The sequence below is a fragment of the Dendropsophus ebraccatus genome, chromosome 1 (assembly GCF_027789765.1).
Source record: "Dendropsophus ebraccatus isolate aDenEbr1 chromosome 1, aDenEbr1.pat, whole genome shotgun sequence".
NCBI classification, from domain to species: Eukaryota; Metazoa; Chordata; class Amphibia; order Anura; family Hylidae; genus Dendropsophus; species Dendropsophus ebraccatus.
Window position 1 is genome coordinate 109241765 of NC_091454.1, and position 144179 is coordinate 109385943.

General features: G+C 43.1%; 2 protein-coding genes and 1 long non-coding RNA gene across 4 annotated transcripts; 2 read left to right on the plus strand and 1 right to left on the minus strand.

Moving 5' to 3' along the window:
• The first annotated feature begins 1020 nt into the window (after positions 1-1020).
• LOC138796918 (ADP-ribosylation factor-like protein 8B-A) lies at positions 1021-24268 on the plus strand. Its single transcript, XM_069976662.1, has 7 exons — positions 1021-1301; positions 1502-1582; positions 14181-14254; positions 16275-16368; positions 20008-20075; positions 22187-22257; positions 22824-24268. The coding sequence occupies exons 1-7, from the start codon at positions 1179-1181 to the stop codon at positions 22871-22873; spliced, it is 561 nt and encodes a 186-aa protein (XP_069832763.1). The 5' UTR covers positions 1021-1178; the 3' UTR covers positions 22874-24268.
• A 9198-nt stretch (positions 24269-33466) lies between these two features.
• On the plus strand, positions 33467-78265 carry LOC138776062 (uncharacterized). 2 transcript variants are annotated; one of them, XR_011360714.1, is made up of 3 exons: positions 33467-33607; positions 77078-77282; positions 77948-78265. It is a non-coding gene; the product is annotated as an uncharacterized lncRNA (long non-coding RNA). The 2 variants fall into 2 exon arrangements; XR_011360715.1 differs by lacking the exon at positions 33467-33607 and adding an exon at positions 55283-55361.
• On the minus strand, positions 34778-36487 carry TMEM229A (transmembrane protein 229A). Its single transcript, XM_069956100.1, has one exon. The coding sequence runs from the start codon at positions 36298-36300 to the stop codon at positions 35356-35358; it is 945 nt and encodes a 314-aa protein (XP_069812201.1). The 5' UTR covers positions 36301-36487; the 3' UTR covers positions 34778-35355.
• Positions 78266-144179: the final 65914 nt, after the last annotated feature.

Sequence of the window (144179 nt, forward strand, 5' to 3'; positions counted from 1 at the left end):
ATCACAGATGCTGCCCGGGCAGGGGGAGAATCCGTTACAGGCATTCCATGTCCGTGTTCCATGCGGAATATGGAACATGTGAATGCAGCCTTAGGGTGGGTTCAGACTGAGGAATTCTCGCGGGAAATGTCCGCGGAATTCCGTCAGCCGCCCCCACGGGCTTTTCCGCCGGCTCCATAGACACCATTCTATGGGCCGGCGTATTCCGCTATACGCTGAAAGAAGTGACATGACACTTCTTTCAGCGTATAGCGGAATACGCCGGCCCATAGAATGGTGTCTATGGGGCCGGCGGAAAGGCGCCCAGATGTGCGGGTGGACAGACGACCGAATTTTGCTGACATTTTCCGCGAGAATTCCTCAGTCTGAACCCGCCCTTACTCTCACCAGAATGTGAAGCAAAAGACTTACTGCCTCAGAATGGCGCAGAGGTGGAAGGTAAAAGACATAACTTCCTCCACAGCGTCTCCTGTGCAGTAGGGGGGTATCAGCAGGTTAGATTTGTCTAACCTGCTGATAGTTCCCCTTTAAACTCCTTAAAGAATGAATAAAATGTAATCGATAATCTCTATGTACCCTAAACCAGTGTAAATGAAAATGCTACTTATGCCACTTAAATGCTAGCTTCGGCTGCCCAGGCATGATGGGAATTGTAGTTTTGCAACAGCTGGAGGGTGGAAGGTTCCCCCTCCCTAGGTTATAGTGATGGCACATTCATTTAGTCATGTGACACGAGATGAAGATATATAGGGGCGTCCTCCATATTACATAAGGACCATAAGGCGAGGTACATAGCGCCTCCCTATACTAATCCCTATCTATAGTGTGACCATCACCCCGCACACCACAGTAGTCACACGTATCCCTCCCACCACACAGCAGGGACAAACGACTCCTCTCACATGACTCACTGACGCCGAACGTCATCCCTAATCCCCGCCCCCTCTGTGCTCTGAATGTGCATCATGTGATGTGGCAATCACGTGATAGAATCATGTGCCTCCCCGCGCTGCTAACTTCCCATTGCCCAGCCGGTGCTGTGGGCTGTGACGTCACGCTTGTCATATGATTCGCGGCCGCTCAGCACTGTGCAGTGGCCGTCGGGTTCCGGGAGTTGGAGCGGCCGCGTTCAGCTCACCTCTCTAGTAAACCGAGCGCTCTGCTACCTCGGCGTCACCATGCTGGCCCTCATCAACAAGCTGCTCGACTGGTTTAAGTCCCTGTTCTGGAAGGAGGAGATGGAGCTGACGCTGGTCGGGCTGCAGTACTCCGGGAAGACCACCTTCGTCAACGTTATTGCGGTAAAGGCGCATAAGCCGGTGTTCCTCAGTATATAGGGGCCGGTGGTGGCGGCTGTGTATGCGGAGACGCTCGGTGCCCACGCCCTGCCTCCGTGCCCACGGTAGTGGTGTGTAGTGTGACGTGGTGCGGGGCCCCAGCGTTATTACAGGGTGGGAGCAGGCAGCAATGTGACATAACTGTTCCTTCCTCTTTTCTATAGTCCGGACAGTTCACGGAAGACATGATCCCTACTGTGGGCTTCAATATGAGGAAAGTTACTAAAGGCAACGTGACCATCAAGGTAAGCGGGTGTCTTCTCACCCTGTCCTAGGGATCCTCATAGTATCTAAGGGGTATTGTCACCATTCCTATAGATATGGCTGCTTACTGTATGGAAGGGGCGCTCTCATCACTACCACGACCTCTGACCTGTGCGCTGCCGCTGGCCAGTCCCGGAAGTGCTGGACCCCTCAGCTGTCATTTGTAGCCTTAACCGTGATTGCTCCACAAAGGTGTTTGGTTAGCTCATTGCTCCTCATTAAAAAAAAAAACATTCACTATTTTTATTTTCTCACCCTACCTCGCCTCCACTTTTCCTGGAGTGTCATCTGTTTCCTCCTAGCTCTGCTGCATCTATACCTTAATTGCTGTTGCAGGCTTGTGTGACTTCCAACTGCATTCCGTTTTTTTTTTTTTTTTTCTATCAGCCCAATGATGCATCACACAGACAATCCGTGCTTTGGTGACACTGTCCACCCATGAGTAAAAGCGTTTTTACATATAAAAGAAGCATAGGACATCGTATACAAAGGTCTCCTGTAGCTCCCTGCGATGGCCCGCCAGAGAAATGTCCGTGCAGCCAGTCAGTGACTGCAGCTAGACACCTCTTTGGTCACTGACTGGCTGAGCAAGTATTTCCTGCCAGGGCGCAGGGAGAAATGGGAGACTGGCACCTGACTGTGAGCGGGTAAGCATAGCTTCTCTATGTTTTATGTCATACCCCTGCCTGCCCAGGATTTTTACATTTCCCAAGAATTTTCATTTTTTGTAAAATCAGTGCTATGTTCCAATATCAGTAGCTTTCACGCCCTCTTACTTATAATCACTCCCAAAATAGACCATAAAATTAGCATTGTTGTCTGGTAGCTACTGGACACATTCTCCAGTGTGCTGCGGTCTGTGTTTTATAAGTAGCTTCCCCTGAGATCTTGTGTTATAGGCCAGACACAGTTCATTTTCCTTATGGGCTTTTGAGAAAAGTTACTGGCATAACCCTTTATTTATATAAATGCAGAAGACTATGCTCTGCCTACCAGTGGAACATTTGTCCATACCTTACTGATTTTGTAATGTTTTTTGTTAGCAAATTGTTAATTGTGAGTACAGCTCTTTGACTGATAATTGTAACTCAGGATTAGTGAATATCTACTACTTTGTGTTTAGAGTTACTCATTTTTGTTATGTAGTTTATAGTTGTATTTTATTGTTAAAACAAGCAGGAGACAGCACGTCCAAAAAAGAAGCGTCCGTGTTTTTTATCACATCAGAATCTTTTTATTGAAAATTGCCATATAAAAACGCATCAATATGTAGTCACACAGTATTGACTCGTCAAGAGGAGGAACATAAGTGCGCCAGAATTTTAAAACTAATTTGGACCTGATTTGGGAATTCTTTGCTTTTTTAAAAATGATGCAATAATGAGAAAAAAAAATATATTACTAAATTTATTTCCATCAGAGGAATCGAACCAAGGGAAAAAAAACTGTTGGTCTTTACACAAGTCATTTAACCCTGGACCAGAGCTCCAACAAACTTGGGCTAGGCAATTCAACTATATCTGAGTGCTTCTTTCAGATATAACCTGCCTACAGAGGACTGATCTGCAATCAGAGACACTGGCTGACAGCCAGAAAACACAGAGAGATTTAACTGACAGATTTTTGAAGCCAAAGCCACAGACAAACTATAAACAGACAACAGGTCATAAAGGAAAGACTGAGATTTCTCCTTTCTTCATATCCATTCCTGGCTTTGGCTTCAAAAATCTGTCATAAATCCCTCTGTTAAAAGGGACTCTTAGACTCTTCATTACAGTAGGAGACCTGAGAGAGTCCATAATCCACTTCACAGATAAATTACTAGAAGGTAACATGTACGCTGTCAGCACCTCTGGTAGTGCCATGAGATCTCCGTTCTCAGGCTGCCCACAGGAAGGAAAATGTGCTATACTCTTGTGCGGAGGTCATCGGAGCAGAAGGCAAAGATGTAATACTTGCGGTTTAACCCTTTCTGTACAGCAGCATGTAAGTGATACAGAGCTTAATTGTTAATGCTGCAGCACAGAAAGGGTAATAAAGAAGGACACCACCAGGGATGGGTTTAGGGAGTTGGGCAGGAGGGCATTGGGTGCTCTGCACAATAAGTGTATTGGTTGTATATACAGCACTGGGGATGCAACATGTGCGGGTTGTGTGCAGTGTATTGTGCCTGTCGTCAGGCAATCAGATAGTGAAGTCCCCATGGTGGGACAGTAAAATAAAGTAAAAAATATAAATGAATGAAGAGCAACACACACACAATCCCTATAGCTCCCAATGCAGTAAAAAAATTGTATAAGTAGCTTAATTATGTGTAGATATGTTCTGATTTCCCTGTGAACTGATTGGATTTATTTTAGTTGTATCTGTTTGGGTTTTGATTATTTGAGATATAAAATGGCGCTTTGTACAACCTCTTTTTATGTTTGAAAAAGACTTGTGATAAAGAGTTGAAACGTTGCACTGTACTATGCGAACTGGCACAATACAGAAATAGCACTTTGTTGAGGGGATGCTGTCCTTTGCTTTCCTGAATAATGCTGGGATGAGGGCCGAACCCCTCATCCCACCCCTGGGAGAGACCTCAGACCTTACCTGTTGGTGTATATACACTTTTTTTTTTTATTTATTTTTTTTTTTTTTTCAGTGTTTGGTTTAAAGTAACTGAAGATCTGTATGTGAGATTTCACAGGCAATTAAAGTATTGTATTGCTCCCAAAAGTTATACAAATCACCAATATACACTTATTACGGTAAATGCTTATAAAGTGCTTTTTTCCCTGCACTTACTACTACATCAAGGCTTCACTCCCTGGATAACATGGTGATGTCACGAGCCGACTCCCAGAGCTGTGCGGGCTGTGGCTGCTGGAGAGGATGATGGCAGAGGGATGCTCAGTGTCCCTTCAGTGCCCTGTGTCCCTCAGTGTCCCCCTGCCATCATCCTCTCCAGCAGCCACAGCCCGCACAGCTCTGGGAGTCGGGTCGTGACATCACCATGTTATCCAGGAAGTGAAGCCTTGATGCAATAGTAAGTGCAGGGGAAAAAGCACTTTATGTGCATTTTTCGTAATAAGTGTAAATTGGTAATTTGTATAACTTTTGGGGGGCAATACAATACCTTAATAAAAATTTTTGCTGGACTTTTCTCTAAGGCTTCATATCACTTGTTCTTTGCTGTTTAAAGCGGCCAGTGAACCTGCTGATATCAGCCAGACGCTCTTTACTTTAGGATTGCAGTGCTGTTATTTCTGTGGTGCTTTTTGATAATTGCCCATATGCTAATCCATAAGTTTGGAGCGTTTTGGGCGTTCACTGTCAGCCCGGAGCACCCCTCAGAACGCCCACTCTGCATTTTCATAAATGCATTGTTAGGCTGCTTGTTACTGGCTGCTTTCTGCATGTGCGCAGTAATAAGCGGCCTAACTATGTATATATGTGTGCATATTGGGTGCTCTGGGCGGACGTGGAATGCTCCCGAACCTCGCATTAGCATATGGGCAAATAACAAAGTGGCACTATACCGGAACAGACAGAAATAAGAACACTTGGTGCTCTGGGGAGGGGGGGCCAAAAAACGTCCCCAGTGCTCCTAACAAGCGTTCCTTTTAAAGACATTGAAGCAGAGTGCAAGTTATAAAGTTGTGAGCTAGCTTCCAATGATTAGTCATATGACTGTGAACTGTGATCATGTGATGGTTTTAGATGTCGCTTGCTTCAGATAGCCAATGCAGTTAACTAACTTGCAGTTTGTCAGTAATGTTCTTTTCTTGACTAATGTAGCATAATGGACTGTTTTTATTCCTGTACACTGATGTCTTTACTTGCTTGCATAAACTACATATTGGGCACAGTTATTAGACATCTCAAAGGTTTTAATGGGTCCAGACCTGTACTGATAGTGAGGACCTTGCTGCAGAGCATTCTGCTCATTGCTCTGTCAGGAAAAACTTCAGCTCCCTAGACTTGCATTAGGACTCCTCACATGAAACTGCGCGGTCTTCTCCCAGTTTGTTCTCACGATTGGTGTTAGGCTGCATTCCCACGTTCCGTGATCCTGACGGATCACGGACGTGGAATGCATGTACCGGATTCCCCCCGCGCCCGGACAGCATCTGTAATTAGATGCTGGTAGCGGGGGAGACTGTATTCATAAGCGCCGCACTGTAATGAATCAGCCGCGCGGTGCTGTTACTACAGCGTGGCGCTTATGAATACAGTCTCCCCCGCTCCCAGCATCTAATTACAGATGCTGTCCAGGCGCGGGGGGACTCCGGTACATGCATTCCACGTCCGTGATCCGTCAGGATCACGGAACGTGGGAATGCAGCCTTAGTCTGAACACTCAGGACTCGGACCAATTAAAACTTTTGACATGTCTGTGGAGCTTCAGGACCTAGCCAAGGGGTGGCTCCTATCATATGATCATAGTATATCATCGTATTTAAGGTCATCTCTGTGCATCCATATAGTAGTTAGGCCCCTGTGTGCATCCATGTAGGTTGGCAACTCCCACCCCAGGTGATAACTCGTCAAGCATGAATTCCCCATGTACTAGCCTCAATGTAGGTGGTCCTTCTAGTAGTTTGCTCCCCCACCCCCCAGTAGAAAACATTTCTCCTGTAGGCAATTTCTACCCCCACCCCATATAGGCTTTACCCCCTTTGTGAAAAATAAATAAATAAAAAAAAACCCCACACATATACTCACCTGTCTTCTGGCTCCTAACTTCTTCTGACAGCGGCCTCTTGTGGCCGGAGGCAAAAGCTGCCTGCAGCCACAAGGGAGGTCTGCTGCTTAACCCCTTGTGCGCTGCAGCGTAGAAGTAACACAAAATTCCCTTACATTCTGCTAAACCGGGTTAAAAATCAGACTGATGCTCTATTGCTCGTACACTGACCCCAACCTCTGCAGAAAGTCGACACCTAACCCGACCTCCTCCTGCGAGTAGAATTACCAGTGCAGGAGCAATAAAGCAGAAACATCTCTCTAACCCTTTTTTGTGTTTGAGCGTGTAAGTGAACTTTGTCAGTTAAATCATGCAGTACATAAAGAGTTAAGTAACAGGACAGGACTTTTCTGCTTCATCGCTCCTAACTTGCTGCCCTCCACATGTGATTGCACATGGCACTGGAGTTTGTTTTATTTATTCTTGAAAATTGAATTTGCGATTTTCAAAAAAAATCTAATCGTTTCGCTCCCTACAGGTAAATTGATCAAATGTATTCAATTAATCACCCAGGCCTACATCAAAGGGTTTCAAATTCTCCTTAAGGAGAGTCTTCCATAAGGACTTAGAAAAGGTTTCATGCAATCCAAAAAAGACACTTGCCTATCCTCGAACCCCTGGGCGCAGCTCCTAGGTCCAGCTGACAGCTGCTGGTGTCCTGCAGTTCCTCTAGCTGCAACGTTGCGTACTCAGCTGAGTGATTGCCCACTCAGCCAATCTGAAGCGGGGCAATCTCTCAGCTGGGCCATGGCTTTGCAGCTAAAAGAGCAGGGTACGTGACACACCCAGTTTCCAGCAGAAAATTACATTCGGCAGCTGTCGTCAGGACCCGGGAACAGCACAAGGAAGGTTGAGTTTACATTGTTTATTACAGTATTTTCCTGAATTTGGTGCGACTTCTCCTTTTTAAAGTCCATTCCTGCTCCACTGGTAATTAGGGGGGAAAAGGATTTGCAAACTAGCTCTCACACCTCTTAGGCAAAGAGATGTCCCTCCAAGTCAGTGTTTCCCCTTCGACATGACAGTACCACGGAGAGAGGGACCCCGCCCCCTGGGACTGGAAACCTGAAGTATAAAAGGATTAGGCCCTCCTCTCAACCTCAGTGTGGTTTCCTGTCCCTACGGGAAGCCTGGAGTAGGAAGGCTCGGTGTAGGTCTCCTTAAGGATTAATGGGCCGGGGCTTTCTCACCTGCTGAGGCTTTCCGGTGGGATAGCCGGAGGAAGACTCTAGGAGGCGCCGGTGTAGCGCCATTTAAGCCCCACTCACCATACCTGCCGCATTCAGTAGGCGGTGGGGCCGGACCGGAACCCTCAGTCTGCCAGTGGCAGTCGCGGGGTTTTCTTTTTCGGGGAGGCGGACCGCAGAACCGAGGCAGAATCCGTCCAGTGCGTGCGTTCTACGGTGGATTCCACTTCTGGTCCGGCGTGCGGGACTTCCAGTAACACCGCGTGGTTACGTGGCGGGGGGGGGTTCCCGCGGCGCACAGGATGTGACGTAGGACGCCGGATAAAGCAAGCAGTGCGCAGTGGTGAGGTCGGCCGGCATACTCACAGCTGATTCAGCCATGAGTTCCAGCAGCGAGGCAAGGAAGGATTCATCTGGTGCTCCTGCCTCTTCCCGGGTGCTGACTCTTTTCTACCCTGGTAGGGATGGTAAGATGTTGAAATACTGCAGGCCTTAAGCTTAATAGTTTTTTTTTTTGTTGTTGTTGTTTTTTGTTTTCATTACATGTGTAGGAATCTTCCAGAAAGTCTAAGACTTCCCATAAACATAAAGAATGTAGAGTTTGTAAAGGACGACTTAGTTCAAGCTATGAAAAACCAACTTGTGAGGATTGTATTAATAAATTAGTGGCTGCTCAGGTGCCCTCTTTAGAATCCATCCAATCATCAGTTAAAGATATGATTAAGGGAATGCAAAGTCCTTCTGGGAGCACTCCTACTGTGGCTCCAGTATGTACCCTGGGGCCATCTCATGGGGCTTCTGCTGTTTCTATTTCTGACCATGAGGAAGGGGCAGCTTATGAGGAAGAAGCTGAGGAATCTGACACAGATATTGGGATCAAATCTTTATTCACTTTAGATGATGTATGTACCCTGGTTAAAGAAGAGGACCCTAGGGAGCCTAAGTCCATACAGGACATAATGTTTGGTGGCCAACAAGAAAAGAGGAAGGTCTTTCCTGTACATAAAAATGTGTCAGCCCTTTACAGAAAGTATGGAACAGGCCGGGGGAAAAAAGGATTTGTACTTCGGGCTGTTAAGAGGAAATACCCTTTTGACGAATCAGAAAACCCAGCCTGGGATAGAGCTCCAAAGATTGATGTTTCCATTTCTAAGATATCACGCAAAGATTCATTACCCTTTGATGATATAGGAGTACTCAAGGAACCTATGGACAAGAAGGCAGAGGGTTTCCTTAAAAAACCTGGGAAGTAGCAACAGGTGGTTTTAAACCTAGCATTGCAGGTACTTGCGTAGCAAGATCGATGATGGTCTGGCTCTTCCAGTTGGAGGAAGATCTTCAGTCTGATGATTTCAAAGAAAAGTTTACTACAGCATTGCCTCTCCTTAAAAAATCTGCCTCTTTTCTAGCTGACTCTTCTACCGATGCACTCAGATTTTCTGCTCGCTCGGCGGCCCAATCCAACTCGGCTCGTAGAGCCTTGTGGCTAAAGAATTGGTCGGGTAATGCAGTTGCTAAGGCAAAATTATGCACCATTCCCTGTAGGGGAGAATATATATTTGGATCATTCCTAGATGACTTACTCGCTAAAGCCGCGGATAGGAAGAAGCGATTTCCAATTTCCTACCAATCGAAACAATTCCAGTCCTTTCGTGGACAAGGGAAGGAAAGGTTTCAGAGAAGGAACACAGATAAATCTACTCGAGGTAGGGGCTACAACAAGGCCAAAGGATATATGTTCTCCCAGAAGTCTGATCCTTCCAAGAAGTCCTCTGTGCAATGATGCCAGACCACGAGTGGGAGGCAGGTTGCGTCATTTCACACAAGAATGGGAGAAAATCTGCGGCAGCACTTGGGTGCTTCGGTCTATTCAAGATGGCGTGCGCTTAGATTTTGTATCCCGGCCTCCCACTCGGTTCGTCATAAACAAAGGACGTCAGGAATCCTTAAAACTAGAAGTCAGGTCTCTCCTGGAAAAGAATGTACTTGTTCCAGTACCAGAATCGGAGAAGCGTCAGGGTTTCTACTCCACCTTGTTTCTTGTGAAAAAAATGGACGAAAGCTACAGGGTCATCATAAAACTCAAACCCTTAAATCAGTATCTATGATATCAAAGATTAAAAATGGAAACCATAAAAAGTACAGTAAACTTGCTCTTTCAAGGTTGATTCATGGCTTCAATAGATCTCAAGGACGCCTACCTACACGTCCCGATCCACAGAGATTTTAAAAAAAACCTGAGGTTGGCGATCTGGATCGACGACTCCCTGGTCCATCTACAGTTCCAAGCACTGCCCTTTGGCATCTCCATCGCTCCTCGAGTCTTCACCAAGATAGTGGCGGAAATGGCAGCCCACATAAGGGAAGAAGGCATCTTTATACCATATTTAGACGATTTTCTGTTAGAAGCGGAAACAGAGGAAAAACTTTGGATAATGTTGGAAAGAACCCTGTTCATCCTAAAAAGGCTCGGCTGGATTGTAAATTTCGAAAAATACTCTTTGATTCCAGAAAACAAAAAGCTTTCTAGGAATCGTACTGGAATCATTGACTCAAAGGTCGTTCCTGCCCAGAGAGAAGATAGAGAAACTACAGAGTTTAGCGCAATATCTTCTCAAAAACCCGGTGACATCTATAAGGAAGGGTATGTCTCTGCTGGGATTATTCACAGCTACCATTCCAGCAGTTCCATGGGCTTAGACTCATTGCAAGCTCAGCTCCTCGAGGCCTGGGATGGATCTCCCAGGGGTCTTGACAAAAAGATCTCCCTGTCCAAGGTTACATTAGAGAGTTTTTCCTGGTGGCTATCTAGGTCAAATCTCCTGCAGGGTCTTAGTTGGACTATTGATTCACCAAAAGTGATAACTACAGACACCAGCCCATCGGCTTGGGGTGCACACACCAGCCGATACAATTTCCAAGGCACCTGGGACAATGAATTCATCGTTAGATCTTCTAATTTTAAGGAATTAGCTGCCATTTTATTTTGCACTTACTGTAGCAGAGTCTCACTCTAGGGGCTCTAATGTCAATTTTTTTTTTCAGATAATTCCACAGCAGTTTCAGTTATCAATAGACAGGGTACCACTAGAAGCCCTCTGTTATTGGACATGTCTTATCGCATTTTTTATTTTGCAGAACACAACCTTTTGAGTCTGTCAGCAGTCCATCTGAAGGGGGTTCTGAATATAAGAGCGGATTTTCTCAGCAGACATCAGCTTCTACAGGGGGAATGGCGTCTGAATCCTTCTGTCTTTCAGATGATCACAGACCTTTGGGGGAGGCCGGTCGTAGATCTGTCTGTTTACCCTGGTTGCGAACAGGTGAGACAGTTTCTTTCCTTGTCCCCAGCGGACCGGCCCCTAGGTGTAGACGCTCTAAGTCAGGCTTGGAAGTGGAGTCTAATGTACGCCTTTTCTCCCCTGGCCTTAATCCCGCGGGTGCTAAAAAAAGATCAGACAGGAGCAGGCTCGAGTGATTCTCATAGCCCCCTTTTGGCCTCGCAGAGCCTGGTTCTCAGGTCTCAGATCAATGTCAGTGACAGACCCTTGGGTCTTACTGGACCATCCGGATTTACTCTCTCAGGGTCCGATCTTTCATCAAGAAGTAACCAAGCAGTTTAGAAGATCTAGATCTCTATTTGTGCAATTTTCAGGACCCAATAAGGGGTGTAAGGCTAGTAGTAGTTCTACAGCCAGATGGATAAGGCAGGCTATTTGCTCTTCTTACTCTTCTGCTGGTCTTTCTCCTCCCCTTAGGCTCAGAGCCCATTCCACCCGAGCTGTTGCTGCCTCTTGGGCGGAAAGAAGTGATGCTTCCATCTCTCAGATCTGCAGGGCGGCGGTTTGGTCCTCACCGCACACTTTTTTCCGGCACTATAGGTTGGATCTTTCTGATTCCTCTGGTGTTGCCTTTGGGCGTAAAGTCTTACAGGCTATAGTCCCTCCCTAATCTTTCTCTCATCTCTGGTATTCTCTCCGTGGTGCTGTCATGTCGAAGGGGAAAACAGGAGTTACTCACCGGGTAATGTTTCCTCGAGTACATGACGGCACCATAGTACTACCCACCCTTTTTTGGTTCTTTCACATTGTTTCACTTGGGTGCACAAAAAAAAAAAAAAAAAAAAAGGTATGTGGTGATGGTTCTTTAGAGATTAAACAATCCTGATACTAATCATGGCTCTCTCCGTTCTCTGGAATACTCACTGAGGTTGAGAGGAGGGCCTAATCCTTTTATACCTCAGGTTTCCTGTCCCGGGGGGGGGGGGGGGGGGCAGGGTCCCTCTCTCCTTGGTGCTGTCATGTACTCGAGGAAACATCATTACCCGGTGAGTAACTCCATGTAGGAGTGTTAAAACATTGCCAAAAAACCTCTTCAAAAGGAAAGACTTTCTCATCTGCAGACAGCTGTTTTGGGCTTGTTGCTTCTCTTCAGTTCAGAGCAGGGTGTTGGCAGGCTACTGAGTACTGGCCCACTGATGTGACTAAAATGTCATTCTCAGTTTTTCTCCATTATCTACAATAGCAGAATTTAAACCTGCTTGGAATGAACATATATATTATGTATAATATAGAAGATCTGCTGACAATCTTCTATGTTTCTATGGTTAACCCCTTCATGTGACAGCCAAACTTAATTTTTGCACTTTAGTTCTTAATTTTTTGCACAATTATCTTAACTTTTTATTGGTAACTTGCTTATGTATATGCAACTTTTGTTAAGATGGGACCAAAAATTTGTACTTCCACACTTTGGCTTTTTTTTTTTTTTCTTTTTGCGCTTATGCTGTTTACTGCAAGAGATCAGGAATGTGATAGTTTAAAGAAGAAGTCTGGCCAATTCTTTTTATTAAGGTATTGCCCCTCAAGGCTTCATTTCCTGGATAACATGGTGATGTCATGACCCGACTCCCACAGCTGTGCGGGCTGTGGCTGCTGGAGAGGATGATGGCAGAGGGACACTGAGGGACACAGGGCACTGGAGGGACACTGACACTCTACCATCATCCTCTCCAGCAGCCACAGCCGCACAGCTCTGGGAGTCGGGTCGTGACATCACCATGTTATCCAGGAAGTGAAGCCTTGATGCAGTAGTAAGTGCAGGGAAAGAAGCACATTATAAGCATTTCCTGTAATAAATGTATATTGGTGATTTGTATAACTTTTGGGGGGGGCAATACAATACTTAAATAAAAATTCTCCTTTAATCTGGTGATTCCACACACATTGATGTTTATATTTTATGCAATTGTAAGAAGACGGTTTACTACTAGACCACCATGGATATTTTGCATTTAAAGAAGTCTGGTGGAATTCAAAATTACACTGGGCAGTGAGTGGAGGAAACATAACAAAAGTGTAGTTACCGGACCCCGTGCCCCTTGACAGCAGCATTTAAATAGTTAATCAGCTGATGCCGCAATCGGTCAGTGCAGGCTAATAGCCCCTGGCTGCTAGGAGCCGTGTGGCACAGAGTGGAGTCACAGCATGACTCCTTTTTGAACCCTAACCCCCTCCCCTAGTTATGTGATGGGCTGTAAAAGGGTTAAGGAGTTAAGTATGATTTTCTTTAACTTCTCTATCAGCTCTTTATGGGGAACTGTATCAAAGGCTTTACTGAATTCCAGATAGGCGATATCCACGGCACCACCTTCTTCCAGCACTTTTGTGACATAATCTAAGAAATCAATTAGATAAGTCTGACGTGATCGTCATGCAGTAAAGCCATGCTGGCTTGCATCCCTCAAATTGTCTTTTTTTTTTTTTTTTTTTTTTTTTGTTAGGTGATCTATTACCACCTTTTTTGGAAGTGTTTCCATCATTTTAACTACTAGAGGTGTCAGGCTAACATGGATCAGAATTCCACCTGAAGAATTCACATTCTTGATTCTTGAGGCGGAAACTGCTTGCAGACATTTATAGTCAATGGGAATTTATAATACTGCTCTAAAATTTTATTTTCACCTCTGTTCCACTTGGCAGGCACAATTTCAGCGAGGAAACCTTCCTTATCAGTTTAATCATTTAGCACATACCCTTTTACCTGCTGGATGCTGCAGTTGCTTTTGTTAGCTCCTGTGCCTTGACATAAGGGTTATGGAGGATAAAGGCTATCTCCTGCAAAGGAAAAGCTAGTCCTGTGACAGCCACTTCCTTTGTTTTAGCCATGCAACTAGTAGAAGGCTTTACAGGGGTTGAGTAACGAGTGATTGGTACTGTCCTTGGGATAGATACAAGGAGAGGGCAGTATGATGAATATGCTTGAAGAAAAGTTGCAGTTCCCCAATAGCTTGGCATACCAATGAAATGGTAATTGTCAAAAATAAGTAAAGAGAACCAATCTGCACATGGCTGCCAACAGGCCTCCTTGCCCATCAATTGCTCCGCAGAGTGCGCTGACAGGTCAGTGAGCCGTGACTAGTCACAGCCCAGATGACTAGTTTGCGGCTCTCCCCCTGCCTCACGCGTGGGATTAAAAAGCATTTTACCTGATTAAAACTACAGCGCCCCTGACACCATAGGAGACCTATCTACGAGGTCTGTGCAGCCGATTGGATACAAACCTGGGTCCATTTTGGTGAGGAATGCAGTGTATCTACTCTTACCTACCTGTGCTAATGCTTTTGCTTATTATGGTTTTTGTTTGTCTTTTTTTTTCTTGCAGGTTTGGGACATTGGAGGTCAGCCAAGATTTCGCAGTATGTGGGAGCGCTACTGTAGAGGTGTTAATGCAGTTGTGTAAGTTGACTAGTAATTACCTGTTAGCTTTCTATTAAAGGGATATTCAATTGAAATATTTTTTTATCCCATTAAAAAAGTTAAGCACAAGCTATGATAGTTAAATAATATAATATAGTATAGTATCTAACATTCTGCGGCTTTCATGTTTCTGACCCCTTTTCAGTGGGTCACAATCCTCTTCATGGAGTCCACTTAGTCTCCCTCTTCTTCTTTTCCCTCCTCCCATGCATATTGGAGCCCACGTGGCGCAGAGGCGGGCCTGGCCAAGTAAAAGCAAGTCAAGCCCACCTCTGACATCACCATTGGGAAAGATCCTCTGGCCTTGTCTCCCTGTCCCACATGTGCAGACAGGTTTACATGCAATCCTATAACAGAGCAAGGAGGCGCATGTAAAAGGCCCTCAGTGCTCTGCTTTTCTGCCACCTTTCTGTGTGCAGACAAGGGAGAGGCGGAGGGAGCGTATCTCCATCCAGATTCCCCATAGACTCTGTGGTCGCACCGACTGCGGCATCTGTCGTGTTAGCTGCCCAGAGGCAGCACGGCTCCTTTCCAGGCAGTGGAGGCGGGACGAGGCAATGTGCAGCAGCCTCCTCCTGCCGCCGGGTCGTAGCTAGGGACAGTGGAGGGTGGCAGGGATAGTATGACTTCAAGGGACGTCAAGATGCAATAGGGCACTGCTTTTTATGACATCTCTGGACGTCATTTTGGGGGAAGTGGTTAAGGATGCTATTTCCAAGAACCATCATTTTTTTTGTTTATTTTTTTTTTAGATTGTGTTATCTTTGTTGTACATTGTAGTATGATTTGAACTGTATATTACAGCTGACAGCAGCAAGTAATGCTGCGGGACTGTTACTATGACTTAGGCTACGCTCACACAGAGCAAAAGGGGCGGATTACACGAGGAAATATTTCCGCCTGAAATCAACTGACGCTGAATTCCAAGCAGAATGTAAGCAGATTCCCTGCGTATTCCGCTAGGAAAGTGTTCAGCTCGTAATCAGCTCTTGACAAATTCAGCGCGGAATACTCGAGGAATCCGCGCTGAATCCGCATGCATTCAGCGCTGAAATTTGGCGAGTAAACTAGACTATACCAGAATATATACTAGAATCCTCCTCTCCCCTTTTTTCCCCATTTCCGCGCTGATTCAGCACGTAATTTCCGCTTGTATTACGCTTGTATTCCGCATTGAATACGCGCATATTCCGCGCTGAAACAGAAATTCAGAGTCCTATTGGTTTGTATAGGCTTCCGCTAGCGGAAGAATGAACATGTTCATTCTTCTGGCGGAAAGCGGATTAGTTCAGTGTGTGAACTGCAGAGCAGAATTCCATTCAACACAATGGAAATTAGCTCTGCACCTATTTTAACGGCTGAAATTTCAGCGCTGATTCAGCGCAGAAATTCAGCTGCTTTTGCTCTGTGTGAACGAGCCCTTAAGCCTCATTCACACAGTTTTTCATAGTGAAAAAGTTCATAGTGTCTCACAGTGATCCTCATTTTTTTTGTGGATGTTCAGGACATTTCTTCCTCAAAAATTACGGACACTCCCATAGACTTCTGTGAGTGAATATGCAATTTTTTTATTTTGAGGATCTGTAAAATTATGGACAGTGTGAATAGCCCAGTAGAATTCAATGTGCCCTAAACTTGTAAATGTGTAAATAAGGCTTTAGGCTGAATTTATACACAGCTGTGTCAGTTCAGAAATGTAACGCACTGGGTATTTGGGAGTTCATCCTGCTCCATAACAGTATGTAATACCATGCAGAAGAAAAAGAGGAGCAACAAAAGCTGTGTAAACTCAATTGTAAAAAAAATACTATATTATAAAAGGCTTATGAATAAAATTTAAAAACCTCACTGTACACACTATACAACAAAGAGTGTATCATGCATGGTTATGAAGCCCAATAAGCTTTCAAGGTCCAGGATATAGTATTTACCCTTTAAAGTGCATATCAGTAGATATGCCCTAAAAATGACTAAGTGCTAACATTTCTTCTATCACCAGGTACATGGTGGATGCAGCAGACTTGGATAAAGTGGAAGCATCAAAATATGAATTGCACAACTTGCTTGACAAGCCACAGTTGCATGGCATTCCCGTAAGTTTGCATGTTTACAATAGAGAGAGAGAGAGAGGTTTGTGTCAATTTCCTTCTGGTACATATTATAGCTGTCATACCACCTTTTATAATGTGTATATAGACCAGTGTGTATATAAGTCCTATATAGTATGTATAAAAAATGTCTTCATTAACCCCTTAACCCCTTAACGACAAAGGGTGTATAGGTACGCCCTATTGCCGGTAAGGGCGTTCAGAGCGGGGCCGCACGGCGACCCCTCTCTGAACCGCGGCGGTCCCGGGTGCCGCTTGTAGCCCGGGACCGTAGGTATTAGCGGGCACGGTCCGATCGCCGTGCCCGCTAATACAGTAATCAGATGCAGCTGTCAAACATGACAGCTGCATCCGATTACCGGATCCAGCGTCTCCCTGGTGTCTAGTGGCGGAGATCGCTCCTCCGGGATGTTATCCCGGAGGAGCGATCTCCGTTTCTGAAGCCGGCTGGAGACCGCTCCAAGATGGCGCCGTCCCCGGCTCGGCACTCGTTTACTTCCGGCTGCAGCAGCCGGAAGTAAACGAGTGCCTATCTCATGGATCTCTGCAGCATATCTACGCTGCAGAGATCTGAATGAGAGATCAAAGTATATATACTAGAAGTCCCCCAGGGGGGCTTCTAGTATATGTGTAAAAAAAATATATATAGTGTTGTTGTCAGTAAAAAGCCCCCTCCCTAATAAAAGTCTGAATCGCCCCCCTTTTCCCAGGTTATAAATAAAAGTAAACAAATAAATAAATAAACAAACATGTTTGCTATCGCCGCGTGCGTAATCGCCCGAACTATTAATTAATCACATTCCTGATCTCGTACGGTGAACGGCATAAGCGCAAAAATATTCCTAAGTGCAAAATTGCGCATTTTTGGTCGCTTCAAATAAAAAAAAATGTAATAAAAAGCGATCAAAAAGTCGTATATGCGCAATCAAGGTACCGATAGAAAGTAAACAGCATGGCTCAAAAAATGACACCTGACACTGCCCCATAGACCAAAGGATAAAAGCGCTATAAGCCTGGGAATGGAGCGATTTTAAGGAACGTATATTTAACAATGGTTTGAATTTTTTACAGACCATCAGATACAATATAAGTTATACATGTTACATATCGTTTTAATCGTAACGACTTGTGGAACATGCGTAACAAGTCAGTTTTACCCCAGGGCGTATGGCGTAAAAACACATTTCCCCCAAATAAACAAAATACGTTTTTTTTTTTTCAATTTCACCACACTTCGAGTTTTTTTCTGGTTTCGCAGTGTACTTAATGCAAAAATTCAGCCTGTCATTGCAAAGTACAATTAGTGACGCAAAAAAATAAGGGCTCATGTGGGTTTCTAGGTGGAAAAATGCAAGCGCTATGGCCTTTTAAACACAAGGAGGAAAAACCGAAAACTCAAAAACGAAAATGGGCCCCGTCCTTAAGGGGTTAATTGCTACGTAGCAGAAAGGGTTGTTTTTTTTTTTTGTTTTGTTTTTGTGAGCTTTAGGTATTGTCTTCTGTTCATTTTAGACCTATTATTACTTCTGGTAATGCTGTGTGTTAGCAATCCCTGTTTTAGAAGTAACAGAGTGTTCTGTATTGTGCCATAAATAGACATTCACGTTGGTAATACTGCTTTACAGGAATCCGCTTTTAGATTTAATGGATAGAAAATGTCTGCACACCCTCTGCAATTAAAGCTTTTTGTATGTTAAGATACTAGTAGAAGGTGACTTTTCATTCACATATACAGGATTTGCAGCAGATTTGATGCCTTGCTCTATCATTTATTTACACTGATATCTGCAGCAGATCATGTATGTGTGAATGCAGGGGCGTAGCTAATGTTTCCTGGGCCCTGGGGTCCTGGGCCCCCCCCCCTCCTTTTACGACCAACTGATGCTATTGGTGTGTGTAATAAAAATATATATTATATAATATATATATATTACACACACATACATACACCAAGACAGATATTACCAATAACACCAGCATATTAGAAGAGAAAGTATTATCACCGTACATATTACCGCTATACTGTTACCGACCAAATCCTGTATACTGAGACCAATATTACCAGCAATACCAGTATATAGGAAGGAAACATTACTGCCACAACCACTACCATCACCACCATATTGTTACTAACCAAATCCCGTATACTAAATCACCTCAATCACCTCATCCAGTCATATAGAGGTGGCCCCAGCTCTACACAGGTTCTATACACCGTATACATTACAGTGCAGTTATATCAGGTGACTCACAGAAGACGTCTTCTCTGATCGGAGTTCTTTCCTTTTCATCTTCTCCATTCGTCCTGGACCGTTATGAGAACTTCTCTGAGCCACGAATCCACGGAATCTGCCAGACAGACATATTAGTCTCTTCACACTGGCACCATCCTCATCTCTCTACAAACTGCACGTCTGTATTGGCCCCTTTACACCCTCATTTAGTGGGTAGCCCTGACTCCCTAATAATATATGCCTCCCTCTGTGTATTCCCTCTCCCCCTATGTTGCCCTCCCTTATAGATGGCCCCCTCTCCCCCCACCCTCCCTTATAGATGGCCTCCTCTACCCCCTCCCTTTATAGATGGCCTCCTGTACCCCCTCCCTTTATAGATGGCTCCCTCTCTCCTCACCCTCCCTTATGGATGGTCCCCTCTCCCCCCTCCCCCCACCCTGCAGGCTGATAAAAAAAATAAAAAAAAATAAAAAAAAAACATAACTCACCACGCTCCCACGTTGATCCTCACTCCTCCTGGTCTGTCCCCGGCTGCTGCGCGGCTGCCGGGGGTGTCACGTCTTATCCCCGGCAGCGCGCGGATGCCAGAGCTCCCTGCGTGCCGGAACCGGAAGTCAGGGCCCAAGGCGCGCAGGGAGATCTGGGATGCGCGCGCTGCCGGGGATAAGACGTGACACCCCCGGCAGCCGCGCAGCAGCCGGGGGACGACTGAGCGTGACTCTTGTGACTCTTGTAAAACAATGCTTGTGGTCACAAGAGTGATTTGATCGTGAGGGCCTTGCGGGGCCCCCCTTCGTGGGGGGCCCGGTCGCGGCGGCGACCGCGGTAGCTACGCCACTGTGTGAATGTACACTAAAGAGGTATTCCTGAGAATTTATCTAAAACTAACAATATTAATTCTCCCTTTTTAAAGCAGTTTGTTTATTCCCCCCTGTCTGCTTACCCTTACCAGGTATAACATTATGTATACTTTCCAAATTGCAGTGTGTGGTGTTTGACGCAATATATAAATAACGTTTTTTTGTTTGTTTGTTTGTTTTTTTTGCTCCCTTACACATGTAATGTATACATGTAATTCTCACAGCTGATGGACAAGCCTATGGTAACCTTTCTCCAGCAGGAGTTATTTTTCAGTTTTCCATTTTCGCTGTTCAGTGTCAGTTTATACAGATTCCTTAGAATATTGCCATAAAAATACCACCTTGACTATCTCTAGTCTTGTCTGCCATCCACATTATATATTTTATTGCTTGACTAGACCGCAATTGGGGTGGCCCTGCTTATATGAAGCCCAGGTGTTTGCAGGCAGTGAAGTCAGCTGCTTATTGACATAGTGGCTGAAATGTGTCTCTTACGTTACCACTTTTTTTTTTTTTTTTCCATTCAACAGGTTCTAGTACTTGGAAACAAGAGAGACCTTGCAGGAGCACTGGATGAGAAACAGCTAATTGAAAAACTGTAAGTCATGCTGAGCATATCCATTCATTCTATAATGTTGTAACTGTCCCTTTTATGGCTTGTGTGAACAGAGCAAGGAAAGTAACTGGTCACTCTGTGCTGGACACACGATTTAAGCGCATGTTTACACGACTTAAAATTGCAGCATCAATGGCATCAAAATCCGCATCAATGTTTCATTGTTTTCAAAAGGAGTCAAAATACATAACATCTCTCTTATTGACACAAAAACACACATCAGATGTCCAGAGAACCGATTATATTCATTGAAGGTCTGCTGTGGGAATCCAGCTGATTATTCTGAATGAAAAAGTCTGTCTGTTGTGAACGTCCCCTTAGGGTACCAGCTGAACTCTCTGGTGGCCGGTATGTGTAGTTTTTGTTTAGGAGTTTGGAGAGAGATTAAAGTTCCAGCAGTGGGACCTGCCTCTCCCAAGACTGGAACGCCCTTGATCTTGAGAATAGGGACTAGAGTCTCCTGTTAGAATTGAGCTTAATCTATTCTGTAACCATAGAGCAGCAGAGTACAGCATTCTTGTTTGGGTGGCCACAGTTTGATCCTTGCAATCAGTTATTCCTTATCCTTTGATTAACAAGGAAAATGGAGGATCCAAAGTTCTCCCCTTTGCCTTACTAAAGAGCACCACCACCTTCTTAAGATTCCCTCTTTTCTGTGCATAGGGGATAGCTTTACAAGGTGAGAGAACCCTTTTTAGATTGTGAAAGTTATAACAGGGGCACTTTTAAAACACCATGTGAAATAAAGCAAGTTTGCAATTTCCATTAATTTTATTTTTTATTAATATGCTTTAAAACAAAACTATACCTACCAGAAATCCAGGTCCAGTCTCTTAAGGCAGCTTTTTAGTCTTGTGCTGGTTTGAAAAAGAGACGAAACACATGAAGTCTGACCAGTACAGAGAGTTACAGCTTAATGTGTCCATCTATCAAATGACTGCCTTCTCTGTGAGCGCTTAGATGACCTGGAAAACACTGGTCATTTGATCTGGGGTAAATGGACAGAGGGCAAACAGGCATGAGAGTACCATAGTAGTTCTCTTAATACATTATTTCAAGGGACTGGGATGGTTTGTGTATATGGAAAATCCTGAATGTGTGTTTTCTCTCTCTCTCGGGCTCTCTCCAGTTAGGCCCCGTTCCCACTGAGCAAAACTAGCGGAATTCCGCGCCGCGGAATGCTGTTAGCCTCCCGCTCATAATGGGAGTCTATGGGAGGCGCGCGCTCCTGCCCTGTCCGCGCTGAAGAATGGTTCATTAGTTTTGCTCAGTGGGAACGGGGCCTAAGAAGTGTCAGGCATTTCCAAGCACCTGATTTTCTGAGGGCTGTACCTTGCTTGGAGGTCAACTAGCAGCTGTCAATTAAGCAGGTTGATTGACAGGAAGGGTAGTTAGTAGTGTTGAGCGAACCTGTCAAATTGTTCGGGTTCAGCAGTGTAATCCGAACCCAACACTTTTAGTTTGATTTCCTATGGCTGGAGAAGATGGGTGCCGCCCTAGGGAGTCCTGAAACAACATGGATACAGCCACAAGCTAGTAGCACGCGCACTAGAAGTTAGTGGGTATTCCAGCCTGCAGCAGAGCAGGAGCTTGGGAAAGCCTTTCTGACACTTTCACTGGAGAATAAAAGTATTTGTCTACATTCTAGAAGGAAAGCTAGATATATGAAAAGTATAATGTGTCTCCTTGTTCTAAAAGCTATCTTAGTGTCAGCAGTTTGTGCTCAAAGTGAATCTGTCAGATGTACTTCACGTTCCACAGATGCAGATTTATCAACCTGTCGGAAACAAAGATGTTGATTAGTTGCTGGGCTCTAGTGTTTGTTTTTTTTTGTTTTTTTTTTACTCTCCCAATATGGGCGGGGGTTGTGGTGGTTGTGTTGTGTTGGTTGTGTGTGTATGTAGATATAGAGATATATAGAAAGATCTATAAAAAGGTGTTTTTTTTTTTGTTTGTTTTTTAATTTCTTTTTTATACTGTTTTTCCCCATTCCCTTCTCATGTGATCAGTAAATACCACAGAACTAAATAATTTTTGTTTAGATATTCAAATATAATTCCTCTGTTTACTAATATATATTTTTCTCTTTTTAGAAACCTTTCGGCAATTCAAGATCGAGAAATTTGTTGTTACTCTATTTCTTGTAAAGAGAAAGATAATATAGGTATTTTGTAATTTAAATTTTAGTTTGTAATGTTGAAAGAAACACCTTTTATAGAACGGTTTGATGTTTTTTTGGTTTTCATTCTAATGCAACTTCTGGCTGTAGCTCAACAATACCAGCTTGAAGAAAACCTGGATACAGCCTGTGGCTGTTTTCCATAGTTACCTAGAGCTTCAGCCAACTGCAGCCACCATAACTTAAACCTATAAAAAGAGTTACATTGATCCTGTGTAGCCAATTTCTTAGTATCTATCTATCTTGCATCTAAAGGGGTTGTCCAGAATAAGAGGGTGGGGCCTTTTTCTTGAGTAGAAACAACACATCTCTTGTCTATTGACTTTCTCTGAAACAGAGCAGCAGTGTCAATCACACAATTTCTTTATTGAAGGCAAAAATGTAATCTAACACCTTGGTTACCCTTGTGATAAGTAATTGCCACCTTTAGCAACTTTGAGGTATAAAGGACAGAATGCAGTAGCAGTCACTGATATTTGAGCTTTATGCAAAGCTTGTGTGTTGTACTCCTAGGTAAATTGAGTCTTTTATTGTCGTCTTTTCTCTTTCAGACATCACGTTGCAGTGGCTTATTCAGCATTCCAAGTCTAGACATTACTGAAGGTTCACCACAAACTATCTTTCCCAATATCTTTCCTATTCTGCCTGTTTATATAGTGGCAGAAGAGAATATTAAGACAGCTGCTACTGGAATTCACACATCACTTGGGGCAGTGTATGCAAGGTTTACCTGCTGGATTTGATGCTTTGTTTTTGTTCCTCTTTTCATAAAGAAATGTGGTTTATTGATCATTTTATAGCCTGCATTTCTGACCCTTTTAGCACTTGCGAATCAGATTCCCTATTCTATAGAACTCCCTTTTGGTAATATTTGATGCACATTTAGATGTAACCATATACACTTTGTTCCGGATGGTAAAAGGGCCCTTTTGCAATATGGGTTAACACAGAAGTACAACTTCCTGCCATTGCAAACTTAACTTTTGTGTAGTTACTGCTCGATTACATTCATGTATTGCATATAAGTATATATAAGCTATGCGTGACATTGCTTCAACTTGCCCAATCTTTGTAGATTGGGGGGGGGGGACAACGAAAACGGGGATGAATATGAATGTGTACGTATTTGCCTTGGATACTTTTTAATTAAGTTGCTGTAAATATTACTAGAACTCATCAGGGTTGCCTTAAATATATTATGCATAATGGTGTGTGTCTGCCAAAGGTATTTTCTTAACATGTTCATTGTTGGTAATTCTATAGAAAGTTTACAGCCTACTTGGTATTGGGCTTTCCAATGAAAACTTCACATTTCTTTCATGAAATGTGAAAAAAAAAAAGTATTGCATATGAAATGTTGAATTTAATACTTTTTATACCCTATGCAAAATTTTCAGCTGTGTCCTTCCTTTCTGATTTTCATAGCTGTACACTTAGAAAACAGTTTCTGACATCACCCCCTTCCCTTCACAACCTAAAATGTATGTGTTGGTATATATATTTTCTCTCTTCCCCCTTTTTTTTAATCAATGGAAATGACTCCATACTATTTGCAGATGTTTTCTGCAGATTGTGGTAAATTCTGATGAAAACATGTATGGACTACACAAGGTGACATGCTACCAGTATGAAATAAGCACTTTAGGAGGACCGTGTCCCTTGTCTCCTCCATTGTTCTCCAAGCAGCAGTTTAAATCCACCCTGGAAATACAAGACGTTACAACGTTGCATAAAAGTGCGTTCTTTGGTTTATTATTTGTGGTATTGCTGTTGTAGTACAGTACGTGAATGTAGTTAAAATGATTGTCTGTGCCTATAACTCGCCGCTCTATAACAAGCTGCCCTAAGGCACAAAACTCCGCTCTATTATACCATGGTAATAAATTATGAAGGATCTCTATTAAGTATTGATGTTTGTCCATGCATGTCAACATCTATCAATTGTTACATTTGGATGAACTTTGTTTCAATAAAAAGGTGGAGAGATTTTCTGTGATCCCTAGTGATGATTGTTTCTTTACTGTTCTAGAATACTACAAAAGATTTAAAGGCTGTATAGTGGTACATTAGTTTAATCTAAATTTATATCATAATACAATAGAAATGTTCTTATTCTAGGATGGGCTAAAGAGTACTAATTCCCCCTCACCTTTCAGCATGTTTGGAATTTAGTATCAGTGGCTCAGGTTGTTCTTAGAGCAGCGGTGCCAAGGGGTTAACCCTCAATGAGCTGTAGGAGGATGTTAATTCTTCCTTCATATTCTCCTACAGCTCATTGACGGTTAACTCCTTGGCACCACTGCTCCCTGTGCCACTCATACTAAACACAGGGAATTTTTTACACAGTACTAGGTGGTGACACTATAGTTTTAAAGGGTTTTTCCAGGCAAAACGGACTGATGAGCTGACCACAGTATAGCTCATCAGCCATTGCTTGGTGGGGTGCCAACACCCAGAATTATCAGCTGCAATACACAGGGAATGGAGCTTGTCTCTGCAATGGAGTTTGTCTTTGTAACTACAGCTCATCTCCTATTCACTTGAACGGGACCTGAGTTGCAGTTACACATGACCACCGCTACACAGTGAACAAACTCTATTCGTTGTATTGTGGCACCAAATAGCTTTTTCCTATTTTGTTGTTGTGTTGTACTATTCTGATGTATTTGTTAAAGCATATATTTGTGTTTAGCCGATAAGTAGAGAGGTTGATACCTGAAAAGGATGATGGGGAAAAAAGGCAAGCTTTCAAGGTGTGCTATGACCCATTCATGAGACCTCAGTATGTGTAAGCCAAAACTAGCTAAATAACATAATTTAAAAGCTGGATTTACTCACAGATTTTATAGCAATAGTTTCCAAGGTTTACTGTTCGATAGAACCTCAAACGTTTTGTGATGTGTTTAAAACTAGAGATGAGTGCAACTCGAGCATGCTTGAGTTTGTCGGAACCTGAAAGCATCGACATTTGATTACCAGTGGCTGAGGTTTGATGCAGCCCTAAGGAGTCCTGTAAAAAAGTGAATACAGCCTATGGCTATGTTCACACACAGTATTTCTGTCAGTCTTTTTGGTCAGACTTTTTTTTTTTTAAACCAAAATCAGGAGTGGAACGAACAGGACAGGTGTGCACAATTTCTGTGTTTTTAACCCACTCCTGGTTTTGGTTTAAAAAAGGCTGACCAAAAAACCTGATGGAAATACTATGTGTAAATATATAGCCCGTGGCTGTTTTCCATAACTCCCATTCAACTTCAGCCACGGGTAATCTGATGCCGAGACGAACCCGAGCATGCTCGAGTACTTATTTGCCATAAGCACTGCCCTACCGTAGGTTGGTTGGTCAGATGACCTAATGTCCAAGCTATAATGTGCAGATATGGTCAACGGGTACAGAATTTTCCTCTTCACATGATGCAGACATTGTCCTATGTACAGTGGGCTGTAATAGGCTGAGTTCCTTGAAATACAGCTTCCCGATGGCATACTGAAATAGTCTGTTATCCCTCTAGATACGAGTAGCCTTTGACAATTTGCAACTTTTGCTTTTCCTCAACCCTTCCTTTATTGAAGGGGTTTGGCAGGAACACAGGCAACTAAATCTGTGTTTTTTGTTTTTTTTTTTAAAGTAAGGATGGATGTCTTAGCTAAACTTATCACCAGCACCCGATTCTGAAGGAAAATAGGGTAGGGCTCTGAAACCCCCAATGCTTGAATCTTTCTTTCTTTCTTTTCTACGGTAATAGCCCTCAGGAAGCAGACTTTCAGAGAAGTCGACTGATGATATAGGCTCAAAGAGTTGACCCAACACATGTTTTAAATCCCACCTGGGTACTTAATCTGTGCTATTAAATCAAATTTTCTTGGTTGCCTTGATAAATCTGTATCGGCCAATTGTGTGATAATCTTCATGATACGTGAACTCTGATGGTCATGTTTAACCCTTTCTAAAAAAATCTTACTGGAGAAACTGAACAATGGATTGTAGTGATGGAGATATAGAAGAGACTTTTCCACACAGGGCTTTGAACACCTTCTTTACCCTTAGGTAAGTTCTGTTGGCAGATGCTGCCCTGAACTGGAGACCCCTTCTGACAGACCCTTTCTGACTAACATTGACCTATCCATTTCTAGGCTAACTGTAGACAAGTGTTAATGTTCGGACATAGCCTGCCCTCATGAGTTATTAACTGAGGGATGTGTGGAAGTCTTCAGAACATTCTCCTGAACCTTACCACCAGGAAGAGAATTGTTCTCTCTGTGACCAGTTAGGAGTTATCATGATAACAGATACTTGATCCTTTTGCAAGATTTTTGGGCACCACTGCCAGGTATGCAAAATATTTGCCACCTTGAGTCAATAGCTGTAGAATCAAAGGAAGTTTTCAAAAGCTCTCCCTTGGGCAGGAACATGACTTTTGTGTGTAGCAACACATAGACAAAAAAAAAAAATTATATATATATATATATTTTTTTTTGCAAATCATTACTAGAGAAACCTTGAAATCCAGAAACCATGTGGAGGAGTCATGACCTCAGATTCTTCATCATTGTGTAAGAGGCTAACATGGTCTTGGTCTAAATAAGGAAAAAAGGACAAATTTGGTCAGCTCTCCTAGAACACCATTCACACTACGCAGGAGTATGTTGCTATGGCTGAAATTCCAAACACACAAAAACAGAAAAATGCAACAGCTCAACACAATGGCCAGATACAGACCTACTAGAGACATGAAAATAGTTAAAAGTAGCCCCCCAACTGCTAACAAAATTCCCAAAAAATAATAAGGCTCTTGGTTACTATTTGCAAACAGTGTAAACCACCCCACCAATGATGGGCCTCATGCTTGGTGCAGACCTTACACTGTACTATGGCCTCTCCATGGCATGTAATATGCCTATGCTCTGGGCATGTAAGATCCGTCTTATAATGGCAAAAGTAATTACACCACCTGGGTGGGATGGTTGGAGTGCACGGCCAAGTAAAGGGCAGCGACTACCCCATCTGGAACACAAGTAAAATAGATGTTTTACATGCCATGGAGAGGCCATAGTACAGTGTAGGGGCCGCCCCGAGCATGAAGCCACCTTATCGTTGGTGGGGTGGTTTACACTGTTTGCAAATGGTAAACAAGAGTCTCATTATTTTTGTGGGAATTTTTTTAGCAGTTGGGGGCTGCTTTTTATCCCAGTTTCTCAGGATTGGATCCAGCTTTTTCGCAACACCTGGGGTTGGAGTGGCAGGGAGTGGAGCACCGCTAACAGCCAGCCGACTTGATGAGCAGATTGCTGATCGAACGAAGCGCTTCAATTTTTGGATGAGTGATTCGTTCATCTCTAATCTCAAGCATGCAAGACAGCCCTGAAATTTACAGGAACTGGAGGCCTTTTGCCAAGAAGAATGGGCAGCTTTACCATTTAAGATAATAAAGGGCCTCATCCACAACTTCCACAAAGGACTTCAAGCTGTCATCGATGTTACAGGGGGCAATATGTGGTTTGTGGGGTATGCAAACTTTTGATCAGGGTCATTTGGATGTTTTGATTGTCATTATGATTTAAAAAGAGAAAACATAGTAGTTTGACAATAAATGAGTGGAAAAAGTTTTTGTGTTACCCATATTCTCTGGAAATAAATGAAAAGAAAGCAAAAATTCTGCCTGGGTATATAAACTTTTGAGCACAACTCTATATCCGTTAGCACCAGACAAGCTTCCAACAACACAGGTCAGGCTTTTAACTCAAACATAGAGCCCCCTTAGCCCCTAGACGACCCATGATGTATGGGTAAATCATAAGCTACTGCAGCGCTATGAAGCGAGCTCTGGAGTGGTGCACGCTTCATAGCATGTGGGGGCTGGCTGCAATCTGCAAACATCCTCACCGTTAATGACAGACTGCACCGATCGCGGTGTTTAAGTGTTGGTCACAGGAGCAGCTCCTGTCACTTACTGATCTGGACCCCTCCCCCCCCCCCCCCACAGTGTGACTGCGAGAATCCCGATCGCTGTGTCAGACCACCCAAGGTCTCTTACCTTTCTGCCTATGTATGTTTTTATTTATCAATGATTTAGTAAATTGGTAGTTTGGCGTTTTTGTAGATAGGGGCTGCATATGGTTGTGTTCGGACTCACCTATAGATTAACAATTTTATGTCACTTTTACCATATAATGCATTAAGTAGACACAGGAACCCCCCCCCCCCCACACACACACACACAAAATGTTACAATATTGCAGTCTTTTTTCCAATTTCACCTATTTATACTTTCATTAATAATATATTTGGCTTACATGGCTTGTAGATAGAAAACTGAAAGTGCTAGAGCTCTTAGAAGGGGAGGAGGAAAAAACGCAAAAATAAAAATTGGTGCGGTCCACTGGGTCATTTTGGGCCGGGTCTTCAAGGGTTTAAAAGAAAAGGCAGTAACCTACCTTGCTGAAGTAAAAAGAAACACCAGACAGACAGCTCAGGCCCTGAGCGGTATCTAGTCTGAGCAGCGCCATTGATAGTGTCCACATGCAGCCTGCACAGATTTGGACAGTGCCATGATACTTACTAGACATAGAAGCTGAGCGATCTACAGAGATGTCAGCCAAAAACGAAAACAGTCTCTGCTGTACATAAGAGAGCAGACAAAAAATAAATGAATATATATTTCATTGAAAAGAGAGCAGAAAAAAAGACATAGGGAGACATTTATGGAGCACCAAAAGTTGTAATTTGTGGCACAGAAGGGCCAGGTGCGGATAAATCTATTTGCACATCTGTCTCTTGCGAATGCATTTTCGCATCTAGGGGGTGGAGAGAAGGAAGAACAGTGAGTGCTGCCTTTGCGTCTGCTTAATTTAACATTTTGTCCAGAGGAAAAATGTTAAAGAAACACTGGCTTAGGCTCTATTTGGTGTACACAGGATTTATGTTGAGGCATTGTTCCTCTACATAAAACCTAGAAGCATTGGCCCTGTGGGGACATTTTTAATGTTTCAATGTTTTTTATTGAAATTTTTCATTTTTATAACAAATAATCACACATAAGGCAAACAAAGATGGTACATAACGAATGACTGCGCCAGGGTATTACAGTAGCACAAAAGTTGTAGGCAAAGAGAATAGTGTCCATCATGAGCTTGGGTAACCGCAGGGAGTGAACCTGTAAGGCAGTGCAGATAGTCCAAGTAACATCATATGGTAATAATAAGTACAAACAGGTGAGATGCATCGGCATTCGAGGAATAAAACAACACAAGAAGTGGGGACATTTTTAAGCCTGGCGCAAAAAAATGCTGGACTTTATAAGTGTTCCCCATAGAGATGTTACCAGCTCATGGTAAAAGATAATTTAAGTAATGGAGTACTGCTCTTCTAACATTTAATGTATAGAACCTACTCTCCCTATCATTCCTGGGATTCACACAGAAAGAGGGAAGAATAATTGATTCTCTGAGAATAAAGAGGTCAGATAGTGTTATTTTCCATCACCCCCTATTTTGACCAACATTATCTGTCAGTGGAGTGTTGGGAGAGCCCCATACACTCTATACTAAAGGCTGATCCTGTCGCACACAGCAAGTTGGGCCAACAAAATCTGGAAGCCTCCTTTATGAACTGTTAATCAGATTGTCCTCTGCTAGGGAGAAGTAAATGAAACTAGAGAGGTAGCAATCTGTACCTTAATGATACAACAACTACGTTCCATATCTGTCCCTGTGTAATAGGTTGAGAATAGTTGGAATATCGGGAGAGTCTAAATTTAGTATCTATAGGACCTAACTAGCTGCAAACTCTTTTTCAAATTCGAAAAAAGGTAGAATTTGTATAGGCCTTTCTGCCTTGTCAACCCCCTAAAGGAACCAGTTATTAAGATTTCACCTAATAAAGTAAACATACAGCATAATAATGCTTTCCGCAAGATCTTGCATATGTTAAATTGTTTTACATGCGCTTATCTCCCACGCCGTATGCTAATTACCTGTAAGGTAGGCAAGGCTGGTGAAAAGTCCTCTTTAGAAAATGGTATTATGCCATATGTTTACTTAGGTCAATTCTTCATGGTTGGCTCCTTTTAAGGATGCAGCCAGTTTGAGCCTTTAAGCAGGGGCATAGCTAAAGGTTAATGAGCCCTGGTGCAAAATTTTAGCTCCCCTCCCCCTCCATCCAACCGGATCAGGCTCAGTGAGAGGCCAAATAAACAGGTATACTGACTCTCACCGGTGACGTCTTCTTAGATCACAGCAGTGCTTTATCGCTTTCTTCTCCATCTAGCCCAGGCTGCCATGAAGACTTTTTTAGGCGACATCTCATCTAGAGTTTGCTTCCCAAATGTCTTTAGATCCTTACACTCTATTCTATCTGCTACCATTGTCACACAATGGCGCACGTGTGACCCCTGATCTGAATAGTTTTTCCACCATGACCCCCTAAATGGATTGTCTGAATGATCTATGTCAGAAAATTATAAATGCTATTCTCACCTGCTTTATCTCCGTTGTGTCCCGTGCTGCTGCTCCACTCCTCCCTGCCACCTTTGTTTGCTTCCCTGCAGGTATTATATGGTTGTACACCATGTAGCCAATCACAGACTTCAGCAGTAGATGGTATAAGTTACTTGAAGCCAGTGATTTGGTTTGTAATATCTTCAGGGAACTAAAAAATGGGGCATGAAGGACCTGGGTGGAAGAACTGGACATAAAACAGGTGAGAATAGCCTACTGAAGAAACTCATTGTGCCACTGTACCCTAATGTGCCACCATTGTCTCCTAATGAATTGTTACTGGCCCCCTCAGGTATACTGTGCCACTGTCCCATATAATTAATGTTCTTTATTTTGTCACTCTTTAACCATTGTTCCCCAATTTTTGACTCTCCAGCTGAAAAATTACAATTCCCATCATGAACTGCCAGCAGGGCACAATGGGGGTTGTAGTTCTGTAAACTGAAGAGACAGAAGTTACCCCTTTTGGAAACTATAACCCTCAAAAAATGTATCTAGGGATGTAATGACCATTTATATTTAATAGCTGTTTAATGATAGTTTTTGGCATTAATGTTTTACTACCTTTGCACAATTAGGCCATGTTCACACAATGAAAATAAAGTATTAATCATAGCCGTTGTTGCCAATTTGCAACACGGCCGTTATTAATACTTTACTTACATTGTGCTGCAGCTAGAGAGAATCCTGGCTAGAGTGTATACACATAGGGGGAGATTTATCAAAAATGGTGTAAAGTGAAACTGGCTCAGTTGCCCCTAGCAACCAATCAGATTCCACCTTTCATTTTTTTAATCGGTCTTTGGGGAATGAAAGGTGGAATATGATTGGTTGCTAGGGGCAACTGAGTCAGTTTCGTCAATTTCACTTTACACCATGTTTGATAAATCTCCCCCATAGTATACACTCTGTCCAGGATCGCTAGCAGCCCCACAAAAAACTGACATGTCAGTTCACACAATGGAGCGTTTTTATTGGTATCAGTTTTAGTACCTTTTTAATGATTTTTATTCTGCTTTTTATAGAGGCTAGGTGACAAAAATAGCAATTCTGGCTTACTTTTTTGTTGTTTTTCTGTATTTTTCATAACTTCTCTGTGGAGGCATTTTTTAGTTTACAAAGAATGTATCGATATATAACGTGAAATGTATTTAAAGAATAAAACTAATGGTAGACATATATATATATATATATATATATATATATATATATATAGACATCTCTTTGCCTTTATTCATAGAATATAATGTTTTAAATACTGCAGAATTTCTTTATAATTATCTTGGAAAATTTCAATAACAGATGTCTGTTTTATTAAAAGTGATGTATAGTGTGTTGCTATATAATGGCGGTGGGTTGCTTACTTGTGACACTTGAGAAAGGGGAGTTCAAAACATATTGTGTGTCATCTGACCTCTGGACTCCTCCCTCCCTCCAAACAGGGTCCGTCTTACCATCGGTTCCTTCCAAACGTTGGCATGCTGAAGATACAGCATGTCTGCATTGTTACATTTTTTGATAATTCGGTGCGTGATGATGGAAGAACATGGATTTGCTGGGTGAATAATTTGTATTCTGTACATGATTGGGAGGGGGGTTGTCATCTTCTGGGAGTTGCCAGGAGGGATTTCCTTGTGCTTCACAGGAAGCCAGCTGACCCAGTACAAACCACTTCCTAAAATACAGGAAGTCATGTCATTTTCTGGGGTCTGACTGCTAGTCATAAGATGCAGCTACAGTAATGACCAATGCAGCTGAGCTGGAAAGAAACATGTCACTATACAAATAGTGAAGGTGAGGGTATTATATGGGTAAAAATACAAATAAACCAAACTGCATTATCAGTATAACACATTTATTGGCTGCACTCCTAACATGGATTTCCTTTTTTTGTTTGGTGATCTATTTAATAAATGGGGGTCCCTCCAGATTTGCTCCCTTCTTTCTGCATTGACTCAGTTATTTATGAAAAGCAACAGTTGAGTTTTAGCCAGTTAGTTTGTTTAAATAACGTCCATTATGCATACAGGTTATTGTCCAGTAGTAGATATTTTTTGGTAGTGGCTTTTTTTTTTAAATTCTTTTTGTTCCTTACAACTGAAAAATATTTCTGTTTTCAACCATAAAGCCATATGATGGTTTGTTTTACCTTTGATGTATTAACCTTTTTTTTTTTTTTTTTTTTTTTTTTTTTTGCTGGTCAGTATGGCAATAAAGGTTGATATAGTTTTTGTTGTGTTTTATGGCTAGAAGAATTTTTTTTTTTTAATAAAAAATTGCTTTGACGTGTGAGGACTAAGCATCTAAGTAGTTACACAAAGAGAAGGCTGCTGTCACACCATTATCCTACCTTGTGATATGATTGTTATAGATTGTGATGAATGTTGGCCTAGGGCCTAAAAAAACAATTCAAAAGACATATTGCTTGATAAGAAATTATAAGCACGCTTGTACATACAAACCATACCTGTTGTGGCTGAGGTGCTGATTCCCGCACCACGCTTCTTATGCTTCCGTTTAGGAGATTTTTCTTGTGAAATAAATATGCTAATTAGACCTTTTGGCGCACTGGGGGGGGGGTGCTCCTTGGCCACTTAGTGCACTGTCCCATCTGCCCACCTACTCCTATGTCCCCTCCTATTCATATATGCATAAGTAGGCATGTCTCTCTCCTTGGAGAGAGTAGGAGGGTGGGTGGCTGGGACAGTGCATTAAGGGGTCCAGGAAATCTCCCACTGCACCAAAATGACTAATTAGCATATTTATTTTGGAATAAATATCTCCTAAATTGTGCCACGGAGAAGAAGAGTTTCTCTTTAAAGAAACAGTCTGATGACAGGTAAATACAAATATACAACTGTTGCAGAACTATGTAGCATTGCTTTTATGTGATTGTGGAACAGGTAGAAATTCCACTTGCCAGAGTGTCTTGATAGGGTCCATAATAGAAGACCAGAAGAGGGTGCCGCTTTATAGCCATTTTGTGTCTACAGCGCTTCTGACACAGACAGCTTCCCCAAGTTTCCCCTCTTTTCTAAAGTAGCTAAAATGCATCAGAATAGAAACCAGATAGAGGTTTAGCACTGCTCTGCACAACGCTGTGCGGAAACGCTTACGCAGAAAAGGGGATCAGGAACAAATGTTGGTGAGAGCAGAAAAGGCTGTGCTGGCCCTCACTGCTGCCATGCACATATGTAAAAAAAAAGTAAGGGGGAGATTTATGAAAGGGTGTAAGTATACATCTGGTGTAAACTGCTTTCAGCTCTGGTAGAATATAAGAGGAGCTGTGATTGGTTGCTGTGGGCAGTTTACTTTCATAAATCTCCCCCTATATATTTATCTTAATAAAGTTATATTTCAAAGTAATAAATAAATAAGTCTCCAAAGTACCTTATTAACTAGTAACTCTGGACCTTGTGTGTCATATTCTATTACTGGTTTGAAGTAAGTAGCAAATATCATGTAAATATTTCCTTGTTTAAGTAATACTTACATTACATTTTTGCTATAATATTTGCAAATACATTTTGATTTTAATAGATCAAACTTGCTGACAATAAAATCTGCATGGAAAAGCTTTGTTACGCAAAAGATCCTGAAAAAAATAAAACAGCACTTAACACTATACTGTCTGATAAAATGCCACCTACCATATCGGACACATGGTGATGCCATTTAGGTCAATAGGGTCTATGGCACACTGTTAGTTTCCAGCAGACAGGAGATACAGGAGCTCCATTATTTTTAGTGTTCTATTCTTTGCTTGAGGAGAACAACAGAAAATAATAATTATGGTGTGAACTTGGCTTTACCATCTGTTTCTGAAAAGACAGTCCAAAAGTGACAACCACTTTACAACCTGTAACTATTCCCATTCCTACACCTATGTGTCCATCACATGACCAGAAGAGTTTTTAATTCACCAAATGTGAACTACTGAACGACAGCAAGCAGAGATCTTAAAAGTGTGTAAAAAGGGAAAATTGTTTATCATTATAAAATGTGCAAGTTTTATTTGCTGAAACGGTCAGACCTCTTTACAAACTGCAACCATCCCCTTTCATAACCAAATGCACCAGAATAAAAACATTTAGAATTGGTCCCTATTTAGATTAGAAGGAAAATCTTGCCATAGCCTCTTGTAAAGCAGTCTTGGGCTATGTTCACACGCAGCATTTCCATCAATCTGTTTTCAAGCAAACCCAGTGGGTCGTAAAACGCAGAAGCTGTGCAAATCTTTCCATTGTAATTGTGCCCTGTTAGTTCAACTCCTGAATTTGTTAGAAAAAAAAAAACTGACCAAAAGACTGAGGGAAATACCACGTGTGAACATAGTCTTATAGTATAAGAAAATATGAATCGTTCAGTGACAAAGCTTTTAAGTTGTAAACAGTCTTGGTCAGTCTGCTGTTGGGTGCCACAGTCTCCTATTTAGGATGTTAGGATTAGAAAAGCAGTTGCTGCACTGGATGTTAGTCACAACCGCACTGTGTAACTGGAGACCTTCCCTAAGTCCATAGGCTCAGGATCCGAACTCCTCGGAGATCCAGGCAGCTTGCTATGCTGGAGAGGCTGCAGATGCCACAGCTAGACATAGCGTATCCGCAGCAGCACCTTGGACAGCAGGTCCTGGTAGAAGCTGAGGAAGACCCAGCCTGGTAAGTACATGAGGGTGACCAGGCCCATGAAGTTCAGGGGGTAATGAGAGTAATCCCAGGAGCAGGCGTCCCATGTGCGGAGCCCCAGGCCCCAGGAGAACTCCCAGGTGTAGACGAAGAGGATGTAGACGGGCAGCCTCCTCCAAGCCCCCCAGCCCCGGCCATAGCACAGGTAGAAGAAGAGCTTCTCCACTATCAGGCTGCAGCTGCCGTACATGAAGAACGACCAGAGGGACGTGTGTCCGCTCACCGGGCCCCCCGGCTTCTCCAGCAGGGTGAAGGCTGACGTGAAGAAGACCTCATCCATGAAGCCGTGCATGCCGAAGAATAGGAAGCGCAGGGTGAGCGGCAGCCGGTGGGCAGTAGCAGCCCACCCTCCTGCCTGCTGCCCCTCCCAGCTGTGGTACTGCAGCCGCAGGAAGCTCCGCAGGAACACCTGGGAATAGTAGATGGCCATGGCATACTGCAGCGCCAGCTCTGCCGCACTCAGTGCCCGCTCTTCCTGCGGGCAGCACTGCAGCAGCGTTTTCCGGAGCAGGATCTGCAGGCCCACGAACACCGAGGGGTAGAAGACGAAGTGGAACGCCAGGGCATTGTCAGGGAAGCTCTTCCTCTGCAGGTAGATCTTCTCCAATGCCAGCTGGGCGAGGGCATGCAGCAGGCAGCGGTACGGGGACGAGAAGCCCAGCAGCTTGTAGTCCTGGCTGTGCAGGAAGCGCCGGATGCAGCTGCTCACCACGTCCACGGTCAGGCCGTGCATGCCATAGAAATAGAGCCTCATCCACACCGGCAGCGGCTGGGAGGTGGCCCCCGCAGGAGCCTTGACTCGGGCTCGGACCACCTGCCGCCTCCAGGCTCCCTGGTTCCTGCCCATCGTGCCAGGCGTCAGAGCCGCATAGTGATCCCCTGCCTGCTATCCAAAGCGGGACCCAGCGCCCCTCCTTGTGCTCACCGTACCTCGCCTCTCTGCCTGTCATAGGAAGCCAGCCCCCCACCAGTCACCTCAAGCCCGGGCTCTGGCTTCAGCCCTATGCCCTCTCTCTTCTCCGGGCTGCACTAATTGTATGGGCACTGCCTGATTCCTGCCCTTTCTTCCAGCCCGGATCACATTGCAGCTTACTTTACAGCAGCATTACAGTGCCACAATTTAGGGAAATCCTATCTAGGGCAATAGCTGATGACAGGGCATTGTATACTATCACATCAAGCTTATTGGTCTCCAGCCTGGACATATTATGGGCTGATTTCACATTAGTGTCCTTCACATCGACTCATATTCACCTAAACTAATCGCTAATAAAAATAATTCTTCAATTTTTAACAGTAATAGGGTGCTGAAAGCCACATGTGGTCTATATATATATAATGACATATTTTATAATATTTCAGGGAGGAATTCGGCTCAGACTGCTGTAAAAAACAAAAAAAAAACAAAAAACAATACTCGCCTTCCCTGCTCCCCATCACCTTTGTGCTTGCAGAGCCCAATGTGCAACTTTTCTTTGGGACAGCAGAAGGAATTGCTTAATCAGCGCAAACAGTACAGGAAACATGTGTAGCTGCCAGTTGGCTGCACAGGTGATTTCTAATGCTGATCCCAACCCCAGAAAGTGTTTTTTAAGAAGATCAGGCTCAGTGAGAATGGCAACTACAGGGAAGTCGGGAAGGTGTGTTTAAATGAAGTAGATGAAGAACAAAGGGTCCAAGGCCAGCTTAATAGCTGGGCATTTCCTTCTCTGCCACCTGCTTGAGGAGGCAATCTGTCAGTTTATTCCCCTATGCCTGGGCCTATCAGAGCCTTGCAAAAGTCTCCCCATCTGTCCTGACCAATCAGCAATGGAGCAGGCCATGTGGTCAGTAGTTTTTGTCTGCCAACTAAGTTGTTCCTGTGTATGCTAAGCCAGCTGTATCCAGAGTGTTGTCTTCCTGGAGCCTGTTCGCTAACCAGTGTCTGTCCCTAAGCTGCTGTACTGTCTGTTCCAGTTTCTGAGTTTCTGAGTCTGCTTAGCATGGATTGCTAAGTCACCAGAGGTGCGACTACCACTGGAAGAAAACCAAGCCTGTCCATGCTGAGGGGGTCATTCTCTACAAGACTTCAGTCAAGTCTTGTGTTCCGCAGTGTTTCTAGTCCAATCAGAGGTTGGAGTAGCTGCATTACACCAAAGTGCTCCTCTGCTAGTTGCCGAGTCCTCTAAGCTAATACCAAAGGCCGGCTATGTGCCACTCCTCTAACTCATCACAGCATAGATGGATTTCTGACTGTGAATACTGTTTTTTTTTCTTTCAGTCTGTCAAGTCATAGCAGCCAAGCTAAAGTTGTCTCCTGCAGAGTACCATACCAGTAGAGTGCCCTCTATGTAATTCTTTTCTGTCATTAACCTCTAAGTTCTCTTTCAAGTGATCAAAATCAAGGGTCACATTTCTGCCTGATCCTATTGCTAAAACTCAGTCTACCTGCTAACGCAATACAGGTTCCGAGTATACTTAAAGGAGTAGTGCGGCTAAAAAGGTTCTCCCCTATTCCCTCCCCACATGAAAAGTTATATAGATTCATAATATACTTTGGTAGGCAATTCAAACTACTTGGTCGGGCAGGACCATCTTACAGCCCTGGGCACCATTTTGGGTTGGGGCGTTCCTCTGAGCTCCAGGGCACTTCCTTCCTGCCTTGGCACGCCTCCCTTACCTCCCTAAGCTCTGCTATTGTTTACCCTGTTGCTCTATATACAGCAATGCCACTACTATTAGAACTGCAAGTCCCAGCGCACCCGATGGTAATACACTGGATTGACATGCGTATGGCCATCGGGTGTGCAGGGACTTGCAGTTCTAATAGTAGTGGCATTGCTGTAGATAGAGCAGCAGGGTAACCAATAGCACAGCTTAGGGAGGCGTGCCAAGGCAGGGAGGGAGTGCCCAGGAGCTCAGAGTAATGCCCAAGGAACGCCCCGGATCGTGACATAGTCGGCCCTATGTCCCGATCAAAGATGGCGCCCGAGCTGTAAGATGATCCTGACCAAACCTGGAAGTAAGCCACTTCCGGAGGGCAGCGGGACCAAGGAAAGTGGGGTAAGGAGCTTGAATTGCCTACCAAAGTGTATTATGAATCTATATTACTTTTCATGTGGGGAGGAAATGGGCAAAACCTTTTTCGCCGCACTACTGACCACTGACAGATCTACAGAAAAAAGTCAAATTTGGTCAGCTCTCCTAGAACACCATTCTAATCACAAGAATACAGTATCTGCTTTGCCAACAAAGACGTGTACTAAAACTGTGACTGTAAACTGTTTTGCACCTTCCATGAACTTTCAGTAAAATTTTATGTTCTGCAACTACTCGTGACCTCTTTGTGATTGAGTCTCACCCCATCACACTGTACGAAGGAGTACTAGGAAAAAATTTTCAGGATGTATGTTGATATCTAAGGAGAGCTGGCTACCACTCAGGCCCTGTAACAAGCGCCTAAGCAGTACCACAAGATGTCTAGCTTCTGCATTTAACACCTTGAAGTCCCTTGGGTTACCACACATCCATATAGTAGGTAGGCCCCAGTAGGAAGTACCCCCTGCAGATATCCCTTCTGTAGCTAACCTCCAAGTAGGTAGCACCTGCATGTAGCAATCACCCCTGTAGGTAGTCCACCAAGTAAATGGTACCCCCCACAGAGGAATCCCCCTGTAGGTAGTCCCCCAATTAAATGGTATAACCCACATAGGTAATATCCCGCTGTAAGTACTCCCCTTCACCCCCATCACCAATTAATAACATCATGTTGGTGATCTCCTTCTCCTTCTGTAATATGAAAAATAACACCTGGCTTTTGTGGAGTCCTCTGGCATTTCTTTTACCTCCCTGCTCTGAAAGCGGTGCTCGAGTACTGACAATTGAGTGCTACTGCTCAGGAGGGAGAGAGTTGCCTTTTGTGAGCATCTGGCAGAGAGGTAAGCCAATGGCTCCTCACCTTGTCAGTGCACTGTACTCATTAGGAGCCCTTAGAGGTAAAATGCTAGGTACCAACCCTACCACTGAAAGCATGAATGGGTGAGTAGCTCTATCTCCCAATAATCCCCTAATTGTCTCCCTAAGCAGTCTGGTGGTTGGCACCCTGTGCAACCACACTGGGCCCACATGGCTAGGGCTGACTATGATTGCAGTTTATGTAACTGAACCTTTGGGACCAAACAAATAATGTTGGTTGAAAGGGTCATCCTGGACTAGAATAAGCTGATCATATTATAATTTTAACATTTAACACCTTGAAGTCCCTTGGGTTACCACACATCCATATAGTAGGTAGGCCCCAGTAGGAAGTACCCCCTGCAGATATCCCTTCTGTAGCTAACCTCCAAGTAGGTAGCACCTGCATGTAGCAATCACCCCTGTAGGTAGTCCACCAAGTAAATGGTACCCCCCACAGAGGAATCCCCCTGTAGGTAGTCCCCCAATTAAATGGTATAACCCACATAGGTAATATCCCGCTGTAAGTACTCCCCTTCACCCCCATCACCAATTAATAACATCATGTTGGTGATCTCCTTCTCCTTCTGTAATATGAAAAATAACACCTGGCTTTTGTGGAGTCCTCTGGCATTTCTTTTACCTCCCTGCTCTGAAAGCGGTGCTCGAGTACTGACAATTGAGTGCTACTGCTCAGGAGGGAGAGAGTTGCCTTTTGTGAGCATCTGGCAGAGAGGTAAGCCAATGGCTCCTCACCTTGTCAGTGCACTGTACTCATTAGGAGCCCTTAGAGGTAAAATGCTAGGTACCAACCCTACCACTGAAAGCATGAATGGGTGAGTAGCTCTATCTCCCAATAATCCCCTAATTGTCTCCCTAAGCAGTCTGGTGGTTGGCACCCTGTGCAACCACACTGGGCCCACATGGCTAGGGCTGACTATGATTGCAGTTTATGTAACTGAACCTTTGGGACCAAACAAATAATGTTGGTTGAAAGGGTCATCCTGGACTAGAATAAGCTGATCATATTATAATTTTAGGGTAAAGGTGTTAAAGGGTAACATTTGTGAGGATTTAGTATTCCAAGCTACAATAATGATGTTCTAAAGAATGCTGCAGCATTTCCTACCATATAAATTGTTCATTTGCCGTTGCCTCAGTCTTGCTGAAAATGAAGTTTTATTTCTCCCTGCGCTATATGCAAATCAGCGCTCCCAGGCTGTAATCTTTCCACTCCTTGCTGTAATCATTGCCCTCCATGCTGTAACCCCACCTCTCTGGGCATGATTCCCAGGTTACAGCCGGGTAGCCCTGACTACTTGAGGAAGAGACACCACCCACATGGCAGGTTGAGGGAGAGACACCACCCACATGACTAGTTGAGGGAGAGACACCACCCACATGACTAGTTGAGGGAGAGACACCACCCACATGACTAGTTGAGGGAGAGACACCACCCACATGACTAAATTGTATGGCTGTACAGTCAGGGTACATGTCCAAAAACAAATCTATCCCAGCACAATAAATCAAAATAAAGGGGGAATAGTGCCTAAAATGTAACTTTTAATAAATATGGTTAGGATACACCAATACCAGTGTGCCCAACACCAAAGCTACTAATATTTACAATACTGTTGGATCGTCGCACATCCGGAATGCGTACGGACCAACAACGAGTTAAAAAGGTCTGTATTATTAGGTACTGAGGCTGTGCAGCCCCTCCTCAGTATCCAATTTAACGTCATCAGGGGAGTTATACCAGCAAACATGCCACATACAGTGGATACATATGCTTATAAATACCAATATAAATACCAACACAGTAATACCCAATATACATTAATTACTTTGCACATTTGTGTATATATATATGTGCTTGTTTCAACTGGGTATACTGTAATGATAATAGGGCTAAACAGTGTGTTGTGCAAATCTTGCCGCTATGCGGTTACTCACTGGCCCTTGTTAGTACCAAGTGGAGGATAGGAGATAGGATAGGATAGGAGACACTGCAATAAAAGTAATGATACACAGTTTCACCAACAAATAAACCATTATTGTCTAATGAGAGAAAGGAATTCCCAGGTGGGTTACTCACTGTGTGCTCCCATGACCTGTATTAGGCCTGTGCTGAATCGCTACTTTGGCAGCGCTAACAGAGTAAACCTAGGATATGAGATACAGCTAATGAGATATGTTGCCATCTAAAGCCAATATACCCATAACTGCCCCACATTACTTACTAGTTCCCCAGCAAGGTCTCCGGATTCAATATCAGGTCTGCGTCTGCAGTGGAAGATCACAGTCTGGGCACGCCGACGCTAACTTTAACAAGTCCCGCGTCCTGCCCTTCCATGACTTCAGGAGCGCGCGCTTCCGATCGGGAATGCCCCCCCCAGGTCATGTGACAAAGAGCGTCACACGCCGTGTGGGTTCTCACCCGTCCCACTCCGGCTTAGGGATGCCCCCGTCGGTCATGTGACTGTGATGTCACACGCCATGTAGGGAACGTTCCGTTCCCTGACAGGACCTGACGTTAACTCTACAGGTATGTCAGAAGAGCGGTGAAGCGGTGCTGACCATGGTATAGTGATGTGTCCAGCTCATTAGAGCTAGGCACAACACCTAAAATTAGTGGCTATGTAAATTAAAAATAACTGGTAGAAGTGGCGTCACTAGAAATAGACCTGGATGGCTTCAAGAGACGAAGGGCATGTCCTAATATTTAGATGTACTTAAATAGATACTGAATGGATACATAAAATATATTTATTCTATTATATATCCATACATATTTGGCAATCTAAAGAGGGGGATGTCAAAATGGCTAGAAAAAGGATATGTCAGTGAGGGAAGTACTTATTGGTCTGGTGGGCCCTATCTTGCCCTGTTTTTCCCTACTGTAGGCCCTATTCCTAGGTGGGATGGCCGCCCTAAAAAGGGCAGTCCCACTCAGGAGCCTGTGCTTAAACACCCAGCTGAAGACCCTGACTATCTGATGGATCTTACTCAGTGGTCTACTAAGACCCTCCCTGACTGCCTGTTAATCCATCAGGACGGATGGCACCATATGGATGTAAAAGTGGGCAGTGCCAGAGCGGAGAAGGGAGGGGAGGGGGGGGGGAGAGACTAGTTAGAGCTGTTTTGCATACAGCGCAGGAAGGAATAAAACTACATTTTCCGGGAGATGGGGACAAGAGCAAATAAGGAGTTTATATGGTAGGAAACACTGCAGCATGCTTCAGAACGTCACTATTGTAGCTTGGAACATTAAATCCACAATATTCTCCCCAATAGGTGATCATTCAATTCATGGCCATACAAAGTCTTCCAAATAGAAGATTCTGTTTAGAGAGATTGTCCACTCTGGCTAGTATACCACTGATTTTGTAATGGAAAAACTCATTTACTTTAGTGAACAAATTGTGGTGAATGCTGCATGCAGATAATGTTGTGCCTTGCTACTAATGTATCAACCAAATTTTCTGCAGGTCTTTGGCAGTGATGAGGCTTTGCTTTGCATACCAGCTCTGTCAACAAGCAGTTCTATCACACATTTGTCTTTTAACCCATAGCTTTTTGTGTAATGTTCTTCTATAGCCTTGTCCTGCTTTGTAAGATTCAGTGCTCTATATTTTCAGATCCCCAGTCACATCTTAGTCAAAGATATATATTTAGAGGCGCCCTCCCCATAAAAAGCACAAAGAGGTCATACGGGGGGGGGGGGGGGGGGGGGAACTGACCAAGCTCTATTCTGATACTTAAAGGAGACCTGTCACCCCCCATGCCGGGGTGACAGGCTCCCGACCCCGTTACAGCCCCCTATACTCACCTGATCCCGCCGGGTCTCGCTTTCTGAGCAGGTCGGTGACTGAGATATCAGCTCGCGAAGCCCGGCGCGCGCGCGCTGACGGGAGAGTCAGATGCCCATGGAGAATGAATGGGGAGTCCGATGCTCCATCATTCTCTATGGGCATCGGACTCTCCTGTCAGCGCGCGTGCCGGGCTTCGGGTGCTGAAATCTCAGTCACCCGACCGGCTCAGGAAGCGGGACCCGGTGGGATCAGGTGAGTATAGGGGGCTCTAACGGGGGGTCGGGAGCCTGTCACCCCGACACGGAGGGTTATAGGTCCTCTTTAAGGGTTTAATCCTCACAGCCTCTTCCAGCCTCTTCCAAATAATATTCCAGAGAAAGTAGGACTATATTCCCCCTCTTATTGGCCAGCTTGATAATGTCATCTATCTTGGATCATAGCCACTTAAAGAGGTTTTTCACCTTCCACAGGATAGGGTACAAGTAAAGGATTGCAGGGGTTCCAACCTGAGTAGCCCTCAGTAATCTTTAGATTGACCCCAGCTCCTTTGTTTTGAATAGAGCCCCGGGTATGTGCTGTAGTCGGCTCTGTCCAGAGGCTCCATAGAGAATGAATGGAGCCGCCGGAGAAAGACAAGTATAGCACTCAGCTCTTTCCAGCAACAACATAAAGAATGAATAGAGCTGCGGGTAATGTGCCGTACCCACGGCTCTATTCAAAACAAAGGAGCTGAAGGCCAATCTGGAGTTCGCAATTTTTGAACCTTAATACTTAGGTTACAAAAGCTCATACTAATATATCTTTTCAGTGCTTGATCCAGGAGAAGAAACAATAAAATTCACACAAGGATCTAAAAAAGCTTTATAATTTTTATATTACATGTGTAGACATATTAATATATTGAATTTGGCAGTCTGTCTTGTGTCTTCTTGATATTCTGTTTTATTAATCTTGCATTTTCACATGTAAATATGTTTTTTTATTATTATGTAGAAACAAATATTAAATTACAGTAATATCTTCTATGTACTGTATGAACTGATTTCAGATCTGTTACTTTTTAAGGACAGTGACAACCAAAGTGCTGATTTTTCCCCATTCATTGGCATGTGAGAGCAGTGGCCTAGATTTATAAAATCATGCTAAATCTAGGCACTCAGTCGCTTTCCTTTGGGGAATAAGGAGTGCTAATGCTGACTCTTTGATGAAACTAGGCCAATATCTTTGCACAGAAGATTAACAAACAGGGCACTGACTGTATTCTGGCAATTTATTCTAGACATGAATGCATCCAGGGATGTCTTTAGTTTTATTCCAAGAAAAACCTTTACCATTGCAAAAGAATTGCACTGGTTTCACTGTTTAGGCCCTGTTCACGTCACACTTTTGTTTACATGTACTGTATATGCCTTGGGAAACTCATGCCATGTATGTTATTAAATATCACATCTGTCACCAATAGACTAATATGGGATCTGTTCATCTGTTATGGTATTATAGCTTATAGGTGACAGTTGCCACTGTTAGACATCCGTATAAAGCGTCTGTTAGCAATAGACTAAAATAGCATATGTTTATTAGACATGTCAGGAAACACTATTATAAAAACATTTTGCATATCATTAGTAGATCACTGTAACAGATGCCATACAGTGGCATCTGTCACCTGCCGATAACCTTGTTAAAAATGTATGTATATAGAAGTATAATAATACCAGCCAGACAAATGCCAAAATGACCCTCTCTTGTTCCCTGGCAATGGAAAGCCATGGGGATTTATCAATGTTTTTGTGTAGTAGTTGGTATAAAATAGTTTCCCCTTTTTGGAACAGTTGCTCACATTCTCAAATATTTTCATTTTTTGCACAAAAATGTAGTGTTGCCCAGAAAAAAAATCCCCCTCCCCCAATGTGAACAGAGTCTTACACTACTGATGCATCAAATGAACCATATTTTAACAATTGTATGTTATATAAAGTTTGGAGGTGGAGGTGGGTCTATCCTCCAGACAGGCTATAAATATTAGATTGGTGGGAGCCCCATGCCAGACAGCTGCATCAATTAGCTGTTTAAAGGTCCTGTGAAACTCATGGGAGTTCCACACTCTTCACTGTTTGCTTGCACTTGTCCTTGCATCGTTGTACTATTTTTAGTGTTGGTGCAAGGAGCTGCATTGTTGTCGAATTTAAAGTGAATGTACCATTAGGCCTGGGCTGAAGCACTGGATGTGGGCCGACCCACCCCCAGTGCGAGGAATCCCCCGCCCCTCTATGATGCGGCTCCATTAGAATCAATGGAGCCAAATCATAGAGGGGCAGGGGTTACCTCCCACTGGGAGTGGGGCTGCCCGCCTCTAGTGCTTCAGCCTGGGCCGGATGGTACATTTACTTTAAGGCCTCTGCAAACAGCTGGGTGGCGGAGGTGCTGGGAGTAGAGAATCTACAGTAGTAATGAAGGGAAGTGTTTTGTCATTTGGTCGGTGGTTTCAGGCTGCTGCTGGAACTCTTCCAGGACTGCATCCAGCTTTTCCAGGCACCCGGAGCAGAGTCAGAAGCAGCAACCTGAAAGCCAACAGCTGAGCGGAATGAGGTACTTTGCTTCACTACTGTATATTCGCTCATCTCTAGCTGGGAGCCCCACCAATCTACAAATAGGCCATGAATTTTTACTTGCTGAATAACCTCTTTAAGGGTACAAACCCACACACCGTATACGCAGCTTATTTACTGCTGCGATACGCAGCAAATACGCAACAAACACGCAACAAATACGCTGCAGATTAGATCTAAATAACTGGACACAGCATCAAATCTGCACCACCAAATCTGCTTCAAATCTGCTGCGTTTTTGCTGCGTATCTGCTGTGTATACGGTGTGTGGGTTTGTACCCTACGTGTGTAACTTCACATTAAGGCTATGTTCACACACACAATCTTGCTCAGTATTTATTCAACCAAAACCATGAGTAGGTTGAAACCACAGAAACTGTACAAATCTTTCCATATAGTTTTTCTCAGTTGGCTCCACTCCTGATATTGGGTACACATACTGACAGAAATACTGCCCAAAATACTATTTGTGAACATAGCCTAAGTGTAACTGATGGTCCAAGCACGAGGAGGTGGATCCCCTGGATCACTGAGGAGTGCTGGCGTTCCCTCCCTGAGGAGCGGAGTCTAAGGAAGTGCAGGATGTAATGTTAGGATGTAGTTCAGACTTGAGATGAGATGGAACTGGGAATAGACTTAGATTCAAATAGCTAGAAGATCGCTTGGAAGTGGCAGTAAGCCAGGAAGCACAAGTGTGGTTGCTGATTGACAAACAACAACAACTGAGCCAAGAGCTGGGGAGGTGGGAACTATATATATACCCTGAGGAGAACATGCCAGAAGACTCCAGAGTCTGTGGGCTGAGCTTATAAATACAGGTTGACAGGCGCATGTCTGTAAATAGAGGGAGCCCAATCCTCCAGGAGGCCAGCTCAGAGCAAAAGAAACTGCTAGAGGACAAGCAGGCTGAGAGAAAGGGAGATGATCACAAAGCAGTGCGACCCAGACCAGGTAGGGGGTAAAGGAGACGGCTGCATGCTGTTACACTAAGGCTGTTTTCACGTGTGTAATACAGATATCTATCCCAGCCTGGCCATGAGTATAATGAGCTGAACTGGCAGATGATAGATTACTGTGTTGCTTTCAGTTTGTATTATATAAAATTACATGTAACAGCAAAGAAGTGGAGAAGAGTTTGTAAATCTCTGCCTAATTTCTTATTTGCATCTTATATAAAGTCTTCAATCTTCTACCTCAGGGGCCTATGGCTCGCGAGCCAGGTGGGGCTCTTTTGATGGCCGCATCTGGCTCACAGCTCGCCCGCAGCCCGCAATGACAACAGCAGCCTCACCTACCGCCAGCCTGGACGTGCTCCTCCAATGTGAATGTAATCAATGCGGAGCAGGAGCATGGGGCCGCTGCGGATGGCCATGGTGCAAGCATCCAATCAACGTGTGCTCCATGGCCGACTGCAGTGACCCCATGCCCTGCTCGACTACCATATTGGTGCTCTGGTGGCATCCATATTGGTGGTAACCCAGCAGTATTGCCCCATCCTCCCATCTCTCAGGTGGGGTAGTGTGTGTTTGTGCGTGTGAGGTTGTTAGGTTTTTCCCTTTTTTTGGCGTCTCTTCATCTTGAAATCTCAAGTGGTAAAACCAGCCGATTAGCTGTCCCTTTACTGAACAAAGCAAAAGCAATTAAGTCATTCAAACATTAATCGAACTTCATGGTGGGTAAGTAAACAAGGGTGAATTGTCACTGGTACACAACATATTTCACCAGCCATTCCTTCATAAGAATCCAGCTGTAAAATGCCAAGGGGGACAGGTTTGGTTGTCAGGTGGCTTAGGTCTACTATTAGACAAGCCGATAGGGGCCCGATAATAAATGTAAACAAACACCCATCTGATAGATCAGCGCTCGTTTACTGGGCCTATTACACGGCCCGATAATCGTTTAACAAGGGCTGCAGGGACATCGTTACCCATGTCCTTGCAGCCCTTGTTTAAACGTTATATATTACCTGTCCAGGCTGCAGGGCTCCTCTTGCTCTGTGCTTCTCCCCGGGTCCACGTGCTCCAGCTTCAGAGTGGCCTGTCTGAGCTGACAGGCCACTCAGCCAATAACTGGCCGCGGTGGTCCCGGCCTGTGATTGGCTGAGCAGCCTGTTAGCTGACAGGCCACTCTGAAGCTGGAGCGCGTGGGATCCGGGGAGAAGCACGGAGCAAGAGGAGCCCTGCAGCCTGGACAGGTAATGAATATCATCAGTCGCTGACAATTATAGGTCAGAACCTATATCAACGATCAGCCGATGACAACGATCATTGGCTGATCGTTGTCTTTATTACACAGAACGATAATCGGGCCGATTCGGCCAATTATCTTTCCGTCTAATAGTACCCTTAGTGTGTGTGTGTGGCGGGAGGGGGGGGGGGGGGTCAGGTGGGGTGGTGTGTGGGGTCATTGCTGTACTGACAATTTTTGGCTCTACATGTGCATGTGAGCAGTCTTTTTCACATCTACAAGAAAATCACATACACAAGGACCAACCTACGATTTTATTTACCTGAAAAAAGTAAATGTGGGAGCTTGTGCATGTATTTCGATACAAAGTGTCACTTGAGATTAGGTGACTTTAGATTCTGGGCGTTTAGAAGGGAGTTGCGTGTATTTATTCATTGTTTGTCTACATTATTTATTGTTCATCTACTTTTACTTGTACAGTATAAATTATTCTGTTTCAAGCTATCTATGCTATCTTCATTAATAAAAATGTACTCTGTATTTAACTATGCTATCCTGTGTATTTGAGAGTGCATACTGCTATGCAAGATGTGTGCACACTACGCATCTGCAAACCTATATCCTGAATCTGAATGAGCAACTAGCAACACTAACACAATTGATAACACAGAAAACATGTGCTTGCGATTAAATAGATACTTGCTTGGGCAGATGTGGGGAAAGATAAGAGGAAGGTGCACAAAAACTGAGCCAGCTAACTGGGTGGCAGAAGGCAAGGTACAGGGAAGAGTGTCAGAGAGGCTAGTCCTGGACTAGCACATGCTAACAAGTTTGCTAACTTAACTGATGAGGTGGATGACAGTTCAGGGACAGCACTTCTGCAGCAAGACACTTGCTCTGACAGCCAAGGAAATGTCTGTTCCGGTGAGGAGGGGAATCAAAATGCAGGAAAGCCAGTTGCTAGTAGTGGGGAATTCAGTTATTAGTGGGACATAAAGGACAATCTGACACTAAGACCTCAATTGTTAAACAGTGTATTGCATTAAAGAGGTGTTCCAGGAAAAAATAAACTTTTCCCTTATTCACAGGATAGGGTAAAGTAGGAGATCGCAGGGGTCTGACCTCTGTACCCCCCTGCTGATCTCCCTAGCGGAGAGAGCTGAGTACAGCACTCTTCTGGCATACTCGGCTCTTTCCGTTAATGAATACCCGCAGCTCTATTCATAATACAGAAGTCGGGGCCTGATACAGAGATCGGCGGGGGGTTTCTTAAAGCATTGTACTGCCCCCTAAAAGTTATACAAATCACCAATATACTGTACACTTATTATGGGAAATGCTTATAAAGTGCTTTTTTCCTTGATAAAATGATGATGTCCCGACCCGACTCCTAGAGCTGTGCGGGCTGTGGCTGCTGGAGAGGATGATGGCAGGGGAACACTGAAGGACACAGGGCACTGGAGGGACACTGAGCATCCCTCTGCCATCATCCTCTCCAGCAGCCACAGCCCGCACAGCTCTGGGAGTCGGGTCGTGACATCATCATGTTATCCAGGAAGTGAAGCCTTGATGTAGTAGTAAGTGCAGGGAAAAAGAACTTTATGTGCATTTCCCATAATAAGTGTATATTGGGGATTTGTATAACTTTTGGGGGACAATACAATACTTTAATAAGAAATTTCGCCGGACTACTCAATTATATGCATCATCACCAGTTGTTGCTTGAGCTTCTAAAGGACTTTTGGCAGAAGACCTGTGAGGCATTGTGAATGCCAATAGGATGGGTCTCCAAACTGCGGCCCTCCAGCTGTTGCGAAACCACAACTCCCATCATGCCTGGACAGCTAAAGCTTTGGATTTGGTTGCCCAGGCATGATGGGAAATGTAGTTTTGTAACAGCTGGAGGGCCGCAGTGTGGAGACCCATTCCAATAGCATTAAATGTATAGATGTCCTTGCCACAAAGTAAAGAGGAGTTAAAAATGTTTATAGACATTTTATGCTTTTTTCCAAGCCTTTCATTCCTGTTCTTCATAGTATCAGTCTATATTTAATTTTTAATTGCTGCATCCATTGTTAATAATTGACCCAAGAAGCCTAAAGCTTTACACTATTGTGTTCTAAACATCTGTTGTCATAACCTTTGTTTTCTTTATATTTACATGAAGTCCTATATTTCCACTGTTTTGTTTTGCCTTTGAAAGGCTCCTCAGCATGATTGTTGCATTAGTATGAGTTACTAACGTTTCTGTCACCGGTGTTCAACAGATCATGTTCCAGTAGTCTAGTTTTCTTTTTTTTTAATGGTAATGTTTCTTAATTTTGCTTAACCCCTTCACGAAAACAGACTAAAATGGCCTAAATCATCAGACCAATTTTCATTCTTGCCTTCTCACCTTCTGAGAGCTATAATGCTTTCAATCTATGCTATATAACACCTTTAAATCTATCATAAAATGTATGATAGAACACCAAAAATCTTACTTTTGGGGGTTTTACGTGTCTGCGTAGTGCATTTTATGGTAAAACTGACAATTTTTTACTATTTTTTTACAGTAAAACTTTTTTTTTCTTTAATAATTATGATTAAAATGGTTATATTGTGACTCTTTGGGGTGTCATTTTTGAGGCATGAGCTCTGGTTTTTATTAGTATCATATTTGTGTAGATTGGACATTTTGATTGCTCTTTATTGATTTTTTTAATGATATATAATGTAACAAAAAATAACCTTTTTTCGATTACGCCATTCACCATGCAGGAACAATGTTGTTATATTTAATAGATTGGAAAATTACGCATAGCACAGTATATAATATGTTTATTTTTACATGTTTTAATTGTATAATGGGAAAGGGTGGTGATTTTAACTTTTATTGGAGGAGCTATGTTATAGTTTTAACAACTTGTTATTTTTTCCATTTTTTAAGTTCCCCTAGGAGACTATTGCATGCAATTATTAGATGACATACACTGGTCAATGCTATGCCATAGTTGCTCACTTTTCCCTTGCATTAGTTGAGATAAATCACCCCTGATAGCTTTTGTTTCTCCTGAACTCTGTTATGAGGACATGATGGCATCATTTGGACAGCATTTTATTTGTCCTTCAGCTACTTGTAACATTTTGTCTTGGAATACAGTTGATTCCTATGTTCTTAAATTTTGGCAGTGATGCTAAAGCCAATCTGACTTTGTCTTCTTGTTATTTGGCAAATTTTAATAAAACTGTAGCTACGGTGAGAGATTAGCTCTGTAGAGCTGGGCAGCAGTCAGAGACAGGGATGCAAAGGTATGAATTTAAAGAGCAATACTCCTGTTTTATTTATTGCAGAAAAAAACAAAGAAGTACAGCCTTTACATCAGCACCTGGACTGATTTGGACCAAATGTGATACACAGACTGGCCAGGAAGGGAACGACAGGCCCCACTATCAACCTGCCCATCATTTCATAAAAATCCATAAACAGATATTACGAAAGCCCCTTAACAGATATGTTTGGTAGGGGTTTCCACCTATTCCTGTATTTTCTGTATTTCAGACACCTTTCCCAGAATAGGATATATACTTTCTTAAACGTGGCGCAGATATATGACAGGTATCTTGGGGAAGCGATCCCCTACCACTTTTCCTGTCACTGTCTCACACTACACAAAATATTATAAATAGTGTTTTTTTTTATCAATATCAGAATGTTATCCTTTATACAAGCTCCTAAAATACTTCTTATACTAAATTCTGACTAAATGTATTGCTCCAAAGTTAACAATAGGTGGTGTAGGTCAAACTTCTTTTTTTTTTACTATGGTGTTTAGGACATATTGAGCTGACACATCATGCTGACACATCAAACAATCTTAGAACTTTGAGTTTCAAAGCCTGTGGCACATTTCTTTCATAATATTCAATCAGTTATGCATATGTATGTTGATTGCTGCAAGCTTTTGAAATTATGTTTGCACTTGGAAAAGATCTTATAATGCAGCACCAAAGAACAAACTGTTTTTGACTTTCAGGTCAACAGCTTTGTATTCTCCAATATGTTATTACATTAAACTGTACAGGATCTGTATACAATGAAAAGAAGTATTTAGTTGTATGATGAAATGGGCCTGCCCAACATGATATGTGTGCTGCTACTGTGCCCATCTACCACTGCTCCTATCAGTAGGCCTTGGTTCCCAATTTGTAAGGCCCTTTTCTAACTTTTACCTCTGTGACTCTCCCAAGGGTTGTTTATACATTTTAAAAACTGTAAAATGCCATTGAACATAGTCTTTGATCTCTAACATATGTCATAAAAAAGAATGGTGTTCAGTTTCTAAATAGTTCACAAGTACCAGTAAAGGTCCCGACAGGATATCTTCCCTGCACATGCGCGGTAAAGAGGCCACTAATAATATATGAATATACATAGTGGAGGGGACGGGACGGAAGGGGGCGGACTGGGTGGGATAAGTGGGTGCCCCAGGCCACAGGGCAACGCCCCAAATGCTTCTAAGCTCCTAATAAGTATAGGGGCAATTAGGGAATTGCTCGAAAATACAGAGGAGAACAAAAAAGTTAAGAACAGCGATCGAGTGGCAAGATGAACAGCTTGTGGGGCATATCTGCGGGTTCTTTGGAAATGTTTTTAAAGCGTCTCTAACCCCGCTCTCTAGTAGATGCTGTAGCTGCAGGCTGCTGCTCGCCTCCTCTGGCTGTCAATCATTTGGGAGGAGGCAGGGAAGTGGCCAGAGGATACTGTATCTGATGAAGAGCTCCTATTAATAATTTTTGTGCAATGAGCTGAGTTTTTTTTGTGCAGCATGTGCAAAGTGTATAAGCAGAAAAAAAATGCACTACAGATACATACTCCCTAAATCTAGAAGTTTCCCTCCTAAGATTAGTGATGTCACAAGCTGTTTTAAAGTTTTGCAGGAAAATACAACAGGGATATTCCAATCAACATCAGGCATGATAGAATCAGCCGACTACAATATCATTGTTTACTGACAAGTTTCATCGATCAACATATTATCATAATATAATATAATAGTCCTGCACAATAGCAATTTTTAAAAAAACTTCCACCACAACTTGGAGGTATGTTTAAATATTAGATTGGGTCTGTTATTAATTTGCCGGGTATGTTGGGAAAGCTCTCCTTGCCTACTTTCTATAGACTTCCATTGGTAGACATAGGCCAAAAGAGGAGTAGAGAAAGTCCAGCAGCATCCACAGGGAATTTTTCAATGCTTTATTTCGCAAAACAGCTTACATGAAATACGACGTTTCGACCCCATCTGAGGGTCATTTTTGCTTCTGTCTATCTGGTATATGTTAGCATTATACAGAAAATAAGGCATGAAAGGATGTAGTTTTTCCTCCTGAGCTGACTCACTGAGAGCACCCTGACACACATTTTTCATGTTGTTCAGGAACAGTAGCAGAAGGCCTCATTCTACATGTCCCTACATGTTATGGGGCTGTGATCCATGTAGGGAAAAAACGGACAAGTCCTAGTACAGACCTGCAGTTGCAGCACTATGTGGATCACTATTCTTCAATAAATAGGTCAGTACATTGCAGACAACTATGGATGCACATCTGTAGTGGGGACCACAATTGCGGACCACACTACAGATGGGTGAATGTAGCCAAAGGCTCACTTACAGAACCAAGCTGCTCAGCCTTCTGAGAAAAGCTCTAATGGTGTAAATTTCTATATACGGACAGTAATCATATATGCACTGTATGGGTGTTTACATAATGAAAGTGTACAGGGGGCTTCCTTCTGGGAGCAGGCAAAGTATCACACTGTATACAGTAAGATAAGTTGCAGTATTCTGTTGGAGGAGGACCTAACAAAGTGTGAACCCAGCCTTATGTGAATTTTTATCATCCAGATGGATGAATAGAATTTTCCTATATAAGTTGACTGTTTAGTATTTTCTGTAAAGTTACAGTCCTCTGGCTGCAAATTACCTGAAAAAGCTCAGGTGACCCACGACTGCAGGATGTTAAATGCATAAGCTGTTGTTGCGTTACCTCTGCATCAGTCTGCAGTCACAGAGCTTGAAGCGGTAGTAGCTTTCCCTAGGTACCAGGCCACACCCATCAAAGGTGTTCCTAATGTCCCCCACTTTAGTGTAGTGGTGCAATATAGGAACGCACAGACTCTAGTAAAGCAGTATGTTTAGTTGGCAGTCTCTTAAAGATGCAGTACAGTATTTTTCAATAACTGCTTTCACAAAGTGCATTTTGTGAGCAAGTTCTCTTTAAGAGGTTTTGTGAATGATCCTGCCTTAGTACCTAGACTGAGAATGGACAATAGGTTTGGCAAAGTCTCTGGAAGTTTTAGTGAAGACTTGTACTTGTTTTGAGGGGACTACAAATTTTTCCAACCGCTTTGAATAAGACTTGGGCCTATATATTTGCAAAACATCTAAAAATGTCATCATGTTTCTTCTTATGAAGAAACAATAAGATTTTAGGACACTTTGAAAAGCATTTTAAGAATGGAGATAGGGCCTCCTATTTTAGTGCTCAGAAAATTTCTTTTTGGTGGAGTCTAATTTAATAACATGTTTCACACCCCCCCCCCCCCCCCGGAAAAGGATATTTTTGGTATAGAATAAATGTAAAGCACATGATGGCTTTAGAGGATTATTCATAACAATCAACACAGTCATTCAACATGAAAAAACTGCCTAGTTGTCTGGCATTCCATTGAAGCTTTTAAAATATGGAATGTATCTCTCCAAGAAACAAGTTTGATGTGTAAATGAGCAGGCTTATTACAGATGTAATTGAAGTTCTACCCTGACACTGATCAATAGAATGGACTTTTTCATATCAAAGATATTTATCTTTAAGTTTTCCATAAGAACAATAGTTACAGTGCACTCAAAGCAGTGCAATAATGAAGCAGTCTTTGCCACCTCCCGACCCTCCAGTGCCAGCCCTGCACAAATCTACATTCCCACAATGGAATGCTGTATCCAATGTAAGCACTTCTTGGTACCTTGCAGTGTACAGCTTTGGGAACCAAAACACTTAAAAGAGTTGTATCCTGAAGCAAAGTTAATAAAATCAAAGATGTACAACAAACATATATGTTAAGGAGAACAAATGTGCTGTTCTTAGTAACTGACATCCCTGTACCATTTTTCTTCCCCATGGAGCTATTCACTCCCTGGTTTCTTCTCTGAACTGTGACCCTGCTGTTGCCATGCAACAGAGCACATATGTTCCCACAATCCCGCTTGCTTGCAGGTTAAGTATTGACCAACTACCAGTACTTCCTGAAGGTTGCTGTTGAACTTAGCATGCCTGGCCCTTTATAGTGGGTCATAACCAAGGGCGTCAGGTTATCAAAAGTAAGTCTTTTGTGAAATAGTACAGTGTTAGAATAGCTCGTACACTTATATAAATATGTCTAATTTCACATAATGCATCATATTAGAAATTGTTTTTTTTTAAATACTACAACCCCTTTAAAGTGTCACTGTCATTTTAAAAAACTTTGGACATGTCATAGAGTTATGTCATATTCAGACCCATACCGATCTTAAGAACAAGTGGGGAGATGACCCTGCTGCAGCGTGGTCCTCTCCCCGCTCAAAGTCAGTGAAAGAGTCGGGCTCCATAGACCTACATTAGAAGTCCAACTCATCACGACACAGAGCTGGGAGAGGACTGTGCTGAGTGTGGTCTTCCCCAAGCTTGTTCTCACAATTGGTATGGGTCTGAACACTCAGATCCGGACCAGTTAAAACTTTTGACATGTCTGTATGACACGGAAAACAGGGAATCCAACAGCATTCGAGTAGAATAATCTTCAAGTCGATGAGTGCAACATTTTGACTCGTATACTTGACAAAGACTCATTGTGAGTTGAAATGTCTTATGCTTAGTTTCTCAATAAAGACTTGAAGATTATTCTCCTTGGAAGCTGTTGGATTCCCTGTTTTCTATGTCATATAGACATGTCAAAAGTTTTTGTCCTCTACTTGGGATTTTGGGCTTCCAACCAGGGCCGGGACAAAGGGTAGGCCAGTGTAGGCGATGGCCTAGGGCGCCTTCTCCTGCTAAATTACAGGGGGCGCAATGTCCCCCTCACCCTACCTCACCCTAGCAGCATCCCTTCCCTGCTCTGCCCTGCAGCTGCTGAAGGATCCAGTCCTCTGGCGGCAGACCCCTGCTCTCCTCCTCTCTTCTGCTTTGCTCCGGAGCTGAAGATAAGCTTCTGACCAATGTCACATGACGTCCGGATCCAAGCAGGAGAGGGGAGAAGTGTAGGGACAACTGTAGTGACAGATGATCCTGTGTGGCTACATCTCCCAGCATGTCTGGCTGTGGTAGAACTACAACTCCACCATCCTAAGCCACCCCCCAATGGTCCTCCCCCGGACCAGAGACAGATGAGCAGTATGATCCTCCACTCCACCTCCTCCTCATGGTCAGAGACAATGTAATCCTCCAGTGGCAACGGCTCCCCGCTGACCAGATATAGCAGGGTAGTGACTAAATCCCATACCGTATAGGGACCCCGCTGGATGCACGCACACAGCTCTCCCAGCAAGCCCCGCCCCGCCTGGATTTCATTGGCTGCTCCACTCCTGGCGTCCTAGCAGCCAAAATCAGACTCTGACTAACCCCCCAACCCTAATCCCAACGTTAAGTTTTAGGGTTAGGGTTGGAGGTTGAAGTAGGGTTACTACCAAACTACTTAAGTATCCCCGGCCCACACAACAACCCTAACCCTAAATCTCGGGGTTGGTGGGACGTTACACCAATCTGACCCCCAACCCTAACCCTAAAACTAAACGTTCGGATTAGGGTTGGGGGCCCGTCAGGATCTGATTTTGGCTGCTAGGAAGCCCAGAGTGGAGAAGCCAATGAAATCCGACCAGGGTGGGCTTGCTTGGAGAGCTGTGTGCACGCCCCCAGTTAGGTCCCTGTACGGTATGGGATTTAGACACTACCAATATAGCAGCAGCATGTAGTCCGGCCCTCCACCGCTCTGAGGGACAGTGAAAGGGCCCCCTTTGTAAAAAGTTTGGGGACCCCTGCTATACACTATGTGTGGGCAGCCAGGAGGCTATACTGTATGTGGGGGCTATAGACTGTGGGGTTGTGTGGAGACTATACACTGTGGGAGCTGGCAGGAGGCCCTTCTGTATATGGGGGCTATACACTGTGGGGGCTACACTATGAGGGGGGGGTGGAGACTATACACTATGTGGGGGCAGCCAGGAGGCTATTCTGTATGTGGGGGCTATACACTGGGGGGGGCACCATTTGCCTTACCTGCCTAGGGCACTCCTTGTCCTAGCCTGCTTTTAGCCTGCGTCCAACTTCTGTTGCAATGTGGAACAATCCGTGATGTTGGACTTTACCATTTGGTCTATGTGTTTTATCATGGTATAGAGAATGCACATAACAGGTTTATATTGCTTTCCTGTGTTAATTCTCTCTCTGTCTTTATTGTGCAGGTAGTTTCTCATTCTAGTAAAAAAAAAAAAAAAAAGTCCTCAGCCATCAGTTTCCTAGATTTACTTGCTGTCTCCATTATTAAATAGACAGTAGCAGAAGAAGAGTAGCATCTGCAAGTAAATGATCTGTATTTCTCTTGCCAAGGAGACAACATAAATGGGATGAGTTCAGACTAGCAAACATTCGCAAGTCAGAGAAAAAAAACTGTAGAACACATATTCAGTGCTTCCTAAGAAGTATATCTCTATTATAAAACAATAGTATATTCAAATCTTTTGTTAGCTTTAGGAGCAGAGCACAGTGTGCCATGTTTACTGCAGTTTCTGTCTGCCTTATAATAAAGTGAAGGAATGATTATCGAAAGAGTGCAGTAATGTGTTCAGCATGGAGTGCTCTAATATAAGGTGAACCTTTAACCTATAGGGGATACTGGATGTACATACATATAGGCCTGGGATAGTATGTGCAGTATTCATCTAGTAGAGAAGGTTATTGAAGCTGGAACTCAGTCTTTCATAGTCACTTGGTTTAGGAGGCAGTAAAATGGCTGCACTCCAAGTTCTCAGCTTTTATTTCTTTTCACTCTCGATTTGTTCTTGGGAGCATTTCTTGTACTCACTCCTAGTAAACGCTATTGAGATTAAACAAGTCAGGTTGCAGCATAAGTAGATGAGAGTTTTTATTATTGTCGAGTAGGAAACCAAATTCTTTATTTTTAACTTATTGGGTATTTGTTGGCATTCAACCTCCACATTACCACAGTCACTGACTGACAGGAAAATGACGTTTGACTTAAGACAATATTTGTATGCGGTAAGCAAAGTAATCTAGCTACTATTTGAAGAGAATATTATAAAACCTAAAATAAACATATATGTAAATGTTCTTCTTAAATCAAATACATAAAACCTGTATATTGTAATAGAAGACATGTCTAGGTAAGATACTGAACTTTTGTAGTATTTTTTTATTGATAATATACAAAACACATAAAAAATATTAGAAGATAAGGATACAAATCCCCTGCTGCGGGAGCTTTATTATATTGCTTGCAGCACTGCAGAATATATTTCTGTAAGGGTGGGTTCTCATGTAATGGATCCGCAGGGGATTTCACATTGCAAGTTCACAGCAAAATCCGCTGTGGATCCTTCCCTGTCACTTTCAATGAGATTACATACTCGCAGCAGGACTGTCATCCCACTGCAAGTATGTAAAAGTCAGCCCTCTTAACCCTCTGCAGGCCGGTCCATATATTACCATTGTGCGCTTGGGCTTGAAGCGGGCGCTCACACAGAATCTGCGGCAAGTTATCTGTGTGATTTCCGTAGTGTGCAAGTGCCGTAAGGGTAAATGATAAGTTTTAATATGCCGCGTGAGGTAGGGAGAGGGGTGGCATTTGGACGGAGAGCAGCGCGTGTCTAGTCGCAGCTCTCTGCCTGTCAGCGTACAGTGCGGGGATGATTGATAGGCAGAGAGGCCCAATAGTGGCTCTATACTGTGCTGCAGGGAACCATATCAAATGAATCAGCTAGGGTACATGCCATGTGCAAAATGTATTATCTTTAAAACTGTTGTGCCTGACAGTACCTAAAAAATTGGCATGATTTAGAGACTTGGATAAAGGGGTATAACATGCACCAATGTGCGTTGAAAGTGAGTAAAAATTTCGGTTTCTAAATATAAAGTAAGCTATGAGGTGTTAGATATAGATGGTAAAAGTGTCTGTCATAGGAAAAATACATTGTGCAGCCAGCACCGCCTGCTGGGGATTTTGAATTCTGCAGCTGTGCTGCACTTTGTGAATGACTGGCAGGTCTCTCTGCCAGTCAAATGTTCTATCTGCACGTGTGCCTTGTGAGGATCAGGAGGCCAGTCCAATCACATTTTGAACCGGACCCCTGAACTCTTATATTTATGATCCCTAGTTCATATTACACTTGCTGGCTATTAGACTAGTTTACTAGCTCAGTATTCAGTGTTTTCTATATCCTTATCTGCTTTGTTATCTGGCTTTGGATTCTGATTTTGCACTTTGCTGCCCGCTTGTTTTGACTTGGCTTGTCCACTGTACCTTATATTTAAATATGTATGTTTTGTGTTTTTTTACGTGTCACAAGTCACCTAGGGTTGTCTGAGGCAAATAGGCAGGGACAGTCCCTTCCATGACCGTATTCTACCTGCGTTATTGTAACATTGAAAAAAGAAAATGCCCTGCATCTTCTCTTGAATTACAATGTCAAGCTTGGCTTTCTCACACACAGGTTTTCCTTTTAGTACTCTCTGATTTAAAGTAGGGAGAGGGATCAGTAAGCATATGGACCATAGACTCTGATCACTTATTCACATTTCTTTCCAATTACAATATAATCCTATAAAAAATGTATATAACTCCTTGCTAAGGGCTCACTTAAACCACTCACTTCCATCATTAAGGACAACATTGCTGTTACATGTGCACCATTTGCGTACTTACAACTTAACCCCTTAACGACCGCGGGCGTAAGTGTACGCCCCCAAAACCCGTGCCTTAACGCAAACGGGCGTACATTTACGCCCGCGGTTTCCCCGATCGCTGCGTGTACACACGCAGCGATCGGGGAAGATGGCCTGCTATAATGTATAGCAGGCCATCCCTATATAAGTACGATATAAGTACCCCATGAAAGGGTTAAATACCTGCTGTGGACACCTCAGCTAGGTAGCTGAGGTGTCCAGAGCAGGTATTGACCCATACTCACCGGATCCAGCGTCCCGATCGCGTCTTCCTGGTTCCGAACGCGTCTTCCGGGTTCCGAACGCGTCCTCGTCTTCGTCGGCGTCTTCGTCTTTTTCCGGCGGTCCCCATCGGTAATCATCGGCTCCAGCGTCGTCAAACTTCGGCTTTTTCCGGAATTGGCGTTCTACTGCCCCCTAGCGGCTGATAAGTGTATATAATACACATATCAGTAGCTATAGGGTTGAAGAAAGATTTTTTATTTTTTTTTCCCCAATTTTTTTTTTTCTATTTTCCGCACCCTTTCGCCGCTGAGTGCTGATCAGCATCGCACGTAAGTGCGCCGCTGATCAGCAACTCCTCCTTTTTGGCGTAGAGTGTTTTTTTCCTATATCCTACAGCCACGGTCTGCTTATAAGTGCCGCACATAAGTGCGGCATTTATCAGCAACTCCTTTCTTGGCGTAGTTTTTTTTTTTATACTTCATGTTAAAAAAACATGTAAAAAACACCATTACACTACACGGAATAAAGTTTTACACTACACCACTACATACCCCATATACCAATCCCCGTATAAAGATGGCCCCCAGGGTGTTTTCGGTGTCGGACGCATACGCTATTATTGCCTCCGACACCGAAACAGCCAGTGAGGATGAATGGGGGGATCCTTCATTCCTCCATTCATCCTCATCCTCATCATCCAATGACGTATCTGGGGGTAGCGTAGCGTACGCTGCCCCCCAGACACATCTTTTCCGCCAGTACCGTCCCAATAAGAGATGACGATATGGCGTGAAATTCTACAAACTCTGTGAGAGTACCTCAGGGTACTTTTACAGATTTAGGGTATGTGCACACTGCGGAATGGAGATGGATAACCCTTTGTGCATTCCGCAGCTGGCACCCACCAGCAGACTGATGCGGGTGCGCGTCTCCACCCGTGTCATAGACTCCATGTTATGCTTGGGCGGATTCCATCGTCCGTCCAAAGAATGAACACATTTGACGGAGAGCGGAATCCGCCCGTGCATAGAATGGAGTCTATGACACGGACGGAGACGCGCGCCCGCATCAGTCTGCCAGTGGGTGCCAGCTGCGGAATGCACAAAGGGTTATCCTTCGCCATTCCGCAGTGTGCACGTGCACTTAGAGTGTATGAAGGAAGGGACACCCAAATCCAGCCCCCAGATGCCCCCCCCCCATCCTCGGAGTTAGTGGGGAGATCGTTCGGGAACTGATCTTCCCACTGCTGGATAAAGGTTACCACCTGTACGGGGATAACTTTTATACCAGCACCCCCTCTTCCGGTCCCTCGCTGCCCTGTAGCTTGCGGCACGATCCGAACATATCAGAAGTAGTAATAGCGCCCTAATATTTAGCAGCCATGGAGCGGACCCAGTGCTTCTGGATATGAAGGACCCCGTATCGCACCAGGACAACATTTTCCAGGTGACGTCCCCCACACTGGAAAACAGGAGACCCCAGAAGAAGTGCAGAGTGTGGCGTAACAGGAGATAAGGAAGGACACCATTTTCCAGTGTGACGCCTGTCCTGATCACCCCGGCCTCTGCATACTGGATCGCTTCAAGGCGCACCACACGTCATCGGAGTTCTACATTATCTAAATTCTGTCCCTTATTCCTATTTCAGGGGTCACGTTGATCCAGGGATTATTCTGATCGCCATTATGGAGTCGGGAAGGAATTTTTTCCCTGTGATGAGGCTACTGTCGTCTGCCTTACGAGGGTTTTTTGCCTTCCTCTGGATCAACACAGGTTGAATTTGATGGACACCTGTCATTTTCAACCTTATAAACTAATAATTGGCCTAATACCCCCAAATAAATTAGAATTGTCCCTTTTTCCCCAGCTAAATAGGTATGGCCGCCATTCCCATTAGAGGATGCCATAATGCAATTACAAAGCCTCTGTGCGGCCAGGACAGTAGAAACCCCCGACAAGTGACCCCATTCTGGAAACTACACCCCATAAGGAATCTAACAAGGGGGGCAGCGGGGATATGGCCCCCTGGTGACGGCCACATTTGGGACGTGAAAATGAAAAAAATTGTATTTTTTATTTTCACGGCACATGTTCTACATATGTGCCTGTTACCAGTGGGGTCCATATGCTCACTGCACCCCTTGTTAGATTCTTTATGGTGTAGTTTCCAGAATGGGGTCCATCCTCCATTCCAGCCTCTAAATGGCGCTCTGTCCCTTTGGTGGCTTGCCCTGTGCCAATATGGCACATTATGTCCACATGTGGGGTATTTTCGTACTCAGGGGAAATTACCCTACACGCTTTGCGTTTATTTTCTTTTTTAACCCCTTGTGGAAATGGAAAAAAAATCAAGGCTAGACCAACATTTGGTGTAATTTTTTTAAATTTTTACTCTAAATCATTAACCTTGTCTTGATTTTTTCATTTTCACAAGGGGCTAAAAAATAAAAAAAACACAAAATTTGTAGAGCAATTTCCCCTGAGTACGGAAATACCCCACATGTGGACATAAAGCGCCATGCGGGTGCAGGGTAAGCCTCCAAAGGGAAGGAGCGCCATTTGGTTTTTTGAGGCTGGATTTGGCTGGAATGAATTTCGAGGGGCCATGTTGCATTTAAAAGGCCCCTGTGTTGCCAAGACAGTTGAAACCCCCCACAAGTGACCCCATTATGGAAACTACACCCCTCAAGGAATGTAACAAGGGGTGTAGTGAGCATATGGACCCCACTGGTGATGGGCACAAATATGGAACAATGTGGCGTAAAAATGAAATATTAAATTTTTTACACTATAATGTTGGTCTAGCCTTGATTTTATCATTTTCACAAGGGGTTAAAAGAGAAAAAAACACACAAAATGTTTAGAGCAATTTCCCCCGAGTCTGTAAATACCCCACATGTGGACATAAAGCGCCATGTGGGTGCAGGGCAAGCCTCTCAAGGGAAGGAGCGCCATTTGGATTTTGGAGGTTGGATTTGGCTAGAATGGATGATGAACGCAATGTCGCATTTACAGAGCCCTTGTGCTGCCAGGACAGTGGAAACCCAACACAAATGACCCCATTCTGGAAACTACACCCCTCAAGGAATCTAACAAGGGGTGCAGTGAGGATATGGACCCCTTGATGACGAGCACATTTGTGCCGTGAAAGTGAAAAAATGAAATTTTTCACTTTCACGTCACATTGTTCCACATTTGTGCCCGTCACCAGTGGGGTCCATATGCTCACTGCACCCCTTGTTAGATTCCTTGAGGGGTGTAGTTTCCAGAATGGGGTCACTTGTGGGGGGTTTCCAGTGTTTTGGCAGCACGAGGGCTCTGTAAATGCGACGTGGCCCTTGAAATCCATTCCAGTGAAATCCAGCTTCCAAAAGCCAATTGGCGCTCCTTCCCTTTGGAGGCTCGTCCTGCACTTTATGTCCACATGTGGGGTATTTCCGTACTCGGGAGAAACTGCGCTACATGTTTTGTGTCTAGAACAACGTTTTAGTGTAAAAAATACTTTTGTCTTTTTTCACGCCATATTGTTGGGAAAATCTGTGAAGCACCTGTGGGGTCCAGATGCTCACCGCACCCCTAGTTACATTCCTTGAGGGGTGTAGTTTTCTGAATGGTGTCCCTTTAGTGGTGTTTTTTAGGTTTTGGCACCCCAGAGCCTCTGCCAAGCTGAAGTGATACAGTCAGAAATGACCAAATATAACGGAGCCATTGAAATGCACTAGGCGCTCCCATATATCTGAGGCTTGTGGTTGCGTCAAATAGCGCAATAGGGTTACATATGGGGTATTTCTATAAACTGCAGAAACGGGGCAATAAATATTGGGGTGCGTTTCTCTGGTAATAAGTTTATAATTATGAAAAATATTGGATTACAATAAAATCTCTGCACAGAAAATTAAAATTTTCAAATTTCTTACACCCTAACTTTTATTTCTGTGACTCCCCTAAAGGGTTAAAAAACTTTCTGGATCTGCTTTTGCAGAGTTTGGGGGGTGCAGTTCCTGAAATGGGGTGCTTTGTGGGGCTTTCTAACATACAGGCCCCTCAAATACACTTTAAACCTGAACAGGTCCCTAAAAATATCTGATTTTGAAATTTTACTGAAAATTTGGAAATTTGCTGCTAATGTTTTACGCTTACTATTGTCTAAAAAAAAATGAAATATAGTTTAATAAATGCTGCCAACATAAAGTAGACATGTTGCTAATGCTATTTAATATATAATTTATGTGGCATAACCATTTTCTGTATAAGCAGAAAAGGTTTAAAGTTGGAAAAATGCAATTACAATTTTTCACGTTATTTTGTTTTTTTTCATAAAGATTCGTTATAAGTATCGACTCCAATTTACAAGAAATGTGAAGTACAATATGTCACGAGAAAACAATCTCAGAATCAGCCGGATAGGTAAAAGCATCCCGAAGTTATTAATGAATAAAGTGACACAGGTCATATTCATAAAATTTGCTCCGGTCCTTAAGGCCATTTCAGGCTCTGTCCTTAAGGGGTTAAACATTTCTATTCTTCCATCTCGAGAGGCAAACACTTTAGTCGCTCTTTTACCAATTTTATTCTCAGATAGCTCACAGGACCTTCCCTTCTTCTGTAGGAAGTGGGAAGCTGAACTTGGTAAACAGTTTACCAAGGAACAATGGTCAAGATGTTTTCTTTTTTCTCACTCACAAAATGGCTATAGCCACAAAGGCGCAGGGGCAGCCCCAGTAGTGTCTTATCTTTCTGTTACTATGTTAGCCTTGGAGTATCATGGGACTTATGATGGTGCTCCAGGGCATCCAGGCATCCAAGCCTATGGTTCAGAACTCCTCTCCTCACCCCTTTTTTCATAGCCGCTCTTCCAGTTACTGTCAGCTGACCTTTCATGGATCAAATACTTTTCCTTTTTCTTTCTTCTCCTTCCACTTTTTACTTTTTGCAAGCTTAGTAACCTGACTCGATCCATCTGATTTATACCTACATTTGTTTATTAGCGAATTGATGTTCCTTGGCTTTTGCTCATAGGTAAAGGGGAACTCCAAGTAGAGGTAAAAAAAAAAAAAAACTAGCTGCAGAAGCATATAGCATTGCTTACCTGTCTAACCCAGTTTTTGAAACTAACAAAAATCCATTTGCTTGGGGGGGTCTTTGTTCTGTATTATGTGGCTACACTTCCTGGTTGAGCAGTTGTACACAGTACTACAGGTTCCAGAATGCAATTCTTTCCCTCAGATCACAGTCCTCCACCCTGCCCAAAGCTGTTGTATAACATCTAGGCTGTGTTCACACATTGCAGTTTCATTGTTACTGAATTAATTGAAGTACTTTATCATTTCATTGTGTTCCCACCCACACAGCACACTGTTACTACCTGTAACACTGATATTGAAATAAACAACCTTTTTAATTTTTTTTTTCTTTTCATCTCCATGCACATATTATGATCAAGCATCTTTTATCTTTCAGCTTGAGCCCACAATAGGGACTTTATCTGATATTATATTACATGAGACATACTGTGTATGCCTCATTTTTGTGCAGGTGGGATTGGCAGTGCCGGCTCTGATCCTCTGTGCCATTTAGCATCATTTAATTCTGTTAATGCATTATTTTTGTGAAGACGCTGCAGTACTGCAATAAAACTCCAACATGAACATAGCCCTAATTTCACTGCAGACTTTTGCACAATCAGTGAAGTTGCAGCACTGACCAGCTAATATGGGGGCCTCCTGACTCTCTTTTGACACACCACATTGAGGGAAAGAATTTCAATGTTGAATTTCAATGCCAGATCAGGCTGTTTTCCCAAGAGATAAGATGTTGCCAGATAAGTCTATTTCTTCTCTACCCATTGACAGCCAATGCAAGCATGGCCTAAATGAGTATGTATGTGTATGGCAGAAAAGAGAGGAGTAGCTGTCGGCTGAAAAAGTTTTGTGAGTGTGTAGGTGGCTGTAGAGCGAGTGCTAATGTGGTACTCAACCGGTGACATACTATGGTGTTACTGGTGACGCCACTTCTATTGTGATTTGGTCGGTGTTATTACACAGCTCAGCCAGAGATGGTAATGTTGTGACGCCAGTGCTAGTCCAGCACACAGGTGTGATGTTGGTACCTGCTTTTTGTTGGTGGCTGGCTGTGTAGTTCCCCAAAATTGTCGGTGACCTGCCGGGTTGTGATGGGTCCCTTGGGCTCCTGTCATGGTAGTCCAGAGTGGGAATCGACCCATCTGGAGTATCGGTACCGCCACTCACAGAAAAATAACCAAGTCCAAGTGATGAAAAAAATAGAACAGCTTTACTGTATAGTCTATTAATAGTATAAAACACTTTTGCAGGAATAGATAAATCTTTGTACAGACTTTTGTTGAACTCAGTTGTGCTGAGGAGATACTTGAAACAGTAGAGTAGAGTAGAGGTAGTTGTAATGGTGCTTGAAGGGTTGTAAGTAGAGTAGAGTAGCATAGAGGAGAAGAGTTTGTCAAGGGAGTCCTATTCCAATGTAGTACTGTGCTCTGCCGGAACTTTAAGAAGAATACTTGAGAGTGAGAGATACTTGTTACCGTGTATAGACTATAGTCTGACCACCTTCTGCCCTACAGTGTCGAGGTACTCATCCTAATAGGGTGATACAAGTCCCAGCCTTGGTTACCTGGGTGAAGCTAAGTGTCCAAGGTTTCCTGGTTAACTTAAACTGTGAGATAGAATACATAGACTTTCTGGTAGCTTTCTTCTATCCAGGCTAGTTCCTCTTGTGTATCAGGAAACTGCCCTGCACTTTGGCGTGGGTTCTTGGCATGGGCTAGGTTAATCCCCCACTTTTCTCCCTTTTGTAGTGTCTAGCAGTGCATAGTAGATATAGTAGATAGTCTGGACAAACTGAGTGTCTGAGAGTCACTAACACTCCGTACACTTTGCACTTGTTCCAGATAAGGGTCCCTGCAGAGTAAGGCCCTGGCTTGGCTACAGCAGGGACATTTGCTCTGTGTGTCCTCCTTCCACAAGAATCTGGATACGACTGAAGCTACACCTCAGGGGCGTAACTACCACTATAGCAGCCATAGCGGCTGCTATGGGGACCGCCGCATCAGGGGGGCCCCATGGCCTGCTCTCCTCAATACACTGGGGCCCCTGAGACGTCAATATTTGCAGCACCTGGTGGCCCTGCTGGCCTCCTGGGTTTTGCAAATGTCCCTTTAACTGCAAGCACTTCTGACCAGCGCTTGCAGTTATGACTACACTTGACCGTTTAGTGGTCAGTCGGGGGGGCCCAATCAAAAGTTTGCTATGGGGCCCAGCCCTTTCTAGTTACGCCCCTGCTACACCTCCTCCCTCCAAGTAACTACTTCCTACAGGGTATGGGAGTGGTGGAAGGAATTGTGTGCAGGAGAAAGAAAGACATAGGCTGAGAGTAGAGGGCATATCCTATAGGTTAGAAAAAGCACATGGTATACATAAAGACAATAACCCTTAGCTTCAATTGTGCAACACACAGGGCCGTTTCTAGCACCATGCCAGACGGGCCACTGCACGGGGCGCTGACAGCTAGGGGGCGCCCTCCCCCACCTCACTCAGCTGCAGTGACATTGAGCCAAGGGCAGGGGCTCAGACTTCAGTGCGCCCCCTCACACACAGCACACACCCTAGGAGCGCCCTTTTGTGGCCTGTGACTGTAGGGAAGAAAAGAGTGGAGGCAGCAGGGACTTCTGGTTACTCACCTGCGCTCTCCTAATGACTCGGCACACAGGCAGTAGCTCCCATGTGTGAGTCTCCTCCCCCGACCCGGCCTGGACACAGCAGAAGAGAAGCATCTGTGTAAGGGTGCGTTTACACAGACAGATTTATCTGACAGATATTTGAAGCCAAAGCCAGGAACAGACTATAAACAGGGAACAGGTCATAAAGGAAAGACTGAGATTTCTCCTCTTTTCAAATCCATTCCTGGCTTTGGCTTCCAAAATCTGTCAGATAAATCTCTCTGTGTAAACGCACCATAAGTGCCTGCTGTGAAACTTCTGAATGTATGGGAGGGGAGAAGGGCGATGGGCAGTTTATCACTCACCAGGGTCGGCCTTATGGGGGGAGAGGGTCAAACGGGAATTGCCCTGCAGCTGTGATGTCTTGTGGTCTGGACTGGCGATTATCTCTCTGCCAATAATTGCTGTGACCAGGTTTCCTCACAGCACTACAGTGTGCAGTCTCCCCCCCCTCCAGTGACACCTGAAGAAACTTCCCACCAACCTTTCCCCTAAGCTCTCAAGGCTCTGCAGTGTCAGTCTGGACGAGGGGGTTGGGGAGGGTTAATAGCTGCATAGGACTGTGTATACAAGTGAGACCACCAGTCTGAACTCTGCCTGATGATTTAACCCTTTATAGACTGCACCCAGCTACAAAAAGTAAGCCCACTGTATTTGTGTGTAAAGAGTACAATGTGCAATGGTGTGTGTGATGTCCTATGTTATGTATAGTGTGCTGTTTGTGTTCTATGTATGTGTAATATCATATGTTTTGCATAGCCTGCTGTTTATGTTGTATGTACGTGTGATGTCCATACTATGTAGTATACAAGTATAGTGTGTGTGTATATATATATATATATATATATACTGTTATTTAACGCTGCCTGGGAAAAAAAGATACAGCTGCAACATCCAGTTCTGGTTGGTCAAACTTATGGTGCGTTTACACGTTACGATTATCGTACAAATTTGCGCGATAATGATCGAATTCGAACGATAATCGTACGTGTAAACGCAGCGAACGATCATACGACGAACGATACATCGCGCATTTTGATCTTTCAACATGTTATCGAATCATCGTTTGTCGTTCGCAAAAAAATCGCAAATCGTTCCGTGTGAACAGTCGTTCGCCGATTTATCCAATGTGTGAGATAGGCTTAAGCGTTCGCAAAACGATCGCACAACGAATTTTCCGTACGATATATCGTACCGTCTAAACGCTGCTCATTATAAAAAAAATAATCGTTACTCCGACATCGTTAATCGTACGATCGGGCCAATTATCGTTACGTGTAAACGCACCATTAGGGTATGTTCACACTGAGTAAAATAGGCGTAATTCCGCAGTGGAACTCTCCGCCACGGAATTCCACCTGCCTCAGTGTCATAGCATCTCTATGGGAGAGCATGTGCTCCTCTGCTGCTGCCGCATGTCTCACATACAAAATTACGCCTATTTTACTCAGTGTGAACATACCCTTAATATAGGTTTATAAGGGTCCATTCACATATACCACATTTGCAGTAGATTCCATGCTGCGAGTTTCACAGTGAAATCTGCTGCAATACTCATTTCTATTACAGTCTATGGCACTCCATTCTTCCATTCTTGAGGCAGTTTTTCATTCCTCTGGAAGAATGTATAGTGCCATAGACTTGTAAAAGATAAAGCAAACCAATCACTTAGGGGGGAGATTTATCAAACTGGTGTAAAGTAGAATTGTCTCAGTTGCCCCTAGCAACCAATCAGATTCCACCTTTCATTCCTCAGATTCTGAGTACATGGAATCTGATTGGTTGCTAGGGGCAACTGAGACAATTCTACTTTACACCAGTTTGATAAATCTCCCCCTTCGATTTTCCCGGTAACGCTACTAGCAGTGCTCGGAAGACGCCAAAACTCTCCCTTACCATGTGTTCTGTGTCTTCTGTAGAATGCTGAAACGAAGTCTTTTATTTGGCACATGAAACAAGCCGGGAACTAGTCATCTGGGCTCTGCTAGTAGCTTTACCGGTAAAATCTAACTGATCGGTTCTCTTTAACTACTTAGCACCTGAGACCTTGCTTACCTGTCTGCGTTCCCCCACATTGCTCCCACATGGCTCTCTGGATTCTTGCACATTGACAGCCTACTCAGCCAATCACTGCGCTATCCCATCACAGCCAGTGGGATAAGTGGGCTAAGTGGGCCGTCGCTGAGCAGGGACCCAGAGAAGCATGTGGGAGCACGCAGAGGAAAAGCAGACAGGTAAGCAACGTGTCGGGTGATAAGTAGTTAACTTTTACAATTCTATGACAGTATATACCTGTCTGTGTAACTTGTATGGTATGCAGGGGTGCAGGTGCATGGGCATCATGGATTATTGTGTAAAAGAGTCACAGTTTCACTGCACAGAAATAAGCAGATTTAGGGTGCGTTCACACGTAACGGATCCGCAGTGGATTTCTCTGTCCTGTACACTCTATAGGCAGACAAACTTGAAGCAGGATGGACATCCCGCTGTGAGTATGTCAGCAACTCGCCCCGTTAACATCCCCGCCACCGGAGCGTATACTTCAATTCGCTGCGGATTTGCAGCGAGAAATCTGCTGCGGATCCTAAAGAATTTGGTCCATCTTCGCAGTGAAATATGCGTGATGAGGTATTATACTGGTATTTAGTGCCTCTCTGTAGTGCTAAGCTGACACTGGGCATAGGGATACACTTTTGCACACAACCTCCAAGGAAACCTCCTGATGCCTGGAAGGCAGGCATCAAGTAGGTATAGGACATGTGGACATGGGGGGAGGGGGCACTTTTTTCAGAGTCGCCCTGTTGCCAAAATGGCCTAGAAACTGCCCTGGCAACACATAAGAGCATACATATAAAATACTGATGTGTGGCAAAACTACAGAATACCTTCATCACCACTTTACCTGAAAAAAAAGTTTTTTTGCGACAGGTGTAAGAAACACAAAACATCCGTGGTGGGACACCACACTAGATTTTACTATGACCAATCATTTTGTTTTTGAGGTGATCACCAAAGGGGTCTGGCAGTGGTTTTAACCCCTCTCCTCATCTACAATACATACACCAAAAAGAGCATGCATTTGTATGTGTGGAGTTACAATAGAAAGGTTTTGGCGGAACTCTCCTTTTGCTGACAGCTATTTGAAAATTATTTATACAACCCAGAGTGTTATCAATGATCATCTATCTCATAAAGGTTCCAACTCCTTTTAAAAGTTCACATCTTTGTACCTAAAGATATTTAAAAAATTCAGACTGTGAATAGCGTCAAGATGGTAGGGGTCTATTATTCCCTGGTTCCTTTCATTACAAGAGTTATGACATTTTTTGGTAGGGTAGGGTAGGGTGATAAAAACATCAGTCCTTCTAATATTTTAGGTTTTGTTTTTATGGTTCACTGTAGAGAATAAATTATCACTTTATTCTACAGTTGACAAAAAATTATGGTAATAGCAAATTTAGTTTTACTGTATGTGTTTACTTTAGTTCTCCTTAGTTTTAGTCCTCTTTAGTTTTGTCCTCCTAGCTCACCAAATCTCACTTCAGTTAGTCATCTCTGGAGTGTACTGGAAAAACAAGTATGCTTTTTAGAAGTTGCCGGACTTAAAGGGGATCTCTGGGTAAGACAGTTTTAACCCTGTTTAATCCTCACACATAATCTAAGCATGTTTGTCGTTTCTATTACATATATTAGGCTGTTTGTCTGCAGCACATTCTGACTTACACCATGAAGTTGCTGAAAATCTTCTCTTCCTAGTCCACACTGTCTCAGCTCCTCTGTTCTCCCCCTCTCTTCTGAGACAGAGGTTGTAGGATCTCTGTCTATTTTGTTGCAAGGCAAGCTGTAACACCTCATCTGTAACCTTGCCCACCACACCTTGACATCACACCAGTCCATGGTGAATCAACAGCCTCTCCTGAGTAGTATAGGGTAAAGGAGACACTGTTGTTTCATTTTACTTTCTCTAATCTTTCTATGTAGATGAATAGATAGACAAAAGAATAGATACTGTATTTACTGTGCAAAGCAGAAGCAGATCGAGCCAGTGGTGGGAAGATATGGGTGCTGTGGCCCAGGCTACTGAGGTGTTATGTAGCAGGTGGGCTTGGTGTTTTTGGCTGGTTCACTTGTCACTGTGGCCAGGAATTGTGTTACCCACCCTCGGATACACAAGCACTGGCACTTCAGAAAGTGCCAGGTTTGGTAGTACGAGCCCCAGGCTTTTAATGGGGCAGTGTATAGAAAAGAAAAGGAAAGAGTGTAAGTGGCTGTGTGGTGTGTCAGGCACCTGATTGGCTGAACAGTGAACACAGATAAATACATAGTTAACCCTTTATCCTGCAACCATGCTCATACAAACAGTGAAGAGTGAAACACCAAGTGGTGAAAGTGATAAAGATATCTATCATCAACTGACAAAGTTAACTTTACCCGGGTGACATAAAACTTAGTGGACCACCTGAACTGGGACACTACACAGACAAGTACCTGGAGATGCAATGCCTCCTGGGAGATGTAATTTTCTGGCTGGGTGTCATGATGTAAAAATGAATTGGAGATCGCTGCGGCAGGTCCCTACAAGCAGAGTATCCAGGAATATCAGGATCAGGGTCCAATGGGGGTTGTGGCTATTTCTGTCATAGCATGGTTGTATCCAAGGATACCCAAATGTCCAACCGCAGAATGGATTTTACCGCAGATAAGGTCAGCAGACTTTGCGACAGGTACACTTTTAAACATTATGGCCAATTGGTACCTTTGGCAGATTTGTCTGGCAGAATAAAACAGCCTTCAGGTAAACTCCAGACATCATTATTCAGTGCTCATTGACCTGATGATAAATATTTTAAAGATTTAAGGACACTGGTTTAAAGCATATTTGTTGTACATAAGAGACTATTGATTTATGACTGACTGGTTTAATTGTATCCATTTATTCTATAATCAGTTCGGTTTCAGTTATGTGAAAATTGACATATTCTGCCACCTACTGGCAAATTGCAGAATAGTTTTTATATTTTTTTTAAACCTCAATACCATAATAATGAAAATAATTCTAGTTTTCAGATGCACAGATACCTCAGCAAGTGAATCCTGAGACTGAATCCTAATAGTTCTTCAATGATTACATTTTCAACTTATTTCATTTAACAACAAATTTATTGATTAGTAGCCATATCTTGGACTTGGTGCTTCAGCAGACCCCTCTGTCACACATAAACACCAGTATTTTAAATGGAAAATCATAGATGTGGATCCTTATTACAGATTATGACCCAGATACAGGTCCTCCTGGCGGGTGGTGTGGTGCATATGAATATGATTAAGGAGCTGAATGTGGATGACCATTGCTTGCTGATGACTTAGTTGACTTTGCAGTCTATATACATTAAGCAAGGCTTTGGCATGGCTGGTACTTGGATGTATGTATAAATAAGATGAAATGGAATTTTTTTGGAATTATTGACACTCATATTAGAAAACAAAATGCTTGAGTCCATCCGAACCCGATCGTTCGGCATTTGATTAGCGGTGGCTGCTGAAGTTGGATAACGCCCTAAGGCTATGTAGAAAACATGGATATAGTCATTGGCTGTATCCATGTTTTCCAGACAACCTTAGAGCTTTATTCAACTTCAGCAGCCCCCGCTAATCAAATGCCAAACACTCTGGGTGGGATGAACTCGAGCTTGCTCGAGGTTCATTCATCTCTAGCTATAACCTATAACAAAGTGTACTTTTTATTTAATTTTTTTTTTTTTTTGGGGGGGGGGTTAATGATTAATAAAAAGACATTTTATTCTCTGGGTCGGTATAATCACAGTAATAACAATTACACATTTCAAGATCCGTACGTTTTTTACTTTGTTGATTCCAGAGCTGATGGGGGTTTGTTTCCATTTGCTTCCATTCCAAATGTTTCCATTTGTTTTTACAGAGTTCACCATGCAGGATAAATTACAATGTATTTTATATTCTGGGTTGGTATGGGCATGGTGATACCAATTATTTTTGCAGGTTTAAAAAAAAAAATATTTAAGAGAAATGTATGCATTTTTATTGTTTTGCCATTCAGAGACTGTCTGGGCACATAAAATGCTAGATTCACAGGTCAGTGCTTATCCAGAAACTTGGCGAGATGAGTTGATAAGATGACAGGATGATTACATTCTCCTAACAGACAAATAGACACAACTTAGGGTCCTATTCCACGGGGTGAGCAACGATGTAAACGAGCGCCGATCTGCTAGATCAGCGCTCGTTTACTGGGCCTATTCCACGGCCCCGATGATCGTTTAGCGAGGGATGCAGGGACATCATTACCAATGTCCTTGCAGCCCTTGCAGCATACATTACCTAGCAGGGCTTCTCCTGCGCTCCGTCTTCCTTTCCAGTCCCGGCCTGTGATTGGTTGAGCGGTCTGACAGCTCATTCAGGCCGCTTCGGAGTTCATGCTGCGCACGGGACCTGGGGAGGAAGACGGAGCGCAGGAGAAGCCCTACTAGGTAATGTATGTTGCTTGGATCGTCAGTCGCCCACCGCGCACCGCTATTCCACCGTAGCGATGTGCGGGTGCCGAAGGGCGATTTTAGGTTTGAACCTAAATGAAGGATCAGCTGATGACACGATCATCGGCTGATCGTTCTCTCTATTCCACCGAGCGATAATCGGCCGAATCGGGCCGATTTGGCTGATTATCGCTCCCGTGGAATAGGCCCCTTAGGCTTAACAGTTATCCTGGCCTCAAAGCCCTCTTCTGCACACAAGGGTGGTACTGAGAGGCCATCAGAGGATGAGTGATGGTTCACGGTCGCACATATTTGATAGTAACTAATGATGTAGCAAAGCTGATGCGCGCATGGTGTAACAGAGCTGACACATGCATGGTGTAGCTATGTGCTGCATAACAGGCATCTGTTATGGGGGAGTGGGGGTGTAGTGTAGGTTTAGATCTTTGCTTGCTGACCGTGAATGAAAACATTCTAGTTCCACCCAGACTCTAAGAACATCTATAACACTTACAATATACAGAGCTGTGACGCAAAGACAGGTACATATGCCTGCATTCACTGACAGCAAGCAGAGATAGAATTATAAAGTTTCATGTTACAGAAACCTTGGCTCAGAGACACATGAAAGTCTATGGAAGCAGCATATCCACTAGCAGTGGTCAGGTGCATGGAGATGATGCAGACCATCTCTCCTAGGGTCGGGTTACCAAGTCAATAGACAGCTTACCTGGCCTCGAGAGAGGAGATCACTTGTCCTATGCCTACAAAAGGTGTGTTGTCAGAGAGGACACAAAGAAAATGATTTTAGACATCCAGAGCGGATAAATATGAGAAAAACAGGGAAAGGGTGCAAGACAGGTTATACATGTATATTAGGCAAAGGGTGATATTGAGAAGGGGGTCATTTAAAATATTGTTTTTGTTACCCGGATACCCCCTTTAAGGCTGTGAAAATGCATAATGCAATGGGTAAAATTATACGCATAGCTCTGTTCTTCAATCTTCTAGCTTATATATCACCGCAACACTTGAGAATTTTAGTGCTTGCTCAACACTAATCATGAACATTATTTGCGGCCTCATTATTAATAGACGGCTGCATTTTAGGGCTAAAATGACAGCTATCATTTCAACTATGTGGGATCACAGCCATAGCCTGGGAAATTGCCCTCAAAATAAAAGTACAAACACATACTTTATTGGACTAAAAGCATCAGGAACAGGAGAAAACCAATGCAGTTGAATAAAAATGTGAAGCAGGTAATAAATAACAAAAAGAAAGCATTTAAGCTACTATAACAGGAAAGCAATAAGGAAGCATTAAAAAGCTTCTTCAGTCTAGAGACAGAGAGACTCATTGCCAAAGAAAGTAAAGCATACCCTATAACGTTCTTTAATGATATAAATTGTAAAACGCAAAGTGTGAGGCCTTTAAAAAGTAATGACTAGAGATGAGCGAAGCGGGTTCGGGTTCAAGTCGATCTGAAACCGAACATTCGGCATTTGATTAGCTGCGGCTGCTGAACTTGGATAAAGCTCTAAGGTTGTCTGGAGAACATGGATACAGCCAATGACTATATCCATGTTTTCCACATAGCCTTAGGGCTTTATCCAAGTTTAGCAGCCACCGCTAATACCGAAAGTTCGGGTTCGGATCGACTCGAGCATTGTCCAGGTTCGCTCATCTCTAATGACATAGCAATCAAAGAGGGTGATGAGGAAAAAGCGACCATACTAAACATATTTCTCTCCCATGTATTCCCAGAAGTAAATGCCAGGTGACATGCACAAGGATAGAATAACCTCTCAGTTACATGTTACTTGTGTAACCCAATGTAGCAACACCTAAAAATAAACTATACAAATCTCCAGGTCCCAATGACATTTACCCTAGTGTTCTATGGGAGGTAACATTCCTAAAATTTAAAGAGTCAATGTCAATATTTTCACATTTGTACAGATCTTCTCTAAATACAGGGCCCCCTGTATAGCTTATGCGTCTAAACCTGTAAAACAAACCCAGCAATTGGCCACATGAGGTCACCATAGCACAGTCTTGTCATAGATCACATCCTGGCTTCTTGCTTATTATTAAAACTGCATGACATGTGACAGCTTCAATTCCCATTTCAGACAGGCCAAACCGAATATCAGATTTGACACAAAAAGACAGGAGCTTTTGTAGGTCACAATTATCATAAAAATATGGTTGCATTCCATCCCAATGTTTTGTTTTGGTCACCGGTTTTTCTTTTAATGAGAGTGCATGAACTCTGCCAGTCTGCACACAGTGTATATTGATGTGCATAATATTAATATATTTCTTGTTCTTTCATTTTGGAAGCCCAACAGAGAATGTGGGGGTGCTGCACGCTATGCTTATACATGTATTTCTTGTCGTTTGTATATGTATATTGTATATGTATTTTTTGTACTTTTCAGCTAGCTCTAACATGTTTACATAAAGTATAATCCTTACAAAACCATATACAGTGTAAAGAAGTAGGGAAAAAGGCATGCGCTTTCCCTTTTAAAGATTAGACACGTTATGTAACACATACTGTATAGAATGTGAATTACACATGCAATAAATATTCCTTCTATTTGCTAAGCAGGGATTCGTAGCTCTCCTTTGGTATCACAGCATTTGAGATGGAAAAGACATGATGAAGGATGATAAGCCACTAGACTGGAATGACAACAATACAGTGAGACACTGTGTGAAGAGGGAAACATGAAAGAAAGATAGAAGAAAAGGAGGAATAACACTTGGAAAGGAAAGACTTAATGTCATCTTCTGCTATATTTGCATCACCACATGTAAGAAATGATAATAGCAATTGTGTTCCATCATTTCTAAGGTACAGAAATAAATTTGGTTTATTTAGTGTCATTTAGTGTGTTGCTGAAGCAGAACAATCCAGAATTAATTTGCAGCAAAGTCAGTCATATGATTTTCAACCTAAGAAAGCATAACATTGACTATAAAAGATTGCTTAAATGGGATCAGTTGTAAATGCCAAGAAAGTATCTATGAGTGGTTTTTATTTATTATAATGTTTTGATTAGAGTTTAATAAAATAATATATGAGTAAAATACAGGCAAGTAAGACTGCAGGAGGGCAGATAATATAGCTGAACAAATTAGGCTGGGATCACACTGTGTTTTTTCTCTCTGTCAACCATGTTTTTGTGTATACCTTTTGATCTGTTTTTGATCCTTTTTTTTAAATAATGGAAGTCAATAGAAACACGGATCAAAATGTATGCACACAAATGCATCCATTTTTTTATTCGTTTTTTTAAACTGATCTGTTGAATGGACAGCAAGGGAAAGGCATAGGGAAAGAAAATGCAGGAATGAACTTGGTGTATTTGAGAGAAATATCAGAACATCAAAAAGCATCATAGACTGATTAATCAAATAAGTTTCTATGTGTTTTTTTTTTTTTATATATTTATTTTTATTTTACAATTTTATACAGATATCAACACTGAGAAGGGAGACAATCTCCCGACAGGAAGAGCAGTAAAGGTATATCTTAGAACAGCAAAACATCATTAATTCGCATATCACAAAATATGAAGACAGAGAAGTTGCGCGCAAAGAAGATGCGAACATAGCAGGCCAGTAAATAACCAACCAAACAAACAAAACGCCCTCTCCCCCCCCTCCCACCTCATGCTCACAGTCCTTCAGTAAGAAAACCAGCTACACCCCTGCGGCACCACGTCTGACAATCTACCGCTGTCGCGTTATCGTAGGTAGTTTCAATTTACCCAGAGTACCTGCCACATCCTTTCTCATGTACCACAATGTATCTTTGAAAGGTAACACAATCTTTGTAATATCCTCTTGAGAGAGGAAACTACAAATAAAGGTTGTCCACTTTTTGAAAAAACCATGTGTAGACTTCTCCTTGTTGCGTAAGACCTCTAATTGGTCATATTGCATGTAGCGGGTAACTTGTAGGATCACATCGCCAAGAGTAGGCATACGCGGGACCAACCAATTTGCAAGGAGACATCTCTTAGCCACTAGTAAAAATATATGGGTTAAGGAGGAAAGGTGATCGTCATTCTGTGGCACATGGAAAAGAAGGAACAGTGGATCTAGAGAAAGATTAACCTTTAATTTATTACGCAGAAGTTCCTTCAATTGGACCCAAAATAGCCTCGTCAAGGGACACAAGACCAGGCCATGTACAAGGTCAGTCCTCAACTCGTTACAGTTTAAACAAGTCTCGATGCGTTCAGGGTTAGCGGGTGTTCTGGGGAGAGTGAAGCCATAAGTGGCTTTATGCATGATTTTAAAGTGTGTTTCTCTCCACAATTCACTTACAACCGCCTTGCGAATTGCGGACCACGCATCTAAGATTGGTTTGGAGAGATCAGCTCTCTCAAAATAAGATTCCCAGTGTGCGAACACCCGTGGAGCTGAACTCAACGAGATCTGCCTCCTCACTGACCATGATAGGTATGAAAGAGAGTGAATGGGGCTCTCCACCCGCTGGAGGTAATCCAAAAATGACGGTTGATATAAAGGTGAAAGCCCCCTTAGCCTGGGCTTTAAAAAGGCCATGAGTTGAGTGTACACCAAGAAGTGTCCTGGACCCAGGGAATATTTGGCTCTGAGCTCATCAAAGGTGAGATACCTATGGTCCGTGTCATGCAATACATGTTCAACTAGCAAAATAGCCTTCTCTTTCCATTTATGGTATAACCTGCTTTTGATCTCTGGGTGAAGTTCGGGGTGTGGCCATAGGGGCATACGTCTGCCAATACAATAGGGCAAACCAAGATCCTTGAGACTAGCTTTCCATGCTACCAGGGTATCTCTAAGAAGTACACTTTTCTTTACATGAGCAGGAAGAGCAGGAAATTTCGTGTAGAGAACCGCTTGGAGTGACCACGGTTCTGCCATCGCCTGTTCCAGGCGCACATTAGAATAGGGCCCTCCCCCCCTCATCCAGTCGACTCCATGTCGTAAGAGACATGCCAGATTGTAGTGGCGAATGTCGGGAAAGTTTAAACCCCCCTGATCCCTGAACAATTGTAGTTTCTTCAAGGCTATGCGGGGACGCTTCCCCCCCCCCCCATATAAATTGTGTAAAAGCTGACGTCAACCTACGGACGTCGTCATGTCACAGCAGTATTGGAATAGTTTGCATCGGGTAGAGTAAGCGAGAGAAGGCCAACATCTTGATAAGATGGCACCTGGCCATTAAAGGTAAGGGACGTTTTTTCCAACGGTCTAAAGAGGACAGAATCGACTGGATGAAAGGGGGAAAATTAAGCCCATACAACGTACCCGGACTAGTGCCCACCAGGATGCCCAGATATCTCATATTAGTTCTAGAGAGAGAAACCTCCGTACCCAAAGATTGTTGCGTTAGTCTGGAGGAGGAAGCCCTCAGTTCTAACAATACACTTTTGGCAATGTTAATCCGAAATCCTGAGCGGATGCCAAAATCCAGCAAGCGCTCTAATACTCGCGGCAGGTCTCTAGTCGGACTGGCCAGGAAGATCAATAGATCATCTGCAAATAACGCTGTATTGACAGGGATGCCCCCCACCCGAATCCCCTCGGCAGTATCCTGGTGAGCTAACACCCTTGAAAGAAGCTCCAAAGCTATATTAAATAAAAGGGCGAGAGGGGGCATCCCTGTCTGGTTCCTTTGGTCGGGGAGAAAGGTAATGAAAGGAACCCCGGTGTCCCCACCCTAGCCTGTGGAAGAGTGTATAGAGAGTGTACGTAGTTCAGGAAGGACCCCGAGAACCCCATTGCGCCCATAACATCCCACACCCACTCCCACCGCACACTTTCAAACGCTTTTTCGGCATCTATAGACAGTATGACGGGGGAGGGGTGTAGGTCAGGCTTCAGATGTACCTCATCCAGTACAGCTATCACCTTCCTCTGGTTAGTCACGGCTGACCTTTCCTGTACAAACCCCACCTGATTCGGAGAGATGAGTCGGGGTAAAACCACTGCTAATCTGTCCGCCATAATTTTGGATATGATTTTGAGATCTATATTGATCAAGGAAATTGGTCTATAAACTCCAGGTGAAGTGAGGTCTTTTCCCTCTTTGGGGAGAACTTTGATGACAGCGGTATTCATCTCTGCAGAAACAGGTATGCCGTCCAAGTAGGAGTTGTACAGGGATAGCAGTGTGGGGCCAATTTCTTCAGATAGTAATTTTAAAAAGTCCCCAGTAAACCCATCAGGGCCCGGTGCCTTATTAGGCTTCAGATTTTTTATCGCCTTCCTTATTTCCTCAAGTGTAACTGACCTGTTCAAGCTGCTGCTCTCCTCATCAGTGAGGATGGGCAAACCCGCCCCACTAAGCCAATCCCAACTAGGAGTAGAGGGGTCAGGGGCGTCAGAATATAGTTGTTGGAAAAAATCTTTCAGTACCCCATTGATCTCTGCAGGGTGTGTGCGTGTATTACCCGCCTTATCTCGAAGTGCCTGAATGTGGTGCTGGGTAAAGGGACCCTTGGCCAACTTGGCCAACAGTCTCCCTGACTTGTTACCATGTCTGAACGGTAAGGCTTCATAGTGACTGCGGTATATGTTTTCCTTTTTCTCCACCCATTGTTCATACGCCACCTTAGCTGCCTGCAATTTGGATTTAGTGTCCAGAGAGGGTGAAGCAACAAAGGTGGTGTATGCTGCCCTAAGGGCCTCGCTATGAGATTTAATGTGTGAGAGGGATGTCTTCTTTAAGGAGGCTACATATGCCATGACCCGACCTCTGTTCACCGCCTTCGCGGCATCCCAGTATAACTGGGGTGTATGTGTGTGCTCAGAGTTATTTGCAGCATAATCAAACCACCAACCTTTTAGGAGTGCTCTGAAGTTTTCGTCTCTAGCCAGTCCGACAGGAAACCTCCACAAGAAGTCAGACCCCCGTGGAAGTACATCATAAAGCTCTAAAGAAACCGGGGAATGATCAGAGATTATCATATCTTCAATCTGAACTTTATCAATACGAGTTAGTAGAGAAGGAGAGATAAATAAGTAATCCAGCCTGGACCAAGAGTCGTGAGGATGGGAATAATGAGAAAATTCCCTGGCATCAGGATTATTCCATCTCCACGAGTCAACTGCGCCCAAGGACAGGGCCCATGTTGAGAGAGTTTTATCCCTACTTCTAGGAACAGCGGGCCCGTCCCTCCCTGACCGTCTGTCCTCCTGATGTGACGTCACCGCATTAAAGTCTCCCCCTATTATTTTGTGGGGTACTGTGTCTGCGATTAACCTGGTGGACAGAGCGGAGAAGAACACCTTGTTGGCATCGTTTGGTGCATAAACGTTAACCAAGAAGAGTTCTTCAGTGCATATTCTGCCTTCTGAATCCACCCACGTAGATAGTAACTCATGATTATACATCTTATGTACTAAGGTAATAACCCCTGCCTTATTATCTATTGCTGGCGACCCATAAACCGCCCCCACCCAGAACTTCTTGAGCCTAAAAAACTCTTCCTGAGAGAGGTGTGTCTCTTGGAGGAACGCCACGTCAGGAGAGCGTTTCTTAAGGTGTCTCAGGACCATGTTCCTCTTATGAGGGGACTTGAGCCCCTTCACGTTCCATGTGTTGATGCGTACCATTTTAACCAGACCATGAGATACACCATAAAGGCGCCTGGTGCGCTGGATGTGAAGGACTGTGAGCATGCCCCCCCACCCCTCCCCCTCCCATTCCCAACAACTAAACGAAACACAACAAAAAAACTAGAATAGAAAACATCACAAGAAGACCCTTTCTGAGAGCCTCCCATTGCATTCTCAGCAATAATTGGTCTAGGGACCTCACTTCTTTCCATGTGAGAAGTATTAGAATCTAATGGTATCAGGAGCATAGCCCGTCCTCGCAGCCAGACAAAAACAAGGGCTACATGTGGAGGCAGTGGAAAAAGGGGAAGGGAGGAAGGAGGAATAAAGATCAGAGAAGGGGGGGGTAGGAAATCAGAAGAAGGAGACGAAGGGTGGGAATAGAGGGGAGGGGAAGAGAGGGAAGGGGGAGGAGCTGGTAGGGCTAAGAAAGGAGCCGAAGGGGAGGAATGTAAAGAGACAAGGGGGGGAAAGGGGAAAGATGGGTAGGGTGGATGAGAGGGGAGAAGAGGAGCAGAGCGAAGGGGAGGGGGGAAAGGAGTACAGAGTGGAGGGGAGGGGAGGGGGGAGAAAGGAATAACAGGAGGAAAGTAGGGAAGGGGAGAGGAAGGGGAGAAGGCAATTTGACCAGGGTGAACAATTCTCCCATCTGTTATTCAGCTCAAGTAACGGTGTAGACTACCAGGTTTGGTACATGCTGTCCAGAAATATCCCGACTAAGTCAGGAAGTGGAGCAAAACAGCACTGTCCAAGAGTGATGTACAGGGAAGGGAAACCTCCTAGTGGTCTCCCTGGTAAGGCCTCAACAGCGGCATCTGGATACACAAGTTACCACAACCATCACAAGGGGCGTCTCAGTCCGCTGATCTTGGGGAGCGATGGGGTCTCTGATCTTTCGGAGATGGGTCTCGCTGTCTCATGGCCGTTGAGCATCCCAGAGAAGACTCATCCTCGAGTCGTGCAGAAAGGCGCTTCCTAGATGAGGACGACATGGTGCGGCTGCGCTGGACTGGAGAAGGCCAGGAAGTATTGTTGTCCAAACTCCCATTCAAAAACACCGAAGCGTCTTCTGGGGACGAGAACGTGGAGAAGGAGCCGTCTGGGTGAAATATCTTGAGGATGGCAGGGTAAAGCAGTGCAAAGCGGGTTTGCTTGTTGAACAGGGAAGTACATATGGGGGAGAAGAGCCTGCGCCGTCTCGTGACCTCCGCGGAAAAATCCCCAAAAATCAATACTCTGTGGCCTTCCAACTCCAAGGGCTCTCTCCTGTTCCTGAACACTCTCTGGATGGCTACTTTATCTGTGAAATCCAAGTATTTTACAATGGTTTGTCTCGGGCGTTCTCTCTGTTGTAGTCCAACTGGGACTCCTCTATCTTGCCCTGCGCGGAGATCTGGGCCCAATCTGTGAGCCCGTTCAACCTTGCACGTGTGAGTTAAACCCAGCATGGTGGGTAAAGTCTGTTCACAGAGTTGCACGAGCTTGCGCTGTTTAAAGGATTCAGGGACCCCTATAATTCGGAGATTATTTCTCCTGGACCTGTTTTGAAGGTCTTCCACCTTCTCCCACAAGCGCTTATTGTCCTGCTCCGCAGCCTGTAATCTAGCAGGAACTTTGTCACAGTCCTCCTCAATAACCCGCACTCTCTCCTCTATGGCGGACAGTCGCAGGCCATGAGCCGCTATGTCTTTCTGCAGCTGCCTCATTGTTCTCTTCACTGCAGCCGTGACTGATTCTTGTAGGCCGGGCATTATGTGCTTTGCCACCTCGGCTGCCAGGAGCGCATAATCTATGTTGCAGGGTTCTCCCTCCTCCCCACCTCCCGAAGACTCCCTCTCTGACCTGTCAGGTGAAGCCGCTCTACATGATGATGGAGACGACGCCATGCTGGCGGCTCCCCCCGCCGTCCTCCTCATCTTTCCACGGCCCCTGGGCATCGGCTGCTTGCCCTTTTTGTGCAGGTATCGGTCCATCCCCCGGTAAGGTGTAGGGGGGACCGAATGAGAGTAGGTGCGGCGGCTTGCGGGTGTGCGGGCTGTACGCTCCAGGGCTGCGAGGATGGAGCAAGGCTCAGACGCATCCTCCTCACATGGCGCCAGAACCGGAAGTCCTCTATGTGTTGTTTTAACTTACATTTTCTCTATAATCTGAGATATAGGGGACATTTACTAAATACAGTGGTACCTTGGTTTAAGAGTAACTTGGATTGAGAGCATTTTGCAAAAAGAGCTCACAGATTTTCAAAATTGTGACTTGGTTTAAGAGCATTGCTTTGGTTTAAGAGCTCCCTGTACTGGGTGGGAGCTGGGTGGAGGAGGGGCATGGTCTGCATAGCGGGGTCTACAGCCCTGTAATTTGACCCAGAGGTCTCCCTCACCCTCAAAATCATGGCAGATCCACTTCAGGCTGGGGCTTGCATCAGAGGACAGGACTGTGGAGGTAATCTATTCATAGCTGTAACCCCGCCCTCCCCGGACAGAGAGCAGTGCATTTATGTGCCCACATCTGTCCTGCTCATTCCTTCATGTTCCCTGCAGTCTCTGTCAGTCCTTGTGTTTTCCATCCTCTCCATTCCTGTACAGTAACTTATATCTGCTGTTTCTATATGTTTGTTTAATCTGTTTTACATGTTATTCAGAATAAAAAATCATTATTCTTGGGGTGTGGAACCAATTGTCTGCATTTCAATTATTTCTTATAGGAAAATTTGCTTTGGTTTAAGAGTGGATTTGGATTACAAGCATGGTCCCGGAACAAATTATGCTCATAATTCAAGGCACCACTGTAATTTGTGTGACTCTTCTAATGAGGATTGGTGTATATTTTGGTCCAATATCTTGTCACTGGTTTATAAAAATGTAGCACTGCCATAGTGAGTGTATCTGAGTAAAAAGTTGCAAAAAAGGCGCTAAATTGTCGTAAAAAAGTCGCAAACAAAATCACCTGGCACTGACCAGACATAGTCCTGCCCCAGTTTGTGCGTCTTTATAAGAAGTTGCAAAAGATAAATTGGGTGCTAATCCCAGATTTCCCCCATAATGTTTATTGCATGCCTCTTAATCACATTAATTCATGATAAACATAAAATGGCATTGCCATTAGAGATGAGCAAACCGTAAGCATGCTCGGTTTTGTGCGAACCTTAACTGTCTGTATTTGATTACTGGTGGCAGAAGAAGTTGGATATAGCCCTAGGGACTAGGGATGGTCCGAACCTGCCGAAGTTCGGGTTCGTATGAACCCGAACGCTCGGCATCAGATTCCTGCTGTCTGCCCGCTCCGTGCAGATAAACCTGAGTGTGCTCGAGGTTCACTCATCTCTAATTGCTGTACATTGATTGTGTTTTCTAATTTATTCTATGTTTATGTTAAATAGGTACAAAGGGTGTAAAATATGCCCTGGTGTAAACTGCCCACAATAACCTACTAATAGCTCCTCTTTCATTTTACCAGAACTGAAAGCTGAGCTGTGATTGGTTGCTGTGGGCAGTTTACACCAGTCTATATTTTACATTCTTTGATAAATCCCCCCCCTAGTTTTTTTAATTTTATAAAGTGATGGTGTATTTCTAGGGTGTGATATAATGATGTCACTAGTGCAGAGCAGGAAGAGAGGTGACACCAGGGGACTACAGTACTGCAGCCATGCAGCAGGTCAGTATGGCCTTTTTTTCCTCTGGTAGAGGGGATGTATATGGGGGTGGGGGGAATGAGTGTGTGTGTGTGTGGGGGGGGACTGAATCCTTGGAAGGTTATTTACAGGCTTTGGGGTATGGGATGTGCTGATTGATTGGGGAGCGCTAATTTAGGGGTACAGCCTACTTGGATGGGGGGGCACCAGGAGCATTTTTTGGGAGATGACTGCTTGGGAGGGGGAATGGTTGCTAGGTGGTTGCTTGAATGGGGAATATATATTAAAGGATTACCTGGAGGGGATACCTACATGGAGGATAATACCTTCTAGGGGAAGGGTAGGGGAGTGGGAATGCCTGCACAGGGAGGTCTAAATACTACATTATATACATGCACATAGGAAATCCTAACTTCTATATGGGGGCACAGGGAGGGTATATCTACTATACAGAGGTGCAAGGGCGGCTAATCTACTAAATTAGGGCATAGATTGTGTAATGAGGGCATAGAGGGAGCCTGCATACTATATGAGGGCTAAAACTGGGTCTAAATACTATATGGGGGCACTGGATGGTGCTGTAGCGAGGAGCCTTAACTGTTTGTCTGGCAGAGTCTGCGGAGACGGGGAATTCCCAGGAGAAATCGTCATCATCGTCTAACCAGATAGAGAAAAAGGGAAAAGTAAACAACTTTGATTAGCAAAAATGTCACTCCAATTCATGCAAAGAAAATGACAATTGTGAGTGAAAAAAAAAATTCAAATGTTCAAATAAAAAAAATAAAAATAATAATAATAAAAAAATTATATATATATATGTACTGATGATTTTCGGCGTAAAGTGCCGATATGCGAATGATTTTATTTGCAAATGGCCAATAAAATATTCGCATATTGGCACTTCACGCCGAGTACGCCAGGGGGGCGGGGAGGGGGTGCGGAGGGGGCGTTACGGGGGGGGGGGGGGCGCGCGGACTCAGAGTCCGTGGGATTTATCATTTTTTCAGCACAAAGATACGCCAAAAACCTACTCCACCTTTCAGGTGGCGTAGGTTTTCGGCTGTGTGCACTGACGCGCACGGGATTTATGTAGAGGCAGTCCGCCTCTACATAAATCTCCATAGCGCCGGAGATGCGGGGACATTTATAAGTCTGGCGTAAAAAACGCCGGACTTAATAAATGTCCCCCATACACTATATATGCACAGGGGGGGAGATGTATCAAGCTATTTTATAGTCAGAAAAGGGTGTTCTTTGTTTTTCATAGCAGCCAATGACAGCTTAGTTTTCATTTTAAAAGAACTCAGGAATATATAAATGCCGGACTCTGATTGATAAGGGCAACAAAGAACATTCCTATTATAAGGCTGTCCCTATATCTCTATGTATCTACATAATAGCTATATACAACAGCAATACCACTGATTTTAGAGCACAGTGGTGGTGAGTAACCTAGACAATGAGCTGTCAACAATGAGAGGCAACGATCTTGTGAGTTGAGATGGGAATAGCCCTTTAAGGACTAACAGCAGATTGCTTAGTATAGTGTAGTGTGTGCTTCTGGACGCAAGTTAATTATTTAAAAAGCTGTCACCAAGTTTTCAAATGTATTTGGACTAAATCTTATAGCATTAAATTTAAATGATAAATATATTCTGCTTAATGCCTTTGTGACTTAAACTTCATGTGTCCTGAATGTATTTTAACCATTTCCAGACCTAGGCTATGTTCACACAACATATATTTTGAATTAATCACGGTGATTAATTCAAAATATACATTGCATTAAAAGCCAGTTGAGTCGCGGCCAGAGTGTATACATATGGGGGACATGTATCAAGCAGTGTGCCTTGTGCTCCTTAGCATTTTTGGCGTATGTGTGATGTGCACAAATCGAGCCTGCACTCCCTGTATTAAAGGGGTAGTTCATAATTTTTTTTTTTTTAAAAACCTTTTAAATCAACTGATGCCAGAGAATGCGAGAGATTTGTAATTTACTTCTGTTAAGTACCAGAAGACTTGAGAATTATTTTATCAGCTGCTGTATGTCCGCCATTTAATGGCAAATAATGGCTGTTATTTCAAAACAACATCTGTTGTTTTAAAATAACGGCAATTACAGTGGTGCCTTGGATTACGAGCATAATTTTTTCGGGGAACGTGCTTGTAATCCAAATCCACTCTTAAACCAAAGCAAATTTTCCCATAAGAAATCATAGAAATGCAGACAATTGGTTCCACACCCCAAAAATAATGATTTATTATTCTGGATAACATGTAAAACAGATGAAACAAACATTCAGAAACAGCAGAATATGTGATAGTATAAGTTACTGTACAGTAATGGAGAGTATGGGAAACACAAGGGCTGACAGAGACTGTAGGGAGCATGAAGGAATAAGCAGGGCAGATGTGGGCACATACATGCAGCGCTCTCTGTCTGGGGAGAGGGGTTACAGCTATGAAGAGATTACCTCCACAGTCCGGTCCCCTGATGCAAGCCCCAGCCTGAAGTGGATCTGCTATGATTTGGAAGGTTAGGGAGACTTTCTGGGTCAGAGTACAGGGCTGTAGACCCCGCTGTGCAGGCCATGCCCCTCCCCCACTCACGCTCCCACCCAGTACAGGAAGCTCTTAACCCTTAGGGGACACAGCCATTTTTCATTTTTGCGTTTTAGTTTTTCCCTCCTCGTGTATATAAGGCCATAGCGCCTGCATTTTTCCACCTAGAGACCCAAATGAGCCCTTATTTTTTGCGCAACTAATTGTACTTTGCTATGGCAGATGTAATTTTTGCCTAAAATGTGCCGGGAAACCAGAAAAAAATTATATGTGTGGTGAAATTGAAAAAAAAAAATGTTTTTTTTTTTTATTTGGGGGGGGGGGGGGGGGGGGGGGTTGTTTTTACTCCGTTCGCCCTGGGGTAAAACTGACTCGTTATATATGTTCCTTAAGTTGTTACGATTACAACGATATGTAACATGTATAACTTTTATTTGATTTGATGGCTTGTAAAAAATTAAAACCTTTTAAAGAAAATATATGTTCCTTAAAATCGCTCCATTCCCAGGCTTATAGCGCTTTTATCCTTTGGTCTATGGGGCTGTGTGAGGTGTCATTTTTTGCGCCATGATGTGATCTTTCTATCGGTACCTTGATTCCGCATATATGACTTTTTGATCGCTTTTTATTACAATTATTCTGGATTTGATGCGACCAAAAATCCGCAATTTTGCACTTTGGGATTTTTTTGCGCTGACGCCGTTTACCGTGTGAGATCAGGAATGTGATTAATTAATAGTTCGGGCGATTACGCACGCGGCGATAGCAAACATGTTTGTTTATTAATTTATTTATTTATTTTTATTTATAAAATGGGGAAAGGGGGGTGATTCAGACTTTTATTAGGGGAGGGGATTTTGTGTTATTAAAAATACATTTTTCTTTTACTTTACACATATACTAGAAGCCCCCCTGGGGGACTTCTAGTATATGCACTCTGATCTCTCATAGAGATCCATGCAGTATAGTTATACTGCATGAATCCATGAGATCGGTGTTCTATTGCTTTTGGCTGCTGCAGCCAAAAGCAATAGAATGCCGAGCCGGGATCAGCGCCATTACGGCGCAGACCCCGGCCCGGGATGGATGCGGGGATCGCCCCCCCGCAATCGCGCCGCAGGGGGGCGATCCCCCCACTAGACCACCAGGGATGGATATGAGCAAGTATTTAGAAGCAGCTGTCAACTTTGACAGCTGCTTCTAAGTACTTAATTAGCGGGCACGGCGATCGGACCGTGCCCGCTAATAGCCGCGATCCCGGGCTACATGCGGCACCCGGGATCGCGGCAGATCAGAGGGCGGTCGCCGCGCGACCCCCCTCTGAACTCCCATAGCGGCACGAGGACGTTCAGTAACGTCCTGGTGCAGCTATGGGTTAAACCAAGGCAATGCTCTTAAACCAAGTCATAATTTTGAAAAACTATTAGCTCTTAAACCATAACACTCTTAAACCAAGGTACCACTGTATTTGTCATTTAATGACGGCCATCCACTCTATTAAACAGTGTGTGAACATAGCCTTTCTGTGTTTTCAATCAAGTCCTGGTTTTGGTTGCAAAATACTGAGCTAAAATACTGTGTGTCAACATAGTCTAAGGCTGTATTCACACACTGCCAAAATGGAGGTCATTTTATTGGACGGCTGTCATTTAACGGCAAATAATGGCTGTTATTTTATAACAGACATTATTCGTATAATAATAGTCAGTGTCATAAAATATTGGCTGTTATTTGTCTTTAAATGATTGACGACTAATAAAAATGGCCTCCATTTTGACAGTGTGTGAATATAGCCTTAGGCCTGATGAACATTATTTTAAAATCATTACAATTCGGCCTATATGTGGGTGTGCCTGGAAATCAATTAAGCAGTGATTCACACTATGGCCGCATGACAGTCACACTGTGTTTGATCTGTCAAACACTGTCTGGAAACAACTGATGGAATTAACTGAGGGGTATTGAACAACGGTCGCTCTTTCAATTGATTTCAATGCTGTTCATTTTTTTATGACAAGAACGGCTGTTGTTTTAATCAGCAACAATGGCCTTTCTTATCATAAAAAGTACATACTGTGAACATAGCCTTACTATGCTTTCTAAGCAAACCACAGACCTTCTAATGAATAGAGTCATCTAAAAAGGGAATTTATGTGTTTATTTTATGTTATAAGTAGTGATGAGCGAGCATGCTTGTCCGAGCTTGGTACTCGTTTGAGTATTAGGTACTCGATGTTACTCGTTACTTGGACGAGCATCTCGCGATACTTGACACAATGGCATCTTCCTCTTCCTGCAGGCGGCTTTTTTTCAGCCAATCATCATGCAGGAGAGTCTTTGGGAGCTCGTAGTATCACATGGGATAGCAGTGATTGGCTGGCCAGATCAGATGACCTGGGCATATAAGAATCAGGTCCCGCGATGCTCACGTCAAACGCAGGCTGGATGAGCATAAGGAGAGAGCTGCTGTCTGTCAGGGAGAGTGTTAGGCAGGGAATTAGTGTGCGCTTAGGCAGGAATCTGACACGAAGAACCCAACAGTCCTACTAAGGGCTTAACATTTTTTAAACATTTTTTTTTTTTTGCTACTCTTGGCTGCTGGCTTGGACTTGTAGTACAGCTGTCCATAGTCAATTTGTCCTGTTGCTGACATTCCCTTGGCTGGCTGGGATCTGTAGTTCAGCTATACCTATCCTCAATGTGCAGTGTCCTGTGCACGTGGTGGTGCCTTAAAAAAAAACAGAACCAGTTACACACCCACTCTATACGACTACCCCCAGATCTGCTGTCAGTAATCAATTTTTCCTGTTGCTGAAATTCTCTTGGCTGGCTGGGATCTGTAGTTCAGCTATACCTATCCTCACTGTGCGTGCTGTCCCTGCTGTCTCCTGTCCATTTTCATGTTGTTTCCATCATTTTCCAGTTTTTTTTAAGGCAACCTTTCCTATGCAGAGCTTTGGTCCCCTGCAAAAATGCTCAAGTTTCCCATTGACTTCAATGGGGTTCGTTACTCAAAACGAGCACCCGAGCATCGGGAAATCGTCTCGAGTATCGAGCACTGGAGCATTTTAGTACTCGCTCATCTCTAGTTATAAGAAAATACATGCATTATAATTATTCCTTTGTGCCATTTGTTTAATAATAATATATTTGTGCAATAATCCCAGTAAAGGTAAAACAATAAAAAATGTGAGTGGAAACTGACAAATGAGAATCAGTTCTTCATGTGCTGCTAAATTTCCTATCTATGTGAAATTTAGTGGTAAATTTTAACATATAATAATTTGAAATGATAATGAGATTGTGGCAAGTCGGGCCTTCTAATCACCAATTGCCTATTAAGTAATATTCTGGTTTCACTAAAGTATATTGGCACATGAAATGTCCTATTTATATGCAAATCCAAATTGAGTAATATCGCGGCTGTTAACTGTCCAGGAAAAACAGTCTTTGGTCTTCACTAGTCTTCACGACAATTTTGAAGACACTACTTAAAATGATTATTGGCATAAATATTCATTTTCTCAATTTCAGCTTCTGCTTATAAAAGATTGCATTCCTGTATTATAGAAAAACACCTCTAGAAATGGTAACAGGCAAGGTAAATGAATGGATTTCCACATTTCCTATAAAATTCCCAATTTATTATAGATCCATTAAGGCATGTTTTGTTACAGAGCAGATGATAGGATAAAACATGTTTGAACACATAATGCGGGGAGCAAAGACAGTACAAGTCAGAAACGTGTTGGTGTGTTTTATCGTATGACCTGCTCTACAAAAAAATATGTTTTAATGGATCTACAATAAATTGGGAATTTTATGGAAAATGCGGTAATCCACTAATATTAACAGTGACAGTTTAAGTTTTATGACTTGAGCACAAATTGAGTTCCAATTAATATATAATGGGTATACAAATATTAAATGAGTTATCAAGTATTGAAAAATATTTAGCAGAAACAGAGAGACTACTCAGTTTGTGTGAAAAGAGCCAAGTTGTAATGGCACACATAACCAGAGGACAGGTGTGGCACTGTCTTTGGAAGAAAACAGCTATGTTTCATTTATTTAATGCTTGTAATAGGGAAATAGATAACAGATAATGATGAGTCAGGTTGTAACCTAATGTTAATGAAACATCTATTATATAGGATATGATATATATAATCTAAGGCTATGCTCGCACAACGTTTTTTCTGCTCCGTTTAAAATGACGTCCGTCATTTTAAAGGGGTACTCCACCAGGGGGGCACTTTTTGCTGGGACTGGGGAGAAGGTGGCCGAGGGAAAAGATGTCCACTCACTTCCCCGGTTCCAGCGGCGGGTCCCGCATTGCGGCACTCCGGTGCCGAGTTCCCGGCCGCTTCCGGGTGTCTGATGCGGGCCCGAGATGTGACGTCTCAGGTCCGCTCAGCCACTCAGTGAAGGAGGCGGGATCCGTTTCAAGTCCACTTAGATCCCGCCTCTGTCACTGAGTGGCTGATTTATCCAAGAACGAAAAATGCTGAACTTACGTAGCAAGAAAATTTAATCTTTATTGAGTATAAATATTTAAAACAATTCATAAAAAGAGAGAAAATCTAACATTAAAAATGTTCATTGATGTTAGTTTTTTTCTCTTTTTATGAATTGTTTTAAATATGTATACTCAATAAAGATTAAATTTTCTTGCTACGTAAGCTCAGCATTTTTTCGTTCTTGGATAAAACTGTTAGTAAAGCTGTAGTAGCAGTACAGAGGCTGCATGCAATAAAATAGGTGATCATAGTGTATGCAATTGAGCACAAGGCATTGCATTTAGACAAAAGTGTGAATAATACACTGGGTGGCTGAGCGGAACTGAGACGTATCGTCTCTGGCCCGCGTCAGACACCCGGAAGCAGGCGGGAATCGGGCACCGGAGGGCCACGATGCGGGACCCGCCGCTGGAACCGAGGAGGTGAGTGGACGTCTTTCCATTAATTTCAATGTTTTACCATTGCAGTCAGTTAAATCGCAGCAATAACAGACATTTTTAAATGCCAGCTTTTTCTGTATTTTTGCCGTTTTGTGAACATAGCCTAACTCAGATATGCATCTGATGTTTCCAGAATGTTGTCTTTACAAGCTCTGCTATTCATGGAGGGATTTTACTCTGTGCCAATGGTGTTTATATCATTGCTACAGATGAAGCGAGAAAGCACAGTGGGAATTGGATGAAAAATTTTTTGAAGACATTTGACTTAAAAATATTTTATTTTCATTTGTTATCCTGTCAGGGAACTTAATGGAACACACTATGGGGAACCCAACAGAGCTCAAGGCAGATGATGTTAGGTCAAAATATCTCTAGAGTGGACACTGTTTTTATACTGTATATATAAATATATACTGTTTTTGTACAGTATAATGTTAGATTTCTAGCATGGGCTATGTGGATTTACAAGACAAGCATTTGTTATGGAATGGACTCAAATAGTTCTTTGCTATGAATACTAAATATGACCCGTACTTAGAGTTGTCTCTGATGTGGATTAACAAACTTTATATCCAATAACCACCAGTAGTTTTCTACCACCGGTGCTCAGTAATATATAAGGTGGGGTGGGGTACAGGTGGCTCTTTACATCTGTTCTTTAACCCCTTTGTGTCCTGGTTTATTTTCACTTTTGCATTTTCATTTTTTTCTCCTTGCCTATGGTAAATACATCAGGTGCGGGAAGACACTTCATAAATGAACATCAGGGACAAATTGATACACTAAAAATTTGTGGGGAGTAAATATGAAATGCACTTTACTTAACACTTAACAGGGAAGCATTCTGGATCTTGAAATTAGAATACCCAATGGCATGAATTATAGGTCAGAACTTCTGTAAATTTATTCATTCTACTTTTGCTTTTTTTATCTATTTGAATCTTTTTATTAAAATATTCATATAATAAATGTCAGAATAACAACATCACATAAAGGTTGCACCAAAGATATTTGAGCTATATCATATACAAAACAAGTCAAAAACACTTTTGCTTTTTTTGCTTATTTTGAAACTTGATTTTTGTATTTTTGTAACTTTGCTTTTCTCTTTAAATACAGTCTTAGTCCTTTATAAACTAATTAATTGAACAGCAATTTTTGCCATCATGACAGATGTTTATTGAGGTTTTGATATTATAAAAAACTCCTTATAATTTTCAACCTTTTTATAACTTAATATTTTGTCATGATTTGAGACATTGTGGATTATTTAGATGTATATAGGAATAACTGATTTGTAGTGATTGTATTGCTTTCGCATGTTCCAATTTTAATATGTGTTTTTTTTATCTATGTAACATTTTGTTTAGGGAGGGTTTATCATGTTTGGGATGGACTTTCCTTGTCATGTGTTTTTCATTAGAGGGGACTGTTTGCACGTGTGTTTTGTATATAAGTTTTTGTACTACTTGTCATTATGCCATGATCAAGGCCTAAGCAGGCCGAAACTCATCAGCCAATACAGGAGAATATGCGTTTTTTTTGGCTGTAACAATTTTATAACATTTTCTAAAATAAAGTACCTGAATTTTACTGGAAATGCTGGAATATTTCTTGTTACAGTAGAAATGACCGGTTCTCTGTGTTCTGTGTGTGTAGGATTACAGCACCGTACTTAAAAAAAAAAGTAAAACTTTTTCTTCAAAATTAACATGCTTACAAGTCCTCTGCTCTAACCCCTATAATTGTTTTTATTTTTCCATCGATTTTTCCACGATTAACGATGTCGGAGTACCGTTTTTTTTATAACGATCAACGTTTAGACGGTGCGATATATCGTACGGAAAATTCGTTTTGCGATTGTTTTGCGATCACTTAAGCCTATTTCGCACATAGGAAAAATCGGTGAACGACTGTTTACACGGAACAATATGCAAATTTTTTACGAACGATTTGAGAACATGTCGTAAGATCAAAATGAACGATTTCTCGTTCGTCGTTTGATCGTTCGCTGTGTTTACACGTACGATTATCGTTCGAATTCGATCATTATTGCGCAAATTCGCACGATAATCGTTACGTGTAAACGCAGCATTAGGGCTTCTCATTTGCACCATGATTCATAGTTTTTAACAATACCATTTTGGTTTTGGTAAGGACTTTTTGATCTCTTTTTATAAATTTTTTACTGATGCATTATGTGACCAAAAATAGTGTTTCGATTTTTTTTGTGTTTACGTCATTCACCATGTGTAATTAAAAAAAAGTGTATTTAATTTAATCGGATAATTCTGCATGCAGCTATACCAAATATTCTTTTTTGAAAAATGGATGGGGGGGGGGTGATTTTAACTTATGGGAGGGTTTTTTCTTATATTTTTTAAAAACTTTATTTTTTTAACTTTTTTTAGGTTCCCCTATGGGCCGTTCATAGACAATCATTAGGTTGCTAATACTGATCTATGCAAGTGAAAAGATCAGTCAGGCCCAGCAGGGTCTTTTGGCCTCATCCTTCTCTGTTCATGGGAGAGAATCCAATGGCACGGCTAGAGGCTATAACTTTTTCTTCCCATCCCATCACCACTGCACTAGAATCGACTGGATTCTAACCTTCACATCCTCACTCCCAACTCTTTTGTATGCCAGACATGTGTTATCAGAGTGGCAGACCACAACATTGTATTGGCTTAATTTGACTTAGTGGAAAACTATCCACGCCCTTTCAATGGAGACTTAATGAATCCCTTCTGAAGAACCTCCATTTACGTCAACAGCTTCAAGACGATCTTATGTCATATTTCTGTGCCAATGCTGTGCCGTTGTCTGACCATAAGTTAGTCCATAAGGCATTTATGAGAGGCAAACTGATCTCCGTGGCCACTGGAGTGAAGTGAGAACGTAACAGGGTGCAGGCCACTCTAGAGAACAAACTTTCAGTGTAATCCCACCATATATCTTTCTAAAGCTATTGCAGATGTTAAATTGCAACTTAACACTCTTCTTACTCACAGGACTGAGAAGGCGGAACGTTGGACCCAAGCCACGTACTACAAGTGGGCAAACAAACCTGATAGACTCCTGGCTAAAATGTTAGCTCAGAAACAGAAGTTGAACCAAATTCACAGACTACAGTTACGCCCGTTGCTATATACGTTCCATCCTGACTGCATTTACAAAGTTTTCCACACTTTCTATTCTTCCCTTTATGCTGATTCATCCCCTCCTTCTCAAACTAAAATCAAACAATATCTAGATTCCCTTCCCCTCGCTTCTATCTCCTCAGACGATCGAGACGTTTTAAACCGTCCCATCACTGAGGAAGAGATCACAGATGCGGTCCATCGCTTAAAATTGGGAAAGGCACCTGGCCCGGATGGCTTCTCAGCCATGTACTATAAAAAATTCCTTCTAGCTTCAGCTTAAGCTCATTCATAATGCAATATATGCCTCCACGGACTGTAGTCCTGTCCACGTTTAGAAGCTTATTGGAAAGATGTATTAACTCTCATTCAGGAACTAACCCCTTACTCCCAAAAACTTACTCCCGTAGAGGCCCTCTTCCACATAGGAGTTACTGGGGAAGGGGATGAAAGCTTGTATAGTTATCTTCCCAACTTTGCACTATACGAGAGATAGAGGCAATGCGGCACTTGCTAATCTTTCCACGTATGCTTTATTGAACCATCATTACAGTCAGTAATGCAAAGTGTAGATAGGCAACGAACGTTTCACGCTTAGTCGCGCTTCATCAAAGCCATGCTTCGTATAGTGCATTGGATATTGTTTGCTGAGAGGGGCAGAGCACTGCTTATACCACACCAGTGTCCAGAGAGACTTAATCAGCTGGGATCTCCTGCATAGCGGTTAGTGGATAGTGCCGATACCCATTTCTATGGACTGCATCTTCCCCACTTTGCCCACGATATCTTAATTGTAGCTAAAAGGTGTATAATGTTGGAGTGGATATGCCCATCCCCCCCGTCGGCGACACAAGTAATCACTAATTTGCAAGACCTGCTGTATGTGGAGCGGAGGCTGGCTATGAGATCAAAGGAAACACTCACAGGCCCTCTTTTTCGGAAATGGAAGCCTTTCATTACCAATTACATCCCCACTGCTGAGTTGCCTTTGCTAATCAAACCTTTCACCCAATCGACTTGGTACCTAACAGAGGATCTGAAGGGGTCTCTGGGAATCCTTAAGTTTCAGGCTCCTGAAGCCCCCTGCACATCTTCCTCGCCTCCCTCTCCCACCTGATAAGGCTTTGGCTCATGCGTTTGCTTTGTTCTCATTAGATGGGCATCTTAAACCCACACATAACTATCTTGATGGGAAGTTTACACTAACACAGATGATGAGGCTCAAACCCCAGGTACCAGGACACAGGAACTTAGTTGGTCTTGTTTTTGTTATAGTTCTTTTCTTTTTTTGTTGTGAATTTGGTTTCTTTTTTGTTATAATGTTTGCTTAATACTGCTTGTCCGCATCTTATAGTGGGCGGGGAGTTATATTAACGTCTCATGATGTCCATTGGCAACATATTAACTGGTGAGTCCAACAATCTATTGCATTGATAGTTGTGTTTGGGGTTGCAACCTCATTCTCCAATACTGGACGGGATCTGCCCTATGGGACTAATGGACACGTAGAACTATTCCATCTCACTTGTGACCTTTCTTGGATTTAAATAGACAAGTTATAACTATGCACTTTCAGTACGGTGCACCCCCGCCCTCCCTTTCTCAATTGATGATGTACGACTTGCTGTTTCATTCTTTTGTAACTGCTGGTTTTATGAATCTTTTGTAAAACTACAAAATTGAATAAATTATTTTAAAAAAAAAGTTAAAAAAAAAAAAAAAATCCTTCTTCATGTTGTCCAACCCCTGGCCCAATTTTATAATTCCCTCCCCGACCGTCATTCTGTTCCTTCCGAGTTTCTAGATGCTATGATCACCCTCATCCCAAAACCTAATAAAGATCCTACTCCGTCTACTAACTATCTCCCTATCTCTCTTATAAATTAAGATGCCAAACTCCTTACTTCCATCCTTTCTTCCCGTCTAAATCCTCTTCTACCTAACTTCACATGTAATGACCAGGTGGCGTTCATCCCAGGGAGGCAGGCCCCTGGACAATATCCGCAAGGTATTAGATATTATAAGTTGGTCTAACGCTTCTTCAACGACATTGATGCTGTTAGCACTTGATATAGAGAAAACGTTCGACAGTCCTGGGCCTTCCTCTTTGGGGTTTTATGCGGCATGGGATTTGGGGAGACCTTTAAACATATTCTACACTTGCTTTACTCTTCACCCTCAGCATTTCTCAAACCCCTCCTCTACTGCCACAATGATACCTATTTCACGTGGAACTCTCCAGGGATGTCTTCATTCACCAGCTCTTTTTGCATTAGCAATGGAACCCCTGGTGACAGCTATTCGCCTTAACCCCAATATACGAGGAGTTGACATTGCATCCCACTCTTACAAATTGCATCTATTTGCAGATGACTCCTTACTTACATTAACTCACCCCTTAGTCTCCCTCCCCAACTTATTTCAAACTTTGTCTTGCAGATGACTCCTTACTTACATTAACTCACCCCTTAGTCTCCCTCCCCAACTTATTTCAAACTTTGTCTGATTTCTGGTCTCCGTATTAACCAAACAAAATCAGAGATCCTTTATTGTAATGTCCCCCCATCTCAGCAAAAGCTTCTTTCTCTGAACTTTGGCTTTCACCCATCTTCTCGTTTACTCCCTTACCTTGGTGTGAAACTCACAAACTCTCTCTCTACACTGTACTCTTCTAATTACTCCTCTCTCTTCTCCCCAATTAGGACGGATCTGCACAAATGGAATGTGTCACATCTTTCCTGCCTAGACAGGGTAAATGCGGTAAGGATGATGATACTGCCAAGGGTGCTCTATTACTTTCGCTGTCTTCCAACCCCTACGCATTTAGCTGGTGGTCCAGCAAAAAAATCACTAAACTTCATGATTTTCTCTGCCATAAACGACTCTATACCATGGAGGAATTTACTGCCCATTCCCATATGCCTCCTTCTGAAACGATACGGGACCACCAGGTCTTTTCTTATTTTAAAGCACTAATTCCCAGGGCCAAGGACATATCGCCCAGTGATTTTGAAAGATTGGCCCTATACACTCCCTCTAGGACGGGCATGCTGTCCCTTTTATATTCTTTAATTAATCATTTTCCTATGAACCAAAAGCTACTCTATATGGCATAGTGGGAAGCCGACCTACATATCTCTCTATCTCCTCTCCAATGGAAAACGAGCAGCGAACTCCTTAGCAAAGGTAGTTGGCAAATATCTCTCACTGAAACTGCTCTTAAAGTTCTTTATAGAGCCTATTTGTCCCTACTAGGCTTCATGCTATCTACCCGGATGTCTCCCTACTGTGCTTTAGGGGGTGCTTAGCCAATAGAACCATGCACCACATCTGGTGGTCATGTCCTGTAGTACAAACATTTTTGATGTTGGTAGCTTAATAAAAGGAGTAATTGGGCTTTCATATCCAAAGACATTGCAAGCTTGTCTTTTTGGCACCCGACCTACTAAATTGCCAAACCAATTGTTTAAATTATCCCAATTTATCCTTCTTGCGGTGCCTATTCATATAGCTTCTTGCTGGAAGCAATCGCACTTATATCTGGATACAGTAATAGTTTGGGTAAATGACATCATGTTCTCCGAGGTGATACAGTAGCCTTATACGAGAAGACCTCGTCCCCCTGGTTCAGCTCTTCTCATGTTACAGATGTATCTTACCATGTCTCCCTTTAAGACCCAATCGCTTTGTCCCTCAATTTATCCTGCGATCAATAATTTTATTGCCATGTTTTTGACACGGTACACTGGACATGTTTTCTATTTGTTTTTTAATTGTTTATTTAGAGTTGGCCATGTAGGCCACTGATTGCTGTACTTGCTTTCTTTGCTTACAAATAAAATTGATATGTTTGACACTAAAAGATCAGTCAGATCGGTGCTTTGCTAAAAAAAAGTCTGGCTGAGCCAGACTCTGTCAGCAAAGACTCTATGGCAGCATTGGAAGATAAGTAGGTCCCTCTGCTTACTAAGTAACTTATTGGCACCCCACACCTGTCATTCAACTCATTTAATGCTGTGATCACAATACATGGCAGTAATAAAAGTGTAAGGGTGGTATTACACGGGCCGAGCAGGACCCGATAATACCTGTAAACGAGCGCCGATCTGCTAGATCGTCGCTCGTTTACTGGGCCTATTACACAGCCTGATAATCGTTTAGCAAGAGCTGCAAGGACATCGTTACTGATGTTCTTACAGCCCTTGCTAAACTGGCATACATTACCCATCCACGTTCCAGGGCTGCTCCTGCCGTCCGCTTCTCCCTGGGTCCCGCGCACGCTCTAGCTTCACATCGGCCTGTCAGCTGACAGCCGCGGCCTGTGATTGGCTGAGCGGCCTATCAGCTGACAGGCCGATGTGAAGTTAGAGCGCGCGGGATCCCGGGAGAAGCGGACGGCAGGAGCAGCCCTGGAACGTGGATGGGTAATGTATATCGTTAGTCGCTGTTCGTGCACCGCTATTACACGCAGCGGTGCGCGGTCGGCGCCCGACAAAAATAGGTTCTAACCTATATCAACGATCAGCCGATGATCGTTGTCATCGGCTGATCGTTGCATTTATTACACGGAGCGATAATCGGCCGAATCGGGCCAATTCGGCCGATTATCGTTCCGTGTAATAGGGCCCTAAGTCATTAGCGCAAGGGGTCTGCTACACATACCTCTAGTAGCAGACACCCGATGTCTATGGAGTGGGCTAAGCTCCTAAGTTCCCTCAATTCACCCTTTGACATCAGCCGACTTATATATATACGTATTGCTGAACAGAAATTAATATGTACCTAATAGTTACCAACACCTTTCCCATGATTGATTTACTTTTACTTTTATATATGAGGGTGGAAGGATTAAAAACAAGAATAGTAGTAACAGTAGCACATGCATTTATTGTTACCTTAGCCTAATCTTATTCTGTGGCTGAAATATTACATAGAACAGCTGTTCAGTACCTGACTGCTTAACATGAAACTCCTTAAAATGAAATTTGGACAGATGGCTCCAAATAGTTTTGATTAAGACACAAGGTTAGGACTAGAAGAGTACCAGTGGTCCCCAGAAGAGTCGGCTTTCATCTCATTTACAGCCACCTGCTACTTAGCTTATTAATGAATGTAGATTCAGGATTTCCCTTCAGGGGACTATATGATGGATTTCTGACATTTTAACTAAAATTGATATGTATTATTTTCCAATTTCCACGTACCCAATAAATATAAGTAAGCATTTTAAAAATTATATTTGTTTGAAAGATTCCCATAAACTAATTTTTAATCCTTTCTCTAGATTGACTGTGAATATGTTACTGTATACTGTATATACTGCAAACCTTTATGCTAAAACTATTGTCATAAAAGTTTATTTCTGCAAAATGTACATGTCCAAATAACCCAGCTAAATTTTCGGTACGGTTTAATGTGTGCTTTTTCTTTTTTTTTTGCTCAACTCTCATTTTAAATAGCCTGATTTTGTGCTGCTGGATTCATCAAAAGGCGCTCGCCTCTTGATAAATCCAGCATTGTGGAGGTTGCTGCACAGCAGGCAGATAAATCTATTTTTACTGTCTTTGGCCTATTTTGGACAAAAGTGTTGATAAATTTTGAAACTTGGGCAAAATTTAGCTTTTTTTTTTCAAGTTTGTGCTGAGCGCAGACCTTGGTAAATATTTTTTTTATAGACACTATGAAAATAGATTTATTGTATTTTGCTAATATTTAATGTACTGTAAGTAAATTATAATAAGGCATTATGTACAGGACAATGCTTTAAGAGGTTGTCTGGGCAGGACACTTTTCAGATATATGCCCAAGAAGGGGATGAATTAAAAAAAGAATAACTTACTCTCAACTTCCTGACTCCACCTCAGCCATTGATTAGTTAGGAAGTCGCACAGTAGTAACCGAAGCAGCATAATACCAGCGTCATAGGAGTCAGGAGGCGAGTTTGCGTTAGTTTTTTCCATTAACCCCCTTCACCTAATATATACCTATCAAAATGGCAAATACCATATTGGAAGTCCAATATACCTTATTATAAGTTAGTGGCGGGGCCATTGATTGCCATTGATGTTTATTGTGTGACAAGTTCAGCACTGTGTCATAGCTTCTGTTGAAAAGAGGGGTATAAAAAGTTATATACAGAGCAAAGGTTCTTTTTAAATGCACCTTTAGGGACATGCCCCTAACTAATGGTATTTGTATCAATCCACACAATAGACCACCTGAATACTAATATAGAACCCAGGTCAGTTCCCCTTTATACAGACCCTAGCCTAGCCTTGTATTTAAAAAGTATTCCAGCCCCCCCCCCCCCCCCCCCACCTTTATGCTGACCGCAGACCCTATGTCCTCGCAAAATTTCAGATCACAAACCAACCTGCAATGTACATACAGACTATTAATACACTCCTCAATATTGAAATTGCAACTGTTGTAGACCCATGGAAATCACAGAACATGTTAATTATATGGAGATGGTAAAAAATGGAAACAGATTTTTTAAAACATCTCGATTAATTCAGTATTGAGTCCCACACCACCATAAGGTTGTTAATGGTTGCCTGAGGAATATTCTGCTATGCTAAATGCACTTGGTTACGCAAATCAATAAGTGTGACATTTTCATGTGAAAACCTTTTCAACATTAAAATTGCAACACCAAGGGGAAAGAGCAAAACAGCAATAGAGGTTAGAACGAAGGTTTAGTGATGAATTTTGCTTTGGTCTCAGATGCCTACTTGCCACAAGACAGTCCTAGGAGACTGAGGACAACCACGGTGGCAGGCACTATACTCAATAGGGTGAGAGACAAACAAACACAATAAATCCAAGGTCAACAATCCAGGTCGGTAATGGGGCCAGCAGAAGTACAAGGTCGGCAGACAAGTTGGGTAAGAGCGAACAAGCCAAAGGCCAGGGCAGGTGGCAAACAGGATAGAGTCGATACAAGCAGAGGTCAGATTAAAGTACAGAGGAACAAACAGGAACGCTTAGCCTAGTGGTTAAACTAATAGCCAGCAACTACTGCCGGCCATTCTGACTACTTATGAGGACCAGGAGTCTGGTCCAGATCCCTATTGGACCGGCGCTCAGATCCACAAAGACCCTAACTGGCAGAGGCCCCTGCCTGTCAAGGAACACACAAGACTGCTCAGCTCCAGGAATCAGCTAGCAGAGACAGAGTAACCCTATCCTTGCCAGAGGCTGAGAGGCAAGGCAGGTGTGGCTGAACAGATAAAAGCAGAACCCTGTTCACACCAGGTTCAGTGCCTTCTACCCCACACAACCTGAACTGGGGAGCGCAAAGGCAAATTCCTGACAGATAGTTAATAAGATTGATGGCAAAGTTTGGCATTTTGGTTTGGCAGCTTTAGAGAAAGCTCTAGCATATAGTGAATTAATGGCCTTGAAAAAAAAAGTCCTCTAATGCCTTTTCTGTGGAGAATTGCCTCCCTATGCTTTAATGAAAAGCTGTCAAATGTCTTTTCTTTATATATTTTATGTGAATAGCATGAGAGGGGTGAAGAATTACATAATGTGGTATATGAAGTAATTTTTCAATTTTTCACCTTCAGATCCACGAGCCCTTATTTTTTGCGCCACTAATTGTACTTCACAACAGCAAACTTAATTTTTCCATAAAATATGCTGCGAAACCAGAAAAAAATATTTGCTCTATAGAATTGAAAATAAAGCCCTTTTTTTTCTCTCTCTTTTTTTTTTGGGGGGGGGGGGATAACATTAAGATAACTTAAATGTTCTCTATGTTCCTCAAGTCAGTACGATTACAATGATAGGCAACTTGTATAACTTTTATTTTATTTGATGGCTTTTAAAATTGTGACACCAGGTGTCATTTTTTGCGCCATGATCTGTACTTTCTATCGGCACTGTGCTTATGCATATGCGACTTTTTGATCACTTTTTATTACAACTTTTCTGGATTTGATGTGACCAAAAATCAGCAATTTTGTATATGCCATTTACTGTGCGAGATTAGGAATGTGATAATTTAATAGTTCTGGCGACTATGCAAGCAGCAATGCTAAATATGTTTATTTATTAAATAGGAAAAGGGGGGTGATTAAAATTTTTATTAGGGGAGGGGATTTTTTATTAATAAAAAAAGTCCCTGGGGGACTTTTAATACAACTAAACTGATCTATCAGGCCACAATGGACATATACAGTGGGTAAAATAAGTATTTGATACACTGACAATTTTGCAAGTTTTTCCACCAATAAAGAATGAAGAGGTCTGTAATTTATATCATAGGTATGCTGCAACTGTAACAGACAGAATCTATAAAAAAAATCTGAAAATTACATTGTATAATTTTTCAATAATTAATTTGCATTTTATTGCATGAAATTAGTATTTGTTCAACCATCATCAAGCAAGAATTCTGTCTCTCACAGACCTGTTAGGGTCCATTTACACAGAAAGATTATCTGACAGATTATCTGCCAAAGATTTGAAGCCAAAGCCAGGAATGGATTTGAAAAGAGGAGAAATCTTAACCTTTTCTTTATAACCTGTTCCCTATTTATAGTCTGTTTCTAGCTTTGGCTTCAAATCTTTGGCAGATAGTCTGTCAGATAATCTTTCTGTGTAAATGGACCCTTAGTTTTTCATTAAGAAGCCCTTCTTCTTTCATTCCCACTCATTACCTGTATTTATGGTGCGTTTACACAGACAGATTTATATGACAGATTTTTAAAGCCAGGAATGGATTTGTAAAGAGGAGAAATCTCAGTCTTTCCTTTATGACCTGTTCCCTGTTTATAGTCTGTTCCTGGCTTTGGCTTCAAAGGTCTGTGTAAACGCAACATAACATTGACAGGCACAATAAATTGCAGTACCAATGTATTATATGTGCAATATAGATAGATTGGTAGGTAACAGCTCCAGGCGTCACATTTTAACACTGCCACACCAGACCTGAACAATACTACCATGCTATGACAGGATAACACCGCCACACCAGACCTGAACAATACTACCATGCTATGACAGGATAACACCGCCACACCAGACCTGAACAATACTACCATGCTATGACAGGATAACACCGCCACACCAGACCTGAACAATACTACCATGCTATGACAGGATAACACAGCCATGCCAGACCTGACCAATACCACCATACCCCCCCCCCCCCCATACCACCATACCCTTAAGTCTGAACAGGAGGTGGGAGACTAAAAAAATTTAAACTGAAAAAAAGTTGTTTCACGCTCCCTGGTGCTGCCCCTGTGAAAGGTGCTGCCCTAGGCACTGAACCACGGGTTTCTAGTGGTAAATATGGCCCTGGTTCTGGGCTGATTCCTGAAAAATCATCCTTACCCCATGAGGTGAGACTTTGCATGGTGCCCCAGACCGAGACTGATTGACAGTCATATTGTGTTCTTCCATATTTTAATAATTGCGCCACCAGTTTTTACCTTCTCACCAAGCTGCTTACTTATTGTGATGTAGCCCATCCCAGCCTTGTGCAGGCCTACAATTTTGTCTCTGATGTCCTTAGTCAGTTCTTTGGTCTTGGTCATTGTGGAGAAATTGATTGATTGTGTGGACATGTGTTTTCAATAGAGGGGACACATTTAAACAGGGACAATAATAGTGCATTTACACAGAGAGATCTATCTGACAGATTTTTAAAGCCAAAGCCAAGAATGGACTTGAAAAGAGGAGAAATCAAAGTCTTTCCTTTATGACCTGTTCTTTGTTCATAGTCTATTCCTGGCTTTGACTTCAAAAAGCTGTCACATACTGTAAATCTCTCTGTGTAAAGGCACCCTACCTCAGGCAGAACCTGATTGATGTTAGTACACTTCAGACCAGAGGCTGTTCTCAGGACCCCACAATCACTTTGTGAGCCCACTTTCTTTATCATCTAGGGGGTTAACCACCACTGCCATAGCAAGCTCTTAGCAGTTTATAATAGTCGGCTTTTGCTCCAGATGACATGAGCACAGGAACTGTACCTGTATTGTCTACCTGATGTAACTGTATGTTGATTTGCAGAAATTTTTTTGCAAATAAGATTTGCATGAAGAGGGTAAAGTAATTCATCATAACTGTTAAGTACATGACTGACAACACATGTGTGGACAGATTCAAGTAACATCTAGCAGAATTGAGATTGCAGATCTGGGCTATAAAAAAAAGCTGCAATACCAAATTCAATGTATTTAGACAGTTATTTGATTTTTATGTAGATGAATTCTATATGTAAGTTGTAATATGATATTTGAAATGAGATTGTTATGTAGCACAGAACTACATAGAAAGAACTTCTTGTTATGCCTACTTTGATAAAGTGCATTGTGGTGTGAAATGATCATCAATTATGCAGGTGACATATACATTTACTCTCAGGTTCTTTTCCAGGTCATAAGAGCCATTATTTTAGAATGTGATTTTTTTTTTTGTGCTTTCTAAAAAGGGTATCTGATGTAGAATGTTGATACTTTTACAACATGAATACATGACAGTGCTCAGTCGCAGTCCCTCAATGATTGCTGTGCACTGCTGCAAATGGAACTTTATGGAATCCCCTGCTGGGAAGGATTGAAGGGCTGCTGAAAGCAGCTTTATGGGGAATACAACATATTGTTAGCTGCATCAAAATAAACTGAGCAGTGTTTGGCCATATAGTGCATGTCACCAGGAACACAAAATTATTGCCTTAGTGTTTTAAATATATTGTAAAAAACCCGATTATACCACACTTTGCTGAGTTGTTTTGTCACATGTCACTGACTTCTAGGATGTAACTAGCTAGCAATAACATAGTGCTCAGAAACAAATCCATGTTTTATGAGCAGATCATTTAATCCTTGCCCATTTCCGGGAGGATTTCAGCCATACTGACTAATCTGCTTTGGCCATTACAGGCTGCTCTTCATCCCTGTTATTTCTGTATAATCTGTGGCCATTAAAGTACCAAAAGGACACTGATGCTTGTAGCTAGATAAAGGCTGTATAATATTGCAGAAGTAATGATAGTGAAAGGAGTATGCATTACCGTAAAAAAACAAACCAAACAAACAAAGAAAAACTACAAATCAGTCACAATATTGCAACATTTTCCCTCAGATGTATTTTAAAAGGTGTGATCTATGCAAAAGATGCAACATGTTATAGTCAGGGGAAATCTACTTTCCAGAAGTGACATCTAACTGTCAGACATTTATGGCATATCTAGCAAAAATTCCATAAGTATCTAAAATAGATGGACACATGGCTAAACTAGAGACTACCACCCTCCGTACACTGATCCGCCCCACTCATTCTAATAAATATTGTGTGGGCGCTCTGCAGTGACATCACTCTGGCGCTTATTACTACAGGGAGGGTAAGACCATTGCAACCACCTTATGTGAATAGTGAGTAAAGTATAAATTTCCCGAAAATAACATAGAGGATGAAGGTAAGAAAATTACCTTCATCCTCCGTGTCATGTGCACTATGGAAAAATAGCAGGTTTGAGACTTCTAACCAGCTATTAGATACTCTTTAGTATCATAACTCCTCCCTCACCCCTCCTCTTCCCCTTATATTTTTTTTATTTAAAAACCCCCCATAAAATAGTTAAATGGATATCCAGGATTAGAAACAAAGAACAGCTACTTTCTTGCAAAAACAGCACCACACCTAGGCTACACAACAAACAATTAACACGACAACCGTGGTTGACTGTTATAAAAGGATAAAATATAACTTTTATTGATTTGTAATTAAAAAGTTTGCGCAGTAAGTGGATAAACAAGTGTTAAAGAGATGTAGAATCTCTGACCTGGGAATGTTCTGTAAGGTGTTGTATATGGTTGGAATGTCACCCTACTCAGTCCCTGCCTATAGCTAAACCAGACCGCCTGGTGTGGGCATCCCCTTTGCCAGGCGGGATTAACCCTACCTCTGTGGGGTAAAGATAACAACATAAATTCCACACTGTAAGTGTAGGGTACTAGATTAGTATAAAATAGATCAAAGTAGACCATAAAATATGTAATCTGATAAAGATCTTGGTCACCGAGCTATATGCTACAGCCTAAATTAATGCTGCAGCCAAAATAATTGTTCATTTGGAGTACAGTCAATGCAATGGCGGGCTGACTGTCATTTGACCATCTGTCCTTATCCGATGCGTTTCTCCCAGTCTGTAAAGCTGGGTTCCTCAGGGATTGGATGGGTCAGTTGTATCTGATGTGCGGCTAGTCAGATGGTCACTAAAATTGGGTTGGATAATAGCCCCCGGTTAGTGATGGTATGGCCGATGCGTCTATAATGCTCTATTTAGCTGTATTCAAGTCTCTAGACTTAAGGGAATGCTCTTGGATATTATCCCCAGTGTTTGTGTTCTATCGGTATATCGCAGGATGTGAGGTACACACAGATGATCAAGGATATTTTTTACAAATTTTTAATTGTTTGGGCCCCGTGGCTACATATATAGTATTAGTAGACTGGTGTTGCTTGTAATCGCCAAGCTGGGCCAGAGGGGATATGGTGGGTAGAGGTTACAAAGCAGGTAATTGTGGCGGCGTCCCTGGAGATGACCTGAACGTGAGATGGGCCTTGACATGGGATATCCAGGATTAGTAAGACAGGTACTTTCTTGCAAAAACAGCACCACACCTAGGCTGTGTAGTACACAATTACAATTTAGCGCCATTAAGCTGCTAAACAGTGTTTTTCTAAGCCTATTTAACCACTTAACCCCTTCGGGACCAGGCTAATTTTAGTTTTTGCGTTTTCGTTTGTTCCTCCTTGTTCCACCTAGAGACCCACATGAGCCCTTATTTTTTGCATCACTAATTGTACTTTGCAATGACAGGCTGAATTTTTGCATAAAGTATACTGCGAAACCAGAAAAAAATTCAAAGTGTGGTGAAATTGAAAAAAAAAACCCCATTTCTTTTATTTGGGGGAAATGTGTTTTTACGCCATTCGCCCTGGGGTAAAGCTGACTTGTTATGCATATTCCTCAAGTCGTTACGATTAAAACGATATATAACATGTATAACTTATATTGTATCTGATGGCCTGTAAAAAATTCAAACCATTGTTAACAAATATACGTTCCTTAAAATTGCTCCATTCCCAGGCTTATAACGCTTTAATCCTTTGGTCTATGGGGCTGTGTGAGGTGTCATTTTTTGCGTCATGATGTTTACTTTCTATTGATACCTTGATTGCGCATATACGACTTTTAAATTGCTTTTTATTACATTTTTTCTGGATTTGATGCGACCAAAAATGCGCAATTTTGCACTTTGGGATTTTTTTGCGCTGACGCAGTTTACCGTGCGAGATCAGTAATGTGATTAATTAATAGATCGGGCGATTACGCACGCGGCGATAGCAAACATGTTTGTTTATTTATTTACTTTTATTTATAACCTGGGAAAAGGGGGGTGATTCTGACTTTTATTAGGGGAGGGGGCTTTTTATTGACAACAACACTTTTTTTTTTTTAACTTTTAGGCCCATTCACACGTCCGTGTCAGTTTTTACTGTCAGGAAATCCTGATCAGGAGGCCTTAAATGTCATCAGGATAGTATCAGGATTTTCTGACAGTAATCCGTTTTTACCTTCAGGAAACCATCAGGAAAAACCTTCAGGATTTCCTGATCAGAAGAAAAATAGGACACGATCAGAGATGTATTTCTGCAAACTGGATGGTCACAGCTTGCAGAAGTACAACTCCCATCATGCCCGGCTGACAGGTCATGATGGAAGTTGTACTTCTGCAGTCTGTGGTCACCCAGGTTGCAGGACATGATGGGAGTTATACTTCTGCAACCTGGATGGCTACAGAAGTACAACTCCCATCATGACTTGTCAGCAGGGCATGGTGGGAGTTGTACTTCTGCAACCTGGATGACCACAGGCTGCAGAAGTACAACTCCCATCATGACTTGTCAGCAGGGGCATGGTGGGAGTTGTACTTCTGCACAGTGGCGGTCTTTGGCACCAAGCACCCCAAGCGATCACTTGGGGCCCCCAGCATCCAGGGGGGCCCCCACGCCCTGCTTTTGTGCTCAAGACCGCTGGACAGGGCCGCTGCCCCGCTCGCTGCTGCCATCTGAACTGTAACTATGAGCACTCGTAATGAGCGCTCATAGTTACATGCAGCAGTACTGACAGGGCAGGAGACATTGGCTCCCTTCCTGTCAGTCACTCTTGCGGCCGCAGGAAGGGTTTTCCCTGCGGTCACAAGTGGCAGCTTTGTCCTTGTGGTGCCGGCGCTCCAGTGACATCACTGGAGCATCGGCGCCAGGACAGGGGGAGTGCGGCCTCTTGTGATCGCAGGAAAAAAAAACCTTCCTGCAGCCACAAGAGTGAAGAGAAGAGGAGACGCCCGGACCCAGGTGAGTATAAGTGTTTGTTTTATTGTGTTATATACTATATGGGAGGGGGAGCACACAGGGGTCTATAGGAGTATATATTACTGGCGGTAGCGCACAAGGGGTATATACTACTGGGGGCAACACACAGCGGTCTATTGTTTTGGAATGCGTGTCGAGGGGGGGCCCAGACATAACTTCGCTTGGGGCCCCAGAAATGCCAAGACCGCCCCTGCTTCTGCAACCTGGATGGCCACAGGCTGCAGAAGTACAACTCCCATCATGGTCTGTCAGCAGGACATGGTGGGAGTTGTACTTCTGCAACCTGGATGGCCACAGGCTGCAGAAGTACAATTCCCATCATGACCTGTCAACAGTGGCGAGTGGCCGCAGGGGGGGGGGGGGGCGGGCACTCCCATAGACTTCTATAGGGGCGTCCTGGCCGGATTTTGGGACGAAAATAGGACCGGTTCTAAAAAAAATCCGGTCCTATTTTCCGGAACAGACACCCTTCCGGAAAAATCCGGAAGGGTGTCCGTGTCCAATGAAAGTCTATGCGTCCGGAAATCCGTCCGGATTTCCTGATAGGAAATCCGGGTGGTTTTTCCGGACGTGAGAAGGGGGCCTTACACTTATACTAGAAGCCCCCCCCCCCCGAGCCGGGGATGGTGCCATCTTGGAGCGGTCCCCGACCGGCAGCACACACGGAGATCGCTCCTCCGGGATAACTTCACGGGGGAGCGATCTCCACCACTAGACACCAGGGATAAGCTGAATCTGGTAATCGGACGCAGCTGTCATGTTTGACATGTTTGGCATCTGATTAATGTATTAGCGGGCACGGCGATTGGACCGTGCCCGCTAATATCAGCGGTCCCGGGCTACAAGCGGCACCCGGGACTGCCGCGGTTCAGAGCGGGGTCGCCGCGCGGCCCCGCTCTGAACGCCCGCACCCGTGCGAGGACGTACAGTTATGTCCTCATGCGGGAAAGGGTTAAAAGAACAAACATACTGTCAAGGTCAGGGAGACAAGGAACAGTATGAGACAGTGAGGCCCTAGAGCTCGACCCAACCAATGTCCCTGTCTACTTGCCACGGATGGCCCTAAACGGCCGCGGACAACCACAGAGTCGTTCCCTACACTTAGTAAGTGCAACACAAAACGAAGACAGACAAACAAAGACAATGGAGGATAGTCAGCTAGCCAAGTCAGAACCAAACGGGCAACGTAGTACAAAATCCGAAACAGAGCGGATAGTCAGAGCTCAGGCAAGAGGTCAGAATGGGCAGAACTATAGCAAGGGTAGGAGGACAGAGAACGCTGGGAAAGGAGCAGGGGAGCTGGGACTAGTATACACTAATAGCCAGCAATGAGATGCTGGCTTCCACTATACTTTATACTGGATCAGTAGCCCGGACCAAAAGCTCATTGGTCTGGCCTCCTGAATCCAGCCACATTGCAGCTGAGGCACTACAGGCTGAGTGGCAGAGCGATCTGTCACTCAACCTGAGTGCAATGCCGCTCAGCTGCACGGCCGGCTGGCTACTAGTGACGTGAGACCCGCGGCGTCCTCGGTTGCCATGAACGCCATTTAAGTATTCTTTCTGTATTTACTTGTTGGATTTTTCATCTATAACTCCAAAATGGCATAATCAGTCGACATGAAAAGAATACAAGTGCAATCGACATCACACCACCTACAAGTAATAACAGTTGCCTGCTGTTAGTTTTCCTCATTTTCTTCATTAATTGTACTTTGAGAATGTTTTATTTTCACAATAAGTTTGCGAAAGAAATTCATTTTAATTCTGATCACTGCCTTGCTCACCTCTCCAATATCATAAAGAATAAGATTATAAAGACAAGTTTTACATCTGAATGAGAAAAAAACTCATCAGCTACAGTATCATAATTCTGCAAATGATGCAAAAATTATTGATAAAAACTTTAAGTGTAGAGTTTCTGACATGTCATAGTGACATGTCAGTAGTTTGGATCAGTGGTGATATGGGTACTGAGACCCCTGCTGATCATTAGAATAAAGCAGCACACAGTTACACACGCTGTGCCCCTTCATCTTTACTCTGCAGAGGTATAATAAGCGGTATATACTTACAAAGGTAGTCTATGGGACTGCCAGTATACCCATACCTCCCAACTTTTGTGCAGAGGAAAGAGGGACAGTCACGGCAATGTGCCCCACCCACATAGCCACGCCCCTCATAACCGCATCACCTATTATCATTACATAAGAAACATATATTATCACCAGATCTTCACCACATAGTGATGTTATACCCCCCTTATACTATTACTACATAACATCCACTATACACAGAGCAGTACTCTCCCTCAGCAGTGATCATATAGCGGTAGATGAGACTGTACACCTGCAGACCTTATAGGTGATTGTATTGCCGGTATTCGGTGACTCACAGGGGACGTCTTCTCTGCTTCAGTTTTGTGTTTCTTGCCATCTTTCCCCTCCCCCTGTGCAGCAGTCCCCATAGAGTAAAGCCCTCCCCCGTAGCAGCCCCTATATAGTATAGGGCCCATTCCTGTGCAGGAGCCCCCCAAAAGCACATAGTATAGCCCCCTTTGTAGCCCCCACATAATATAACCCTTTCTTTTTAGCCCCCTCATGGTATATAGTATGGCCCTATGTTGTATGCCTCTTAGTATCCCTTTAGTATGCCCTTAGTACCCCTTTAGTATGCCCTTAGTATGCCCCTTAGTATCCTCTTAGTACCCCCTCAGTATGCCCTTTAGTACCCCCCTTTTTACCTTCTAAGTACCCCGTTAGTATGCCCCTTAGTACCCCCTTAGTATGCCCTTTAGTACCCACTTAGTATGCCCTTAGTACCCCCTTAGTATGCCCTTTAGTACCCCCTTAGTATGCCCCTTAGTACCCCCTTAGTATGCCCTTTAGTACCCCCTTAGTATGCCCTTTAGTATACCCCTTAGTATGTCCTTTAGTACCCCCTTAGAATGCCCCTTAGTACCCCCTTAGTATGCCCTTTAGTATACCCATTAGTATGTCCTTTAGTACCCCCTTTAGTATGCCCCTTAGTACCCCCTTTAGTATGCCCTTTAGTACCCCCTTAGTATGCCCTTTAGTATACCCCTTAGTATGTCCTTTAGTTACCCCTTGGTATGCCCTTTAGTATCCCCTTAGTACCCCCTTAGTATGCCCTTTAGTACCCCCTTAGTATGCCCCTTAGTACCCCCTTAGTATGCCCTTTAGTACCCCATTAGTATGCCCCTCAGTATGCCCTTTAGTACCCCCTTTTTACCTTCTTAATACCCCCCTTAGTATGCCCCTTAGTATGTCCTTTAGTATCCCCTTAGTACCTCCTTAGTATGCCCTTTAGTAACCCCTTAGTATACCCCTTAGTACCTTCTTAGTATGCCTCTTAGTACCCCCTTAGTATGCCTTTTAGTACCCCCTTAGTATGCCCCTTAGTACCTTCTTAGTATGCCTCTTAGTACCCCCTTAGTATGCCCCTTAGTACCTTCTTAGTACCCCCATAGTATGCCCCTTAGTACCCCCTTAGTATGCCCCTTAGTACCCCCTTAGTATGCCCCATAATACCTTCTTAGTATGCCCCTTAGTACCTCATCTCGTCGAGCTTCTTGTGCAGGCTTCCATAGTTGCCAACAGTATGACCCGGTAAGCCCCGCCCTCATCCCGGTAAGCCCCGTCCCCGGTGCCCAACGCAGCGCTAACTAACCAGCAGAGTACACAGGGCCAGAGGAGGAGAGACGCCATGGACAACTAGAAATATGGTAAGAGACTGACCCGTTGTACTTACCATATTTCCAGTTGTCCATGGCGTCTCTCCTCCTCTGGCCTTGTGTACTCTGCTGGATAGTTAGCGCTGCGGTGGGCGCAGGGGCGGGGCTTACCGGGTCATGCCTGTCCAGCTCCATGGCGCCTGCACTCTTCTCACATCATCTGTGCCAATCAGGAGAGGAGTGTTGGCGCCGCGGGGCAGGAAGAGAAAGCCTGTGCATTACCTCCTCAGCGTTAGGGGGGGCATACGCCCGGCCAGTAGGTGTCGCTGTGAGCGCTCATTAGGAGCGCTCACAGTGTAAGGGCCGCACTCTGCACCCGGCAGATGCAGCTGCCGGTGCCAACGCCGAGGCCGGGGTGGGGGACAGCGGGACACATGGGGGCCGTTCCGGGACAGCAGGACAAGACCCTAAAACTGGGACTGTCCCGCTGGATCCGGGACGGTTGGGAGGTATGAGTGTACAGGATTGACAAAAGTTTGGTACACCATCATTATATCTGCTGTAAGAGGAGAAGAAGAGGCACAGCATGCGCAGCCACATACTTGTGCCCCCTCCCTCACTCTAACAATCAGCAGAGGTCTTGGACCATTGCAGATACAAACTTCTGATATGACCAAATGATAGTTACACTTTCAGGCTTGTAAGATTAAAATTCCCACTTGTCTTTCACCAGCCCAGCCCTTAAAAAAGCACTACTGTTCTTGTAATGCATTGCACTTTTACCTCCTAAGGCTGGATTCAAATGAGCATAATACAGGCACATAATACAGGCAAAGTCCCAAGTGAGTCTAATGACCCAATGATAGGTAACCATAATGCTTTTAGTTCGGCTCATTAGCTCATTAGTTCGGCTCAAAAATGCATACAGAATATGTTTGCCTGAAAATGGCCTAGCAAAGTATTAGAATATTGTAATCAGTGTTGGACTGTGGTAGTTAGAAAGACAGGAAAAGTACATTTACTTCAAGCAATTCACATGGGAAATTTTGATTTTACTGGAGTTAAAGGGAAACTAACAGCAGGTTAGAAGTCTCTAACGTGACGTTACATCCCTGTAGGGCATAATAATCTTCTTATCTTGATCCTCAGTGCCAATTTTGGGAAATTTATATTTTATTCCCCATGCAACTTGGGGCAAAGAAGCACTAGTGTTCTTGTAGTGTATTGCAAATTTACTCCTAAGGCTGGTTTCAAATGAGCATAATACAGGCACAGTCCCAAATGGGTCTAATGACCTAATGATAGATAATCATAATTATTAGACCTGTGCTTGGGCTGAGACTTGCAGCTGTAATAAAAACACAAATGCATCCATAATATGCTTGACTGAAAATGGCCTAGCAAAGTATTGGTATATTTTAACCAGTGTTGAACTGGGGTACCTAAGGCCCCAATTAGTAATTAGACTTTCTCTGTGCTTCCATATTGTAGTCAAGACCCCTCTGTGCCTCCATACAGTAGTTAGGTCCCTCTGTCTTCATATAGTAGTTAGACAACTCTGTGTTCTCCAATAGAGTAGTTAGACCACTCTGTGCTCCATATAGTAGTTAGGCTCCTCTGTGCCCTCATATAGCAGTGAGCCCCCCCATGCATTCATCTATAATATTCCCCAATATTTAATATCCCCCTGTAGCTAGTCACCCTGGTAGGTAGATTTATTCTGTTTAGGTAATCCCATCCCAGCAGTAGGTTGTATTCCCATGTAGGGATCCCCCTGTAGATTATACTCCCATCAGTAAAACCCACACTAATAAGCTCACAGTATTTAGTATTCTCCATGTAGGCATCCCCATGTTGGTAATCTCTCCTGGTAGTTAGCCACCAGTAGATAATATCTTCCCATCTTTGGCATCCCCTTTTAGGTAATCCCTCCTGGTAGTTAGCCCCCTACGCAGTAGTAGTTCTGTTTTACGGAGCTGTTTGAAGGGGTTGCAGACTCATAGATACAGGAGCTTGTCATCAGAAAAAGACCACCTGGTCCATCTAGTCTGCCCTTAGTTTATTTCCTTTATTATTATCTTAGGATAAATATATGTTTATTTACGACATGTTTCAATTCTGTTATTGTAGATTTACCTACCATATCTGCTGGAAGTGTGTTCCAAGCATCTACAACTCTTTTAGTTAAGTAATATTTTCTCATTTTGCTTCTGACCTTTCCCCACTAACCTCAGATTGAGTCCCCTTGTTCTTGTTCTTCTTATTTAGGCTTTTTACATATTAACCTCTTAAGGACATAGGACGTATGCGTACATCATATGTCCTCACTTGCACTTCAAAGCGGGGCCGCGCGGCGGCCCCGCTTTGAAGTGCTGCGATCCCGGGTGCTGCGAGTAGCCCGGGACCGCTGCTATTAGCGGGCACGGTCTGATCGCCGTGCCCGCTAATTAGCTAATCGGAGGCAGCTGTCAAAGTTGACAGCTGCCTCCGATTACCGGAGGCAACGTTTCCCTGGTGTCTAGTGGGGGAGATCGCTCCTCCGGGACCTTGTCCCGGAGGAGCGATCTCCGTTACTGATGCCGGCCGGGGACGCGTCCAAGATGGCGCCGTCCTCGGCTCTGCACTCGTTCGTTTTCGGCTGCAGCAGCCGAAAGCAAACGAGTGCCGATCTCATGGATCTCTGCAGCATATCTATGCTGCAGAGATCTCAATGAGAGATCCAAGTGTATATACTAGAAGTCCCCCAGGGGGGCTTCTAGTATATGTGTAAAAAAAAAAAAAAAAAGTGTTGTTAATAGTAAAAAGCCCCCTCCCCTAATAAAAGTCTGAATCACCCCCCTTTTCCCAGGTTTTAAATAAAAGTAAACAAATAAATAAATAAATAAACATGTTTGCTATCGCCGCGTGCGTAATCGCCCGAACTATTAATTAATCACATTCCTGATCTCGTACGGTAAACGGCGTCAGCGGAAAAAAATCCCAAAGTGCAAAATTGCGCATTTTTGGTCGCATCAAATCCAGAAAAAATGTAATATAAAGCGATCAAAAAGTCGTATATGCGCAATCAAGGTACCGATAGAAAGATCACATCATGGCGCAAAAAATTACACCTGGAGCGATTTTAAGGCACGTATATTGGTTAACAACGGTTTGAATTTTTTACAGGCCATCAGATACAATATAAGTTATACATGTTATATATCGTTTTAATCGTAACGACTTGAGGAACATGCATAACAAGTCAGTTTTACCACAGGGCGAATGGCGTAAAAACACATTTCCCCCAAATAAAAGAAATGCGTTTTTTTTTTCAATTTCACCACACTTTGAATTTTTTTCTGGTTTCGCAGTGTACTTTATGAAAAAATTCAGCCTGTAATTGCAAAGTACAATTAGTGAAGCAAAAAATAAGGGGTCATGTGGGTTTCTAGGTGGAAAAATGCAAGTGCTATGACCTTTTAAACACAAGGAGGAAAAACCGAAAACGTAAAAACGAAAATGGGCCATGTCCTTAAAGGGTTAAAGGGAACCAGTCAGCACGATTGTGCTGACATGGATCCCTCCGGCACCATAAAGAGCTACTGTGCAGCTCACGGTACGCACCGCCTGTGGGTTAAGCACAGTCTCTGGTCTCCTACTGTAATGAAGTGTCAAAAAAGAGTTGTCTGTGCCACACTCTAGCACACCTCACCACTCCTTCCTCCTCCCTCTTCTTCATAAATAATCAATGCTCGCCCATCCTTCCACTCGCTCACCTGTCAGACAGTATCTCTGATTGCAGATCAGTCCTCTGTAGACAGTTTATGTCTGTAAAAAACACTCAGTTCAATCTCGGAACCCAAATGTGTTGGAGCTGTGGTCTAGGGGTAACTCACTTGTCTACAGACCTGCCAGCAGTTCATTCCTTGTTTCAAATCTCTGTTGAAATTTAGCTAATGGCCGCCATTATTTTAAAATAACAGCCATGGTTTTGAAATAATGGTCGTTATTTACCATTAAATGACAGTCATCCACTCAATTTCAACAGCCTTTCTGTGTTTTGAATCCACTCCTGGCTCTGGTTGCAAAATACTGACCAAAATACTGACCAAAAATACTTTGTTGGAACATAGCCTTAAAGGACAAGTGCCATGAAAAACTTTTTCCCAGTAATTGAAGCACATTAAAAAGTTATATAACTCTGTAATATGCTTCAATCAACTATCTGCCTCCCTTCCCTGTCTTTTCCCCCCTCCACCCCCCACCAGGAAGTGTCCTAACTCACACAGACCTGATGACTGCCATCACCGTCACCAGCCAGCTCCTTCTTGTGAGGATGAGTCATTAGCAGGAGGCAGGAGGCAGGAGGTCATCAGCAGGAGGCATCCCCAGTCCAAGTGATGGCTTGCAGTTGTTCAGCCAATGGGAGCTAAGCAAGCTGAGTCACCTGACAAGGCAGGGGAGGGGGAAGGCTAGTGTAACAGGAGAAGGAGCTGAGAGAAGGTGACAGTGACAACAGTAATCAGGTCTGTGTGAGTTAGGACACTTCCTGGTGGGGGGTGGAGGGGGGAAAGACAGGGAAGGGAGGCAGATAGGTGATTGAAGCATATTACAGAGTTATATAACTTTGTAATGTGCTTCAATTACTGGGAAAAAGTTTTTCATGGCACTTGTCCTTTAAAATGATACAATAATGAGAAAAAAATAAAGGGTTATATTTCATTTCCATCAAGGGATTTGAACCAAAGAAAGAACTGCTTGTGGTCTCTAGACAGGTGACTTACCCCTAGACCACAGCTCCAACACTCTTGGGCTCTGAGATTCAACTATATCTGAGTGTTTCTTTCCTTTCAGATATAAACTGCCTACAGAGGACTGATCTGCAATCAGAGACACTGGCTGTCAACTGAAAAGAGGGAGGAGGAACGAGTGGTGAGGTGTGCGAGAGTGTGGTACAAACAACAACCGTTTGACTCTTCATTACAGTAGGAGACCAGAGATTGTGCATAATCCACTGCACAGACAAATTATCAAACGGTAACATGCTCACAAGGGAACTGCCAACTACCACACAATGTCAGCATCTTAGGTAGGGCCCGGGAGCTGACAGATTCCCTTTAAGTTACTGCTGCAGACGTGGCTGGTAGCCTCGGGAAGCTGCACAGTAAATATATACTGTGCAGCTGAGAACTATATGAGAACAATTGTGCTAATTGGTTCCCTTTAAAATGTGTAAACCATAATGGTTTCCTCTACCTTATATTTTTGTTAATTTCATGTACATATAGTCATTTGCTTTGGAGGCCTATAGATATCATACCTATCCTATAACAGATCCCTCTGTATAATGCATGCAAACCCAGTGTCAGGCTAGGACCCAGAGACATAGGACAAGTAAAGCCCTTACTCTGGCACCCACTCAACTGTTCCTACCTCCTCGAGTGTTCGGCTCCTTAGCAGGCTAGCCTCAACCTAAAGACTGGTCGGTATGCTGATGCAAGTGGAAGACTAAGACAGGGACATGACAAAACAAAACAAACAATAATTGCAGAGTCAACTATCCGGGTTGGTATCTATTGGTTGTTGCAGTACAGAATCGGAAGTCAGGGGAATAGTCAGAAAGTCAAGCCAGAATCAGGAAAACAGGTAATACGCAATCAGGATACAACGCTAGCCTAGTCCCACTCTAAAGAGGCTCTATTGCAGGCAAGGATGGACAACAGACTACAGGCAGGGACCTCAACTTCCTTACACAGACTCAGGGCTGACTGGCTGCTGGACTGCTAGTCAGCCAAACAACAAGTATATGCAGGTGATATGCCCGGGGTGGGAACATGGCCAGTTGCCATGGACGCTGTTGGTTTGTCCCCCCCTTAGGTCAGCCGTGCTCTCTGCCGGCATTGGTGTCAGCTCCGCCGCGGAATTCTGCCAGCCTCCATGTCCTACAGGCAATCTGTGGGAGGGCTAATGCTCCTCCTCTCTCCGCGCATCTCTGCTTGGAAGAATTGACATGTTAATTCTTCTGCGCAGAGACTGCCTGTATGACACAGAGGCTGGCGGGATTCCACGGTGGAGAGTTCTGCCACGGAATTCCGCCAGTTTTACTCCGTGTGAACTGGCCCTAATGAGGAAATCCCTATATCTCAGGAATGGGGTTGTGTAGAAACAAAATAAAAACATATAGTTGTTTTAATCAAGACACCACAGTAAACTTGTAACCAAGATGAATTTTATCTTGTTGCATAAATTACATAAATTGGACCCATAGCAACCAATGACAGCTCAGCTTGGACTGCGATTGGTTGCTATCTGTCCAAGACAAAAACGTGTCCAATTGATAAATCTGAGCCAATTCGTCTAACATGCTGAACATTTTACCTTGTTTGACTTGACCAATGACAATGTGCATTTGCAGACTGGTAACCTTGACACTAAAGATTTAGAGAAAATGCAACCGTGGAGCTTTTTTATTCTGTTCAAGAATGTGATTTGTTCTTTCTTCCATTCTTTTCTTTAAGCCATTAGAAGTAGCAGAATTCTGGAAGAAGCTCTGTGTAAATCAATGCACAGTGAGTCGTCGGTAATCACTTTCTAGTGTCTTTCAGCCATTTTTTAAAAGAGCACCCCACTGAACATCTTGCATCTGTGACTCATGCCTGTGAAGTGATAGATGTGAAAGGAATGGCACAGCTGGATAGCCAGATAGAGTCTTAATGAATATGTGGCTTTCCTATGATTGTTAGTTGGGATACACGCACTGCTGGCTTTGTAAATGAAACTCCAACAGACTAGATTTCAATATTGAAATGACAGGATAAAATGTGTACTTATTCCAACTTTACATTGGTAATTAGAAAAGCAATTTAACTGCATTCATGTCAAAACCATACATTTACTGTGCATGGTGACATTGTTAAGTACTAATTAGCAATGCGAGATGCTCTTAAGAGAAGAAAGAACTGCATGACTTAGCTAAAGGGAAATTATACCCCAATGGTAATATTTGTGTGGAAATAATAAAAGTCACAGAGCAGCATGCAGGTTAATAAGTACTGTGTTTATATCTGGATTGTATGTTTTCTGAAGGTTACTTGGAGAAGGTAGCTCAGTGGTTAGCACTGTTGCCTTGGAGTGTTGGGGTCCTGGGTTTGAATCTCACCTAGGACAGCATTCACATGGAGTTTGCTTGTTTTTTCTGTTTGTATGGGTCCAAACACCAGATACTCAACTGTCCTCCAATTGCAAAAAAAACATTAACTGCAGATGCTGCTGCATTTACCCCTCCCACCTACCAGCTACTATATGTAACAGACCCTCACTGCTAATGACTTTCACCAGCGATCTTGCTGGTGGTAGTCATTTAACCCTTTCAATGCTGTAATGTAATGTGATCATGGCATCAATATGGATAATTGACAGGTGCCGCACCTGTCAAGTGACTGGTTAGCACCCCAATGTCACTGCGGGGTGCCAATAAGTCACTTCACAGACGGAGGTCTATACCTACACTCTGTTGCTTCCAAGGTCTGTCTGCTAATAGAGCCAGGCTCAGTCAGACTCTACTAGCAGTACACTGATGGCACTGATTCCATTGATCTCTGTGTAATGCCATAGCAGTACTTTAACATTGCATAGATCAGAATTGACTTGATAAAAAAAATAATAAAAGATTTTAATAAATTCCCATAGTAAAAGTTCCAATAGCCCCCCCCCAAAAAAAAAAATTTAAAAAAACAAACAAAAAAACATATTTGGAATTATCGCATGGGTAATTGACCAAACTATTAAATTATCAATTTCCCGATCTGTGACTGGCATAAGCAGAAAAGGAGGAAGATTTTAACTTTTATTAAGAGAGTTTTTCTTACACTTTTGAGCCCCCCTAGGTGACTTTAATAGGCAATCATTAGATTGCTGATACTGGTCAGAGCTATGCAGAAGCAGACTCTAGGAGTAGATGACCAATCAGACAACACAGATTTAAGCAGAGGGCAAAAACCAATCTGCACCCTGCAGACTGTGGGGGTGCTGATTGGTCATTGACAGAAACTGCTCCTGTTACTGACACACTTAAATGTCGCAATTGCTATTTATCATGGCATTTAGGGGGTAATGGTGGACATCAGCGTGATTGCTGGTTTCCATCATTGACTGTGAGTACCGGATGCTGATAGAGGCCATTCCTCTATAAAGCAACCTCAGCTCCTGAGCTTGCTTCATAATTAGAGATGAGCGAACCTTGAGCATGCTCGAGTCCATCTGAACCCGATCATTCGGAATTTGATTAGCGGGGGCTGCTGAAGTTGGATAAAGCCCTAAGGCTATGTAGAAAACATGGATATAGTCATTGGCTGTATCCATGTTTTCCAGACAACCTTAGAGCTTTATCCAATTTCAGCAGCCCCCGCTAATCAAATGCCGAACGATCGGGTTCAGATGGACTCGAGCATGCTCAAGGTTCGCTCATCTCTATTCATAATACTATAGTAAAAGCGTCCATGTCATACATGCATGGCATGTGTCTTTAAGAAGTTAATTTCCTATCCTACCTCGGCGTACACATGTAAATTGAAAAACATTAAAGTGTATACTTAAAGTTATTTTCTAATAGGAACTTTTTGGAAGGGCATCAAAATAATCTAGCTTTCTATTAGCAGACTGGCATGTCATCTAAGGAATCATGAAATAAATTTTACAGCACTGTGTAATGTACTAATAAATAACGATTGCAACAGACATATAAATAAGCCAAGGCAGAACAATGAAGAGAAAAGAACATCATCAACTGTCTGGAGTAAAAATAATGGGTCAGTCACAGGCAATAAGTAAACTACATAGTAGATGTTTTATTTGATAAAAAAAAACTTCAAGACTTTCTTCAGAATAAGTGATTTAGAATCTGGTATTATTGAGACAGTAATTAACTTAAGACATAAATAAATGCTGCATGTTAATGATCTTGGCTGAACATTACCTTTTTAGTTCTGGCCAAGACACAAAAGTACAATCTTTGGATGCTGTTTTATTGCTACATGCTGTTAACGTCTGTTCTTTATTAAAATAATTTGCATAATGTGTTTTTGATAGCAAATCTTATAGCACTGAATATTGTGGCTTTAGACTTTATATATAGATAATCATCTCAACCTAGGTAAAGTTATGATAATTATTTTTCCTAATTCTATGTCAAAGGGGTTGTCTAGTGAAAATGTTTTTCTCTCAGATCAACTGGTATCAGAAAGTTATATAAATTTGTAACTCAAGGTGCGAGTATTGTGACATGACAAGGGCGTTTCCAAGGCAGGCATCCATCCATAGACAGCTGTTTCGGGGTATTTGCCCCTTGTCAGTGTGAAGCCGGATTCTGGCTACTTGGGGCAATGACAAATCAACAAAACACAGCAATCACTGAGCTCAACATTTTTGGGGGCATCAGTGGAGATTCTTGATTGAGTACTTCATTGAAATTTTTTTACTGTTCTCCTTGAGCTCAGTGATTGCTGTGTTTTGTTTATTGATTTGTCATTGCCCCAACTAGCCAGAATCCTGCTCCACACTGATGAGGGGCAAGTACCCCGAAACAGCTGTCTGTGGATGGATGCCTGCCTTGGCAAGCCCTTGTCATGTCACAATACTTGCACCTTAAGTTAGACTTTGACGCAAAAGGGGCCACCCTGTTGTTTCCCTATTTATGTTCTAATACTCGCATCCGAGTGGTACTTAAGGGGGAGGTAAGGGTGGTATGGTGCTCTCCCCATCTGGAGGCACCTTGTGGCAACAGGCTAGGGATATCTGGCTATATACGACATGGAGAGAAAGGAGCTGCTGCACCTCACACCTATGGCTGACACTAATGCCTCTCAGCTACATTTAAAAACCAACGCCAGGATGTTAAAAACACACAAAAACACAGAAAAATGCAACAGCTCACCGCAACAGCAAGATACAGACCCACCATAGACATGAAAATTAAAAGCAGCCCCCCCAACTACCCAAAAAATTCCCACAAAAATAATGAGTCTCTTGTTTACTATTTGCAAACAGCGTAAACTGCCTCACCACGATAAGGTGGACTCATATCGAGGCAAACCATACACTGTATGTACACTATGGCCTCTCCATGGCGTATAATACGCCTATGCACTGGGCATGCAAGATCCGTCTAATACCTACCTAACGCCAGGATGTTGGTATATAATTTGATCAAACCATATTACCTCATGTAACACGTGCAGGTCCTACACTAACTCAACACTGTGTCGGTTAGCGACCGCAAACCCCGCAAAGCGAGCACAAGCAGAGAAGGGGTGCCATAGAATGGCCCTGAAACCCCAATGTCATAGGACCAAACCCCAAGTGCCCCCCCAAACCCAGCAGGCGCCGCCAGCGGAGAAAGCTACCACCAAGCAACACAAGTGTGAACATGGTCTTGCTACTCACCACTGCTCCTGCAGGTAGAATGGGAAGAAAAGGAGGTACTTGCCATGTGTGCACAGGTACTTCCTGCTGATTGGGGTCACATGGGTCTTACCTGGAGGAGTGCTAGCACTCAGAAAAGAGAGAAATGTAAGATACGACATGGAGAGAAAGGAGCTGCTGCACCTCACACCTATGGCTGACACTAATGCCTCTCGGCCACATTTAAAAACCAACACCAGGATGTTGGTGTATAATTTGTTCAAACCATATTACCTCATGTACCATGTTCCTGCTGGGTTAGGGGGGGCCTTGGGGTTTGGTCCTGTGATATTGGGGTTGCAGGGCCGTTCTATGGCCTCCCTTCCCTGCTTGGGCACGCTTTGCGGGGTTAGCGGTTGCTGACCGACACAGTGTGCAGTTAGTGTAGGGACTCATGTGAACCAGGGGACTGGCACGTGGTACATGAGGCAATATGGTTTGATCAAATGATATACCAACATCCTGGCGTTGGTTTTTAAATGTAGCCGAGAGGCATTAGTATCAGCCATAGGTGTGATGTGCAGCAGCTCCTTTATCTCCATGTCTGGATATCTGGCTATTCCCGTGTTCTGAGACTCGCAACCGAGGCTCCACGGACTCCTTTTTTGCATATTAAAATTTTGGGGGGTATCAGTGGAGACTCTTGATTGAGTACTTCATTGAAATTTTTTCACTGTTCTCCTTGAGCTCAGTGATTGCTGTGTTTTGTTGGATGACATATAGTAGCTAATAAGTATGGGAAAACTTGAGATTTTTAAATAGAAGTAAATTACAAATCTATTTAACTTTCTGACACCAGTTAATTTGAAAGAATTTTTTTTTCGCTGGACAACTCCTTTAATTTTTAAGTACAGCCATAGAACAATGTGTATTGCCTCTACTATTGAAAGTAGCTAGTTTTTTATTACTTTGCACCAGTGGCCAAATTCATTGTAACCACCGATTTTTCACACTGTGGAAATTCTTAGCTTGTTGCTGCTGGTTAATAAAGTAACACTTAAGGCTAATCTGTGACCAATTGACTCACCCCCTCCCAAAACCTCTTACCATTTGTTAGAGGAACTGTAGTCCTTCTTGGGTCTCTTTTTCAAAATGCTCCTGGTGCTGCCCCTGGGGGGAAAAATCATCTTCAATTCTGCAGCAGCGGTTTCAATGAGGTGGGGCCTGGAGCGTCCGTGCCCTAGACCTATGGTGCATCTTGGGTCTCCTTCTCCATCTCCCTGGTTTCTAGTCCCGCCTACTCTGCTATACATGCTAGCCTGGAACAGGAAGCCCGGCCGTGTCACTGCGTCTGCACCGTCTAGGATTGCTAAGACCAAAGTTGTAACCAGCTATGTACAGCAGAGATCCAGCCTGGAAGAGGTGAAAAAGACCCAAGAGGTGTTGCAGGCCAAGGGAATGGACGCACTAGGCCCGCCTCTTTGACACAGTTGCTGCAGAAAAACAAGTGGTTTTTTTTACCTCAAAGAGGGCACCAGGGGCAGCTTGAAAAACAAATCCGGAAAGGACCATTACAGTGTCCATTGAAATCAAGGATCTGTTTGCATAATGCATGGACATTCTGTTTTCTCTCTCTCACTACTTTATGTTTTTCAGTTGAATTTAATATTAAATGGACACATTGGGGAGATTTATTAAAGGGTGTAAAATTTAGACTGGTGCAAACTACCCACAGCAACCAATCAGAGCTCATCTTTAGGCAGTGCTGAAAGGAAAGCTGAGCTGTGATTGGTTGCTGTGGGCAGTTTGCACCAGTCTAAATTTTACACCCTTTGATTAATCTCCCCCATTTTATTCAACAGGTGGGTGTGTATTTAAATCTATTCATCTTCCCCCAGAGAACCAATGGGTGATTTTTATATATTCCCAGATTATACGAGATTTGGTAATTCACAACCTGTGAATACATGCAGGCCCGTCGTATGGCCCATGCAGTTGCAACACCTATAAATGTTCCTGGCATGGAGGGCTCTTAATGTGTGCAGTGCTGCTTTAGTGTAATGTGCCATGAGACAGTAGACATGTCTGCTATTAACACCTTAAATGCTGCTATCTATAGTGATTGCTGTGTCAGTGACAGGAGCAGTATTTGTCACTGACTGATCAGAACCCCTACAACTTAACTGCAGTGCTCCCTTTCCCTGACAGGCAGAGGAATAATCCTTACCTGTCCTGTCAAAGTGCGATCTGCATCTAGAGTCTCAGGCAGACTTTACATGCAGAGCGCCGATCTTATGGCATAGCATTTATTGGCATAAGCAATCTATTGACTGAAAAGTGATTTAAAAAGTGTATTAAGAAACTTTTTAAAAATATCACAAAGACCCTCGCCTAGTAAAAGTAAAAATCACCCTCTCTTTTTTATAAGTAGAAATATGTAAAATTAAAAGAAAAAAAAACATACTGTATTTGGTATTGTAGTGTGTGGAATTGCCCAATATACAGTATTAATATACAACGTTATTGTTCCTGTACTGTGAGCAATGTTAACAAAAAGAGGGGAAAAAAACATTGATTGCTGATTTTTAAAAAAATAATTATTCATCAGAGAAAAATGTAATAAAACGTGTTCAAAAATACTTATTTACACCAACATGGTGCCAATAAAAGCTATACATCATGATGCAAAAAATGAGCCCCCAGGGGTGCAGAAGATCATGTTGAAAGACAAGGATCATCATGCATGTTGGCTGATCATTGCCTTTTTAATAGTTGCTATTACACTAAAAGATTATCGTCCGTAATGGCCAATAATCGGCCAAATACGACCGATAGTTGCTTGGAGTAATAGGGCCTTTACACTGTTTAGTACTGCTTTATAATATCTGCCATGCTGCTTCTGCTTCTGAGGTTGTGCTTTAAAAATATATGGAAGCAAAAACTACTCTTCTATGTGTACAGTGTAAGGGTGACATCATACCACCTACTCTCCATCTATTAACTCATGGATATTTTAACATTAGAGATGAAGCCTGCAGGGGAATCTAGTGAAAAATGCCATACCATAACTAGTGCACCCACTTATGTACACACACAACAGCTTTTCCTGAAAACCTAACCAAGCATGTTTTTAAAAAAAGTTAATTATTTTAAGATCTGAATATAGCTTGGCTAATTTACTAGTCACTAATGAACATGCCTTAGGTCTAGTGGGTACATGTGTACTTTGTGTTATTTCATTGGACAGGGTTCAATGTTTTTAGCATTGCACTTGTGTATCACTTAATCATTTTTTTAGTCTCTGTGCAAGAATATTGTAAACAGTCAAAGTATATTGCTTTTTTGTCCCTTTTTATGTTTATGTATTCTACTCATTTGTATAAATTTATCAGTATATGTCCATCAGTGCACCTCTTCACATTTAAGTCTCTTCCATGTGCATTAGTTAAAATGTTCATTTGTGCAACTTTTCACATTAAGATTTTCTTTTTCCTTTGTTCGTTTTTCTTATGTCTGTCCTATTTGGGGCCAGGTGCTAGTTCTTTAGTACTTTTCCTTCCATTGCTCTACGCGTTTCTCACTCATCAGCCGTCATCAGGAACTTAGCATGCAGCCTCTATACAAGGCTTGTGTCTCGGCCAGGGTCTTGAGCAGCTTGTGAGACGCGATCACCATCTAATCATAACAACAGATTAAGGAGTAGGTACAATTCAATGATAGATATTAGAAATACAATGTGGCAAACATCCAAGAGTCAATGAGTTGAATGTGAAAGAGAGGCCAGACACAAAGAAGTGTAGTGCGTGTTAAGACGCAGACATGGTAACACAATCCCTTTAGACCACCCTGATTAATTGAACCTGTTGCAGTAGGTTGGTTGATGCTGAATAATTAAGGGGGGGGGCTTGATTAAGAGCATACATAAGATAGAGTTGGTGAGATGAGAGCATGGCCATCACCAGTGGTGCTTAGGACACTGACTGAGACACAAGTCTTGAATAGAGGCTGCATGCTAAGAGTTCCTGGTGATCACTAATGAGTGGGAAATGCATAGAGCAACGGAAGGAAAAGTGCTAAAGAACTAGCATCTGGACCCAAATAGGACAGGATAAGTAAAAACACAAAAGGGGGGAAAAATGCTTAATGCGAATGGTTGCACATATGAACATTCTGATTAGTGCACAGAAGAGACTTTAATGTGAATAGGTGCACTGATGGACATATACTGATAAATGAATAAAAATGACTATTGCAATATAAACATAAAAAAAGAGATCAAAAAGCAATATAATGTGACTGTTTACAATGTCCCGGAGGAGCGATCCACCCCACTAGACACCAGGGAACGGCTGCATCAAGTAATCGGATGCAGCTGCTACCCAGCACCCAGGACCGTGACGGTTTAGAGCGCGGCCACTGCGCGGCCCCGTTCTGAACACATGGAGGCGGCCCAGGAAGTACGGGTACGTCCAGGGTCGCCTAGGGGTTAAAGGTTAAATTTTAAGAGATCACTCATAGTTCAGGATTATAATTAATAAGAAGAGTAGATCGAATAAATAGCTAAATCAGTGACATAATCCAGTGCAGGTCCTCCACTCTAGCCAAGTGCTCACTTAAGTAAAATGGCATTAAAATGTTATTCAGAAACCATTTTAAAATCTACTTGATAAATATAGCAGTGAGACAAGAATACATATAGACAAGAATGCATAACGAGTAATCTAAGTAGCATGGATATTCATCCAACAGCTCAAATTTATTGTCAAAATGATCTATGTGTTACATGTTACACATAAATATTAAGATCATACAAGAAAATGAATAAAAATCAATAAGAATGTGAAAAACTGTTAAGGTTACATAGATGATAAGGTTGAAAAAAGACAAGCGTCAACCATGTTCAACCTACAATCCTACGGTAATGAACCTGAAGTTGGGCAAGGATCCTTGGATCCTTCTAGGATCTGATTTATTTTGTTTCTGGTTCACTTGATAACCTTCAGTAAGCTTCCAAACTAAAGGGAGTGAACCTCCTTCAGGGAGAGAATTTCAGAATCATAGCATCCCCGCACTTTGTTTCAGGAAACGGGAAACCTCTCCCCATACAAACAAGTAACTGATTCAAGGCCACCAGCTTTAACAACCTAAGTGACTCATTTATAAAGGTGCCTCAGAAGCGTGTTAGGACTAATAGTCAAAGTTATTCTTGCATCTCCTCCCTCCTTGTCTCCTTCTTGTCTGGTTTTCTGCACCGCACTATTCTTTATCAATGGTGTGTACGCTATTGACACCACTACCTTTAACATTAGTGTAGCCCCCACAGAACCTCTACAGTGGCCCCCCTCCGAGAGAGAGAGAAATGGCAAGCACTGGAGAGCAGTCTGCTTATGTGGCAGCCCTCATTCCCAGCAGTTATAGAGGCAAGTCAGCGTAACTGGCTGCAGTGCACCTCAAGGCCTAACGTCACTCTCAACTGGCAGCTTGTTGTCCCCTCATCCCGAGCTGAGCAATACAAGAGAGAAAGCCATAGTCACCTACAGCTACTACTACCATCATCATAACCCCTCTCACTCTTTTCAGAATACCAGGTCACTGCAGAATATCCATTTAAATATTATATTAGAGCACTGTATATGGAAAATTAAATTGCTCTTAGAAGTCAAGGAGGGAAAGGTGATAACACAAAAATGAAAATTGGCTGTATCCACAAGGCTAAAATAGGCTGTGTCATTAAAGGGTTAAACTTGATGGCCTATTATGAGGTCAGACCATCAATGTTAGATCTGTGGTGCAGGTGTTGGAAAGGACACAGCTGCAATATTTAGCCCAGAAGCTATAAAAAGTATGGTGTGTGCTAGTACAAGCACATGTAGACAATAAAGGTGCTGTAGTGATCCCTTACACAATGTGGCCCTTTCAAAACAGCTGACTGGCAGGAGCGTCAAGAATCAGCCACCCACTGATCTAATATTGATGGCCTATCCCGAGGAATAGCAAGACCAGATAACTGCTCCATTAACTACCTTGGTGAAGTGACATATTAGCAGTATGAATGACATGACATCTCATGGCAAGACTGACAGTAACAATCTATAAAAAAATATTTTTCATACAGGCCACATAACACACACACACACACACATATATATGTGTGTGTGTGTATGGAAAACTTATTTAATTTCCCTGTTTGTGTATTAAAAATCTATATTTGGTGAATGACATCTAAAATATGTTTTATTTAAAGTTCAAATATTTTTCCCTTTAATGCTGATTCTATAAACTATTATTGTCCATTTCCTTAGAATATAATACGCTATATTCATTTATTATATATTTAGTGAATGCTTCCATTTCTGGACTCCATAACTCTCAACATTTCTTAACTCAAATACTGTACTTTGAATGAGAACCAATAGAAGTCCAACTATGGCAAAATGCCTGTATGTTAGTGACTCTGGTAGTTACAATGATTACAACACATGGTACCAATGTATAATTAAAGTACCTATTACCTTTCTGAGTAAAGTATGGACGCTGCACTTGATGCATCATAACATCATTTTTTCAGGGAACATTTAGTTTTCTAGTATATTCTGTTTCTGTACTTTATTCATATTAAAATTTGCATGGCTGCCTCATAGCTAAAAATTAAATGCGCTACTTATTAAAAAATAAATGTGCAATTAATAAATTAGTGTCCTCTGCTGATGTTCATCTGAGGTCAGGCAAAAGTTGTTCCAAGCGACATGCATAAAATTCATTAATAATGGAGATACTCGTGTAGATGCTGTTAGAGTGTGCCCTTGTGCATAGACAGGCCGGCTTCTTGCCATTTTCCACAACATACTAAATTTCCAAATTTGCTATTTTACCTTGTGTGCAGTACAGTACAGTGGAATGTATTGTCGCTTTTGTCAAGGGAATGATGGTAAATTAGGAACACTGAACACAATTGTCATATTTATCAAAATTGTCTTTGCAATCTTCATCATAACTATTTTCCATGTATACATTTTAGTAGCTGTTTGTGTTAAAGGGAATCACAACTAAAAAGCACCTGTAGTATTTCAGCAGAGCACTGTCAATTATTTGAGCAGAGAGCGGCAGAAGCGGAGGCGCATGAGCCTTCCCATCGACATACTGAGACAGGCGGATTCTCTGCCACGGAATACCGCCACTTTTGCTCCGTGTGAACTGATCCTAAAGCTATAATGCTTTTTTTTTCACCTATGGGACTGGTTGGGCCCCACCCCCTGCGCTCTAACCCACTCCCTATAGGCACATGTAATAGCGCCAACAATGAGTGGAAAACGAGGAGCATGAAGATCTGACAGATTGGCGCTTTCCATAGACATGTGACCTTTCCTTTAGTGAGCTGATTGTCTCAAAAAACTTTTTTTTTGTGATTTGCTAGTTTAAGGCTGGGGGGGGGGGGGAGCTGTGGGTGAAAGATGGCCTGGAAAATGGAGAAAAAGCCATTTCTTATATTCGCTTGTACTATTGATTTATGCAAAGTTTGCTGAAAGGTCAGTAACCATTAAATAAAACTTAAAAAAAATTCCTTAGGTCATCACCAAGACTACAAACAGTGTTTTAATTGTGATGTATTTTTTTCAAACAGTCTAGATGGTCATTGAAATTCATCCTGATGAAATTCAGTGACAGCTACATCGGGGTTATCAGAGATTTACTATGAGGAAATTGTATCATTCTTTGTTCTTCTAAAGAAAAAAAAGGTAATCTTGTTTTCTTCTACCATCTATGACTTTGGGAAGGTCAAATAAAAAATGAAAAGCAGCTAAGCTGCAAAATCCTATTCTTCAGTGTGACAGACATTTTTCTTGATTTGTAACACGTTCAATTGTTTTCCTTTAACTTAAATGACCTCTCCTTTTTCAAACACTTCTTTACCAAGGGAAACCCGACAGTATTTGTGTGCAAGGATATACGAGGGATAGCTAAATAGAACTTGCATTTTCAAATAGACAATAAAACAGCATAGGAAATGTGTATCATAGTATGTGCTGAGAGGAAGGCACCTTGGATAGCATCTTTTAATGAATAGTTTGTGAAATCTGTATTAATTGTATGCGTGTACCTGTATAAAGCTCATTATTATTTTTTTCATTTACATAGTCTGTCATGTCTGCCCTTGCAAGCATGGAATTGCAGCTCATCCCTATTAAAGCGAATGTGTCTGTCCAGACATGATAGCATTTATAGTTTTACAACAGCTGGAGGACCATGAGTTTGACACCCCTGATCTAGAAAGATCTTAGTCTCTAGTAGTGCAATATTCCACTCCAATATGGTCTCTAGATCTAATGCTTGCACTCTGACTTCACAGGCAAATAGGACTTCAAGCTCCATCTTGTATTACAAATGGACAATGTATAACAAATCCACAGCTTAAGGCTATGTTCACACTACGTAAGTTTCCGGCTGTAGTGCGTTCCGTGAATAAGCGGCCGGAGATTTACGTAGTTTGCGTACAATGAAAAGTTTACGATCTGCGGCTGCACAGTTCACACTACGTAAGAACTTACGCCCGGATCGTATGCGGTGCCGTAAAAAATGAACCAGACCATTGTTTCAGGACGGAAATGCTGTAACTTACGCCCGTAGCGTAACATGCGGTCCCGTACGGAGTGGTGATTTCTTCATTTTTGCACTTTGATTTGCCGATACAAAAGGTTCTGTGGGGTGTCCGGGGCTAGCCGAAGATATCCAAGTAAAAGACCGCTGTCAGATCGCTACGTACGGCGCTCGGGAAGCGTAAGTAGACTATGGGCGTAAGTTCGCGGACCGTACGTAGCCGACCGCAACTTACGTAAATCCCCAGCCGGAGTTTCACACGTATATGTCCAGCCGCATAAAATATGCAGCCGGACATATACGTAGTGTGAACATAGCCTAAAGGGGAACTCTGGATAAGAAAAACTTGTTTTCTATTAAAAGTACATTAAAAGTTATATAGATGTGTCTATACCATGTATTACCATATCTGTACGGTTCTGCCACACTGGTAGCTGATAGAAATCCAGGAAGTAAAAAAATATGGCCTCTGTGCGGATCCACATTGTCTCCTGCTCCTTCTGCTCTCCCACCTTAGGAGACAAATCTTCCAGGCCTCTGTCTCACATTGTGTGTGTCTGCTAGGCACAGGCTGATGATGCAGACAGGGGGCAGGGCGTGATTCACCATCTCAGACTGGCCAGAAGCAGGTGTTTCAGCTTTGCTGATTGTGCAAAAGTCTACAGAGAAATTAGGGCTATGTTCACACATGTTGTAGTGTCATTGCAGTACTGCAGCATCTGCACAAAAATGATGCAGTAACACAATTAGATAATGCTAAACAGCAGAGAGGATAAGGGTACTATCACACCAACAGATCTGACGACAGATTATCTGAAAAAGATTTGAAGCCAAACCCAGGAACAGAATATAAACAGAGAACAGGTCATAAATGAAAGACTGGATTTCTCCTCTTTTCAAATCCACTCCTGGGTTTGGCTTCAAATCTTTGGCAGATAATCTTTCGTCAGATTTGTTGGTGGAATAGTACCCTAAGAGCCGGCACTGCCAATCCCACCTGCACAAAAAACAAGGCATAAACAGTATATCCCATGTAAGAAAATATTGGAAAAAGTCCTTTTTGTGGGAATCAACTTCAAAGATAAAAGATGCTTGATCATATTATGTGTGTGGAGATGAAAAGAAAAAAAAATAATTTAAAAAGTTCTTTGCTTTATTCCAATATCAGCATTACAGGTAGAGAATACAGAGTGCTGTGCGGGTGGGACCTCAATGAAATTATAAAGTACTGCAAATAACTCAGTAACACAATGAAACTGCAATGTGTGAACACAGCCTAGATGTTCTGCAACAGCTTTGGGCGGGGAATAGGCAGGGTGGGGGGCTGTGATGGAACAGCTGAGGGAAAGCATTGCATTCTGGAGCCTGTGGTACTGAGTACATCTGCTCAACCAGGAAATACAGAAACACAAAACAGAACAAAAACCCCCAAAACAAATGGATTTTTGGTAGTTTCAAAACTGGGATAGATTGGTAAATATTGTTATATGATTCTGCAGAAGTTTCATTTTTTTTTACCTCTACCCGGAGTTCCCCTTTAACCTGCTGCTGCCACTTTCTGCCCCTGAACTCTGCTCACTGTGTGCTGCCTCACTGCCTTGCTGCTTCTTAATTGTAACTTGCTGCTTTCTTAGTTGTATTTGGCAAACTCCCCTCTCTATGAGTTTTGGGCGACATTCAGCCCCTCCAGGAATTCTCCCTTTCCCACTCCCGGGGGGGGGGGGGGGGGGGGGGGGGGGGGGGGGGGGACTAGGATTCACGCGGCCCCATAGAAAAAATTGTAGGGCCCCCTCTTCCCTCCGCACAACACAAAGCTATATATATATATATATATATATATATATATATATATATATATATATATACTGTATATATATATATATATATATATATATATACTCTGTGATGTGGCTAAAAAATAAAATCTCTTGTGGGCAGAGGCAGAATCCTGGCTGCAGCATGCAAGAATGACTGGCAGAGCAGAGAGCTAATGGCTGCTTGCTCTGTTAGTCCACTGTTTTTAACTATAAGGGCCCAATAGGTACCCTTATGTTTTAATACATAGGTGCAGGAGCAGGCTACCTTCTGCTTAACCCCTTATGTACTGCAGACAAAACAATATCTGCTTTACTGCTGGTGCACTGATAACCCATGACCTCTGCAGCAGCTGGAAAACAGAGGTCAGGGGTTATCAGAGCAGTGCAGTCTTCTGCTTGTTAACCCTTTTCTTGTTTTGCAGCATGTAAGTAAAAACTGGGTCACTTACACACTGCAGTACATAAGGGGTTAAGCAGAAGCACCCAGGACGGCTCTTACCTTCTCCCGGGGCCCCCTCTTGCAGGGGCCCCATAGCAGCTGCCTACCCTGCCTCTATGGTAGCTACGCCACTGCCCACCTCCCCACAGGCAAAAAGGCATGATACTACAGAGAACCAGTGAAAGAATTCAGGGCACCCCACCCAGGAATATAAAAAAAAAAACATTGCTGGCCCATAAGATTACTCCTGTAACCAGCAAGTTGAGTTTTATTTATTTACAGTATACAACTTTAACATATTCCACAGTACTGTAAGTAGGTTATCACATTGAACTTGTCCCCATCAGGGTTTACAATCTAAACACAGTGGGGGAGATTTATCAAAGGGTTTAAAATTTAGACTGGTGCAAACTGCCCACAGCAACCAATCACAGCTCAGAAAAGAGTAGCTGTGATTGGTTGCAGTGGCAAGTTTGCACCAGTCTAAATTTTACACCCTTTGATAAATCTCCTCCAGTATGTTTTACTGTGTGTGGGAGGAAACCAGAGTATCTGAAGGAAACCCGTCCAAACACATGGAGAACTAACAAACTCTAAATGTTCATTCTAAATGCTATTAGTGGCTCGATAGCTGAATCGACTTCCTGCAATTGCAAGAAGTTGATCCGTTGTAATGGCAGTCTAAGACCTCTGTTGGGCCTCGGTTGCTGCTGTGGCTCAGTGATTGCTATATGCTGCCTTCAACAGCCTGTAGCAATGGAGTGCTGAGATAATGGATCCCCCTTACAGATGCCCCCCTATATCCCCCTTATTGATGCCCCCTGGTTATCCCCCTTATAGATGAAACCCTGGTTATCCCCCTTATAGATTGCCCCCCCCTGTATCTCCCTTATAGATGCCCCTGGTTATCCCCCTTATAGATGCCCCTGGTTATCCCCCTTATAGATGCCCCCTAGTTATCCCCCTTATAGATGGTCCCCCCTGTATCCCCCTTATAGATGCCCCCTGGTTATCCCCCTTATAGATGCCCCCTAGTTATCCCCCTTATAGATGGTCCCCCCTGTATCCCCCTTATAGATGCCCCCTGATTATTCCCCTTATAGATGCACCCTGGTTATCCCCCTTATAGATGGTCCCCCCTGTATCCCCCTTATAGATGCCCCCTAGTTATCCTCCTTATAGATGCCCCCTAGTTATCCCCCTTATAGATGGTCCCCCCTGTATTCCCCTTATAGATGCCCCTGGTTATCCCCCTTATAGATGCCCTCTGTATCTCCCTTATGGATGGTCCCCTCTGTATCTCCCTTATGGATGCCCCCTAGTTATCCCCCTTATAGATGGTCCCCCTGTATGCCCCTTATAGATGCCCCCTGGTTATCCCCTTTATACATGCCCCCTAGTTATCCCTCTTATAGATGCCCCCCATTATCCCGCTTATAGATGCCCCCTGTTATCCCCCTTATAGATGTCCCCCGTTATCCCCCTTATAGATGCCCCCTAGTTATCCCCCTTATAGATGTGCCCCTGTTATCCCCCTTATAGATGACCCCTTGTCTGTGCAACGCAGATAAAAAAAATAAAAAACAACAACAACTCACCTGACAACTCGCTCCCCCTTCGTGGCTCTTCTCTCCTCTCCTGCAGGCTGATACTGGCTCCCGGCTGACCCGCGGCTTCCCGGCTCTTTCCCGTCCCGGCAGCACACCGACCACGGAGCTCTGTGTGCGCCAGGGCTGTTACTTCAGACACAGGAGGCGCGTGTTAGTGACACGCCTGTGCCGGAAGTACTTCCCCGGCGCACACAGAGCTCTGTGGTTGGTGTGCTGCCGGAGCTGGGACGGGAAGGAGCCAGGGAGACGCGGGTAAGTTCCAGCCTCCCTCTTGTGACTGCAAGCAAAACACTGCTTACGGTCACAAGAGGGAATGGAAGGGGGGAGTGTGGTGGCATGGGGGGACCCGCGGGCCCCCCTTGGTAGCGGCCCGGTCGCTACACCACTGGTTCCGTCCTGTATCTACAAACTGCTGCTGTTTTTCAGGTTTATACACTTACTATACATTATACTCCACATGCTGATTGCTATACTGTACAATAAGCTATAATATCACATATTCAGCTGTTTATAAATGTTTGTTTCATTTGTCTTACCTGTAATTCAGAATATAAAATCATTATTTTGGGGTGTGGAACCAATTGTCTTTATTTCAATGAATTTGTATGGGAAAATTTGCTTTAGTTTAAGAGTGGATTTGGATTATACACACAATCCCAGAACAAATTCTGCTTGCAATCCAAGGCACCACTGTAGTAGAATAAAATAAAAGTTATATAAATTTGCTATTATTGTAATCATATTCACTTGAGGAATAAAGATAAGATGTCAGATTTACCATATGGTGAATGTCATAAACATGTCCTAAAAAGGGTTTAGAACAGGTCATTGACTCCTTATTTTGCCATCCTCACATACTTTAGGCATATAATAGGCATGTCAGCACAGAGGTGCTCTATTCTGTATGGAAATTAGACTGCATTAAGAAGCTTTTATTAGCATAATTGAAAGACAGACGTTCTGTTGTTAGAGCATTTCTTTTGAACAATCCCATTGTCTTTGAGTGACATCTTTTTTGTGATCTGAAAACATGAAAAATATTTCCAATTTTTACACACTGACCATAATAGAATTATTAATACTGATGTGAGGCTACTCAGTTAACATTGTGAAGCCATTGGTCCAAATTTACTAAAAGTGTCTAAGTGCAAGCTTAGACTAGACAATCTTTAAAAGGTTTAGTAAATCTGTGGCACTTAACCCTTTGAGTTTTTGTGTTTTCATTTTTTCCTCCTTTCCTTCTAAGAGCTCTAGCACTTTCAGTTTTCTATCTACAGGGCAATGTAAGGGCTTGTTTGTTACAGGAATAGGTGTACTTTGTAATGGCATCTTTCTTTCTACTATAACATGTATGATGGAATCCCAAAAGTGTAATTTATGAAGGTATAAATTGGTGAAATGCAAGAATGCAATTTGGTAATGTTTGGGGGGTTCCTGTGTCTACGTAATGCACTATATGGTAAAAGTGACATGATACCATTATTCTGTAGGTCAGTCTGAACACAACCACATGCAGGTTTGCACATATTTTCTAATGTTATATATATTTTTTGTTATATATATTTTGTAATTAATTATTAATAAAATTGGCTTATTGTGATGCTTATAACGGTTTTATTTTTTCACCTATGGGGCTGTATGGTGTTAATTTTTACGTCATAATCTCTACTTTTAATTAGTTATTTATTACTTGTGCAAATCGGACGTTTTGATCACTTTTTATAATTTTTTTTTATATACAATGTAACAAAAAATCTGTAATGCTGGCACTTTTTCCCCTCCTTTCGTCTACACTGCTCGCCGTTAATGATGACGCTTGTTATATTTTAATAGATCGGACAATTACACATGCTACGATATATTATATGTTTATTTATTTTTAAATGTTTTATTTATATAATGGGAAAAGTGGGTGATTTAAACTTTTATTGGGGGAGGGGACATTTTTACTTTTTTTTCTTCTTTTTACACATTTTAATTCCCTTTGGGGGACTTTTACATACAATTAGATTATACACACTGATCACTGCTATGCCATAGGCATAGCATTGATCAGTGTGATAGGTGCTCTGCTGATTAAGCCTGCCTGTGGCAGACTCAATGAGCAGATCACCCATCGGACTGTACAGAGGCAGGTGAGAGACCTCCAGCGATCCGTTAAATAGATCGGGACACCCGCGGGAGTCTCGATCGGTATGTGACAGGGGACTGCCCCTGTCACTTACACTTAAATGCGGTAGCGTTTAAGGGGTTAATGACATGCTGCAGCACGATCACTGCAGCCTGTCATTAACAGTGAAGGCTGGGCTGCTCACTGCAGCCGGCCCCCACCTCCAATAAAGCGCGCTCTGGAGCATAGCCCAGGATGTAGCGGTACGTCCAGGGTCGTCTGGGGACAGTGACCGATGGCGTATCGGTACGTCATGGGTCGTCTAGGGCAGTGTTTTTTTTAACCTTTTTTGAGCCGCGGCACACTTTTTATACTTAAAAAATCCCGGGGCACACCACCAACCAAAATGGCACAAAATGACACTAAGGGTATAAACCCACACACTGTATATGCAGCGTATTTAGTGCTGCGATACGCAGCAAATACGCAGCAAACACGCAGCAAATACGCAGCAGATTAGATCTAAATAACAGAACACAGCATCAAATCTGTACCAACAAATCTGCTGCGTATTTGCTGCGTATTTGTTGCGTATTTGCTGTATATACGGTGTGTGGGTTTGTACCCTAAAACAGTACATATTATACATATAGTTAATAATATAGATTCTAAATGTATTTATACTCACTCAGTGAAACCTGGGCCTGTTTTCTTCTCCAACCTGTGCTTCTCTCCTGTGCTTCTCTCCCATGCTTCTCTCCACCATACTTCTCCCCTATGCTTCTCTCCACCATACTTCTCCCCCCTGCTTCTCTCCTGTGCTTCTCTCCACCATACTTCTCCCCCTGATTCTCTCCTGTGCTTCTCTCCCCATGCTTCTCTCCTGTGCCTTTCTCCACCATACTTCTCCCCCTGATTCTCTCCTGTGCTTCTCTCCCCCATGCTTCTCTCCTGTGCCTTTCTCCACCATACTTCTCCCCCCTGCTTCTCTCCTGTGCTTCTCTCCCCCATGCTTCTCTCCTGTGCTTCTCTCCCCCATGCTTCTCTCCTGTGCTTCTCTCCCCCATGCTTCTCTCCTGTGCTTCTCTCCCCCTGCTTCTCTCCTGTGCTTCTCTCCCCCATGCTTCTCTCCTGTGCCTTTCTCCACCATACTTCCCCCCCCTGCTTCTCTCCCCCATGCTTCTCTCCTGTGCTTCTCTCCACCATACTCCCCCCCCCCCTGCTTCTCTCCTGTGGTTCTCTCCCCCATGCTTCTCTCCACCATACTTCTCCCCCCTGCTTCTCTCCTGTGCTTCTCTCCACCATACTTCTCCCCCCTGCTTCTCTCCTGTACTTCTTTCCACCATACTTCTCCCCCCTGCTTCTCTCCTGTGCATCTCTCCCTCATGCTTCTCTCCTGTGCTTCTCTCCACCATACTTCTCCCCCCTACTTCTCTCCTGTGCTTCTCTCCCCCATGCTTCTCTCCTTTGCTTCTCTCCACCATACTTCTCCCCCCTGCTTCTCTCCTGTGCTTCTCTCCACCATACTTATAATCCGCCACTGATCGCTGCGCATTGCCAGGAAACAAAACACAGGGGCACCATAGTTTGGGGAACTTTTCCCACGGCACACCTGACCATGTGTCGCGGCACACTGGTTGAAAATCACTGGTCTAGGGGTTAAAGGAGAAGTCCGGCGAAAATTTTTATTAAGGTATTGTATTGCCCCCCAAAAGTTATACAAATCACCAATATACACTTATTACGGGAAATGCACATAAGGTGCTTTTTTCCCTGCACTTACTACTGCATCAAGGCTTCACTTCCTTGATAAAATGGTGACGTCATGAACCGCTGGAATTCCCAAAGCTGTGCAGTGGCTGCTGGAAAGGTTGATGGCAGGACTGGACACTGGACGCTAAAGTGTGTGACCAAGGCAACTGTGTGCCCTGCAGATGCTGCTGCCCCTAGCTCAGTTGTGGTGCTGGTATCCCCATCCCTGAGATAGTACTATTGCCCATCTCATGGCAGGGCAGTGTTCCCGTCTGCCCCAGGGGTGGCTCAGTGTCCCTCATTTTCCCAGCTACTGCCTCTATCTACCCACTGCAGGGGGCTCCACTACCGCTCTCCCCCAGCTTGAGGACACCTTCCCCGGAGTGCCTGTCCCCCACGCACCCGTGTGGGGGGGGGCATCCGAGCAGGGAAAGCCAGGGGGACATCCAAGCAGGACAAGCCGGCGCCCAGTGTCATGTTTACACAACCGCTGCTGTCTCTCTCTCCCCTGCCAGGACACCACTCCTCACATCCCCCTGCTGGTATGTAATAAATAGTAGCTCTGTGGCCTAGTGCCCATACCTGGTCATATGATCTTGTATCCCTCTTGTGTAATATAATGGACATTCTGGATTACACAGTGGTAGTGAAAACATTCTGTATAGAGAAAGTAAAAATAGGAGGGGGACAAAGGTCCATCCCCACTTCATTGCCAGAGACACACATACAGTACATGCAATGTAATGCATTAAAAAGCCTCCCTCCACATGTACAATCAATAGTGTTACATACAGCTGGCAAGCTCCTGCACAATAATGTAATGCATAACCACATACACAAATGAGTAAGGTGTCACAATCAACATAAACCTATATGATATAATGGATACAACCTAACCAAACAAATATTAAATGCACAAGTAGGAGGAGGAGTGGTCTTTGCACAACCCTGCCCCACAACCCTGACTTCATCAAGGAAGGCCCCTGAAGAAGAAGTTAATTTATAGAAAAAAAATGCCAATATTTCTGCAGGTAAATGAAGACAAGGATCAGCCAAAGAGCTGATCATTGACTGATTGTTGTCTTTTAAACATGTTTAAAAATCATTGGCTGCCACCACCCAAATGCAGTGGTGCGTGGCCGATGGCTGGTGACAGTGTAAAAATAACATTTATACTTACCTATTCTTCTCTGGGGTCCTGCAGCCTTTGCCCAAGTTCCCCACACACAACTGACACTTCTGGCCCCATCTCTTCAGTGACAGGCTGCCCAGCCAATCACTGGCTGCAGCACTGTCCTATCTCGGCAAATGATTGGCTGAGTGGCCTGTCACTGAAGAAATGGGGCAAGAAGCATCAGTGGTGAACAGGAAACACAGGCAAAGAACTGCAGGATACCGGGGGAGAATAGGTAAGTATAAATTTTATTCTTTTTTATATGAAAAGCAAGGGCTGCACGGACCTGGCTAACAATATCCGTGCAGCCCTCATGCACAATTATAAAGCCACATAAAGGCTTGAAAAGGGAGTTACGATTTAGGAGACTTGTTCCTTAATGTCAGACCATCATTCCTTAAGGCCTTATTACACAGACAGATATCTGACAGATCATTGAGGCCAGAGCCGGAACAGACTATACACAGAGAACAGGTTATAAAGGAAAGACTGAGATTTATCCTCTTTTCATATCCATTCCTGGCTTTGGCTTCAATAATCTGTCTGTGTAAAAGTATTGATATGCTAGTGTCCTCTTGTCATCCAGTGATGATATCACTTGCAAAAATAAACGCATAAACTTGCTGTAACAGGAATGGAATATCACACCTTGACTGATATTGCTACTAGACACAGTTGGATTGAGGTGAGAGAATTAACATTAAAACAAACAAACAAATCCATGGAAAAGCTTATAATTGCTGATTTCTTATACACATGAATTTAACCATTTTGTTTAGTGTCATTTCACAATAGCAGATAAAGGCTGTAGGAATTTGCCCATGCTTGTCTCTCATATGCTCACTTAAATATTCTAAAAATGTGGAAGTCATGTTAAAAGGCATTTACCTCGCTTTGATGTTTCATAACAATCTGCCTTTGTAACGTAATAATTAATCATTTTGGTGTGGCAATACAAAAGGAAGTACAGTTGTAAACAAGTCCAAATGTGGGCTTGTTAATACAGATTAAAATGATAGTTGATTATAGAATATAAAAATCCTGTCTGCAGGTGATAACAAGTAAGAGAAATCTCTGGAAAACTTCACCAGTTTCAGCTTGAAGCAATGTTTCATAATGCAGGAGAATAGATAAATGAAAGAAATGGCTTGTCTTGAAATTCACCTTGAATAACAATAGTGACTATAAACTTAATAGCATACACATTTTCAGATATGTCAGTCGCTAAATCTCAGTTTATTGTCAGAGAATGCAGAGAAGAATCAACAATGTTTCTAAGGTTTCAGCACTTCAGGAGTATACAGCAGATCATTGTTCATAGAAACCTATCATGTTTAACCCATTATGTAAAAAAGTTGTACACTATAGCACTTCCCCACACAGACCCTCCGGTCTAAGTGTAATATCAAACACAAAATAATATATATAGATGCAAAAGTTACCTGTCCCTGTGTCCTATAGGGACAAAACAGTTCAAGTCCAATAGCATGGTAACAGCATCTCACTTAGGCGGAAAATACGGAAAAAAGAAAACTTTATTCCAGCATGGCAAACAGAGCGACGTTTCAACCTTATAGGTCTTTTTCAAGCATACAAAGTTAGGAACAACATGTAGTATATAAGGGATCATCAGCCAATGGGAAGGGAACATATAATTAACACACATTAACCCTTGACAACCCGTGTTAAACAACAGTTACAAATAATCTTTATTTAAACAAAATCAAGTGCTACACTTATCACTATAGGGTTAAAACTACTCACAAAACGTTAGTCTCCCACAGGTGTATCCACTATCTGAGCTTAGAAGGAGCGCGACAAGCACAGGCGCCGGC

Bases quoted from the DNA above. Each gene is read 5' to 3' on its own strand.
- LOC138796918 (XM_069976662.1), top strand. From the start codon at position 1,179: ATGCTGGCCCTCATCAACAAGCTGCTCGACTGGTTTAAGTCCCTGTTC. The intron at 1,302-1,501 runs GTAAAGGCGCAT...TCTTTTCTATAG, and splicing joins CCTTCGTCAACGTTATTGCG to TCCGGACAGTTCACGGAAGA. The intron at 14,255-16,274 runs GTAAGTTGACTA...TTCTATCACCAG, and splicing joins AGAGGTGTTAATGCAGTTGT to GTACATGGTGGATGCAGCAG.
- TMEM229A (XM_069956100.1), bottom strand. From the start codon at position 36,300: ATGGGCAGGAACCAGGGAGCCTGGAGGCGGCAGGTGGTCCGAGCCCGA.